We start from the raw sequence: 144,179 nt of genomic DNA on the forward strand, positions 1-144,179 counted from the left end.
TATTGATAATTATCACGATAAATGTCAAATCTTTATATCTATCAATTTTAAAGGCAGACTTTTACTCCTGAATGAAAGAAAAACCAGACAGTTAATTATTTATGGTTTATTGTCAGAACATGACAAATACTTTCCAAACAATGATCAATTGAGGTAGAATACAGATTAGAATATTACTAGTAAAATCAACATCAATAGAATACAATATTATTAATATTAATAGAATATATAAAACTAATATATAAAATATAATATATATATAAAAATAAGAACTGTAATATGATACAACACTTGTCACTTATCTTAGTTCGCGATCTCACAAAGCTCTATTATAAACAATGACTCTCTTTACTGCACAATTAGTCTCTTATTTACACTCTCTCTACACTTTATTTATGAAAGGATTGGAGAGATATGTCTGTGATACATTACTCAATGTTGCAAAAACGTGCAGAAACTTTTGAAGCTCCGCTGAGCGCAAACACAAATATGCTGATCGGGTCAGTCGCACATGGTGCTCCTAAATATTTTTTTTACAGTCACACGTACAAATTTTTAGTCACAAATGCGAGTGAAATGGTCGCACTGTAGAGCCCTGTGGCTGTAAATTAAATACTGCGTGTAGCATCCGGAAGTGCTCAGTGCGTAAACATTATCGAGCGCTTCCCTGGTGAAAAAAACAGCTAAAACCAGCCTAGGCTGGTTGGCTGGTTTTAGCTGGTCAACCAGCATGGTTTTAGCTGGTCATAGCTGGAAGGCAGGCTGGTTTTAGAGGGGTTTTGGCCACTTTTCCAGCCTGACCAGGCTGGTCAGGCTGGTCTTAGCTGGTCAGGCTGGGAAACCACCAGCTAAAACCAGCCTGACCAGCCTGGCCAGCCTTGGAGTCCAAGCTAAAACCAGGCACTTCCAGCTTAAACCAGCTAAGACCAGCCAACCAGCCTAGGCTGGTATTAGCTGTTTTTTTCAGCAGGGTTATTGAACTGTCATTATCGTTTTATCGAAGAAGAAAAAACTATATCGTGATAATTATTGTTATCGAATTATCGCCCAGCCCTAATCTAAGGGAAGAATTGCTAGCCACTTATAAATAACTAGAGATACACCATACACAGACATTTGTTAGTACTCGTAGCCCTGGAAATATCTGATCAGGTTTTGGGGAGTATTTTGGAAAAAAAAAAAAAAACAATTTTGTAATACTTTTCTGTGTAAAAGTATGGGGTCAAAAAAATACCTACCTGATCTCATGGCAAAAACTGTGGGACATTTTCTCAATATGCGACGTGCGGGACAAGGGGTGAAAATGCTGTGCGATACAATGCAAAGTGGGACGGGTGGTCACTCTAAGCACCACTCAATGGACATTTCAAGTCAGAACTGTTTGAATAGAGATCATGACATTTTAACTTAGTCATGCAGCTCTAATGTAAACATTGCAAAATGTTTTGCCATGATATCGTCACGTTCTCGCAAGACCGGTCAGATCTCGCGGGACACATCGGAATATCGCGAGATCTCGTGCCACGAGATCTCGTCACAACCCTATAATTTATTCATGCGGTGTCAAAGCTGAATTTTTAGCAATTATTACTCCAGCCTTCAGTGTCATATGATCCTTCAGTAATCATTCTAATATGCTAATTTTCTGCTCAAGAACAGTGTTAATCAGAAAAGCCATTCTCCACGCTATACCCTCATTGCACGATGACAAATAATGTTTGACAAAAAAAAGACGATAACGAAACAAAAACTCATTTTGAATGACAAAAACTATGCTGAAAATCTATTGACATTTCAGTCAAATAAAAATGAGACAATGTTAAGGAGGGACAATTTGGGAAGAAATTAATTCAGAACAAATCTGCTGTGGGGTTAGGAGATTATATGCGTACATTTTACTGTATCACTGATCTATCCGGCAGGACATACACTTGCTGCACGTCTCATAAAACATACAAAAATGTCAATATCTGCGAGTAAGACAAGAGCAGACATATGAATAAATTTGACTACACAAAAGAGATCAAAATTCGGTCCGGTTTTCTGACTACAGACACAGCACACGAGTATTCTTTCACTTCTCATGAATGGAGAAATACACACAAAATTATGTTGAATTGTCCGTTTTGACAAGTATTCACGTAAACACACTCTGTTATGTCTTAGGTGAATGTAAACAGTTGGGAGAATATCGGACGTGTATCTGTACACTGCATCCATGCATTCGGTTTTAAAAGGGACAGCAGCCTAATTTAGTTGCTATTGTCAGTGGCGTTGATGTTAATCAAGTGTAGCAGTTCCAGATCTGCACATAAGGAGATTCACACTGGAGACAGCAAAGACGGCTTCAAATCACCACTTTTTTATTGATTCTGGGACACTTAATCAGAAAAAACATTCTCCATGCTATCCTCTTTCCGCATCACACAGAAGTTTAACCCTGAGATAAGGAGAAAACATTTTGCGTCTTGCATCGTCAGCATCCAATTACGGTCTGAGGCTGACAACCATTGCAACAATTTTATGTTAACATTGGGAAATACATTAAAACATAAAGAAATTAAAATAAAATTACTGGTTGTATGTCGTTCCTTTCACATGTATTATTAACAAGTGATGTATAAAATGAATGTGCTCACGAACCAGCATACAAGCATTCCCCAAAATATGCACATTCACAACAATAATATAGAAACATGGAATTAGTGCATAATCCAAATGCAAGAAGTGGATTGTTTTTTAGAATAAGGGGAAAGAGAAAATAATAATAATAATAATAATAATAATAATCAAATCCAGGTCTCATACATTATCCTTTAAATCACTTTTCAAGGTTTGAATTAAAGAACTGAACATACCTGGAACACATGGGACACTTTATCAGAAAAAACATTCTCCACGCTATCCTCTTTCGGTAGGGCTGTAGCTATCGAATATTTTAGTTATCGAGTATTCTGCCGAAAATTCCATCGCGTAATCGGATAAAACATATTTTTGCTTAATTAAAGAGCAATATTAAATATACAAGAGAACATAAGACAGGTTTCTTAAAATCTACATTTTTATTTTTTTAAATGCATAGTATGCAACAATATTTTAAAAATATTATCAAAATATTATCAAAAATAAGCATTTAGTTATTACCCATTTTTTTACTGTCTGTGCTTGTACTGTGAACAATAACAAAGTTGACTGAGATGAATTAAGTGATATCAATTATGGGTTCAAAATAAAGCATTTTCTGAGAGACAAAAACAAATAAAAATAAATAACTTTCAAATTACTTTTTTTTTTAATTATCAAAACTAAGGCACACATTAAAATAAATTATTAATAGTAATAACACTGCTAGTTAATAACAATTAACTAGCAAAAACACTGCCTTTAAGTCTTGCAACTTAACTTTCAGAACTAAAAGTTTCAAAATCTACAGCTCAGGTATAACATAAGCCTTTACTGTCTTCTTCTTGGAATGCTTTGTGGCATTTAGGAGGCAAAACTGCCCTCCAAAGGCAAAGCACAGTAACTACACATTTGGTCAAAATTGAGTTAAAGCTTAAAATGGACTTTGTGACAACTGTTTTGTCTTGTCGCAAAGTCTCCTGGTTCAATTTTGTCCCGTTTCAGAGAAACGAGAGTGTCAAAATGTTTGACTAGCTGTTGTAAAAACAAAAAGGCATTTTTCTCAATTTCAGTGTTCGCGTAGTTACTGCACTTTGCCTTTGGAGGGCAGAAAAGTCCATGCATGGTTTCACACAGAGTGCTTTAAGACAATAAAACTATAAGTTTTAAAATGTATAACTTTTGCTACAGTTAAGGTTGCACAATGTCGTTTACACTACTCCATCAATTTCAACCCTCGAAAATGGAGACTTTTGAAAACGCTGTAGACCCACTGATCTATATAGATCAGTGTGTAGACCGCATTTTAGTTTGAAAACTCCGGTGTTGCGTTTCAGTGTGAACGGACCAAAATGGAGACTTTTGAAAATGATGGCGTGGCTGCCCACATTCTCTCTGCGTATCCTTGACGACCGTGTAAACAATATCATGATGCCCGTTGCTGTAGCCATAGATATGTATAAGTAGATTCCCTTTTGACTGCTCCAAGCACGTCCTCCATCTTAATAATAGGGTATCTGTCTATACATATCTATGGTTGTACATGCATGAATGGTCCTATGGCGTTTTCGGTTGTGTGGTGTAGACGGAGATCCATTGTGCGGTAAATTATATTTTCACACAATTGCACTGGCTGTCGTGGTTTATCCCTTACATAATTGACATACATTATTTAACAGCCTTCATCTCGACTAGCAATCACACTGATTTAACGCTAAGTTACATTGAATTTACCTGGTCTCGGATGACAGCCAGCATGGACGATATGCTGCTGTGGTATGCTAGCTCGATCTTGCAATGGACACACCACAGCGTTCTCTTTACGTTTCAATTTGAAATTATCCCAAACCTTGGACATTTTCTGTCATTTTCTCCTGTTTGTTTCTTCTCTATGCTCATCGCCATTATTATCATTACCTTCCATTTTGCACTAGTCCGTGCTCAAATAAAATTACCGCCAACTCCTTCCTTGTTTCCTTTCACTTTGTGGGTGACATAAGAGCATTGTCAGACAAACAAAATCATTGCGAAAAAATAGACGTGAGCTTTAAAATAAATTAAAAGAGACTTCGAGGCAGATGAATTTGCCTCGATCATTTTTTGTAATTGAGTTACTCGAGGAATCGTTTCAGCTCTATCTTTCGGTATCACACACTGTGCAAAAACCACCGATTGATTAGCTCCATGTGCGTTAGATAAAATTCACTAAAACTCACATAAATCTCACAATATACAAAAACACATACGTAAAATCACATTTAGAACACATACTATTATAATTTAGTTAATTGAACACTCTTAAACATACCAAGTTTAACCGGGAGATGAGGAGAAAACTTTTTGCGTCTTGATCGTCAGCGTCCAATTGCGGTCTGAGGCTGACGTAACTCCAGCACTCCCCAAAGGTATAGTGCGCAACACTGATAAGACTCCCACTTGAACAAAACACCATAAATGAAGTTCCTAGACGCAGTAATGCAGCATGACCCGTGTAAGTACTTAATACATAATAATTGTCTTTAACTCTGTGGAAAATACACAAGAAAATACAATCACATTTACATTTACATTTACATTTATTCATTTAGCAGACGCTTTTATCCAAAGTGACTTACAATTGGGGAATACAACAAGTGATTCATCCTAAGGAGGCAGATCGACATAGGAAGTGCTCAAAAATACCATATGTCAGGCGTTGTTAGATGAGTACGGGCTAGAAAGGGAAGATCAGGAAAGAGAGGAGAAGAATTTTTCATTTTTTTTTATTGAGTCAGTGTCGAAAAAGATGGGTTTTCAGCAGTCGCTTGAAGACAGTTATGGAGTCTGCGTTCCAGATAGGGGTGGGAAGATCATTCCACCAGGCAGGGACATTGAAGGAGAATGTTTTGGAAAGTGATTTCATGCCTCTCTGTGGTGGTACAATAAGGCGTCTTTCACTAGAGGATCTCAGACTTCTGAAGGGAGTGTAGATGCGTAGTAGTGAATGGAGGTAGGCAGGTGATGAGCTGGTGGCTGTCCTATAGGCCAGCATCAGTGTCTTGAATTTGATGCGTGCTGTAACCGGTAGCCAGTGCAGGGATATGAAGAGAGGTGTGACATGGGCCTTCTTGGGCTCATTGAAGACCAGCCGTGCTGCTGCATTCTGAATCATTTGTAGAGGCCTGATTGTACATGCTGGAAGACCAGCTAAAAGAGCATTGCAGTAGTCCAGCCTGGAGATGACCAGGGCCTGTACGAGGAGTTGTGCAGCATGCTCTGTTAGGAAGGGCTTGATCTTTCTGATATTGTGCAATGCAAACCTGCAGGATCGAGCAGTTTTAGCTATGTGGTCTTTAAAAGTCAATTGGTCATCAAAGATTACACCAAGATTTCTGGCTGAAGTCGATGGGGTAATTGTTGATGAACCTAACTGGATGGAGAAGTCATGTTGTAAAGTTGGAGTGGCGGGAAAGACAAGGAGCTCAGTCTTAGCTAGATTGAGCTGAAGATGGTGTTCCTTCATCCATGCAGAGATATCTGCCAGGCAGCCAGAGATCCTTGCAGCTACTGATGGATCATCTGGTTTGAAAGAAAGATAGAGCTGTGTGTCATCAGCATAGCAATGGTAGGAGAAGCCATGTGCCTGTATGATGGGGCCCAGAGATGTGGTATATATGGAGAAGAGTAACATTCATATTATTGTAGATTACTGTAGATGTAGTCGATTAAAAGCTTATGATATTTAGTGACTAAAACTAAATTAAAACCAAAACAATTCAAATGACTAAAATATGACTAAAACTAAATGGCATTTTAGTTGAAAGACTATGATTAAAGCCAGGCTTAAATTTTTTAAATCCTAACCAATTATGAAATCTGGTTGCAGCGCACACATAAAGAGAATCTTTGCAGATTATTTTCCCTCATATCTTAAACAGCAACACATTACAAGACATGAAAATAGTGGTGCATCACACACTTTGAAATATTAGGATTATGATGGAGGGAGCACCTCACGTTATCTCACACAGCAGATCGTCATTTATTATTATTATATTATTATTAATTTGATTGCAATGTTATATTGTCCTAAAGTCTATTTTTCACCGTGCACCACTTGCATAAACACCGCATCCGTAGGGGCTGCCATTGTTGTTTCGCAGGCTATGTGACATCAGAGCGCAGAACTGGGAGTATATCGATCTAGTACGAGTTCACGGGTGGGAAATCACAGGTTTGACTGCCGTTCCAATGCACTTTCACGGGTAGAAGGTAAGAAAACCATGGGTAATGGATTTCCTGGAACGCGGCATATTGTTTACAAGTTACCTGCATGATAGCAGCTTTCTACACTCAACTGGTACATTCAAAACTTAGGCAATTTCACCCCAAAGCTTCTCTTTCTCCTTTACGGTTAAGGTACGTTTTTGACACATGATACAGACCGTGTTACTACAAAAACTCAAGAAGCAGTTTCCTCATTCTCCACTATCCAACGGACCCATACAGCAGCTGTTTTGCAGTTGCGCATTGGCTGTTGTGAAAGTACCAATGTAATTATATAGCTGTCATCCAGTGTTGCCAGATCGGGTTGATAAAAAAACAGCCCAAAAGCTCACCAAAACCCGCCCACTTCAGCAAAAACCAGCCCAAAATTTTAACTGCCAAAATAATGTGATAGAATTTTATTGCTATGTCAATGAAGGTCCATTAGGACCATTTTTATCTCTTAAAAAAATGACGACAAAATAAAATAAAGATAAATCAATTTCACAGCAATATGGATCAAAACAGGGCAAATGCATTAAAGGGAATCAGAAAATATGCTTAAAATGTCCAGAAATCTTTTCAAAGTGGCAATCAAGAAATTAACCGATGACTTCAACCCTCGGAAAAACACATGCATCATTTTTAATGTCCACAGTAAAAATAAGCAAATTTTTGTGCAAAGAGTGATCGAAAGCAATGTAAGATGAGGTTTGAGTTAGGGCTGTGCAATATATCGAACGATATTGTGAGGCGCGTTTAGTCAATGAAGCCGGTGCTTTGATTAGTAGTAAATCTCCATCACGTGCGTTCCGCTCAGGTTTCGCTGGAGCGGCAATTGATACACAGAGACGTAAATCTCTGACAAGCTACGCCATATCGAGCTTAATATCGCATTCGATATTTAGCGCGATATGGCGTAGCTTGTCAGAGATTTACGTCTCTGTGTATCAATTGCCGCTCCAGCGGAATCTGAGCGGAACGCACGTGATGGAGATTTACTACTAATCAAAGCACCGGCTTCATTGACTAAACGCGCCTCACAATATCGTTCGATATATTGCACAGCCCTAGTTTGAGTCACTCTAAGACTTTTTATAGTGTAACTTATATTTAGGCCACTTTGTCATCGCAATCACTTAAATAAAATAAATGAATAAATATATAGCTGCACATTCAAAATCTTGCCCTTTATAGCGCCAAAACCCCGTCACACACGAGTCTCACATCTCACTAACATAAAAGATGGTAAATTGATTGACAGCTCTCTGTTAAACTGAACCAATAAAAAAGGAAAAATTAGCTGATGACTGCACTACACATTATTTTACTGTGATACTTTGAGGCCAAATATATTAAAATAACATGACTGAATATAAAGGCGCAGAAAAAAGCACCTGATTGGGCGACTTTAAATTTTGAAAAAGCAGCCCATATTGTGTCTACCCGCGAAATGCGTTATTCTCCAGTCCAAGCCGATCAAAAGAAGCCCAATTGGGTGGCAACCTGCCCAATATGGCAACACTGCGTTGATCATCCTGATTAAAAATGTCAAACATGTTTGATAATAATCGGGGTGGCCCTGATTTGTGTGCGAGCAGATTGGGGGGTGCAAGATTCCAGCCGGGCTCTACGGGATTTTTAGCGCGATTTTCCCCTCCCGAGAATCAGAGCAAAAATCTTGTTGGGCACCTTGATCGGCCCCGATGTTCGCCGTGGATTATCTGGTAATGTGAGGCGTTCCCTAAACCAAAATTTGCTTTCAAAATGAACACTGGTTTCTATTTTCTAATGCAATTTATTCATGTGGTGTCAAAGCTGAATTTTCAGCATCATTAATTTAGTCTTGAGGGTCACATGGTCCTTCAGAAATCAATCTAATATGCTCATTTTCTGCTCCGTAAACATATCTTATTATTATCAGTGTGCTACTTAACGGTTTTGTTGAAACATTATGACGCATTATTTGAAAAATAAATCTTTGTAACAATATAAATGTCTTTATTGTCACTCTTGATTATGTAAATGCATCCGTGCTGAATAAAAGTATTAATTTCTTACAAAAAAAGGCCCCAGATTTTTGAAAATGCATTATAAATCTGTTTATTACCACAGTACTTCTCAGTAGCCTATTAGGAAAAATAGGGCATCGAAAAAATGAGTTTTAAATTAAATTTCATGATGACCAAGTTTGTATTATTTCTCAAAGCAGTTGCTCAAAGAAATATTAAAAAAGAACAGCCATACAGCTCTCTGCTTGTACTGTACATGCCACGTAAAAGCATAAAAAATGAATCATAAAAATATCACTTTTGTCATTTTTTGGCCTCCAAGCAGAGCGCAGATTTCGAGACCGTCCTTGCAAAGCAAAAAAAAGGCAGATATGAAGAATAACCCACAAATGGGTGAAAATCTGATGAAAGCTGATGGAAGCAGCAATAGACTTTTCTTACATAATCATCACTTTAAAAGCATAAGAAGGAGTCAAATGAGTTCGAAATCGGGAGAAAGTATAAAAATCTAATCCAACTCTTGCAGTTAAGATGTCAAGGAAGTTCCAGCACCGCTCTCCGAACATGCACCGCTCAGTTTTCACGAAGTCTCAACCCTGTCCCCAATCTGATGCGGGTGGGCGAACGGGTTTGACTTAACCACCGCGGCCGTCACCGCCACGACAAGTAGAATAACCAGGTCTTCCGCTGACTGTCGACAATTTTCCCGAACAATTAAAGCACACTCCGTGATTCATGTTCTCTTTTCTGGGTTACTGAGCGGGCTGTGTTGCTACTGAAGCCTCTCCCTCCAGGTGTGCTCAAACCTGCCACGGAGCGTGTCAGGGAAAGGAAGCCCATGGGAGACCATTAAGCTGCAGCCTTTCTCCCCACCGAGTGTAACAGCAGGTGGGGGTAAAAATAGTGCACCATCTGTTAAAGCAAGAGAGTCTGAATATCTTTCCCGAGACTCAGCAGGGACTCAATTAAAATGTGCATTTTCCACAGTGGCTAAGGGGAGAAGCGTGGCCACCCTGGTCCATGCAAGCGCAGGTACGGCTAAAGGCCCCCCAGGCGGAGCGGGGTCCACATTTACTGCTCGGGTGACAGAACCACAGAGAACTAGGCCGTTTGCTCCTTCTAGCCAATGTCTTTTTGTATGACTTCCCAGTCCTTCAGACCTCGAAAAAAAGAGGTGGCTTTTGTAAAACGCTTAAGTGAAAGAGTTTTAAGGTTCATGACACCTGTGGTTTACCCTCACGTGCATTCGAACCTTGCCTAAAGTAATCAAATGCTTGGAAAATTTGGGAAATGTCATTTGCATGGCCTAGTTTGCCATGGATAAAGATGTGGATTCATCATAATATGGTTAATCACATCTGCACGTGTTGGGAGAATAATAGTCAGTGGGAATCGTTGCAGGTGCGGACGACGGTCTGCACATGCGCAGTTGCAGTCGCCCCACGAGGGTCTAGCCATTACCCACTCCAAATTCTGAGCCAAATTAGTATGACTGTTCTGGGTACAGGCACAAGTACCACCTGGCATATGGAACAATCAAAGTAGTTAAGATCTTTAGTCAAGAGACCACCTGCCAGCCAACCATCTCCAGACTCGATTCTTCTTCAACATGTAGTCAAATAATCAAACGTCATTGACCTGAAACAAGAGCTCAAGCTGAAGTTCAAAATGTTGCCATCACAGTCAATCAGGAGTGAAGACTGTTGATGGTTGATGTTGACATTAAATGACAGTAAAGTGATCCGTCTTCCAAGCTCTGGAGATGAAACTGGCCTGAAACTAAGAACTGGAGTTCCACATGAACTTTAAAAAAGTTGTAATATTTTTAAATTATACAAAATGTATAATTAGGTATATAAAATGTACTATAAAATGTATCGTTTAAAATAAAGTAAAATAAAATAGATGCAGCATCTAAATTAAGTTTTTAGCCAAGTTAAAAAAAAATTATATTGAACAATTTTAAAATAAAATAAAATGTATAATTAAGTATATAAAATTTTCTATAAAATTGATTGTATAAAACAAAACAAAATAAAATAAAATAAAATAAATGGAGCATCTAAATGAATTGTTTTGTTCAAGTTAAAAAAGCTTTAATATTAAATAATTTTAAAATTATATAAAATGTATAATTAAGTATATGCATTTTGTTCTATAAAATGAATTGTATACTACAAAATAGAATAAATATTTAAATATTTTAAAAGTTTGAATATTTAATAATTTTAAATGATTAATTAATCATTTTAAAATTATATGAAATGTAAACTTAAGTATCTTAAGTAACTTAAGATAAATGGAGCATCTAAATTAACTGTTTTGTTCAAGTTTTAAAATGTTTTAATAATTAATATTATTAAAATTATATAAAATGTACAATTAAGTATATAAAATGTTCTATAAAATTGATAAAATAACAAAATAATAAAATAAAATAAAAGGAGCATCTAAATTAAGTTTTCGCCAAGTTAAAAAAAAAATTATATTGAAAAATTTTAAAATAAAATAAAATGTATAATTAAGTATATAAAATTTTCTATAAAATTGATTGTATAAAACAAAATAAAATTAAATTAAATAAATGAATTGTTTTGTTCAAGTTAAAAAAGCTTTAATATTTAATAATTTTAAAGTTATATAAAATGTATAATTAAGTATATGAATTTTGTTTTGTAAAATTAATTGTATACTATACAATAGAATAAATAAAATTAAATAAAATTAAATAAATGGAGCATCCATTTATAAATAAATGGAGCATTATTTTAAAATTATACAAAATGTATAATTAGGTAAAAAAATAAAAAATAAATGGAGCATCTAAATGAACTGCTTTGTTCAAGTAAAAAAAAGCTTTAATATTTAATCATTTTAAAATTATATAAAATGTATAATTAAGTATATGCATTTTGTTCTATAAAATGAATTGTATACTACAAAATAGAATAAATATTTAAATATCTGTTCAAGTTAAAAAAAGTTTAAATTTTTAATAATTTTAAATGATTAATTAATCATTTTAAAATTATATGAAATGTAAAATTAAGTATCTAAAATGTTCTATAAAATTGATAAAATAACAATAAAATCAAATAAATGGAGCATCTAAATGCAGTTTTATTCAAGTTTAAAAAAGTTTTCATATTTAATCATTTAAAAAATTATATAAAATGTGTAAATAAGTACATACAATGTTCTATATATAAATAGAGCATCTAAATTAACTGTTTTGTTCAAGTTTTAAAATGTTTTAATAATTAATATTATTAAAATTATATAAAATGTACAATTAAGTATATAAAATGTTCTATAAAATTGATAAAATAACAAAATAATAAAATAAAATAAATGGAGCATCTAAATGCTGCTTAATTCAAGTTTTAAAAAGTTTTAATATTTAACAATTTTAAAAATTATATAAAATGTATAATTAAGTACATACAATGTTCTATAAAAATTATTGTATAATATAAAATAAAATAAAATGATAAATGGAGAATCTAAATTAACTGTTTTGTTTAAGTTTTTAAAAGTTTTAAGAATTAATAATATTAAAAGTATATAAAATGTAAAATTAAGCATATAAAATGTTCTATAAAACTGATTATATAGAACAAAATAAATTCAGCATCTAAAGAACTGTTTTGTTCAAGTTAAAAAAAAAGTTTTAATATTTAACAATTTTAAAATTATATAAAATGTATAATTAAGTACATACAATGTTCTATAAAATTGATTGTATACTATAACATCAAATAATAAAATATAACATCAAATAAATGGAGCACCGTGAACAACTTTTTGTTCACTTTTTTTAAAGTTTTCATATTTAATAACTTTAAAATGATATTAAATGTATATTTAAGTATATAAAATGTTCTATAAAATGTATTGTGTACCATTTTGAAATATATCAATTATAATTAAAAAATTTATTTAATATCAGTTACTCATTTTTTTTTTACAGTCAGCAGTTTTGTGAGGATTAATTATTTTTGCCTTTTGAGTTATCTTAATTTAAAAAAAAAAATAATAATAATAATAATAATAATGTCACTGAATTACTGAATAGCTTAAACTATCAAAAGTGCTTGTAATGGGTCAGATGAAATGGAAAGAAAACTAAAAGGCAATATTGGTGATTTTCTATGCATTTTACCCTCAAAAGTACTAAAAGAATCATTACTGAAATAGAGTTCTTATTAGCAATCTGAATTAGAAACAGAATCATACATTTTTAGACATTTTTAAAATACTATTTGAAATGCATATTGTTCGCATAATGGATAATTTTACATGTACTCTTTTTTACATAGCAAAGCAGAATTTTGTGCAAAAAAAGTTTACATTCTATTAACTATGTACTTACTATATTTTATTAATTATAATTATAATAAATGTCACTAAACCAACCTGTCTGCTTGAGGTAGATGAGATGAGGACCTTTTGGTCAAGTTCTGCTATTTTCAGTGTCCTCAAAGTTCTAAAAGAATCATTAACGTAATCATGAACAAACTAGAGTTGTTAATAGAAATCTGAAATGGTCCCAGAACCGTTAAATTCCCTGGCTTCTCATCCCTATCCATAACAGTTTCCCGGCTTGTTCTAAATTCTGTAATCTGTGGCGCACAGAGACCTTTTATTTCAGTGTAACACAGCAGGACATGATGGCTTACACTTCAGTGCTGTGTTTGTGCACTTGTGAAGCTGAGAGCCTCTGACTATTCCTAAGCCACTGCTTAAGCAGAATCCATAAACACAGCGGAGGCTGCTATCTGTGTCCGGCAGCTGAATATGTGTCTTTACTTAATCCTGCTTTCTGGAAACAGTCTCCGTAAATCACCTGTCAACGGTAGCATTATTGCTCGGAGAGCCTCTTAGAACGGGAAGTCGGGAACTCAGGAAAACGGTGGGACTTTTATTAAAAACATCTTTCACTCAAAGATAAATGAGATCACCACGGGGGCAGGACAAAAATACTGGACATGTTTTGCTGCAAAAATAAATAACCTTGCCTTTGTAAAATGTGCCAAAAATAAAAGATTAAAAAGTTGCTCACCTGGCACAACTTGTAAATCTTTTATTTTTAAGTAATAAAGATGACATTTTGCCTCGTAAATAACATTTCCATACAGTATTACAATTTTTATGGGTGCTCTACCCAGTCCGTTTAGAAATGTTTGGAAATCACTGGTGTATTTATTCTTAATCAATATGTTAAACAAGGACTTTTAAATTACATACCAGATCATATTATTAAAACTAAATAGTCAAATTAAACATCCACATTTGTTAGTTAACTGTTTACTAGCTTAGCATATTCATTTTCCAGCATCTTTTGTATATTTGAACCCTTTCCAGCAATGACTGTATGATTTTGAGATCCATCTTTTCACACTGAGGACAACTGAGGGACTCAAACACAACTATTAAAAAAGGTTCAAACATTCAATGATGCTCCAGAAAGAAACATGATGCATTAAGAGAATTTGAAGATCAAGGTAAATTGTACTTAATTTGTCTTCCAGGAAGCATGCAAGTACCTTCTGTTGCTTCCAAAGGGCAGAAAAAAAGATATTTCAACAAAACAAGAAAAATTTGGACATCTTCATCCTTTTCGAAAGTTTTCACCCCCCCGGCTCCTAATGCATCGTGTTTCCTTCTGAAGCAAGTTCAATGTTTGAACTTTTTTTTCAATAGCTGTGTTTGAGTCCCTCAGTTGTCCTGAGTGTGAAAAGATGGATCTCAAAATCAAACAGTCAATACTGGAAAGGGTTCAAATATGCAAAAGATGTTGGGAAACTGAAGAATCTGCAGGACCTGGAAGATTTTTCTGAAGAACAGTGCTCAGTTTAACTGTTCAGAACAAACAAGGGACTCATGAACAACCATCACAAAACAAAAAAACAGTCGTAGATCATCCAGGTAACCACACACAGTGTTAAGAACCAAGGGTTCCCAAACTTTTGAAGGGGATTATTTTAATAATTTCAGCTGTTTTTTGTTTTTGTTTTTTTGTCTTGTGGACTATATGTAAACATCTTTTATGTAAAATATTTTACTCAGGACAATACTAAATAAAAAATAACATGCATTTTGTATGACCTCTCTTATTTTGTTCAAATTATTCACATTTTCACAGATTCTGCAAAGGGTTCCCAAACGTTCGCATGCCACTGTATTAAAAATGTCCTGGCTCTTCCAAGCTTTATAATGCCAGTGAATGGCTGTTGAGATTTTGAAGTCCAATAAAGTGCATCCATGTAAAAAGTGCTTCACACGGCTCCGGGGTTAATGAAGGCCTTCAGAAGCAAATGGTTTGTGTGAGAAAAATATCCATATTTAACACTTTATAAACCATAATCTATAGCTTTCACTAACTGTCATACGCACGTTCACAAGAAAGTGGCATTCCAGCAGATGACGCTGGACACAGGCGTAGTGTAAGCTCCGGGGAGAAGTATGCTAGGCCTACATCATCCGCTGAAATGACACTCTCCCATGTACACACATACGACAGTTAGTGGCGGACGTAGGTGTAACGTAAGCTTCGGTAAGAAAATGCTAGTCTTGCGACAACCATCTTTTGCCAGTGTTAATTTTGATTTAGTTTTAGTCATAGTCTTTTGACTAAAATGCCATTTAGTTTTAGTCATATTTTACTCATCTGAATTGTTCTAGTTTTAGTTTAGTTTTTAAAATCTTATTTAGTCGACTAAATCTACAGTACATTTAGTCGGCTAAAATCTAATAGGTTTAGTTACAGTGTAATGCATTTATTAAGCATTTCTTTAAAATTTCCAAACTTACTATATAGGTTTGATATTAAGGTTTTATCATGAGAGACACTGATTTAACTGCAATGACACACAACATGCCTTTATATTAAAATTCTTTCCAAAGGAATATCAATGGTTATGGGCCTAAAATTAAGTGTATGCAACAGTGTCAGTCGCCTGTTGACGGGTAAAACTTTTCCAAAATATAATAATGCAATGTATTAAGAACAACAGCCAGTTAAAGAGATTCGCTATTTCTAACGTAAGTGGAAAAAATAACATTTTCAGAAGATACGATGATCGTGATTAGCTGTTCTGTCATTAGCGACAAGACCGAATCAAATAATAGGATGCAAACAGGCTGATAAGTTCAGAGCTTGTCCCGAGACACGGTTCTAATAAGTTTTACCCGAGAAGATATTGCTGCTTAATTTCGGAAGATGAACTTTTCCCTTCTTTATTCTTCATAACCCGAGAATGTGGCGACCATAGACACGGGTTACGCCGCCTAAACGGTGCAGTGAAGTAGTTTAAAAGGTTACTCGTTCGGCTGTGTGCTTTTCCGTGAGCCGCTTCAGACAGCACACTAGTAGCGCTTCAATGGACAAACACACACACACACACACACACACACACACACACACACACACACACACACACACACACACACACACACACACACACACACACACACACACCATTATGTGAAAATGCGCGGTTTTGGCATGTTACCTCTTAAACGTAGTCTTAAATGAGTTATAAAGTCTTTAATGACCGTTAAGAGTTAGGTGAAAATCGCATGTGTCAGATCTGCGTCATGTGCATCAGGTTTTAAAGACGCAGCGCTGCTTTTAAAGTGAACCTTCTGAAGTCTGTCACAGCTGGAAAGCAAAGAACAAAAGGAAAAGAGAAATCACTCGACTGCTCTAGTCTCCGATTAACTTCGGAAGCTTGAATAAAGGTTGATCTGTAGAGTTTATGCATGTACAATTTATATGTAAAGATTGTTTTAAAATCACTTAGATTAAAAGTTTTTATACGTTTTAGTGGCTATTAAATGTTCAAAAACAATGGCTTTTGTTATACTTTAATGCTGAATGGCTATAATTAATAGGTAAAATTTAGAAGAAATGCATTTAATAGAGACACCAGTAGCAGTGTTGGTATCAGTACTACTTAGTAAAATGATGCCATTAATCACCCATTTAAAATATACTATCTTTATGTTGTTCCTACATTAATTTGGAGGTTCAATGTGAAATTATGAAAATATAAAAATGCAATTAATCATGATTAATTAGCTACAGAAAAATTAATCATGACCAAAAAAATCAGGCTGGTAAAAAAACATTTTTGGCCGGTAAATTTTATCACGTCACCAGCTATTCTGCCCTCCAAATGCAAAGCGCAGTAACTACACATTTGGTCAAAATTGAATTAAGGCTAAAAATGGACTTTGTGACGACTATTTTGTCTTGTGACAAAGTCTCCTGGTTCAATTTTGTCCTGTTTCAGAGAAACGAGAGTGTCAACATGTTTGACTGCCTTTCCAGTGCACTTTCACAGGTAGAAGTTATGGAAAAACACGGGTAAGGTGTTGCCTGGAACACCGCATAACGTTCTCAGTTGGTCGCACATGCATATGCTTTGGTTTCATTTTTATTTATTTATTTTTTTGCTACAACATGGGATTAATCAATGCTCATTGCTGATAAATAGTTCGTCTGTTATCATAATTTATAGTTTTATGAAAACGTATTTAACATTCAACCCGTTCTTTTTCATTAGTATTATTTGTGATTTTAATTTTGTGAACGGGATTTCCGCTATTGGAATGTCTTAGGATGCTTTTCACTTTTACTTTCGAATTCATGATCTTGGTTTTGCTTACATATATAGGCTACACCTATCAATTTTAAGATTAAAACAAATTCTTAAAAGATGGATTTGTTATTTAAACAGCATAACAACAATAAAATAAAACTAGCTTATGTAGCATTTATTAACAAAAACTAATAAGACGAGGAATGGACTCCATCGCATGCTGTGTTATATGCCAATATATGCTAAACAATTTATTACAGGGCGCGCAAACACTGTGCAATCAAATTAATTAATAAAAAATATAAATGAAAGCCTCCAAAGCGTAATGTGAGGTAAACGGCAAAGATAACAGGGTTTTCAAAATGAAAACAAACAAAAAAAAGTAAAACTAAACTGGCTTTCAGTGACTGTGCTTGCGTGTGTTTTTTTTTTTTTTTTCCTAAAAACTGACTGGCTCTGAAATGCTCGCTGTATGGAGCAGACGCTTTGGAGCAGCACAGCATGCACTCGCACAAATGCGACCACGGCAAATTTTAACTCACACATTCTAAAATATTTGTTGCATATGTCCAGTGCCACTTCAAGCTTTTTGTAAAATTAAAACCGAAACATCCAAAAGTCTATAACGAAGATGAACTGATAGTGTCGCGTGTGGACCCAACAGTGGCGGTTCTAGACAAATTTGACTAGGGGGGCCAAGAAGGGGCCAGTGTTTAACCAGAGGGGCACATTAAAAAATGACAACAAGTGATATTTAAACATTATAAACTTTATTTTACTTTAAAATCATACAAACATTTTAGGGATGCTCATATTGACCGTTCACTGTTAATCGACAGTAATAAGTACAATAAGTTAAACGGTTTAATTTTTTTTAACGTTTGCTGCATGGTGAAAGAAAAAAGTAATGTTTACTCACGGGCGCGTGTCGACACGTGCAGTGCGGCTGTTTAGACATATTTTGATGAGTAAGCGCCTGCTTTACCTTCTCTTAGTTTGTGTAACTGATGTAGTAGCCTATGTGCTGCACGATAGCAATGGCGATGTTGCGTTATCAGAGAGTGAATCCATGAATAAATGAATTCAAATTCTGAATTAATTATAGTCTTAAAAGTGCGCGCTCCCCTTACAATCACTGGAAAGCTGGCACTCATACATTACTGTAGTTCATCGCAATCTCTCAAAGTTAATAAAAGGTAATAAAATCACATTTACACAGTACAATTAATCTCTTATTTACATCATGTCTACACTTTCTTTGTTTTAATGAGAGAGTTCTCAGAGGTGTAGAATTTCAGCAGAACTAAACCGGCACTTGATCATGAACTAACAATGAACAGCTGTATATTTTTATTAACTAACGTTAACAAAGATTTTACAAAGCCATTTACAAACTTGATTTAATTATCAGTGTGAAAAACAAAAGTAACACGGTTATGTGCAAGAACAACAAGTCACTCACGAAGTGAAATTGTTTTGCTTACCTTCGACTCTTGCAACAGGAGAAATAAATCGAAGCTCCTCTATCCAAGAGTAATTCTAATTGTTGCTGCAGTGTTTGTGTGCGCCGCTCTAATTTACCCATTTAAGTAGAACGATGCGTCGCATTAGTTCCGCTTTTGGCGCTCTTGTGTAAAACCATAATTAATTAATTTTTTTTATTTGGTCAGTACGGGGGGCCACAGGGGTGGCCAAGGACATGTCTACAGGGGCACGGGCCTCCCTTGGCCTCCGTGTAGAACCGCCACTGGGACCCAATGATGTGTGTCATTAATCGATCTACGTACTATAACATGTAAAACGGGAACATGAAAGGAATATTCTAAAAGCCACTCATGTAAACAGCTTAATCATATTATTGTCTTATTCAGAATAAGGTCATTAATTAGATTACTGGTGTCCATGTAAACGTAGTCAATGTTATTAGCTTGGTATGTGGTAGGAAAAAAGTTTGCACACTAGTGTTCCAAACTCTCCTGTTATTTTATTTTAGTATTTTTTATTTTAATATGTGTTATGAACAGGACCGTTATATTTCAAAATCTTGTTTTTTTTTATTCTACTGGTAGTTCGTTTTGCTCAAATAGAAATTGAGGCCTGCCTCTAATTCTGGCCTCCTTCGAATAAAGGCCTGGACCGCGATGCGCTGGAGAAAAATAAAGGCCCGGGCCTGTATTAGGGGATTTACGGTAGTTACTGCACTTTGCCTTTGGAGGGCAGAATTGGCAGGTGTGGCAACAAGTTCGTTTTAGGCGGAAGCTAGAGATTACGGTTTATAAAGTTTTAAATATGGATATTTTTCATACACAAATGGATCGATTCACTTCAGAAGGCTTTTATTAACCCCTCGGCACCATGTGGAGTACTTTATATAATGGATAGATGCATTTTATTGGACTTCAAAATTTCAACACCCATTCACTGCCATTATAAAGCTTGGAAGAGCCAGAACATTAAATATAACTCTGATTGTATTCACTTGAAAGAAGAAAGTCATATACACCTAGGATAGCTTGAGAGTAAATAAATAATGGGGTGATTTTCAGTTTTGGGAGAACTATTCCTCTTACTAGCACACAAATATATACTGCTGTAGGAGTATGAGTAGTATGTTAAAAGTATATGTCAAACACAGCTACTGTTTCTTTTAGAGTCATAGCAGCAGAATTCAGTTGGCTGGGATTGGTCTGGCCACCAGTGAACGATCTGAGAGAACCAATCATTGCATCACTTCACAGTGTGTTGTTCATTGTTTCACTTCCCCCTCTGGCTTTAGCAATTAGGTGTCAGATATAGAATAAGCACATCATGTTTTGTTCAATAGCTCCAAACAGTTCCGACAGCAATACCTGTTCAACCCCGTGCTCACACTCTCATAACAACAGATTGCTCCGATGATACTTTTTCACTCGACTGAGCAAATTATTTGCTGCGTTCACACCATATGGGCTGCGAATTTAAGGCCCAGTCCCTGAGGTTTATAGACTTAAGATGCTTGACAGCACAGCCATGCGAGAACAGTGTCTGCCATTGACATCACACAGCAAAAGACAACACAACGAACTTACTGAGATCAGATGGTCTACAAGAGATGTGAAACATTAGCTGCAAAGCCATGAATTCGCACAGCAGCTGATGCCCTGCTAGACTGGAAGTGACTACAGCTGATTTGCTGGTGTCAACTGTAAATCAATGCAGAAGAGTGACTCCCTTTTCAATAATGACCACCAATAAACAGGCTGACTGACACTTTCTCATTCGGTTGAGTCCTGCGCCTGTCTGGTGCCTATCAATCTCGAAGTTACCACTTCGTCCTCCATCTGATCCCTTTCTCTGAAAACAGCCGGGTTTGCTGAGCTGGGGGCGATTACACAAAGTAATAGCAGACTGGCTGTAAAAGTGAGACTTTTATGGACAGGTTTCTCTTTTAGGAAGTGACTTGTGACACTCGTGCCAACTTCACAACTTTTTGCGTCACTCTGGCTTTCTTGGTGAACGCTGTGGCCAGCTACCTGGGGTTTTAATTACTGTTTTTCAATTAGTGTGCGATTCCAACCACCTGCAGGTGTGTCCACGCTGCCATGGCATAATGGCTTTCCGTTAAAACTAATTAGGACCTGGGGAGAGGGACGTACCTGGGCAAGGAAACAACTGTTGAGACATGATGTTCAGGTGTGTGCCTAAGTATGCAGGTCGTGCATTGAGTTTTTACTAATTGCATAGCTTAATGTCAATTATATGACATTAAAAAGTGAATAAATCACAAATTTTTCTAAATGAACATTGCCCAACAGCGACACAAGTGTTTGAAGTTACAACGAAAGTCCATGTCTCTCGCCTCTGCTGAGCCTATTGAGTTTTAACAGACCCCCTAAAGAATGCAGTGAGTTTGTTGGGGGGGTAATTGAGAATGAATGGGAGAAAGTCACATGGAAGTAATTGCGATATGATTGGATATGACTGGTCATGATTGGCTGTGATTGGTTTATGGGATAAATCCCGCCTATTGTGTTCTGCGCGTTCTGCTTTCGCGAATCTGAATGAACAATATAATGCCGTTAAAGGGAAGATTAATTTTTAAAATTAAGTAAACAACTCACACACTTAGAAATAACATTTTTTTTTTTTACATCAAAATAAGACTTAAAATGGCTTTTAAAAGATCTGTGGAGTTTTAGTGAGTAATCAGCTTGGTGACATTTAAAGTAAATCTCCATGTCTTTGACCAATATTTACCAAGCTTTGATGACTGATGATCTGAAAAATTTCTTTTTTGTTTTTCTGATAGTTAAGTAATGTTTATTTAACCGAGAAAATGTAACCGGGATACGAATTTTGTCAATTTGTAACAAAAATAAAGAAAAAAAACTGAGAGAACTTTGCTTCCTTATTTCAAAACACCACTGCACCATTGAGATCTGGCCACATCTAGAATCAGATAAAAAAGTTCTCTTTTTTTTAAGTGATGAAAAGAGGTATAGAGACTTTAAGAGAGAGAGAGAAATTGTTAGATATATTAGAGTTTGAAGGTTGTTTTGAGCCAGTCATATATCAGCAGAATGAGTTGGCCTGTGACAGAGCTCGGAGCACCTTGGATCGCGACCCAGCGATGGGCGTCCAGATTTCCTGGGCTGCTCGTACACTAAGCATTCCAATAGGATGATGAGAAATTGTTCGCTTCAGGCCACAGTATATCACTCTACGGCCTTGCCACTTGTTGACAACTGTGACCTTGTTAGAATCTATAAGTGAGACATCCACTTTCAAGTCGTAAAAACTGCAAAGTCTTATTACATTTTTTTCCCTACTAGTTCTACCCTTGAAGAGAGACATATACATATATACAGAAAAATGAAACCAACCTCAAACTATCATAGAAGACGACTTTCGTTGTTGTTTTCCTTCATTTAATGATGGCAATAGAATTACAAAGATTCACCTGAAGTTCAAAGATCTTCGCGACAAGCTCACGGTTGAGTTTGGCAATTCATTTTGCTCTAATAAGACATTAGGCATAATTATTCTGTGTGAAATGTAATCAGCGTTATATTTGATACTGACAGGGAATTGTATCCGCCACCCCAGAGCCTTGACATTACACTCTTGAAAATAAAGGTTACAATTAATTTATTTATTTATTTCCGCCACAGTGATGCCATAAAAGAACCATTTTGGGATCCCCAAAGAGCCTTTCAGTGAACATTTCAGTGATAGTTCAACCAAAAATGACAATTCTGTCATTCATTTCTCACCCTCATGTTGTTCCAAACCCGTAAGACCATCGTTCATCTTTAAAACACAAATTAAGATATTTTTAATGAAAATATCTTTGACTCTCCATAGAAGGCAAGGGTGTTTCCACATTCAAGGCCCAGAAAGCTAGCAAGAACACCAACAAAACAGTCCATGTGACACCAGTGGTTCAACTGTATTTTATGAAGCTACTAGAATACTTTTTGTGCACAAAAACACTAAAATAACAACTTTATTCAACAATTTATTCCCAGTTCGTCAACCTCTACCTCCATTACGGAGAGTACCACAATGCATACACATATGCGTTTTTTTTTTTTTTTTTTTTTTCGCACACAAAAAGTATTCTTGTAGCTTCATAAAAGTACGGTTGAACCTCTGATGTCACAGACTATTTTGTCGATGTTCTTGATACCTTTCTGGGCTTTGAACGTGGAAGGACCCTAGCTGACTATGAAGAGTCAGAAAGCTCTTGGATTACATCAAAAATATTTTTATTTGTGTTCTGAAGATGTGAGAAATTAATGACAGAATTTTTCATTTTTGGGTGAAGTATGCCCTTAAAAGAAGCATTTTTCTTACTGTGGTGAATATTTTAATGATCTATGTTCTTTATAGAACCAAAAGATCACAATAAGGAACTTATTTTTAAGAGTGTATACTAGGACCTTCCCAGCTAAATGCATCCACACCAAAACATCCAGCATCTACCATTATATCCCATTTCTTGTTGCTTAACACCAACAAAAAAACATACCAAACCAAACCGACACCTCATTCTTTTAAGAAAGCAATTACCATCTTCAATTACCAATGCAGCATTAAATGAACTCTTGAGGAGCATTTTAGATTATAAATCAAGGTAATTGGCAATTAGGATTTGCTTAATGGTATAGAACAAAAACAAAGTTCCTTAGATTACCCTAATAATTCTCATTTCAGAAAAAAAGAGCATCCCTTCACCCCAGCAGTGGCACTGACTTTGATTGTAGCATCTCATAAGTATTTCAGCCGTCTCGACAGCAAACAGCCTTCCTGCCACCGAGCATGCCATAAACAGGGCCTTATAAAAATTGTTTTCAGCATTACTGTCATGTAAGACACTCTCTCCCTTCAGCTCCCCGTGAGGCGGCCGCCTCGGGCTCCTGCTCCACGCTGAGCCTCTCTGATCTCAAGACCTAGAGGCTATGACCTCATTAGCATACTCCCGTAAACAGACTACGCTTTCCGTAAACAACAGCCTCGCTCGGCGCGAGCAACGGATGATGCGGGCAGAGGTCGTCCTCACCCGCTGAACGAGAGGTTTTGCTCGTAATGAATAGAGTTTCGATTTAGGGGACTGCGGATGGTATGGAGTTGGTCTCTGTTTACAAATCCGCCGGAGTAAGTAGCAGCGCATTTGCCTCGAATGCATCGTTTCAGCCGATCCTCTCCTGCCCGTGGCTGTTCCTTCACGTGGCGGGCCGTGTAGCGGAGGACCGCCGTTAATGGCCCCTCTCTTAAAAGGCTCTTAGCTGAGTCGCAGTCCTAAGCCTCTCCCTGGGCTCTCCATTTGTTCTACCTCTGCACCCCAGTCACGGCAAATAAACAACCTGAAGCATGGAGAATGGCAGCTCCGCTCTCCTCTCCTCTCTAATTTAGATATCCTGGCTTCACAGCTGAGGGAGATTAAAGAGTGTGGCGCATGGGAGTTGGCCTACAGCCACAGCGAGAAGCCATCTGGGTACATATCACAGCCTCTCCACCCCGCTTCCTCCCACCCTCCAATCAGAAGAAAGGAGACGAGCCGCATGTGTTGACAAAGACGTCTGCGATGAGGGGTGAGTCTGGCAGAATGCATGCAGAATTTAAAGACAGCTCTAATAAAGCAATAAGACACAGAGTGTATTATCACAGCTAAAGGGGTTTGGAAGACACAATGGATATACAGCAGCTCAACAGAAAACTCGACCTAGGCTCACTGGGAAAATGAGCTTTTACTTAAAGTACAAAAACATACGTATATACATACAATTCACTGCAGTTTTAATCTCAAATGAGCACTAGGTCGCAGTAAAACACCAAGTTTGATCCCTTTTCATTCAAATTATGATTAAAGGAGCAGATTATTGATTAATAAATAAATATTTGTGCACAGTTGCTAGCAAAGTCCTATGTTATGACCTCAAAATACTTTAGCACATGATTTAAATTGCTTTTCTGATGAAGTAAACATGCTCAGTAGTGCACCCGGTGCAGCACTGCACTTGTGAGGCAAAGCACTCAGGTGCTTGTCCTGTGAAAGAGGACTCACTAAAAAAAAAAAGCTCAAACACTTACAAAGAAGAAAATGGCATGGTTGCTTTAGCAAATAGTAAATAGGTTTTTATAACACTATCAGTCAGGTTTAGGGTAGGGTTTAAGTGATGGTTCACCCAAAAATGACATTTTCATGTTTATCTGCTTACCCCCAGGGCATCCAAGGTGTAGGTGATTTTTTTTTTTAGTAGAACACAAACAAAGATTTTTAACCAAAACTATTGCAGTTTGTCAGTCATATAATGGCAGTCAATGGGACCCATGGCTTTGAGAGTCAAAAAAACATACACAGACAAAACCAAATTAAACCCTGCGGCTTGTGAGGATACACTGAGGTCTTAACACATGAAACAATCGGTCTGTGCAAGAAACTTAACAGTATTTATATAATTTTTTTCCACCGCAATGTCCAACTGTCCTGAGTGCGTTCACAACAGCAGGCGTGTGACGGAGAGCAAGCATAACTTCAGTCAATCAGGCTCAAAAGTTGGGAGTCGGTGAAAAGTCAACACCCCCGGAGGAGTTTGCGCAAGCAAACGTAATCTTTTAGTTTTTAATCGGCTGCAGCATTCAGGATAAGCACTATAAATTAAAATTTTGAGTAGCCGTCATACCCACAGTCTCTCTGTGTAAACAATGAGTGAAGTATACGTGCGACAGATCGCTTCCATGCATGCGTCTACTATGTCAGAGCAAGTTGACGCGTCAGGTGCCGGCTGTTGTGAACGCACTCAGGACAGTTGGACATTGCGGTGGATCAGAGGCAAAAAAAAAAAAAAAAAGAGATATAAATAATGTTCAGTAGGGCTGTGCAATAAATCGCATGCGATTGTCAGGCGTATCTCCTCAGTAAAGCCGGTTCTGTGATTAGTAGTAAATCTCCATCATGTGCGTTCAGATGGCGCGGTATTTAAAACACTAAGCCGTAGATCACTGAAAAGCTACGCAATATCGCGTTCAAAATCGAATGCGATTCATCCGCGATTTTGAACGCGATATTGCGTAGCTTTTCAGCTTCTTGCACAGACCGATTGTTTCGTGTGTTAAGACCTCAGGGTATCGTCACAAGCCGCAGGGTTTAATTTAGTTTTGTCTGTGTATGTTTTTTTTTGACTCTAGAAGCCGTGGGTCCCATTAACTGCCATTATATGACTGACAGACTGCAACGGTTTGAGTTAAAAATCTTAGTTTGTGTTCTACTGAAGAAACAAAGTCACCTACATCTTGGATGCCCTGGGGGTAAGCAGATAAACATCAAATTTCATTTTTGAGTGAACTATCCCTTTAATATAGATGGCATGCTATTTTCAAACGCAATTAAGCATTACTTTTAACGGCACTGCTGCGATACGTACAACAACCAACACAATAAAAAATTGCCAGATTCAAGTTAATGTTTCAGATAAAATAGCACACACTTTGAAAAAACACTTACAGGACATTCCAAATATACAACATACACAAACATACAAAGTAATATCATATAATTTTTTCTAGAAAAAAATTACTGCTCTCGAAATGCCAGAGTATTGCTATTTCGCCAAGATGTTCAGCCTGTGTTTACCATGTTATGCACTTGTTAGAAGGTTCTGGTTGGTTTCTAGATGGTTGTTTACTTAAAAAGGCCCAACTGTGCCTCCTTCCTTAAGTTTACTACCTAATCCCATGACAAAAACGTACGTACCTGTGGGAACTTTTTCACAAGATGCAAAATACGTACCAATGAGTACATTTCACTGCAGTTTCCAACAGAAATGAACACTAGAGGCGGTCAAACAGCGAGCACTTGTAATCATTTTCATACACAGTTATGATTGCAGCTCTTGTTTCGCTTTCCAGCGTTGACCCCTGCCAGATTACTACCCCCTAGTATTTAGAGTTAGTTGGTTTAGGGTTAGGTGTGGGGGAAGGGTTAGGATCAGTGGCGGCTGGTCCATAGGGGGCGCTGGGGCGCCGCCCCCCCCCTCAAGTTAGCCAAGGAAGAAGACTATTAATATGTTAAAAATAAGTCTAATACACATTGCAAAATAATTACGAAATTGCATTATTTTGACATACTATTCGACTGGTAGTTATGTTAGCACCTGTTAAAAATAAAAAAAATCTAGACTGTTTTTCGTTTGTTTGTGTATGCGGGACGCCGGCCAAATGGGTGTCTATTAGGTCTGTAAATATTTGAAACGCATGTGACTTGAGGCTGAGCTCTGATTGGCTTGTTTCAGATTGTCCTCGGGGCGCAGAGCACTGCGCCCCAGACCCTCCCACTTTAGATCTTAGCCAATCAATCTTGTTTTTATATATTTTGTCCTCATGTGATTGGACCGTTCTCGACTGTCAAATATGTGCAATATCTTTTCCGAGATGAAAGTAAATTTGATTTTATCTTTCACAAGCCATTCAAATGAAGAAAAAATAAATAAAATAAACATACGAATCATGGAGTTTGGATAGAGTTTGCTTGCTAGATGCGATGTAAGTCATGCCTTTTATTGTTTTCATTGGCTGTGTCCAAATTCAGGGTCTACATCCTTCGGAGGACTCATTTGAAGGATGTTACGTCACAGCACCGCGACGAAGGCTGTCCAAATTCGTAGGATCCTTCAAATGCGGCCCACAAATACGTCCTCCTTTTCCCCGAATTGGAAGGATGGGTCTGGTGGATCCTTTCCCGTCCTACCTATCCCATAATTCCTTTCGGCAGAGCGCTTCAAATAATGGCGGACAAAACGAGCGGTAGTAATGATGCAAGTTTTAAAAAAACTGGCGTTTCAAAAAATATTTTTTTACAGCGGATGTCTAGTTAGGCCTTTGGTTTTAGCGTTAAACTTATTTTTTTTTTACATTTGTATGTTTATATGTTAAAAAACATCACTTTTGTAAACTAGCTTCTTTCTTACTGCCTGTGTGAATATCCCCTTACACACAGCTAATTTCTTGTTAGTGATTGAAGCTGTTTTTAACGCTTTTTGGGACGAAAGAGCAGTTATTTTGTTTTGTGCAGTACAGATAACCTTACTTTTTGCTTAGCGCTGTCACGGTTGCTAGGCGATAGGATACGAGCAACGGGGAAGGGAGGGAACTGAAAGAAGGGTAGGCTGTCCAAATTCACTGACACCTACTTCCAGGTTTTGCGGTCTTCGGAGGACCCCTCCTCCGAAGACCTGGTAGGAAGGATCCTAAGGAGGATGCAGACCCTGAATTTGGACACAGCCAAAGTTTGTTATTTCAAAGTCCTGTCACCGAAGCTTTGTGGGCAACTACACAGAAAGTAACGTTAACTGTAACAATGCAGTTTAACTCAATCGTCGGGGTACAAGCAAGGGTTTATGTAGATGTCTTTTTTCAAGTAAATTGTGAGTGTTAATGTTAGTATTATTATAAGCACAATATTAAAATAGATATATATATATAGTGTTCCTTCTTTAATTGGACATACAAATATATTGTCAATAGCATTATAATTACTTATTATATTGGACTATATATAACTTTATGAAAATTAATTTATATGCAGAGCCGGATTAAATAAATGGACTACACTAGGCAGGCTGCATTTTTGGGCCCCCCTCCATCGATGTTATTTATGAATTGAAATCTGAAACTTACCAAAGTTACTAATACAAGTTAATTCACATTTTACATAGCCTATAGTCTTTAGTTACAAATTGGATGTTTGTATACCAAAATAAGTCATGTGTTGTATATTAAACAGTCTATCAGACTATTTTTTGATATTCATTATTTATACGTCATTACACGGCTCTATTAAATGCTATTAAATTATCCCCATCCATTGGGAGTGTCATTGTTAAGGCAGTAGTACCAGTAAATAACCAATAGGTGTCAGTAAACTATGTAAAACAGAGCAAATAACTTTATCTGGTTTAGCTGGCGCCTCTAAATATATCAGTGATGCGCGGGTCAATGTATATACAACCCGAACCTAACCCGCCCGCAACTCAGACCGCAAAAAAAAAAAAATAAATAAATTGTACCAGACCCGCTTCCTGACCCGCATGTTTAATATTTGCGACTGACACCAGCGATTATATGCGGCTATGAGGTGGAGATGCGTTCACTATCCAACATCATTCGGCATTTATTAGGTAATTTTGTCAAAAGAAATGTTCTTGATTAGAGGAAAAATACAGATTGTTCTTATTGTGATTTATTTTGTCTTTCCTTTAGATTAGTTTCGTTTTCGAAATATTCTAAATTATGTCAGTGATTCTGCGATGTTAATCAAGAATAATTTTATTTCGATTTACAGTGTAATAAAAGTTAAGAAAAATATTAGCCTGTAGCCCTTAATATATATAGACTAAAAGCTAATTCCTTTTTTCTTAACTTTTAACTTTTTCAAAAAATTATCAAGAATATTTAAATCAACTTAATAGGCTAGGTTAACGAATTTTCTTATACAAACGAATGCACTTCAAAAACGAAGTTTTCATATAGAAATTCAGGAATCACGAATATGACAAAATAATATTATTTTATATATATTAATAGTTTTATCAAATGAATAAGGAAATTATAGTGCTTTGAATTTATTAAGTAATGTTTAATTTAATTCGTTTTGCTCTCTGGAAATGTAAAGAAAACATACAGTTTTTACATGAATTTCGTTATTAATGGTTTTAAACAAGCATATATGAGATAATTTATATATTATTGCTTGAATAAACGTTTAAGAATAGTTCTAGAAATTTTATAATTAAGGAAATTAAACAGACCTAGGCATTTAAAAAGACATAGTGAAATGTGTCTAATAATTCTATAGTAGGCTATAAAAATGGTACAATGACATTGCTCAGTTCAACCTGTTGGGAAATCGGGCATTTTTCTACAGTTAATAACGCTTAACATTCAAAAGGTAAATATTATTCAGCCAATAAGTAGGCAGGCCTATATGTATTTCATAGAAAATCGTGTCTACTATATAAATTACAAAGGTTTAATTGGCATCTTTATTTCAAACGACCTGACCGACTGCGACCCGAATATCATTAACAAAAAATCATCAAAATTTTTTTATATTCGTAACCGCGGGTGACAGCAGGCACCCGCTCATTTTGGATCAACCCGCGCATCACTGATATATATACAGTCATGGGCTGGCATTGATGTGACGTAATGAAACAGTCTATGGTTAAGATAAACATCGTCACTATTTTTAGTTAATTAATAAATATTGAAATAAATTGTAGATAGGACATTTGTACATTTTATTTTATTTATTTTTTTATATATATATTTTTATTTTTTATTTTTTTTGTCCCTCTGTCTGGGCCCCATCCCGCCAATCGGGCCCTAGGCACGTGCCTAGTTTGCCTTTGCGTTAATCCGGCTCTGTTTATATGCAATGTTTTATTACAAATCAATTTATTTTCGCTGTCTTTGAGATTTATCCTGTGGCTCCCTCGTGTGGATAACATTAGTATTAAGGCCTTTATCTCTGAATCACATTAATATAAATGGCTAATACTTTTTGGGATGATTACAAATGTTTAATGATTACTTTACTGATAATAAAGCCTGTATTAACAGTGTGATTCATTTTGTGTGCGCCCCCCTAAAATTTTTTTGCACCAGCCGCCACTGGTTAGGATTAGGCAATCATGTAGTGATTTCAAGAGGACAGGGTAATAATTTGGCAGGGGGTCAAAAATGGACACAACACTGGATGTCACAAGCTTACTTGATAGCTCAGCCGGCTCAGAAATGGACTTAGGATGCGGAATCCTTGGGTACAAATATCATGAAAAACATGAAAAAGCTAAAAGAGAGAGACTGAAAAACAAGCTAAAACGGCATGCTTCCGATTGCGTTTTTACATCACATTTGCTTTAGTTCATACTGTCGGGTAGGTTTAGGTGTAGTGCAGATGTGCATTATTTTAAAACCTCATGGAGCATTAGAGATATAGCGTCACTCAATGGACATTTCAAGTCAGAACTGCGGTGACACAGACAAAACCAATGTCACTTAAAATGTACCATATGTATGTTCATCTGTTTCAGGGACAAAAAACAAAAACAAACTCTTTTAGCACCACTCTGCAGTGATATGTTCTTATTGGTATGTATTTCACGTCTCACGAAAAAATTCCCACAGGTACGTTTTCGCCAAGATATCAGGTTGTCAGATCAGGTTTTAAATCATCTGGCAGGCAAAATTAATGTTCTGATCATTTAAGCATGTAGCACACCTCAACAAGCCAGAAGATTTAAGGTAGGATGAGTCTAGGCTTAAAATGTATATTTTGAACAAAAAGGGAGTTAACAACATGCCGGAATTACTGCAATTATGAGACTCTGACTTGTAAAAAGCATTCATGCCCTTTTTAAGCTTGTAATTACATCTTGTAAACTTTAAAAAATCTAGAAGCTCCCACATATACCACCTGACCCCTGCATCATCATGCTGAAACATCAGGTAATTTTAGTTAAGATATTATTTGATAGTATTTTTGTTTAATAATTTCTATAATTGCCTACTGTTAATGTCTCAATAATGAAAGACACACACACACACACACACACACACACACACACACACACACACACACACACACACACACACACACAACAAACAAAATTAAATGAATTTTACTTGATGAATTTAATGAAATGAAATCAAATGTAAATTCATGTCCCAGTCACATTTTCTTAGTTAAATAAACGTTGCTTACACTACTTAAATGCCAAGTATGACTCTCATCAAGTTAGTGTTTTTAAACATTTTACATTTATTCCAAGATAATAACTCAAGACAATAACAATTTAAACAATATATTTTATTTGTGAACTTATGTTCAGCTATTCTTTTTAATAGTTAACTATTAAATTAGTCTTTCCATTAACGCCATTATCAAGGAAATACATACACACACGCGCACACACTCATACATAACTAAAACTTGTAGTTTATTATGCAACAGAAATCAAGTAAGAGAAATGAAAAGTGAATTCAGGGCAAAGTGACTGTTTTCCAACTGGCTAATTCCTGTCCATTCAATAGCCAACCTCCTAGATGAGATTGGATAAATCTTCATTTTTCTTCTGCCAGTGGGTATAAGAAAAAAAACATGAGAGTAGAAAAGTGACCTCCTCGTCAAACAAGGGCATTTCCTAATATAGCCAAATGTAGAACTAGTCACACACGAAAAAAAATTAAAGCCAGAACAGCAGAGCCGGTCTCCACTAGGGGTCAGCCAAACCACTGGCCATGCAAATTGGCTACTTTAATGGTAATAATGAAAGTGGAAAGAAGGCGGAGGAGAGCTGGCCTGGTTTCATTGTGCTGGCAGAGCAGCAGTGACATGCTGCTATTTAGAGAGCTGAAAAGAAGCCTACAGCACTGAACTGAGGCGTGACAACTCTGGAAGTACCAGCAGTCCTCAAATGGGTCAGGATGGACTGAATATTAACTAGGCCCTGCACACTAGTTTTCGCAGCAGCATTATGCTGAAAATTTAACATGCAGCTCTGGCCCTGCCTACGCTTTCTGTAACACAAACACATTCTGAAATGGCAGGAAGAACATTGATTGCATTAAGATTATTAGAATTTGCTGTAAGACAGGAGAATGTTCAGAGACCTTACAGCTTTACCAAAGTCAGATTGTTGGTGCATAATGCTACACTAAAGAACATTATAAAGCATTATATACACATTATACAAGAATTTTATTTTAATCCTGGAGTAAAGTTGTCTATTTTCTGTCTATCTATCATTCTATTATTCTATCTGTCACCCTCTGTCATTCTATGTCGCTCTATTTATTCGTTCTGTCGCTTTGTCATCTATTGCTCTATCATTTCTATCTACTGCTCTATCTGTTCTATCTATCTATCTATCTATCTATCTATCTATCTATCTATCAATCTATCTATCTATCTATCTATCGTTCTATGTATTTATCATTGTCTGTTCCATCCATCCATCCATCTATCATTCTATGTATTTAACGTTGTCTGTCCTATCTATCAATCTATCTATGGTTTTATTTTTATATTGTTCTGTCATATGTTCTATCATCCATCCATCCCAATATCTATCCAATACCAAAATATATATATATATATATATATTGTGGCGGGAGGGACGAACGACAGACACAGTGGGTGTGGCGTCAGGCCTCGGAGAGGCTTTTATTAAACAGAAAGTGAAAGAAAAGTGTCCAAAAGGGGAAATAAAAGTGTCCAAATAAACGGGGGATCTGGTGTCCTCGTTGTGAAGGGGGTTCCGTGAAGGAGGGGCAGTGTTTAAATGGGAAGGGTCCATGTAAGGGGCGGAGTCCGGCGGCCGCACGCGCTCCCCGCTTAGGTCCGGAGCGCGAGGGGCGGCGGCATCTCTGGCAGCAACGTCCTTCTTCTGCTGCTCTGCGGCACTCTCGGGGGATTCGACGGCCCGGCAACCTGGCCCGTCAGCCGACTAACAGGTGCGGCGTTCGTCCGGACACACGGGGTCCGGCTGCTCGTCCTCTGGCGGCACTGGCTTCCTCTTCACCCCTTCCTGGACCCACGAGGACACCAGCGTGCATGCACGGGGGAGAGACCGGTCTCCTGAGGAGAGGCGCGCTCGGCATTTAAACAGCGGCGGTGATGAGGCTTCATTCCATTCAGGTGCTCCCCATCACACGCCGCCAGCCCGGGATGTTTTCGCGCCCCTCCTCTCCCCTACACACCCACTCCCGTCGAGAGCCTGGAGAAGGGCGGCGAATAAGGGACGGGGTGGTGATGATATTTAGGGGGGAGGCAGCCGACTCGCCACAATATATATATATATATATATATATATATATATATATATATATATATATATATATATATACATACATACATACATATATCATTCTATTGTTCGGTTCTATATGTCTACCTATATCGATCCATCCTTCCATTCTATCTATCTATCTATCTGTCATATTTTCTATCATCCATCCATCTGTCCATCCAGCTATCCCAATATCTACCTACCTATATCTATCCATCTATTGTTCTGTCATTCTATGTATCCCTCTTTCAATATCTATCATTGTCATTTTTTTCTATCATCCATACATATATCCTAGTATCTACCTACCTACAGGTCCTTCTAAAAAAATTTGCATATTGTGATAAAGTTCATTATTTTCTGTAATGTACTGATAAACATTAGACTTTCATATATTTTAGATTCATTACACACAACTGAAGTAGTTCAAGCCTTTTATTGTTTTAATATTGATGATTTTGGCATACAGCTCATGAAAACCCAAAATTCCTATCTCAAAAAAATTAGCATATCATGAAAAGGTTCTCTAAATGAGCTATTAACCTAATCATCTGAATCAACTAATTAACTCCATTAAACACCTGCAAAAGATTCCTGAGGCTTTTAAAAACTCCCAGCTTGGTTCATTACTCAAAACCGCAATCATGGGTAAGACTGCCGACCTGACTGCTGTCCAGAAGGCCATCATTGACACCCTCAAGCAAGAGGGTAAGACACAGAAAGAAATTTCTGAACGAATAGGCTGTTCCCAGAGTGCTGTATCAAGGAAGTGGGAAGGAAAAAGTGTGGCAGAAAACACTGCACAACGAGAAGAGGTGACCGGACCCTGAGGAAGATTGTGGAGAAGGACCGATTCCAGACCTTGGGGGACCTGCGGAAGCAGTGGACTGAGTCTGGAGTAGAAACATCCAGAGCCACCGTGTACAGGCGCCAGGTCAAGCCACTTTTGAACCAGAAACAGCGGCAGAAGCGCCTGACCTGGGCTACAGAGAAGCAGCACTGGACTGTTGCTCAGTGGTCCAAAGTACTTTTTTCGGATGAAAGCAAATTTTGCATGTCATTCATAAATCAAGGTGCCAGAGTCTGGGGGAAGACTGGGGAGAGGGAAATGCCAAAATGCCTGAAGTCCAGTGTCAAGTACGCACAGTCAGTGATGGTCTGGGGTGCCATGTCAGCTGCTGGTGTTGGTCCATTGTGTTTTATCAAGGGCAGGGTCAATGCAGCTAGCTATCAGGAGATTTTGGAGCACTTCATGCTTCCATCTGCTGAAAAGCTTTATGGAGATGAAGATTTCATTTTTCAGAACGACCTGGCACCTGCTCACAGTGCCAAAACCACTGGTAAATGGTTTACTGACCATGGTATTACTGTGCTCAATTGGCCTGCCAACTCTCCTGACCTGAACCCCATAGAGAATCTGTGGAATATTGTGAAGAGAAAGTTGAGAGACGCAAGACCCAACACTCTGGATGAGCTTAAGGCCGCTATTGAAGCATCCTGGGCCTCCATAACACCTCAGCAGTGCCACAGGCTGATTGCCTCCATGCCACGCCGCATTGAAGCAGTCATTTCTGCAAAAGGATTCCCGACCAAGTATTGAGTGCATAACTGAACATAATTATTTGAAGGTTGACTTTTTTTGTATTAAAAACACTTTTCTTTTATTGGTCTTTTATTTGAGATAGGAATTTTGGGTTTTCATGAGCTGTATGCCAAAATCATCAATATTAAAACAATAAAAGGCTTGAACTACTTCAGTTGTGTGTAATGAATCTAAAATATATGAAAGTCAAATGTTTATCAGTACATTACAGAAAATAATGAACTTTATCACAATATGCTAATTTTTTGAGAAGGACCTGTATATCTATCTATCTATCCATCTATCTATCTATGCAAAACAATACATTTCTCTGATGACTTTGGTTTGATACTTTAAGAGCTATAACCCTCTCTTGACACTGAACGAACTGAATAAAACATCTCTGAAGATGGATTTGCACTGACACCATCCAATGCTGCCACCTAGTGGTTCACATTCATCCGTAGCTTCCTTGTGGAAAAACCAGCCATGAGCTCAACATTTGAAGCTTATGAACAATGATGGGTCAGTTTTTAAGATACCGAGGTTTCAAAAACACAGCATCCGCTCAGATCACTCCAGTGAATGCATGTGTCATGTTTAATTACCTAATGACTTCCAAACAAGCATGTAATGAAAACAAAGCCTCCATTACAACAATAAATGACTCAAACGCCAGCGAGACAGACCTGAGACCTGAGAACCACTGCCATTTTGGCGCCAGCAACCGCCGTCTAATTGGTCCTGCTTCCAAGAACTAGCAGCTGTGGGGTTAGCATTTTACAGTAACACTGAAATTGCTATTGGCATCCTGGGCATAATAAATCCGATAAAAGACTTTCGCGAGAGGAAATCAGGGGAGCTTGTTTTGACAGTGCTCATTATACGTGTGAACTCTGCAAAACTTTCCCTGCGAATTCTAGAATGTTGACCTTTTCTCTTCTTCCTCTCATTCCCACTTTTTCCTGCTGATTTCTCTCTGACACATCGTTAACTATTTAGGCAGTCCTATTAGCGCGGAAGAGGGCCGAAAACGTATGCGTTTCCTCACGTAATATATCCTGAGCCTTCCGACAATCCCGTCTCTCCGGTGCTCATTGTAGTCTTTACCGCTATTGATTTTTATCATAGATAAGGCGGCTAAATCTCCTCAAGAGCTCTAAATCCGTCCTCTCTTCACCCAGAAGCATTAGCTTCCTCCGCATGCAACAGAAAATGATCTTTTCTTTCTGGTTTGGGGGACCTCTGCTCTATCCTCCCTCAGGAGATAAGCCTCAGTCACGCCGTATAGGGCAACAGATACAGGCAACAATACAGAATGAGGATGACTGATAGGAGTCAGTGCATGCTTTGCATTTGAGACACACATGGGAATACTTGTGTTATTGGATATAATGTTACATATACATCATGCACTACTATTTTTCTAAATTATACTGTTATTACAATGTAATAACTGTGTAATTACATAGTAATGCATGTGTATTAAGCCTGTTTCTGTCAAAATATGCTAGTAAAGCCATCTCTGTAGTCATGAGCTGGTTTGACAACATAATGTGTAAACCACTTGGTCACACTGCTTGTGTAGAAGAAACCCACAGCCATATGGGATTGAAGATCAAAGGCATTTCATGTCTCACGACTTACAAAAGCTTCAATAACATGAACGAGTTTAAAATTTAAACATGGCTGGAGGAGACACATGGTTTTGTTCATATTTGTTTCAGGTAGTGTTCTGCATCATGCAATACATGTGACTCTTCAATGGGAACACCTATTAAATATTAATAGCCGAGCAACAGATGGATTTAGATGTGCTTTGATCACCAACCTTTTTTCGCCTCTGAAATTATTCTTCAATGCATATCTTCCCTGCGTAAATGCAAACTGCAGCTTACCTTGCAGCTTCAATAGATAAGCTACCGTGACTCTGAGAAACAGACACAAAGGCACAGATAGTGTGACACACTGTGATTGACAGAAGCAGATTACGCGAAATGACATATGATAAACAGCGAGGCTGAAAGTATGATAAACATCTGTATTTCAGGACCACAGATTGTGTCATGTCACACAATCCATGACAACTGAAGATCAAAGCAAACAGAAATTTCTGCTGCATACAGCATTATGTGTCATTTTACAAAATATCATCAAGCTGAGATTAAAAGCCAAAACTCGGTCTGATATTTCTTTACAGGTCATCCATATGGTCCCACATTTATCAGAGCAAAATACATTATATTCCACATCAGTAGAAACTATGAACACTAGAAGATCAACTCGTGAGCGGCAAATTTATGCAACCTGATATATAATGAACCATCTTGACACCTTGGACATTAAAATTTAATTTAAAGAAATAGTACACACAAATAAATCACATTTTGTGATTATATACTTGGGTCATTTCAAACCTGTATGCAGCTATCATATGACTTCCATTTATAGCATCTTGTACTATACTTTTTTTGGGCTTGACAAATGTGTTAAGGAAAAAAAGGTGTCAAGATCCTTCAAAAATCCTGTGTTCCAAAGAAAAAAATAATACACAACAGGTTTGGAATGACATGGGTATGTGCAAATAATGACAAAATGTTGGTTTCTGGTGAACTATTCCTTTAAGGCCATGAACGCGCAGGCTTGCTCAGCCTTCATTGTCATGTCAAGCTGTTTTAATCCAGTCCAGGTACTTTGCTTTCTGGAAATCCGACTGTTTGCTTGTTTCGTTGTTTGTGACAGGTGTTGTTGGGTGCTTCGTCAGAGTCAGAAACGAAAAGGCCATGGTAATTTGCAGCACTGCAAAAATCGTAAGTACAAACAAACCAACAGAACATTTCTTTCTGAGTCAGCTGTTTGCCGAGGACGTCATTCACCTATTATTTGTGTCCATGGAGACACAGCTTAGAAGAAAGTCTCTCGGCACAGAGGACACGTGGATTTGTTGCTAGATGTGAACCATTTATACTGTGGAATGAAAGGAAATGGAAACAAGCGGTCAGTGAGGAACAAGAAGCGTTTGAGATCATTCAAGGCTACACATTTTGCTGATTCTGAAATATCTGCACAATTGAAGTAATAAACGGTGACAGACTGAGAACTTCACTGTAGATGGCAAATGATTTGATTTTTAATTTCAGTTTTCAAAAGTGCACTGGTGACCTTATATAGGGTTTAAAATCATGTTTTTCTTTCTTCAGTCAAAAAGAAATTAAGGTTTTTGAGGAAAACATTCCAGTATTTTTCTCCATATAGCAGACTTCAATGGGAGCCAATAGGTTGAAGGTCTGAACAGCAGTTTTAATGCAGCTTCAAAGGGCTCCACACAATCCCAGTTGAGGAATAAGGGTCTTATCTAGTGAAATGTCATTTTCTAAGCAATTTTTTAAGAGTATTTGCTTTTTAAGCAAATGCTCGCCTTGAACTAGTTCGACTTCACACATGAAACTGCAATTTGGACCTTTGACCTGTAGGGCACCACTGAAGTCCACATTATAAAGAAAAAACCTGGAATGTTTTTCTTAGAAACCTTAATTTCTTTTTGACTGAAGAAAGAAAGACATCAACATCTTGGATGACATAGGGCGAGTAAATTATCATGGATTTTTGAAGTGAACTAATTCTTTAAAACTCAATGTGAAATCAAATCTGAGCTTATTTACTTCCTGAATATTATTGAATATCCTGTTTCACACAAATACATCAGACTACAGAAGTGAAATGGGTGTCATGTTATCATTAAACTGCAGATATTATAGACTCAAAACTACACTTATTGCTCTCAGTGTTTTAACAACATTCATCTAAAAATAACTATGATGGAAGAGCAAAAGATGGTGTATATGTGGCACTCACCAGACAGGCGGAGTGGAACTTCTTTTTGCAGGTACGGCAGGCTTTCTTTGGCAGCGAGTAATTGGATCCGTGAATGACAGAGAAGCAGATCATACAGTCCTCCACCCCCTCAAAACGCTTGTCAACATTGTTCTTCCACAGCGACAGACCTTCCAGAATACTGCCATTCTACCAAACACAAGCACATCTTCTAAATTAGTCTGGCCATTTTCAGTTATTCTTATTTAAAAAAAAATAATAATTATATTAGGCACTTTAGGCACTTTAATGGATTCGTTCACTCCAGATTTAAAATTTCCTGATAATTTATTCACCCTTATGTCATCCTAGATGTTTCATCAGGCATTTTTCTCCACATAGTGGACTTCAATAGGAGCCAAAGAGTTTAAGGCCCAAATTGCAGTTTCCACGCAGCTTCAAAGGGCTCTACACAATCCCATCCAAGGAATAGGGGTCTTATCTAGCAAAACGATTGGTCATTTTCTGAAAAAGTAAAAATGTATATACCTTTTAACCACAAATGCTTGTCTTGCACTAGCTCAGTGTCCACGACTTTACACATTACGCAATTACGTTGGAAAGGTTACAATGACGTTGAACAATTTTAAAGTTGGAAGAGAAAATAAGACTGAACCGAAGTACACAGACGAAAAAACTAACCACACGTGACCTTTCCAATGCGAAGTTATGCATGCAAATCACAGAGCTAGTGCAAGATGAGCATTTGTGGTTGAAAAGTATACAAATTGTAATTTTTCTTAGAAAATGGTCTATCGTTTCGCTAGATAACACCCTTATTCCCCGGCTGGGATTGTGTACAGTCGTGGCCAAAAGTTTTGAGAATTACATAAATATTGGAAATTGGAAAAGTTGCTGCTTAAGTTTTTATAATAGCAATTTGCATATACTCCAGAATGTTATGAAGAGTGATCATATGAATTGCATAGTCCTTCTTTGCCATGAAAATTAACTTAATCCCGAAAAAAACTTTCCACTGCATTTCATTGCTGTCATTAAAGGACCTGCTGAGATCATTTCAGTAATCGTCTTGTTAACTCAGGTGAGAATGTTGACGAGCACAAGGCTGGAGATCATTATGTCAGGCTGATTGGGTTAGAATGACAGACTTGACATGTTAAAAGGAGGGTGATGCTTGAAATCATTGTTCTTCCATTGTTAACCATGGTGACCTGCAAAGAAACGCGTGCAGCCATCATTGTGTTGCATTCAAATGGCTTCACAGGCAAGGACATTGTGGCTACTAAGATTGCACCTAAATCACCAATTTATAGGATCATCAAGAACTTCAAGGAAAGAGGTTCAATTCTTGTTAAGAAGGCTTCAGGGCATCCAAGAAAGTCCAGCAAGCACCAGGATCGTCTCCTAAAGAGGATTCAGCTGCGGGATCGGAGTGCCACCAGTGCAGAGCTTGCTCAGGAATGGCAGCAGGCAGGTGTGAGCGCATCTGCACACACAGTGAGGCCAAGACTTTTGGAAGATGGCCTGGTGTCAAGAAGGGCAGCAAAGAAGCCAATTCTCTCCAAAAAAAACATCAGGGACAGATTGATCTTCTGCAAAAAAGTATGGCGAATGGACTGCTGAGGACTGGGGCAAAGTCGTATTCTCCGATGAAGCCTCTTTCCGATTGTTTGGGGCATCTGGAAAAAGGCTTGTCCGGAGAAGAAAAGGTGAGCGCTACCATCAGTCCTGTGTCATGCCAACAGTAAAGCATCCTGAGACCATTCATGTGTGGGGTTGCTTCTCATCCAAGGGAGTGGGCTCACTCACAATTTTGCCCAAAAACACAGCCATGAATAAAGAATGGTACCAAAACACCCTCCAACAGCAACTTCTTCCAACAATCCAACAACAGTTTGGTGAAGAACAATGCATTTTCCAGCACGATGGAGCACCGTGCCATAAGGCAAAAGTGATAACTAAGTGGCTCGGGGACCAAAACGTTGAAATTTTGGGTCCATGGCCTGGAAACTCCCCAGATCTTAATCCCATTGAGAACTTGTGGTCAATCCTCAAGAGGTGGGTTTACAAACAAAAACCCACTAATGATTATGAAAGAATGGGTTGCTATCAGTCAGGATTTGGCCCAGAAGTTGATTGAGAGCATGCCCAGTCGAATTGCAGAGGTCCTGAAAAAGAAGGGCCAACACTGCAAATACTGACTCTTTGCATAAATGTCATGTAATTGTAGATAAAAGCCTTTGAAACGTATGAAGTGCTTGTAATTATATTTCAGTACATCAAAGAAACAACTGAAACAAAGATCTAAAAGCAGTTTAGCAGTAAACTTTGTGAAAACTAATATTTGTGTCATTCTCAAAACTTTTGGCCACGACTGTAGAGCAATTTGGACCTTCCACCCATTGGCTCCCCCAGAAGTCCACTATATGGAGAAAAATCCTGTTTTCCTCAAAAACCTTAATTTCTTTTCAACTGAAGAAAGAAAGACATGAACATCTTGGATGACAAAAAAAAAACACTTTTTAACAGATATCAAAAAAATTTATATCTCAAATTATCCTAATTCCACTGTCAGTATCTTAAATCCACAAAAAAACTAAGCAAAACTTTAAGCAACTTGGTTTAAGCAACAATGGCCAAAAAAGTGAAGTTAGTTCTGACAAAAGATCTTGAATCCTTTGCTTTATCATTTGCAGAAGCCACTTGATTTGATATTTTGCGATCAAAAGCAATACAATTTATTTGTATGGTGTTGCTTAAGTGTCCAAATAATTTATATTTAGTTTCTTTTTAACAGCACTACCTTGTATTATGACTAGTATTATGTTTCGGAAACCAAAGGCATAATTTTGCAAGATTTTAAAGATTAAAGAATTTTAAAGAAAAATACTGCTCAAATTTTCAGCAAGCTTTTTTTAAATAATTTAATAGTTTTATTCAGCAAGGATGAATTCAATTGATCAGAAATTATTGAATTAACTAACAAACGAACAATGAACAATACATTAAATACACCATTTATTAATCTTTGTTAATGTTAGTTAATAAAAATACAGTCATGTTCATGTTAGTTCACAGTGTATTAACAAATGTTAACAAACACAACTTGTGATTTTAATGATGCATTAGTAAATGCTGAAATTAACATTAACTAAGATTATTAAATGCTGTAGAAGTATTGTTCATTCTTAGTTCATGTTAACTAATGTAGTTCACTAATGAACCTTGTTGTAAAGTGTTACCGAAACTGTATTAAAATGAAAATTACACTAACTAACATTTTATTTCAAATACATACTGTTCTTTCAAAGTCACATTTTCTTTCTCATTTTCCACAAAAATATGAAGCAGCACAGCTGTTTTCTGCATTGATAAAAATAAGAAATATTTTTTGAGAAGAAAATCAGCATATTATGATTTCTAAAGGATCATGTGACACTGAAGACTGGAGTAATGATGCTAAAAAATAAAATTTTTCCATTACAGGAATAAATTTGATATGTTGAATTAGAGAACAACTTTTTAAATTGAGACTTTCAAGCTTACAGACCCCAAACTTCTGAAATAGTAGTATAAATATTCATTTTTCTTTAATATTTCCATTTTCCGACAAGCTGGATTTTTAATAAACTAAATGTTATTGCATTGATCTGAAAAGGTTTAGACTTTCTATTAGACTTTCTAGAACATTTCTATTCTTGTACCTGGTGTGTGAGGTAAGTGCTGAGCTGAAGCATCCAATTGCGCCACTGCTGAACGGCCACGCCCACTCTCCGCCCACTCTCCACTAAGATAGAGCCGAGCGGATAATTCTGAGGCAGCTGAATCACTAGTTCAATAAAGATATCGTCGACAGAGTAAGTTGCGATCACCTCCCGTGTGGTAGACCGTGCTTTCACCTGAGAATGCAAAACACGTCAGATCGCAATGCATAAAACCACTTAAGACAGACCACTTTCTTTCACTTAAACTTTCCACCATGGCTCACCGTCATGTTCTCAAAAGTCTGGGTGCTGGACTGCACAGAGGCGATCTCCTGCGCAGACAAAATGCCGCTGACGTACTTGCTGGTGAATTTATCCACTGTGCTGAAGACACGTTTCTCTTGGCTGTTCCACCACAGACGTACCATTGCAGGCAAGTCCTTTAGCGCACCATAGTACACGGAGCAGGCCAGATGAGGAACCTCAAAATGCACACCTTCAGTTTCTAGAAAACACATACAAAACAATCTTAATTTGTGTTCCGAAGATGAACAAAGGTCTTACAGGTCTGGAACGACATGAGGCTAAGAAATTATTGACAGAATTTTTATTTTTGGGTCAACTACCTATCAAATGCCTGATTTTAGCAACATTTCAATAAATTTACAATAAATAATTTTGGTACAGAGTTGAATCCTGTGGTCACAGTTATAAATGATCTGCAACATACTCTGGGGGGATAGAGACAAACTCTCAGTGAAGAAGGTTTTGGGTTCTTTGCTTGAGGGTTCTGCCGGCTGCCCAGGCACTGATGGGTTCTCTGGCATCAGACGGAACAAGTGGAGCAAGAGTTTATGAAGAGAACGCGTCTTTTTCAAATGCAGAGAGTACTGAGCTCGCAGCTGAAAAACAAAAACAGACATTTTCACTATGTAAAAGAAATGTCATGTTGTTTGAGTAGTGTGGCCTTTTGTCACATTCACTCAAAATCATGAAAGCTTTGACATTATCACTCAATATTTCTGTCACAATGAGACGGACACATTTGACACATTATTTAACCTCTAGAATGTCTCTGTTAGAAGTGGTTTACAAGAGTGAGATAATGATTGGCAGCTTTCCAGAGCATTATTCCTGTTTTTTTCTTTTACTTACATGGGATGAAGAAGCCTTGAAGAAAGTGAAGAGGAGTTTCCAGGCTAGAAGATATCCCAGAATGCAGCAGTGCTCCATACTGAGGGGCTGCACCACTGCAAACTCACCCACCTGCACGCTACCTAGAATACTGTCTAAGAGCTCTTCTGTGGCAGAAAGGATGCTCATCAAAGCTGCAGGAGGAGACCTATAGGAAGTTGGCAAGATACCATTAAAATTGTGGGTGGCAAAACAAAATGAAATAAAATGAAACAAAATAAAACTAAATGTAATGAAATAAACAATAAAACAAAATAAAAATAAGATGAAACAAAACAAAATGAAACAAACTGAAATAAAATAAAATAAAACAAAACAAAAGGAAACTAAATAAAACTTTAAAAAACTAAAAATAAAAAATTAAGTGACATAAAAAATTTAAAACTACATCAAATACAAAAAATAAAATGAAACAAAATAAAACAAAAAACAAAATAAAATTACACTAAATAAAACTAAACTAAATATAAAAATAATGAAAAAGTAAAACTAAATAAAACTAAATTAAATAAAATGAAACAAAATAAAAACCAAATGAAATTAAATAAACAATAAAATTAAATTAAACAAAACAAAATGTAATTCAATAAAAATGAAACAAAAATAAAATAAAACAAAAAATGATCTAAAAATAAAACAAAATGAAACAAAACAAAAAAGTTAAATAAAAAAAATTAGGTGAAACAAAATAAAACAAAAAAACAAAATTAAATTAAACTAAATAAAACTAAACTAAATATAAAAATAATGAAAAAGTAAAACTAAATAAAATGAAACAAAATAAAACAAACAAAATTAAATTAAACAAGATAAAACTAAATAAAAATAATGAAAAGTAAAACAAAATAAAACAAAATTAAATAAATTAAACAAAATAAAAAATATATAATAAAAAAAACTAAATTAAATAAAACTAAATTAAATATAATAAAATAGGGTGTTTTGTGTTATTTAGATAAACGTTTATTGTTCTCTAACTGTTCACTGCGATTTCAAAATAAGAGTTTACACATTTTGATGTCCACATATTCAAAACATTACAGTGGCTGTAGCATTTCTGTCTTAAAGAAATAGGCAAATATTAATTATTAAGTGAGCATTTGAATTAAATGCTGTTTAGCCAGATGTATTAGCTTTTGCTGTAACATTTAAAAACAATCGTCAGGCCGTTGCTATAATGCATAATGTATATTCATTTACATGTGGTTTATAGTTTATATTTTTTGCTTTGTTCAATAAAACCATAGGATTACTTGCTTTTATTTAAACCAAATTTAAACCAAGACTATTGTTCGCTTAGGTCTCTTTTTATTACCTCAAAAAAATTTTTTTTAGAAAATAATCAGATTACTCGATTAATCGTCAGAATAATCAACCAATTACTCAATTAATCGTTAGTGACAGCCCTAAAAAGACTGATAGATTCATAAAAAAACTGGCATTAGATATACGAAGATGTTTAAGGGCCAGTGTGTGTGAAAAAGTGTCTTTGTGTGTCTTACAAGCATGGTTCTTCTCCATCTTCATCGTCAGATTTAGCGCTGGCACTCTCGCTGTCACTCTCCGGCAACAAAGGCATCACCCTGTAAGACACCAACACATCACTCACATTTCTCCCGAGACGATTCAACGTCAGCACTGAGGCTCATTCAAAGACTTGTAATGGACATAGCATTACAGCAATAGCACTGAGAAGATCTCAGCTAACCCCGTAGAATATAAAATCTGTTTCTCTCCCAGAGGCTTGTGCTCTCAATGAAGCATATTTAATTAAACCCAAAGCGGAACGCATTGTGGATTAAACTTCTTCTGTACAATATGACCTTAAGGCTATGCAAAAACCGGCCGTCCCTTGGAGTATTCATTTCAATTACATTTACAATTATGTTCTAGACAGATACTTTCCCACCAAAGCAACTTACAGGAAAGTCCATTATAGCGTTTCTGCAGACGCTGCAGAACAGGTAGAAAACAAAGATAATGTCTAGGTGGTAAGACACATGCTGACTCCTTAATGCGGTATTTTGTGCTACGCATTTTATTTTTCCCCACAAGTCTAATTATAATGTTAAACAAGTTTTTCTGCACCACAAACAGTTGTAATTTAGTTTAGCATGACCATTTTCTGCCCTTTCATTGACTCTTTAGTATTAAACAGGTTGTTTTTGCAACTGTTCCTTTAAAACTTTGGTCACATGTTAATGTTCTTCGGTTGCTGATCATGTGAAAAGGCATTTATGTTGAGCTTTGGAAAAAGTTCGGCCAAAAAATGAAAATTTGCTGAACATTTACTCACCCTTAGGCCATCCAAGACAGCATAGTTTATTTCTTCATCGCAACACATTCAGAGAAATTTAGCATTACATCACTTGCTCACCACTGAATCCTCTAGAGTGAATAGGTGCCGTCTGAAAGAAAGTCCAAATAGCTGACAAAAACATAATAATCCACAAATAATGACTCCAGTCTATAATTTAAGGTCTTGTGACGTTAAAAAAAAACTGCATGTTTGCAAGAAACAAATCCATCAAGACGTTTTTTAACTTTAAACTAATGCTAGGCCATGATTAATCGTGATTGATCATGATTAATCACAATTAATCGCATCCAAAATATAAGATTTTGTGCACTGTGTATATTTATTATGTATATATAAATACACACACATGCATGTATATACTTAGGAAAAATATATTATGTTTATATAGTAAATATATTTATATATAATATAAACTATGTGAATACCAACTTTATATTATAAATACATATATTTATATAATTTATACAAAATATTTTCAAAATGTATACTGTATGTGTGAGTATTTCTATGTAAATAAATAAATATATATATATATATATATATATTGTGAAAGAAAAATTCATTTATACCCTTTTGAAGCATTTAGTATTTCTTTAAATAGAGACACCCAGAGGGCAAAGAGGCATAAAAGGTAAAGAATGTCACCTAGATGAGGGGAAGCAGCTGGGGAAGCAAATGGGCACCTTTTGGTGACCCAAAAGGTCTCTTAGAAGGTTTTCTATAGGTTGACTTGTATACTATAAAAGGAGTTTTCTTTGTTCCCTGGGGGATGGAGAGTTACAGGCTGTTAGGAGATGTAACCTTGAGGACTAGGGAAGAGATATAAAAGTGGAGGAAACCCTCCCTTCTTTGTCACACTCTGCAGCAACCTGTGTTCCTGTATGACTGTCTGACCTTCTTTGCAAAGAATAAATCCTTACAAAAGACAATTGATTGAGTTTGTCTCTTATGCGATGAGAGTCGTTTGATTTTTGCCACGACAAATATATATATATATATATATATATATATATATACACACACACACACACACACACACACACACACACACACATATACACATATACACATACACACACACACACACTACCAACACATTTTTGGATGCGATTAATCGTGATTAATCGTTGTTCAGCACTGCTTCCAGCTAAAATACAAGTCCTCTATCCATAATATTTTTTTCTCCAGTGAAAAATCTGTCTCGTCTGAATCAGGAGAGAAATATGCACAGATTAAGCACTGTTTACAACTGAAGACAGTCCAAACTAGTGGATTTTGATATGAGAGACAACAAGGGATGGACTTATTCACTGGAGGAAGCTTTATTATTATGGATTATGGACTGGTATTGTGGCCAAAAAGTTTGGCTTGAATACCATAATGATGGATTTATTACAAACAATTGTTGGACTGGAGTTGTGTGGATTACTTGTGGATTATTGCGATGCTTTTATCAGCTGTTTGGACGGTCATCCTGACGCCACTCACTGCAGTGGTTTCATTGGTGAGCAAGTGAACGTTAAAATTCAGCTAATTTTCATTTCTGGGTAACCATTCCTTAAAAACAGTAAGTTTTCTATGGGATTTTTTTTGTGCCAATAATAATGAACGTAACTTTATAAAACTGAACGTAACTTTCCAAAAAACGATCAAAAATATGCCAATGCAAAATAAGAAAAACACAATGAAAATGAAAAAATGAACTTAAATGAATTAACATGCTCTTCAAATATGCTTCATTCTTTGTTAATGATTTTCAAAGAATCGTTTTCGCGAATCATGGATTGTGAATGTGTTGCCACAGCTTTCGCTTACGCTTCGCAAATTTTCGTTTGCTGTTTTGGCACAAACATCTCGTGGGGGGGCGGGCTTAACAGCGATCTACTCTGATTGGCTAATGAGCTTTCGATGGACAGTTGCTTTCTGACCTGGATGCACAGACGGTGACGTCCGTGGCGCGAATATTGGAAAATTGTTGCGGTGCGCAATACGTCGTGCTTTGTTTATATTAAGTATTAATGTTATTAGTATTTCACCTATGGTCGTCTCTTAGTTTCTAAAGATGAGCTCCCAGGAGAGACACGGAGCGGCATCATCTTCCACCTCAGCTTGTCCCTCAGGGCAGCTTGGGACGTTCTAAAACGCTTAAAGTGGCTTACGTATGTAAAAAACGACCAGGAATCCCCAAATTTTTGTCAAACCACTTGTAACAAACACTAACTACTATCAAAAGAATGAGCCCTTATTCCACAGATGCAGTGAATAAAATCACGTTAAGCGTTTTCTCCCCCGTAGAAGCCCATTATAAGAAAACTGTTTAACGTGGTTTAATTGACCTCAACAGAGACCAGGGAAGAGCAAACTTCTGTCAAATGTTACTGATAATAAATGCTTGCTGCTGTCAAAAGAACGAGCTCTTATTCAGCATAAAGTGATCGTGCGACTGAGTTCATTTTTTCATTTTCATTGTGTTTTTCTTCTTTTGCAGTGGCAAATTTTTGATCGTTTCTTGGAAAGTTATGTTCAGTTTTATAAAGTTACGTTCATTATTATTGGCACAAAAAAAATCCCATAGTTTTCCAGTCTATGACACAGTTAAATGTCTATTGTGTGGAGTCAGAGTGAAGTAGGTGTTAAAGAAGGTAAGAGAGTCTGTACTTGTGTAGGATGTGGTAGACTGCAAGCTGTAACGGCCGGGCTTTGAAGAGCAGCAGGGGTGAGAGGGTATTCAGCAGGGTCTGGAGGGGCTCTGGCAGACTGCTCCTCTGGTCGGCTACAAACCGAGGAGGGAGTTTATTCTGTGTGAGCAGCTCCATAGGGATGTAGGTAAGAGCCTCCCCCACTGCCCTCAATACCGGCAGGGGGAACAAAGGGTCATCTGGCTCTGTAAAGTCCACTGAGACAAAAGATTGACATTTCAGCAGTCTGTTAACCACCAGACATCATGTTTCCATTAAATATCAGGAGTTTAAATGATAGAACAAGTATAAAAATGACTTCTAGGTTAAGGCTAGAGATGAGTCACAACACCTATTGGGCAAACATGATTACTAAGTTTGAATAGCTTCTACATATGAATTCTTTGGTTGTTGTGTTTAGAAGCTGAGCTTTATTTATTTAAAAAAAGTTTAAATGTTTGCAATTTTTTTTACAGAAAACGTAAAATACAACTGTAAAAATCTATTGTTTAATCACATTATATGCAATTTCACTATGTTACATAATAAAATAACATCAATAGAAATGTGTTTTTTGCAACTCTAGAAAGTATAAATAAATACAATACACTTTATAGTTTAAAACAGTAAAGAACATTCTCAGTAGTATATACATATTTTTTACTTTTTATTTTTGTTATTATTAAGGTGTTAATTAGCTAATGTTTACTGCATTATTTTTATACTACAGTAGTTCAGGTAGTGGTATATTAACATAACATAACATAAAATATACTGTTAAAAGTTATAAAAATATATATAGGTACCAATAAGCCATCCTGTATTACCTTATTAACCATATTTTTTGTGAATGTGAATATCTGGCAACTTTTTTTTATTAACAGGATTTTTACATATTTTCAACTATGTTTAGGGTTGGTAAAACTGTATAATTGTCAGGGTTTTTACAAAAAATATTAAGCAGCAAATATTATGAAATGCATCTTGAGCATCAAATCAGCATATTAAAATGATTTCTGAAGGATCATGTGACACTGAAGACTGGAAATTTCAGCATTACTATCATTTATATCAACATTAATAAATTATATTTTAAAATATATTAAGAAAGAAAACCGTTATTTTAAATTATATGTAATAATATTTCACCATATTACCTGTATTTTTGTTCAAATAAAAATGCAGCCTTGGTGAGCATAAAAGACTTTTCAAAAACATTAAATAAACTAAAAAAAAATTATACACTACTAAGATTTTTAATGTTTTTTAAGGAAGTCTCCTCTGTTCACCAAGCCTGCATTTATTTGATCAGAAGTACAGCAAAAACAATATAATTTTTACATATTTTTACTATTTAAAATGTCTATTTGAAAATATTTTAAAATGTAATTTATTCCTGTGATTAAAGCTACATTTTCGGCATCATTACTCCACTCTTGACAAATCATTCTTGAATTCTTGAATTGCTGTTCAAGAAAAAAAATTTTTATTAGTAGTACTTATTTAGCAAGGATGCTTTAAATTGATCAAAAGTTATGATAAAGACATTTATAATGTTAAAAAGATTTCTATTTCTATTCAACAAAGAAACAAAGAAAAAAGCTGTTTTCAACATAATAATAATAAATATTTTTGAGCAGCAAATCAGAATATTGGAATGATTTCTGAAGGATCATGTGACTGGAGTAATGATGCTAAAAATTCAGCTTTGAAATCAAAGGAATAAATTACATTTTCAAATATATTCAAATAGTAAAATATTTCAAAATTCTACTGTTTTTGCTGTACTTTGGATCAAATAAATGCAGGCTTGGTGAGCAGAAGAGACTTCTTTTAAAAAACATCGTACTGTTCAAAAACTTTTGACTGGTAGTGTAAAAAACATTAAACCACAAACCAAACATGACGGTGCTAGTTAAGGCGACTCACCAGGGATCCTAATAAGCAATGGAAGCAGAAGATTGTGAATTCCCTCCAAAAAGAACTCTTTCCACTCTGATTTCAGCTCTGGAGGAAGCTGTTCCTCCACGCCAGCAGGGGGCAATGTGAAAAACTCACTCAGCCTCACAATCAGCTCACAGTTTGCACACACAAACAGCTGTACCCAAGGATTCCAGAACATGCTGCTGTTCTCACTGGTGGTCTGTGAAAAACACACAATTACTTGTCGTGCTGATTAAAAACGACATTTGCTCAGATCGTCGTCTGTATGCGGCACGGTTCTCAGAGTAGGTGTGATTATTTAGAAGATCATCCATATGTGTAAAGCATCTCAGCTCTCATTTACACCTGGTGTTAAAATAAGATCTGTTCAAAATGCAGATTTGATTGTGCACTAGGGTGGACATTTCTGGAAGGGGCAGGGAAAGTGTTGCTGTGAGCCTGTCTGCTGCATACAAACTGTGAATAAAGAAAGATAGAGAGAAATCTCACCTCTAGCCATGCCAACATCGAGCAGAGCAGGAGATCCCAATGAGTGTTTCCCAAGACTGTGGGAGAATGATCCACCATCCAGCACAGGAAACGGATTATTTCTACAGTAAATAAGAGCCCTGTGGTGGAAGCTTTTCCAAGGTCACTGCAAATGGACACAAAGAAGAAGGGACAGATTATTAAGCCATATCTTATCTGAATATATACAAGCCCGAAATTATTCATACCCCTGGCAAATTCTGACTTGAAGTTATTTTTATTCAACCAGCAAGTTGTTGTTTTTTTATTAGAAATGACACAGACGTCTCCCAGAAGATACTAAGACGATGTACAAGAGGCATCATTGTGGAAAAAAATATTACTCCTCTTTTATTTACATTTGAACAAAAAGTGGCATGTCCAAAATTATTCATACCCTTCTCAATAATCAATAGAAAAGCCTTTATTGGCTATTACAGCAATCAAACACTTTCTATAATTGCTGACCAGCTTTTTGCATGTCTCCACTGGTATTTTTGCCCATTCATCTTTAGCAATGACCTCGAACTCTTTCAGGTTGGAGGGTCTCCTTGCCATCACCCTGATCTTTAGCTCCCTCCACAGATTCTCAATTGGATTTAATTCAAGACTCTGGCTGGGTCACTGCAAAACGTTAATGTTTTTGTCTGCTAACCTTTTCTTCACCACTTTTGCTGTGTGTTTTGGGTCGTTGTCATGCTGAAATGTCCACTGGTGCCAAAGGCCAAGTTTCTCTGCAGACTGCCTGATGTTGTTGTTGAGAATTTTGATGTATTGCTCCTTTTTCATGGTGCCGTTTACTGTGATTAGGTTCCCTGGTCCACCGGATGAAAAACACCCCCAAAACATTAAGTTCCCACCACAGTGGGGATGGTGTTCTTAGGGTTGAAGGCTTCTCCTTTTAACACCAAATGAAGACTGCATCATTGTGGCCAAACAGTTCAATTTATGTTTCATCTGACCATAAAACAGAAGACCAGAAGTCTTCTTCTTTGTCCAGATGAGCATTTGCAAAGGCCAAGCGGGCTTTTGTGTGCCTTATCTGGAGAAGTGGTGTCCTCCTTGGTCTGCGTCTGTGAAACCCAGCGGTGTGCAGTGTCTGTTGAACTGTCTGTATTGAGATGTTGCCACCAGCAGAGCCCAGATTCATCAGGATGGCCTTGGTGGTAATCCTTAGATTCTTTTTAACCACTCTCACTATCCTCCTGGCCAGCACAGGTGTCACTTTTGGTATCCAACCATGTCCTCTGAGATTTTAATAATACTTTGCACTGTAGCCACTGGAACTTCAAAACATTTAGATATGGTCTTATAGCCCTTTTCTGACTTGTGAGCAGCATACGCAGCCGCAGGTCCTCAGTGAACTCCTTTGTCTTAGCTTCTGTTGAGTTCACCTGTTGAGTTGATTAAAACATCTGTTCCCAATGAATCAGGGTAATTAGGATGCTTTAGAACAGCTTGGACTATTTGGAATGGTATAGAACTTTGGATTTTCCCATAGACTGTGACAGTTTGCAAAGGGTATGAATAATTTTGGACATGCCACTTTTTGTTCAAATGTAAATAAACGCTGAGAAATATTTATTTCCACAATGATGCCTCGTGTACATTGTCTTATTATCTTTTGGGAGAAGCCTGTGTCATTTCCGGGTCAAAAAAAATTTGCCAGGGGTATGAATAATTTCGGGCTTGACTGTATATATATGTTGTGTATCATTTAAAGTTGCTTCATATTCTTGTTTCATTTAAAATTGTGTTATGATAGCTATTATATTTATCATTACTTATTATTCATTTATATTTAGTATTTTTATTTGCATAGTATAGTAAAAAGTTTCCTCTTTTTTGCATTAATATAACAGCATTTTTAGCTAAATGTTTATATATTGTTATGTATTACTTGGTTTACTATCTTGATACATTTAACCTTTTTATGATAGCAATTACGATACTCATTTTGTAATACTAACTGATTTTATATTTTATAATTTTATGTTATATTTTGCATTACTTAAGATTGTTTTATTTGAAAATACAGAAGGAATAAAAAATGGTGATACTTTTTCTGTATTAATGTTATTTTTATGAATGCATTTTGAGCAAAATGTTTATATACTGTTATGAATTGTTACAAGTTGTTTTGTAACACCTTTTTTTAATGTGCTCTATAAATCTAACAAAGATAAACTAAACTATTTTTCAGATTTTTGTCATTGATCATTTAAAATATTTATCTCTCTCTTTCTATATATAATAATAATAATAATAATAATAATAATAATATGCTTATCAAAGTCTCATTTGTTTGATCAAAAATAGAGAAAAAAGAATATTATGAAATATTATTGCAACTTAAAATAACAGTTTTACATTTAATATATTTTTTCAGGATTCTTTGATTAATAAAAAGTTTAAAAAGAACAGCATTTATTCAAAATAGAAATCCTTTCTAGCAATACAAGTCTTTGCCATCACTTTTTAGCAATTTAACACATCCTTGCTGAATACAAGTAATAAAAAAAAATTCCAAAAAAAGAAAGAAAGAAAAAAATGTTCTGACCCTAAACTTGAAAATGGTAATGTATATTGTTAGAAAAGATTTATATTTTAAATAAATGCTGTTCTTTTTAATGTTTTTTTTTTCAAAGAATCCAGGAAAGGGTATTGCAGGTACCTAAAAAAATAAGCAGCACAGCTGTTTCCAACATTGATCATAAATCTGCATATTAGAATGATTCCTGAAGGATCATGTGACACTGAAGAGTAGAGTAATGATGCTGAAAATTCAGCTTTGCATCACAGGAATAAATTTAATTTTGAAGTATATTAACATTAGCTATGTTTCCATCCAAAAATGCGAATCTAACTTATAACTTAAAGCACCGTTTCAATCCAACGAGAGAAAGAGAACAAATTCGTCACTTCCTGATAAACTTGCAGTAAATCTCACTAAAAAATCTAGGAGAAGTCATGAAAATAATAATTTTTTGAATTTTCATATTTCCCCACTGGTTAATTGACAAGTGACAACACAGGTGGTACCGGTATCACCGAGGGAAAAGGTTGAGGGAGAGTCTTCTCTCGTTTCCACGCTTTTCTTTGCTTTTAAAAGCTTGTAAATGTCCGTAAGCATTTTACTTTTACTTTCGACTTAACGGCAATTCGGCATCAATTGATTGAATGGACAACAACAAAACAGTACCTCAACTCACTTAGTCTATTTTAAACATAGAATTATTAATTTACTAGCAAAAATAAATAAATAACTGTTAAATAACTTCCACAAAGTTTATTTATAAAAACAGACCTGCTGAAAATCAGCAAACACGTTGGAAACAAATAAATAAGAAACAAATGTTCTTCCAATGAGCTTCCAAATTCACCTTAGGTACAGTGTTGTTTTTGACCATCATCTTAGATTTAGTCTTAGTCTTAGTCTTTTGGACTAAAATGCTTCTTAGTTTTAGTCAAATTTTAGTCACTTCTATATGTGATAGTTTTAGTCCAATTTTAGTCGACGAAAAGTCAAAAAGGTTTTAGTCTAGTTTTAGTCGACGAAAAGTCAAAAAGGTTTTAGTCTAGTTTTAGTTAAAAAAAAGGGGAAAAAGTAGTCTTTTAACAAATTAATGTAGGTCAGTAAGTATTTTGCTGTTGGGTAGTGTCACTTATAAGTTGTGAAAATAGCAGATCTATAGTTCAACACAATGTGAGCTTCCGGATCGACTATTTTCACCAATAATTACAATAATGAAGGAATGTTTTAGAACATAAAAGACAAACAAGGATGGAATGCTAAAACGGCTTGCCATACTAGTATAGCAAAGAGTATTTAATGCTAAAACGGCTTGCCATAGCGTCAGATACTTTTTAAGTTTTAATTGGCATGCACAATAAGCAGAAATGTCATGCATTTTAAATGTCTGACGGACCACCCACTAACATTTTCGTCTATTCTCATCTCGTCAACGAAAACTCACACACGTCTCGTCATGTTTTAGTCATCAACGAGCCATTTTTATCTCGTCATCGTCTCGTTATCGTCATGAAAAAAAGTGGCGTCAACGAAATGATTTCGTCATCGTCATCATTGACGAAAACAACACTGCTTAGGTAAAGGAAAACAGTCAGCAGGCCTTTTTTAAAATCCAAAATACTTTTAAAACAGGCGGTTTTGCATCTCGTTTCAAAACTAAATCTTTCTCACCACACTCGACTCACACTCCTCATGTGATGAATTAAATCGGACTCCTGCCGCGGATCTGTGATGCGACTGTTGAGCAGCTGTGTTCAGTTTTTAATTGCACTGTTTGTTCTCTAACTGAACTAAATGATTTTTATTACTATAAAAAAATCTAAATGTGGTGGTCAAGTGACAAAACTGGTGAAGGAAACATTTCAGAATCACCAATACAACATTTCTGATGCTGTGCAACAAGATGGGTCTGCTGGTTAGTCGAGTTATCCCGTTCTATCAGTGCAGTCACATGATGTTTTTAATACATATGGAGGAATTTATTCAGTAAAAGTGTTTCCATCGTAGTTTATGCGCATTTTTCCTTATGGGATAAAAAGTTTATCCTACTCTGTTGTGCGCATAAGTTTTTTAGGCGCATTTTCAGAATTTATGCGCATTTTCGCGTTTCCATCCAGAGATTTTTTATGCGATATTCCAAAATGCGCATAAAAATAGGTGGATGGAAACGCAGCTATTGAAAACTACCATTTAAATTGCAATAATATTTATGGGGGGGGGGGTTGTATTTTTAATCAAATGAACACAGCCTTGATGAGCAAAAGAGACTTCTTTAAAAAACCATCAAAAAAATCTAACTGATCCCAAACTAATTTTTGTAATTAACAATATATATATATATATATATATATATATATATATATATATATATATATATATATAAATAATCAAAGTGTTTTTATTTTTCTATTGGAAAGATACAATAAAAAGGTCAAATAAAAATGTTGAGGAAAAAGCAAGAAGGGACTGAGACTTGAAACCTGCATCACCCACTTGAGCATCGTGGCCTTGGCTGACATAATAAACACGACTGCCATCGCCGTCTTCCTCATTACAGAGATACACATAACTGAGACATGGTCTCACCTGTTGAAGAGGAACCACTCCTCTCTACTGTTCCTCCATTCGGCAATCGTGGCTATGACAGCCAACAAGATCTCATCCTCCACAGCAGTGTTGGCCTGTAGACAGCAGAGCAGCACGGCCAGACAGCCCCACACACCTACACACACAACATTATTCTTTCACATCACTTAAGTGAGCGAGATCGCTGTTGCTCAGCCTATATGACTCACCATGTGCGGTGTGTGCTTATGATTTGAATCTCACCATCGATGCAGTCCTTCTCTCTGTCCTGCCAGTTAAGAAGCTCTGCGACACACAAGGCGATGAGGGATTCTCTGTCTTCACTGGCTAGAAATGGACACAACACCTGCAACGTGCTCACACTGTTCTCTGAGAGGGGAAAGAAACTGACACACAAAAGAGCCACAGAATTAACAGGAACATCGCAACCACAAATGTACAAAAATATTCATCAATATCTATAACAATAAGAAATGTTTCTTAAGAATATAAAATATATTTAAACAGAAAACAAGTAATTAAAATGATTAGATCACAATAGTATTGTTTTTACTATATTTTTAATCAAATAAATTTAGTCTTGGTGAGCAAAAGAGATGGTGGTGGATGGTTGAAAACAACATGTTGTGTTTTGGGGGATGTCTTACCATTCTACATTGCCATATAAGGACTTAATGTGGCTTGGTTCCATGTTACTGTTCTGCATGTATTTTGCCAGAGCTAGTGACCAGAGGGAGCCTTCTTCTTGTGACCTGTGATCAAAAACGACAAAAGGGTCTATGAATTATACTTATTTAAAACAAAATAAGACATTTATACATAGGCTAGGCCATATCTATTGAAAATGCAAATAAATAAATATAGCTGCACGCAGCGATTAGTGGGGTTCAAGCGCTTTAATCCATTGAAGTACATACGAAAAAGACAATATGTAGCAAGCATTTTTTGCAAATAAAGGTAATTTACCATAGAAATATTATGGTGTGTAATGTTTATGACGGTTACAGCAGCAGCTGTGGTCCGAACTCCTTAAAACGTGCATGCTTGTTTAGAATAACCTTTCGCATGTGCTTACCAGGTTTTGTGAAGTTTAGAGTTTTCCTTTGGGCTTCATAGGATTTTGGGTCAATTCGAAAAGGTCCCTTTTCTAAACAACCCCATTATAGCTTCCCAAAGGGTAAATTTCTATTTTTTTTTTTTTTTGATAATTATTGACCTAGAGAGTCCAGAGAATTGTACTGCTGTGTTTTTTCCAGATTGAGCAAAAAAACTAGGACTAGTTCGCTAAAGTAGGTTTTTTACCTACTTTTTTTTTTACCAATTATTTAAGAAACAATTTGATTGACAGCAGTGGTTCTAGAGGCAAAGTTGCCCAGAACAAAGAGGACTGTCATACACTATGATACAAACATCGCTTGTATGTGTGAAAAACCTTGCAATGCACCAGTGTTGTTTTCGTCAACGATGACGAAATCATTTCGTTGACGCCACTTTTTTCCATGACGAAAACGAGACGATGACGAGATAAAAATGGCTCGTTGATGACTAAAACATGACGAGACGTGTGTGAGTTTTTGTTGACGAGACGAGAATAGACGAAAATGTTAGTGGGTGGTCCGTCAGACGTTTAAAATGCATGACGTTTCTGCTTATTGTGCATGCCAATTAAAACCGAAAAAAGTACCTGCCGCTATGGCAAGCCGTTTTAGCATTAAATGCTCTTTACCATACTAGTATGGCAAGCCGTTTTAGCATTCCATCCTTGTTTGTCTTTTATGTTCTAAAACATTCCTTCATTATTGTAATTATTGGTGAAAATAGTCGATCCGGAAGCTCACATTGTGTTGAACTATAGATCTGCTATTTTCACAACTTATAAGTGACACTACCCAACAGCAAAATACTTACTGACCTACATTAATTTGTTAAAAGACTACTTTTTCCCCTTTTTTTGACTAAAACTAGACTAAAACCTTCTTGACTTTTCGTCGACTAAAATTGGACTAAAACTATCACATATAGAAGTGACTAAAATTTGACTAAAACTAATAACCATTTTAGTCCAAAAGACTAAGACTAAGACTAAATCTAAGATGGTTGTCAAAAACAACACTGCAATGCACATTCGTTTTCACCCTTGAAAAATTTGTCATCACCCCCAGTGGCACATGTTGTCGGGGGTAAGTACTACCATCCCTCCCACATCCCTTTCAAAACTCTACGTCTGCGCAATCAGTTTTACGTGAAGATTGCTGAATTACATTGCACTAGGCGCTTGAACCCCTAATAAAAATACACATGAATGAATTAACCTTGTGAAAAGCGTGTCTAACAGAGTGGTTTGGATCAGACTGTTGTTGTGGATTCTCTGCTCTACACTCCAGGACTGCAGCAGTTTGTGGTATTCAGACACCATGAGGGGTGACAGCTCCATTTCTTCACACCACTGAAGTCCATAGAAAATCTCTGAAACTACATTAAAACAAACATTGGTGACACTTTATTGTAACTCTATGAAGCCTACTGTATCATATTCACACAATACTTCACTGCATTATATGTTTTGTCCCTACAACAAAAACTACAGAGCCTTGATCATAAAACTAAACATTTAAATATGATCGTAGTCAGACATACCGTGAGAAATAAAGTGAATGATAAATAAACTGATATTTATATCCATTTCAAGAGATTCAAGTTCAACCACAAATTAAAATTCTGTCATTAATCTTCATCATTTATCTTCAGAACACATATTTTTGTTAAAATCTGAGAGGTGTCTGACCCTGCATAGACGCATTCAAGGCCCCTAAAGGAAGTAAGGATATAGATAAAATAGTCCATGTGACATCAGTGGTTTAACCTTAATTTTATGAAGCTACTAGAATACTTTTTGTACGCAAAAAAACTTTATTCAACTTTCTTCTCTTCCATGTCAGATGGAAACAAAAGCGCATTCACAAAAGTAGTTGTCTATGCAGATCCAGAAGGCTCTCAGGCTACGTTCACACTGCAAGCCTTAGTGCTCAATTCTGATTTCTGCTCAGATATGATTTTTTGTATAGCCAATATCAGATTTCCAGTGTGAACAGATCATAATTCTGAACATGGTTCTATGAGTTCTGTCATATCACTGGTTACCATTCGCAACTGTCTTGATAACTTTGGTTATGTAAAATCTTTGAAGTGTCTCCGGAATTATGACACTCAATCTAGAGTGACATAAAAGTCGCGTGAATTCTGACATGACTGTTCACACTGCGGTCGCATTGCAAAACGTCTGACCTGTATTAGATACCTGTATAAGTACTACATTTGGAAGTGGCACAGTCAGAATTTAAAAAGGTCAGATTCCATGTGGTTTGTGCTGTTCAAACGGTCATGACAAAAACCGATCTACGTCACATGTGGGCCGCATGTGCCTGCAGTGCGAACAGCCTCAGATTTAATCAAGAATATCTTAATTTGTGTTCCAAAGATGAAAAAAGGTCTTACGGATTTGGAACAACATGAGGGCGAATAATTAATGACAGAAGTTTCATTTTTGGGTCAACTATCCCATTCATGAAAGTAGTACACTGTCATAAAGATTAATTTACATTATAAGCCATTAAAACTTACCTTACTTTTTGGCATCTGCACCAAATTGCACGTTTTGAAAATAAAATTGAGGTGTTTTTGTTTTGTTTTTTTAAGCTGAAAATGTTCTACTTGTAAAGCATAACCAAAAATTATTATTTTACAAAAGCACTGCTACCCAAAGCTAGATGAATAAATTAGTCTCACCTATGTGTTTGAGATCAGGAATTTCAGAGAGGTCTGCCTCCACCTGCTGGTCATCAGATGAAGCTGCAGTGAAGATGATTTTCCCAAGTAATGCACTGACACACAGGTGTGCGGGCAGCCGGTTAGTTGCCCTGAACCTCCACACATCCATGCTGGGGTATTCACCGGTGACTCTGAGACGACCACACAGTAGAGGGTGTCTCACCCACTGCAGAGATGCACAAAGATAAATAATTAAAATAGCATATTTTTGCCATATTAAAGGGATAGTTCACCCAATAATAAAAATTCTGTCATCAATTGCTGCATATGCAGGGTCAGAAAGCTCTCGGATTTCATCAAAAAATATCTTAATTTGTGATCCGAAGATGAAGGAAGGTCTTGCGTGTTTGGAATAACAAGAGGGTACGTAATTAATGATAGAATTTCTATTTTTGGGTGAACCAACTCTTTAAAAAAAAAGTTCACTTCCACAGCAAAAATTTACAGATAATGTACTCACCCCCTTGTCATCCAAGATGTTCAAGTTTTTCATTCTTCAGTCATAAAGAAATGTTTTTTTATGGAAAACATCTCAGGATTTCTCTCCATATAGTGGTATTCTATGGTGCCCACAGGTTTGAACTTTGAAAAGGGCTCTAAATGATCCCAGCCGAGAAAGAAGAGTCTTATCTAGCGAAATGATCAGTTATTTTCTAAAAAAAAAAAAAAAAAAAAAAAAGGACAATTTATATACTTTTTAACGTCAAATGCTCGTCTTGTCACAGTGTATTCCGGTTCAAGACAGTTAGAGTATGTCGAAAAACTCATTTTCTCATCCTACATCGCTGCAGAATTACTGAGACATTGTTTAAAAAGTAAACATGCAAAGATCAAACACCCTTTGCAAAAAAAAAATTTAAAACAGCAACGTAGGATGATTTTGCAGTTTGAGTAGAAAATGTGATGGGAGTTTTTCGACATGCCCTAACTGTCCTGAACTGGAATATAAAGTACATGCAGAGCTAGACAGGATGAGCAGTTGAGTTAAAAAAAATAAAAAAACAATAAATTAAATAACCAATCGTTTCACTAGATAAGACCGTTCTTCCTTGGCTTCCCCTCCTTCCCTTCCATTTTAACAAAATATCGAACCAATGGTTCCTCACAAAATCTGTTGCTGGCATTTTTTGCCTGTGTGAATGTCCTCTGTGACCGGCTGAATGTCCATACCTGAGGTGGCAGGGCCCGTCTAATGCGACTCCATTCCTCTTCAGTAGGAGTTAGACAGCAGATAAACTGCGACAGGAGATAGCTGTTCTTCTGGACTGAGGCGATGGTCTGAGCCAGACTCTCCACAGCCTGCACCACAACCTGCAGACTGACAATGATAACAGGAGATTTCAGACAAGTTTCCAAACAATTCTTTCAGCTATCCAAACTTTTCAAAAACAAAAAAGTAACAGCTTTTGGAGAAAGCACATTTATTAAAGACCACTACCTTTTGACTGTCAGTGGTGCAGTGAGCAGCTGACTTTTAACCCAGAGTGCAATGTTGTGGAGGAGGGTGCCCTTCGTGACCCCTGCGCCCAGGTGAGCGATCAGTGACTGAATGCCAGCAGTGTAGGCGTGCTGCAGCTTCAGGAGAAGAGCATCTGCCGAGAAACACCAGACGTGCATTTAAAAGCAATACACGCAGTTGTAATATCTGAGAAATTGAGAACCACATTCTATGGAGACAAATGTTTGAACTTTTGGATGATTTGGAGCACCTGAGAGGTGAGTGATGGTTTGGTCCTGTGCACAAAGCTGGAAAACAGTCATAAGTAACTCCTCGGCAGACGCCAGCAGCAGGCAGCCCTTAACCGAAGAAAAGAAGGTGGCAGCCACATCAGAGATGAAAGTGACCAGCGGCTCCATGTTGCCAGCGTCTGACATGCCCTTTGCTTCTGACAGGGTGGCGTGAAGCTTGTCAATGATCTGCTCCACATACGCCTTGCCAATGAGAGGCTCTGCAGAGAGACGTAAAGGTGAAAAATAATTATTTTCTTTGAGGAGAACCACTTACTAAGTCACTTTTTAGCACTTTTAAGGGAATAAGTTCAGCCAAATATTTTAAATTCTGTCATTGATTACTCATGTCGTTCCATACCCATAACACCTTGAGGTTGAACCATTGATGTCACATTTTAACAATGTCTTTATTACTTTTCTGGACCTTGAATGTAGTAGCACTGTTGTTGTCTATGCAGCATCAGAAAGCTTTCAGATATCATCAAATATATCTTAATTTGTGTTATAAAGACTGACAAAGACCTTACGGGTTTGGAACGACATGAGAGTGAGTAATTAATGACAGAATTTTCATTTTAGGGTGAACTATCCCTTTAGGAAATTAAATAAGGTCAGTTTTGTCTTTAACTGTAATATGTGGTTCAGATGGTAGTTTCTGAGTACTGATGACATGAAGACTTACCATTACTGTGCTGCTGTGACAGAGCAAGGCTGATGAGAGGCCAGCCATGTGTATGATGGGATGATGAAGAAGGGGATCTATGCAGACCCATCACACACAGATCTCCAGCCAGACCCACCAACCTCTCCCCTAACACCGCACCCCTCAGCCAGCCAATACACATCTCCAAACAGACGGGATCTGCACACGCCTGGTGCCATTAAAATGACAAGAGAAGATTTAGTTAATTCATATTTCTTCAATACAAAACATTGTAAAATGTAAAGCTAAATTTATCTGAAAATATCTCTTAATAAAAACAGGTACCTTTTCAATAAGCTGAAGAGTAACACTCCAGTTCAAATCCCTCTGTTGTGAAGAGACAAATAACTAATTATTGATATTTCATGTTTGTAAATGAGAGAAAACGTCCATGTTCAAGGCCCAGAAAGGTAGTAAGGACATCGTTAAAATAGTCTATGTGGCGTTAGTGGTTTAACCGTAATGTTATGAAGCTACAAGAGTACTTTTTGTGCACAAAGAAAACAAAAATACCGCCTTTATTCAAAAGACTAAAGTTGAGGTCAAAAGTTTACATCCCCCCTTTCAGAATCTGCAAAATGTTAATTATTTTGTAAAGATGGATCTCAAAATTATACAGTCATTGTTGGAAAGGGTTCAAATACACAAAAAAATGGCTGGAAAACCAAAGAGTGTGTGAAACCTGAAGGAATTTTCTGAAGAACAGCAGGCAGTTTAACGGTTCAGGGCAAACAAGGGACTTGTGAACAATTATCACTAAACAAAAAAAAAAAACAGCTTGTGGATCATTCAGGTAGGAACACAGTATTAAGAATCAAGGGAATGTAAACTTTTGAACATTTTTATAAATTCAACTATTATTTGTTCTTGTGGACTATATGTAAATATCTTTAAATGTGAAATATCTTATTCAGGTCAATACTAAATAAAAAATAACATGCATTTTATATGATCCCTCTTATTTTGGTAAAACTTTTGACCTCAACTGTATATCTTTCCTGGCCTTGACTGCGTCAGTTGCATTGCTGTCTATGCAGGGTCAGAAAGCTCTTAGATTTCATCAAAATTATCTTAATTTGTGCTCCAAAGATGAACAAAGTGTCTTACAGGCTTGTAACAACATGAGGGTGAGTAATTAATGACAGAATTTTCATTTTAGGGTGACCTATCCCTTTAAATGTGGTAAATACACTGAAATACGGCATCTTTGGAGATAATCGCTTTAATATATGCCTGTAGCAATTCAATCCCCCCAAACCATGTGGGTTTCTTACACTGATGTGGTTGAGGATCAGTGTCTTCTCATCACCAGAGCTGCAGCACTGCAGGGAACTGAAAACCATGTCCACCAGGAAGTCAGTGTCCTTCCTTCTGTCTTGTTTTAACCATACAGCCACTCTTCGCAGGAGAAAGTGGACAGCTGCGTTCTCAGCGAGGGGCCTGAGCTCCGGCCCCATTTCAGGCTTCATTTCCTCCGGCCTCAGCAGCACCTGGAACACCTGAGGACTCGGGAACGCCCCAAGCAGCTGAGACAAAAACCGCAGGTGCCTTTCCGACTCACGTTCGCTCACGTACACCATGTTGAGCTCCGCCAGCTGGCACACCAAATCCAGCAGGTGTCCTTTTCTCAAGGGACAGTGCTGCTCCTCCACCGCTGGAATTTCCCTAGGAGGTTCCTCCCCTTGGCCTCTTTCTTCCCTGTCCGTGAAGCAAACTTTCACAGTTTTTTTCTTCTTAATCTGTTTACTGGCACTGTTCGGGTTATGCATAATTTGCAGGAGCGACGCTATGCCCTCCAGGGTCGTTTGCTTGGCTTCTTCACAGTCTACGTAAGTTGTGCACAGGCGACCCAGACCCTCCCAGAAGTCTGACAGCAGTCTTTTAAAGGTGGGAGCCTCTTTCCCAGCCACTCGCTTTTCCCAGGACAGCAGCATATCTGAGACCTGAGGGAACAGAGGACCTGTCTGCAGCGATGGGTTTCCCAGAGCTCTGTCAATCAACGGCAGGAGCTGTGGATAGAAAGTTCAATGCATGAGACATTAGCAGATTTAGAGAGAGACCTTGTCCTTGTGGTCCACAGACCTGTTCTGAGATCAGCATGTTCTGGATGTCTCTCTGCTCCTGCTCGTCTCCGGCATTCTGCAGGATGATAAACCGAAGGCACTCCATTGTGGCAAAAATGATGGCTGCACTCTCTGAGGGACTGGTCGTGGCACGATCACTCGATAATCTGGACCAAACATAAAAGAATAAAGGAAAACATAAGTGCAAAAATACACTATCAGTCAAAAGTTTGGAATAATTATGATTTCATTAAATTTTTTTTTTTTTTTAAAGTCATCTCTTATGCCCACCAAGACTGCATGTATTTGATCAAAAATACAGTAACATTGTGAAAATACTTTTACTATTTAAAATAACTGCTTTCTATTTGAATACATTTTAAAATGTAATTTATTATTTTAATCAAAGCTAAATTTTCAGCACCATTACTCCAGGCTTCAGTGCCACATGATCCTTTAGAAATCATTCCAATATGCTGATTTGCTGTTCAAGTAACATTTTTTTATTATTATCATTATCAATATTTAAAACAGTTGAGTACCTTTTTTCAAGATTCTTTGATGAATAGAAAGATCCAAAGATTTATCTTAAATAAAAAGCTTTTGTAACATTATACACTATACCATACACTTAATTTCTATACACAATACCATACAGTTCAACAAAATAAAAATAATAAATGTTTTTTTGAGCAGCAAATCAGAATATGAGAATGATTTCTGAAAGATCATGTGACTGGAGTAGTGATGCTAAAAATTCAGCTTTGAAATCACAGGAATAAATGACATGTTAAAATATATTCAAATAGAAAACTTTTTTTTTAATAGTAAAAACAATGTACAATTTTACTGTTTTTGCTGTAGGTTGCTTCAAATAATTGCAGGTTTGCTAAGCAGAAGAGATTTCTTTAAAAAAAAAACACTGAAAATCTTTTGACTGGTAGTATATAATAAAAAGTTATTCAATTACAGTATATATATTAATTTGCATTAAAAGTTCTCCCTCATATATAAATATTATTATTATTATTATTGCGGTAAGCAAATTTAAAAAGGCAATTGTGCTGCAGGTAAATTTTTGACTATATAAATAAGAATATGACATTATTCACCCCTGTATGACAGATGTGAGGAATGTCCTAGAGAACTCCAGGTTGGGCTGTGTGACCTCTGCTGGCAGTTTGCTAAGAAGCGGGAGCAGGTTTGGATGCAGAGATGTTGCAAGACCTCGACCTCCTTCTTTAAGAAGCACCCAGAGCTTTGGCATCACGCCTTTCCTGGCACTGACATGCGTCCAGCAGTTCTGCACAGAGGTCACAGTGATTTTGACAACAGTGCTGACAACAGACAACAATAAGGTGCAATAACATTTCTATTAGACTGCATAAGATTGACACTTTCATTTTTGAATGAATATGGGCTATGGCAGAGCTGGAAAATGTCAGATTTTATGTTTTTTATTCAAAATAAATCATTACAGAAATAGTACAATCTAAAAAAATAATCAGTCTCACATCAACGCAGGACAGAATATGGAGGACCGCCTCCCACAGAGGGGGCAGCACCACTGGATCTGTGTCGTCGATTGACAGCAGCACAGCAGAACACGCTCTGGCCGCATCTGCCTGGATCAGCTGGGGTGTGTGCTCACACATTGTGGCAATCAGCTCAAAGAACGCCCCTCGAATCTAGAAAATAAAACAGACAACTCTGAATCATATTAAACCAACTGATATAAATCATCAAGGAAACAGCTAAAAACTGTGCAAAGCATATTACATTGTTAATTACATTGGTGCCCTTGGTAAATGAGTAGACCCTAAAAATTCTAAACTTTCATTGAAGTAAAACAATTGAATGTGGCAGGAAACTCACATTATGAAAAAAATGTTCTTCTCCAATGCATGCTGGCTACTATTACTGGCACCCCTAGAAATTCTTGTTAGTAAAATATCTCTGAAGTATATTCATTCATATTTACATTTTGTAGCACACTAGGGTGACTGAAATTGGATTATAGATTATAAATATGTGGAACACAAAGGCCAAATTCCCTTAATCATCTATCACAAAGAGTAAAACCAAAGAATATAGTTCTGATGTACAGAACAAGATTGTTGAGCTTCACTACATAGAAAGTGGCTGTAAGAAATTTGCTAAAGCATTGAAAATCCCCTTTTCCACCATCAGGGCAATAATTAAGAAGATCCACTCAACTAAAGATGTTACAAATCTGCCTGGAAGAGGATGTGTGTCTATATCATCCTAATGCACGGTGAGGAGGAGAGTTTGAGTGGCCAAAGACTCTCCAAAGATCACAGTTGGAAAATTGCAAAGAGGATCAGAAAGCCTAAAACAAATATATCAAACAGCCCCTGCATCACCACATGTTGTTCAAATGGGTTTAAAAAACAACAACTCCTGGCTCATCCAAAAACAAAAAAAAATCTAGCATATTCAGCTGTCAGACATGACTGAAACTTCAAATGGGACTGGCTTCTACGGTCAGATGAAAAAAAAAGAGCTTTCTATCAGCAAATCCACCAGATGGGTTTGGTGCAAACAGGGACAAAAAGTACCCCATGTCCACGGATAAATATGCTGCTGGATCTTTAATGTTGTGGGCCTATTTTTCTGCCAGAGGTCCTGGATATCTTGTTCAGATACATGGCATCATGGCCTGACTGCCTCTGTAAGAAATCTTATAATAGACCATGTTTGGATCTTCCATCAGGACAATGATTCAAAACAAACATCAAAATCAACACAAAAAATGTGTCACTGAGCACAAAATGAAGCTTCTGCCATGGCAGTCTCAGTTCCCTGATCTGAACCCTGCAGAAAATGAGTGGAGTGAATTGAAGAGAAGAACCACCAACATGGAGCTGGTATTCTGAAGGATCTGGAGAGATTCTGTATGAAGGAATGGTCTCTGATCTCTTGTCAGTTGTTCTCCAAACTCATCAGGCATTAAAGAAGAAAACTCAGAATTGTTATCTTGGGAAAAAGGCGTTGCAATAATTGGGTGCCAATAATTGTGGCTACGTAAACTAGAGAAAAACATTTATTTCAAAAAGTGAAATTTCCTTCCAACTTTCCATTGTTTTACTTCAATGAAAGGTTAGAATTTCGTACATTTTTTGAATGAAAGATTAGAAGGATAAACAATGCAGATTTACTTTCACAGCCACCTTTGCTCATATTTACCAAGGGTGCCAATATTAGTGGGCAGCACTGTACATTGCTATCTATGCAGGGTCGGAAACAGGCCCGGTTCTACGGGGGTGCTTGAGGGTGCTAAGCACCCTCAAACGAAATCAATAGCACCCTCAGTTAAAGCTGTAATAATGTCATTTTATTGCAGATTTAGATAACAATCCAGTGAGTAATCATTAAAAAAAAAAACATTTATTTTTCTGCTGTAAGCATTAAAACAATGCCCTACCATATTGTAACGCATCAAACCAGTCAATTAGAGCGTTGCATTTCAGCCTCGGCCGACTAGCCCGACTTTTTTACACCTCTAGTTGCTGGGCTTCAGGCCAATTTTCACGTCAAAGTTCAGAGGCGGACAGGCACCGGTTTTATCTGTTTTAGGTTTCTCCTTATTTTAATATTTTAGACATCCATAAATTATGGTGAAGAAAAAAATGCCGCGCTGGTGGAAACAACAGGAGACTTCACTTTCGGTTTCACTTTCGAGACCGTTACGGACAGCAGCGCAGCTGGAACAGATCCGCGCTCAAGCACACAATATGCTGAAAATTGCCACAAAGATAAATAAATAACACTGAATCTGTCGGGCCGGAAAGAGTAAAGCTTATTTAAATTATATATTAATAAACTAGTGTATTCTGAGTCAGTGTAACAAAAATCCTTTTTGGACGCGCCTTTAAAGAGAAATTTATCTTTTCGGATTACATAATGAGAGAGTTTTTGTTTTCTATTTGTTTTATTTCGTTAAGTAATAATTTAAAACTATTTTATACGTTTTTTTTTAAGTGCACACAAATAAAAGTACACCCTTTACAGTACCGAATGATGTATTAACCTACTCTTACCTTTGTGAGCAAAAATGACAGATAATTTTAAATTGCTTCCACTGAAAAAAATGCACTGGCGCCCATGTCCTGCGTCTTCAGCTTCCATTCTCTGCACAAACTATTGGATATGCGCCTAATACCGCACATTTATCTTTAGGTTTAACGTTTAAACTAACATTGTTTTATAGCCTACTTGAACTATTTCATATCTATAGATTTTATGCAAATCGTGATGATTTGAGTAGGCAAACTGATCAAATTAACAGACTGATCAGTCTACCGCTGGGCGCTGTTCCTTAAAAATAATAATAATAAAATAAAATAAAAACTTATATTTTACGAACAAAAATGCTCCAAACGTTTTTTTTCTAAATTAAGTTAATAAAAAAAAAACGAAAGTATAATCAATTTGCCATTACATACAAAAATGAAGTATTTTGATTTTAAAATAGCAACGCGCGCCATCAGTGTCGCGCCCTAATGTCGACTATGATGGTATAATGTTAGAGCACCCTCATTAATTTAGGAAGCACCCTCAGTGATTTAGTTCTGGAACCGGGCCTGGTCGGAAAGCTCTCTGATTTCATCATCTTAGTCTGAAGATGAATGTACGGGTTCTAAACAACAAGAGGGTGAGTTTCATTTTTGGATGAACTAACCCTTTAATGTTGGTGTACTAAAAAAACTTGCTTGAAATTGTAACGTCTGGTTAGGATACACCAGCTCACCTGTGGGGTCTTGTGTTTGCTATACTTCCAGAATTTGCCCTGTGTGATGAGTTGGGTCAGTCGCTCCTGTAGCACCTCTCTATCCTGCTCAGGTAAAACGGTCAGCAGTCTTTTTAGAGCCAGCAAAGAGCTGGTCAACAGACGGATGTACTTAGCCTCTCGTTCCTCCTCTGGCACACTCCTGCACAAAATTTAAACAAAATAATTTAAAATAAAATATATTCTACACATAAACTACTACTATTATTAATCAGTGCATATTATCTTAAAATATAACAAATCACCATCAGGTTATTTTTGTACATGTCATACACTTACTGAGGGTCACTGAGAGTGTCAGCTGTTTCTTTCAGCAAATTGTCTTGGAGAACCTGAGAGTCACAGAGGATATATGTAAAACTTTAGCTGAGCATGATAACGTTCAATTAAAAAACTCTGCAGAATGTAACTTTTTTCTCACGATGAGCATAGGATAAGCTTTATCTTACAGTCAATACTTCATCTTTACAGAAGCTGATGGCCTCTGGTTGTTTATTCAGGGGAAATGCGGCCTGGAAAGCAGCGCTGGCAGCCGAGGCAGCAGGAGAATATGTGTCACACTGAGAGATGAGCCAGTGACCCATGATGCTCTTCAGGTAGGGGGCCAGATTCCTCTTCACTTTTAAAACCAGCTGCTCGAAGGCCTGCTGTGTGGCCTCTCGCACACGGCGATCGTGATCCTGATTAAAATATATTATATATTAAATTGAATTGCTTAGCCAATAGAAATGAGTCATCTTTTATTTACACAATACCAAAATTAAATTCAATTAAACTAAACGTTCAAATTAAACTAGCATTCAAATATTCTTGTTGCCTCTATATAAAGTAAGTCCAAAAGAAAACATGCAGAATAGAATTTCTAATAAAAAAAAAAAATGTTTCTTTTAAAAAATATATATATAATTAAAGTAAATATAATTACACTGTGAATAAAATGTTACACTGAAAAATGTAAATAATAAAAAAAAAAAAAAAAAAAAAAAGACTTGTCATTTTTTTTTTCTTACCACTGATATTCGGCAGTATATCCGAGGCCAGTATGGGAGGACACCTTTTACAACATCAGGCTGTCGCTCTTGACACATTGCTCCAAACTCTTGCACTGCCTGAAAAACACATTAACCAGCATTTCAATTGTTACTCAAAGTTTAGTTTATAGAAATGGATATGTTTTGTATACATATGTAACAGGATTGCAAAATTCTTTGGTTTATTTACTAATACCCAAATAAAAGACTACATTTGCAATATAACTTACATATCTATTAGATTAAATCATACTGTTAAATGCTGTATTGTATTAGATGTTAAAAATCAATATTTCCAATATATTAATTGGCAGATTTAAGAGGCATAAGTGCAAAGTCATTTACTTGAATTATGCCTGTAAGTAACAAAACTTTTTGAAAAGATTTTTTTACAAAAACTAAAAACTTCAAAAACTAAAACAAATTTCTGTTTGTTTGTTTTTCCTCTTTTTTTCAGAAGCAAGAAGAAAGACAAGAATACAGGAACTTCATGTACCTTTATAACCATTACAGTCTTTAACCCTTAAAGGTATAGTTCCCTCAAAAATGAAAATTCTGTCATTAATTACTCACCTTCATGTTGTTCCAAACCCTTAAGACCTTCGTTCATCTTCAGAACACAAATTAAAATATGTTTGATGAAATCTGAGTGTTTTCTGACCCTGCATAGACAGCAACGCAACTGACACATTCAAGGCTCAGAAAGGTAGTAAGGACATTGTTAAAATAGACCATGTGACATCAGTGGTTCAACCGTAATATTATGTGCCATGATAGACTTGTGAACACGTCAACTGACACGGAAGAGAAGTAATTGTTGAATAAATGTGTTATTTTTGTTTACTATCCCTACAAAACGTATTATTGTAGCTTTATAAAATTATGGTTGAACCACTGATGTCACATGGACTATTTCAATGATGTCCTTACTACCTTTCTGGCCCTTGAACGTAATAGTTGTGTTGCTGTCTATGCAGGATCAGAAATCTCATGGATTTCATCAAAAATATCCTAATTTGTGTTTTAAAGATGAACAAGGGTCTTACAGGTTTGGAACTACATGAGGGTGAGTAATTAATGACAGAATTTTCATTTTTGGGTAAAATATTCCTTTTAAGAAAATGTGTATGGAGATCAAGATGATTTTGTTTTAAATTTTACTCATCCCTTTTCAAACGTTCGCACACTAGGCAACACTGAACTCCAAGCAATAACAAAAGATACCTTTAATTTTGTAACTGCATCTCTCTTGGACAGCTTCCGCAGAACCATGCGGAAATCTGCATCAACTAGATTGTCGATCTCCTCTGCCCCCTGCACTGCAGGTACATATCCTGGATCATTGGAGGTGGAGACACCGAATCCTACAAACCCGGGTACAATGCCACTTTCCCTGGCCAACAGATCAGCAGCTCTGCCACTGCTGGATGGCTGAAAGACAGAAAACACAGGGCTGTCACCATTACATATCCAGATGATTATAGTCCTATGGTATAGTCAGGTAACATACATGGTTGCTCAACTAATGCACTTTATGACTGATTACACTATGAACACGTGACGTCAGGACTCCAAGAACAACACAGGTTTACATAACAGTCACGATAAATTCAAAAACAAAAACGCGTGTCATATCAAACGTTTCATAAACGCTTACTTTGATCCAATAAGTGACAAGAAATACATAAAAGCAATTTGTTGTAGTGAGTTATCCATATAAGCTGTCATAGTTTACAACACTGACCAGCTACATTGGCTTGTAGCTAGAAAATGTTAATAATCAAATAACTTTCATTTGTCTTACCCGAACATTTCCTTTCGTTCTCTGTTTATTTTTGCCACCCATTTTTGTGTCGGCTAAACGTCTGCTCCTTTTCCGACTCGAGTCCAGTCACACTAGGCGCTTGGTTATGATGTCACGCTGACGTGTATTTGCGTGCGTCCAAAATACTTTACGTTACACGCGTGGAGTGTGCTGTGATCAGCAACGACAGGTATTAATGTTTTTACTATGTGGACGTTGTCGTATTCTGTATTTGTATTGAATTATTGTTTATTTCTTTAATTTACAATACCTTATTGGCAATTATTTGATAAAAAATAGGTTGTTCTCCACTTTGGTTCCTCGCGTGCTGATACTTCAGTGTGTTTCTTGTGAAAAGGATGAGCGTGGACGTGGAGCGTGTGCTGATCCAGCTCCAGGATGAGAGCGGTGAGGTGCTCGGATCCCCCTTCGATGTGCCACTGGACATCAGTCCGGATAAACTGCAGCTGGTCTGCAACGCATTGTTACAGAAGGTAGGAATAATGGACTACAGTATATACTTCATCCAGCTGTCAGAGCCCATTACGTATTGGACTAAAGTACCCATGATCTATTCTTTTAAACCCTTTTGATATATTTTTATGATAGATTTGAAACACTGTAATTGAAATACAATTGTAGTCAAAAGTTTACGTACACCTTGCAGAATCTGCAAAATGTTAATTATTTTACCCAAATAAGAGGGATCATACAAAATAGTATGTTATTTTTTTATTTAGTACTGACCTGAATAAGATATTTCACATAAAGGACATTTAAATATAGTCCACAAGAGAAAATAACAGTTTAATTTCTAAAAATGACACCGTTTAAAAGTTCACATACACTTGATTCTTAATACTATGTTGTTACCTGAATGATCATGATTCCCTTCTTTGTCCTGAACATGTTCTTCAGAAACCTTCTGAAATAGTTGCATATCAGTCTAAATCATACAGTCATTGTTGGAAAGGGTTCAAATATACAAAAATGCTGAAAAACCAAAGAATTTGTGGGTCCCGACTCCTTATATATATACAAAACTGATATATATACATCATATGACAGCTCAATAAATAAGCTTTCTATTGATGCATGGTTTGTTATGATAGGATAATATTTGGCTGAGATACATCTATTTGAAAATCTGAAATCTGAGGGTGCAAAAAAAATCTAAATACTGAGAAAATCACCTATAAAGTTGTCCAAATTAAGTTCTTAACAATGCATATTACTAATCAAAAATTACATTTTGATATATTTATAGTAGGAATTTTTCAAAAAATCTTCATGGAACATGATCTTTACTTAATTTCCTAATAATTTTTGGCATAAAAGAAAAATCAATAATTTTGACCCATACTATGCTTTTTTGCCTATTGCTACAAATATACCCCAGCGACTTAAAGTGCATATTGCAGGTTAGAGACTCCGGTGAATTAATGAATAGAAAAATAATGTAGGAACCAGATTTTCTTTAAAATATACTTCAAAATACGCTATTAAGGCTTCTAGAGACGTTTTTGTGAGAGAATTTTACTTCCGCATCTGAAAAACTGGCAAACCGGTAGTGACGTAACGAGAGGGAGAGCGGTCAATGTAAACCATAGGAAAACAATGGATCGCAATGACTGTTCGGACGCAGAGAACATTTAAAATGTTTATTTACACTTGTATGACGAACCACACACACAAATACGAGCCTGCTATGTGGCCAAGAGAGCAGGGACATGCCAGGATTAAACAGAACAACGATCAGAGGAGACAAATTAAGTTGTGGTGTGAGGAGAACAGGGCAGGTGTCTGTGAGAGATCAGTGTTAGCTGACGATATCTAATCGGGCAAAATCATAGCATTTGTAATCTAAAAGTATTGAATTCTACTTACCAGTAACACAAACGAATGATCGTTGATCAAGCGTGTCATACTCATTAATATCCGACGCAAAAGTTACGTGATATAGCGTGTTTTTATTACCGCGCGCGCGCGCGAGAGAGAGAGATAAACACCTTTTTGTTTTATTATATGCTTGTATGGGAAATACCCCCAAACTTGATGTGCTGTCTCTGACTCTGCACCCAGGCTTTGAGGCTTGCTGTCTGAAATCAAAATAGGTTCTACATACAGCTTAAATGCATCTCCAGGCCAGCCGACATGAGTAAGTTTATGGTAGATAATTTATTACTCTGAGCTAAATACTTGTACGTACAAATAAACAGTAAAATTTAATCTCAATTACAGTTCGACTATATTTAGGTGACAAATACATGTACAGTAAAACTTTTTGATGCCATTGGTATAAGACAATTAATATTGACAGCATACAGTCAAGTTGTCTGCTGGTATTCATCAGGAAGCCCTTACCTGCATGTGTTGTGTCAGCTATTAGACAGTTTACAGAGGAAGGATTACTTTATAAAGGTTTTGAATGGCCCCATTTTGGTGACAAACAATAAAAAATAATCACAATCACAAATTGTCTTACTGTATACATTTTTTATATGAAGTGTACAACATATATATCAAGCAGATCTGCATTTGGGGCTAATTCAATTCAGTTTCATTTATACAGCAATAAATCATAAATATTATTTCATAGTACTGTTAATACCCAACTTAAAACACAACATTGCAACTGTTAATATATACATGTAGATGTACAAAACATATACTACTGAAAGAAAAATATTTCAGTGTGGGTATCACACTAATGTGTTATTTTAGAGGTGGTTAATAACAGCTGGCTCCACTGCTTCAGATCTTCACACAGCCTCATGTCTTGCAATGTCTCCCAAAGCCCTATAAACACAACACATGACAATAAATTACAAATTAGCTGTGCAAACAATGTGACCAAGCTGTAACTAGACTTGATGATTATAATATTAACAAACTGAGGGTAACTGACCAGTAATGCCTTTTCCTACCGTTTTTACACGGTTCTTAAAATGATATTGCTAATGCTTACAAGCTAGCTACGGTGCTTTACAAAAACTTTTACACATCTCGTTGTCTCATTATTTAAATAAATATGTTCACGGATTTGGTATTTAGGAGAAGTTATGAGAAGAAAAACAAACTTACGGTGCAGTTCACGTTTTCGTCGAGCTGCATCTCTGATGGCTTCGGACGAACCACAGTCTGACAGCGGACCCGATGAAGCTGCTGTGTACACCGAAGGAACTGCACCGGCTCTGAGCCTCACTTGGTTCTTGCTTCAGCATCTCATGTTGAACTGCATCATATCGCCGGGATGATAATCCTCCAGTGTAAAGTGAACGCGTTTTTCGAAGCAGATGCATTAGTATAGGCCAGTCACTTCATCCGCACAAACGCACCCATATACGGAAGATAGCACCGTTCTTTTTATTGTAAGTAAAGCCGTGGACACGATGTCCTGACAGGCTGGAGTTTGTGCAGCCTCCATAAACACAATAATTTACCATGACGATGATCAATTGAAATTAAAAATAACTACTGAAAACACACTAACTCACGACTGCTCCTACTGAATAGCAACAGAGCTTGGCGAACGACTCCCTCTCGTGACGTCATATGACGCGGTGTGGAAAAAAAAGTTGTTTTTGAGAGCGGTCAAGGAAACCGTCACTTTGTCTTCTAAATTTGTGCCCTTAGGTCTTGTAAAATATTTTCAAATAGTGCATTAACGGTTCGTATAGTATTTTCATTCACGAATATATGTTTATCTCGAATTTTTTTTTAACCTGCAATATGCACTTTAAGACTGGTTTTGTATATATATATATATATATATATATATATATATATATTAGGGCCGGGACTTTAACACGTTAATTTAGATAAATTAATTACACAAAAATAACGCGTTAAAAATAACGCGTTAAAAATTTTTTAACACATTTTAATCGCACTAAGTTTTGCACCGCGGAACGTTTATCACTGGATGAGATTCGGCGGACCGATTATACTGGAGCACAAACTAGCGTTCAGACAAGCCAAAGAACTTATACCAAAGAAGCTGCATCCGTTCTAAATAGTATTGTATGTCCCAAATCGTAGTATGTTTAAAAAGCATTCCAAAGATTCCCGGATGGTCTACTACTTAACGATCAATGCACACTCTTAACTGCCAATATTGCCCGCAACACACTGCGCCGTGAACGAGGATTCGATTAGAACTACAAACACGCATAAAAAGTGTTAAAAAACTACAAACATGGAGGATATACGCGACCAACGGACAGGTAGAGAAAGGGGTTTGAGTGATAAATAATCAGTGTGTAACCTGATAAAAACTATTTTTTAAATGTTATCCGCGTTATATTCCATGTGCAGCAACATTTATAATGATAGGTTTGGTCATTAACGTTTAAATGCATAATTAAGCAAACACAAGAGCAGAGTTCTCGGAATGAAAGACTGGTTAAAGAACGTGCCTCTTGTTACACATAATTGCAATCTTGCACTGGTCTGTTGGACTTGGTTGAACAAAAATAAACAATATTTTGTTACTTAAGCTTATGTATTCAGTCATTATTCAATGGTATACTAAAAATCCATGTAAAAATCTTAATTCTCACTGTTCTCAGGTCAAATATTTACATGCGATTAAAATGCGATTAATTTCGATTAATTAATTACAAAGCCTCTAATTAATTAGATTAAATTTTTTAATCGAGTCCCGGCCCTAATATATATATATATATATATATATATATATATATATATAATGTGTTATAAGTCTCTTCTGCTCACCTGCGTTTATTTGATCGAAAGTACAGCAATACCAGTACAATTTCTAAATATTTGTACTATTTAAATTTAGTGTTTTCTATTTGGATGCATTTTAAAATGTAATTTATTCCTGTGATTTTTATCGATCTTGCCAAGGCGTTTGACTCTGTCAGTCATCGTATTCTTATTGGCAGACTCAACAGCCTTGGTTTTTCAAGTGACTGCATTGCTTGGTTCTCCAACTATTTCTCAGATAGAGTTCAGTGTGTAAAATCGGAGGGTCTGCTGTCCAGTCCTATGGAAGTCTCTATGGGGGTGCCCTAGGGTTCAATTCTTGGGCCAACCATATTTTCTATATACATTAATGATGTTGCTAGGGCTGCTGGTGATTCGCTGATCCATTTGTATGCAGACGACACCATTTTATATACATCTGGCCCTTCTTTGGATTCTGTGTTAATTAACCTTCAAACTAGTTTCAATGCCATACAATACGCTTTCCGTGATCTCCAACTGCTTTTAAATGCTAGTAAGACCAAATGCATGCTTTTTAACCGAACACTGCCCATAGCGGCAAACCAGGCTTCCATCACTACTCTTGACGGGGCTGATTTAGAGTATGTGGACTCTTACAAATATTTAGGTGTCTGGTTAGACTGTAAACTTAATTTCCAGATTCATATTAACTATCTCCAATCCAAAATTAAATCTAGAATTGGCTTCTTATTTCGTCATAAAGCATCCTTCACTTATGCTGCCAAATACGCCCTTGTAAAACTTAGTATTCTACCAATCTTTGATTTTGGCGATGTTATCTATAAAATAGCCTCCAAAACTGCTTAGTAAACTGGATGTAATTTATCATAGTGCTATCTGTTTTGTTACTAAAGCTCCTTACACTGCTCATCATTGGGACCTTTATTCTTTTATTGGTTGGCTCTCACTATATACTCGTCGCCGAATTCATTGGCTTCAAGTCATTTATAAGTCTTTATTAGGCATATCTCCGCCCTATCTCAGCTCCCTGGTAACCATAGCAACATCTACTCGTAGTATGCGCTCTACCGGGTATATTTTACTGGCTGTCCCTAAAGCTTATACCTCTTTTGGTCACCGTTCCTTCCAGTTCTCTGCTGCCTATGACTGGAATGAATTGCAAAAATCCTTGAAACTAGAGGTTCCTATTTCTCTCACTGACTTTAAGCGTCAGCTGTCAAAACTGTTTACTGATCACTGCACCTGTTTATAGCTTCTTATTTCTATTTATTGTGTATTGTATTTTTAGTTGACTCCATTGTTTGCATTTTCATATTTTCAGTGTTAATTTAGTGTAAATCTGTAATTTATTTTGTAACTATGGCCTATTTATTTCCCTATTTTCTTAATTATATTGTATTTTGTATTATATTTTGCTTTTTTATATATGGATTGGTTTATTGATTGTACGTTTATTTATTTCTATGTGCAACTCTGTGTTGTTGTTTTCGTCGCACTGTTTAGCTTTGTCTTGGCCAGGTCGCAGTTGTAAATGAGAACTTGTTCTCAACTGATTTTGTCTGGTTAAACAAAGGTTAAATAAAATAAAAATAAATAAAGCTACATTTTTAGCATCATTACTGCAGTCACATGATCCTTTAGAAATCATTCAAATAATCTGATCTGCTGGTCAAAAATGTTTTAAATATTGATAATAATAATAAATATTTCTTGAACAGCAAATCAGCACATTAAAATGATTTCTGAAGGATCATATGACACTGAAGAAGCTTTGAACACATGAATAAATTACATTTTAAAATATTTTTAAATAGAAATCAGTTATTTTAAATAGTAAAAATATTTCAAAATTGTACTGTTTTTGCTGTACTTCAGCAAAAAAAAGGATCAAATAGATGCAGGCTTGGTGAGTAGAAGAGACTTCCTTGAAATAAAAAATAAACATAGTACTGTTAAAATATTCTTGTTATTTGACAATTACCCATTACATCAGCACGCATTGTTTAATAGTGTGTATTCTGTATAATAGCTTAGCTTTAAAAAAAAATAGTACATTGCTTTGGATGACTAGAGGCTAGTTATGAATGAATCAGGTTATGATTTAAGGCAAATTGTATTGTTTCATAAACTATTTTTTGTCTTTCTACAGGAGGACCCTGTGCCCTTCCTGTTCTTTGTGAAAGATGCAGAGGTGGTATCATCCCTGGGCTCCTGTGTGCAGACATTGGGTCTGGAGACTGAGCAGGTGCTGCCGGTTGTGTATCAGCCACAGGCCGTGTTTCGTGTGCGGGCTGTGGCTCGATGCACCAGCTCTTTGGAGGGCCACACAGAGGCCGTCATTTCTGTGGCTTTTAGCCCTACAGGAAAGTAAGTGAATTAAACAGTAACATTACAGACACATAAATGTATAACATATCAGGCTGCATGCATCCAAATAAAGCTTACTTTTTTAATTTGGGAATGTTACTCAGATATCTTGCCAGTGGATCTGGGGATACGACAGTGAGGTTTTGGGATCTGAGCACAGAAACGCCACACCACACTGCTAGGGGTCAGTTTTTCACTCAGTTATATGAAATACAGGAAATCTGTAAGTAAAACCATGCATCTGACATTTTGTCCATCATGTTTTAAGGACACACACATTGGGTTTTGTCCATTGCCTGGTCTCCAGATGGCAAGAAACTAGCATCAGGATGCAAAAACAGTCAGGTGAGCATATCATGTTTATTATAAGTCAGAGTGAATGTTCTTTAGGTCTAACATGTTGATTAATACCTGCTGTGATCTTTGCAGATCTTCTTGTGGGATCCGATCACAGGAAGTCAGATCGGAAAGACCTTGACGGGACATACGAAGTGGATCACCTGGCTGTCCTGGGAACCTCTCCACCTGTGAGTTTTGATAAATTCATTTGCCTTTTAATCAGAGTATGTTTTATATTTGTTAATTTGCATGTGTTCATTTTGTTATTTTAGCTCTACAGTGAATTTGTGATCAAATTTATTATTAATTAAAATAACTTTTTTTGAATTTAATATTACTGTAATATACACTACCAGTCAAAAGTTTTTGAACAGTACATTTTTTTAAAAGAAATCTCTGCATTTATTTCTCTGCTTTCTATTTTAAAACGTAATTTATTCTTGTGATCAAAGCACAATTTTCAGCATCATTACTCCAGTCTTCAGTGTCACATGATCATTTGGAAGTCATTCTAATATTTTTTTTAGGATTCTTTGATGAATAGAAAGATCCAAAGATCAGCATTTATCTGAAATGAAGACATTTTTTTGACATTATACACTATATCATTCAAAAGTTTGGAGTCAGTATAATTTTTTATTGTTATTTTTTTAATTGTTGTTAAAAAAGGATGCCTTAAATTGATCAAAAGTGATGATAAAGACGGTTTCTATGCTGTTCTTCTGAACTTTCTATTCATTAAAGAAACCTGAAAGGATATTAGAATAATTTCTGAAACATCATGTCACTGGTGTAATGATGCTACAATTCAGCTTTGAAATCACAGGAATAAATTACATTTTAAAAATATATTCAGATATACAAATAGTAATTTTAAATAGTAAAAATAATTCAGAATTTTACAGTTTTTGCTGTACTTTGGATCAAATAAATGCAGGCTTGGTGAGCAGCAGAGACTTCTTTTTAAAAACATTAAAAATCTTACTGTTCACTAACTTTTGACTGGTAGTGTAATTATTTTAATAATATGATATAGTTAACTATTTAATACTGTTTTTTTTTACTCTGTAACACAAAGTCAGTAAAGTCCTATTATTAAAATGAACTAACAATGATCAACTCATTTATTACAGTGTTTATTAATCCTTGGTAATGTTAGTTACTAAATAGCTGTTCATTGTTAGTTCATATTAGCTTAGGTCTGTTAATGTTAACCAGTTAATAAACGTTAAGAATTAGTTTTCATTCTTAGTTCATGTTAACAAAAAGGACCTTATTGCAAAGTGTTATCTTTAATTCAATTATAATTCTGAACACTTTATAATAAAATAACATGCTGATTTATCACAGGAACCCAGAGTGTCGGTATTTGGCTAGCACCAGTAAAGACTGTTCAATTCGGATCTGGGATACAGTTTTGGGCCGCTGTGATAAGATCCTGACTGGCCACACACACTCCGTGACGTGCGTAAAATGGGGAGGTGATGGTCTCCTGTACACCTCATCTCAAGACAGAACCATTAAAGTCTGGAGAGCCAAAGATGTAAGCTGTGTCCATTTGTGATGGATCAAATATAGCTTGAAACTACTTACTAGGGTGTTTGACTAAATTATGGTGTTCATCTGTTCTCGCCTGTGCTGTAGGGGGTTCAGTGTCGTACATTACAAGGTCACGCTCACTGGGTCAACACCCTGGCCCTCAGCACCGACTACGTTCTCCGCACAGGAGCGTTTGAGCCGGCTACTGCAACCATAAACCCTCAGGATCTCACTGGTTCATGTATGTTTCAACACTAACCCAAACTTGTGAACTAGATGTAATATGGATCATTTTATAAATGTTTCAGTTTCTGCTTTCCACAGTGGAAGAGATCAAGGAAAAGGCTTTGAAGCGCTATAACAATGTCAGAGTGAGTGAGACCAGTCTATATACAGTTTTGACCTGTAAGAGAAGGAGTTTGTGTACAAACCTGAACATTTGATCTTCTTCAGGGTGATGGTCATGAGAGGCTGGTGTCAGGATCAGACGATTTCACAATGTTTTTATGGAATCCAGCGGAGGAGAAGAAGCCAGTGGCCCGTATGACGGGTCACCAAGCGCTGGTCAATGAGGTGCTATTCTCACCAGATACACGGTTGATCGCTAGCGCTTCCTTCGATAAGTCTATAAAGATCTGGGACGGAAAGACAGGAAAGTAAGTAGGGTGAAAAAAAAATAGATACAAAATAAGTTTAAAAGATTAGATTTTTAATGTTTTTTTTAAAGAAGTCTCTTCTGCTCACCAAGCCTGCATTTATTTGATCCAAAGTACAGCAAAACAGTAAAATGTTGAAATATTTGTACTATTCAAAATAACTGTTTTTTTATTTGAATATATTTTAAAATATAATTTATTCCTGTGATTTCAAAGCTGAATTTGTAGCATCATTACTTTAGTCACATGATCCTTCAGAAATCATTCTAATATTCTGATTTGCAACTAAAAAAAAATGTATTGTTATTATGTTGAAAACAGCTGGGTAGAAGGTTTTCAGGTTTCTTTGATGAATAGAAAGTTCAGAAGAACAGCATTTATATGTAATACAAATCTTTTGTAACATTGTCTTTATCATCACCTTTGATCAATTTAAAGCATTCTTGCTAAATAAATAATTTAAAAAATAATAATTTCTAAAATTTCTTTCCAAAAAAAAAAAAAAAACATTATACTGACTCCAAGCTTTTGAATGGTATAGTGTATAATGTTACAAAAGCTTTTTATTTCAGATAAATGCTGATCTTTTGATCTTTCTATTCATCAAAAAATCCTGGGGAAAAAAAAGTACTCAACTGTTTTAAATATTGACGATGATCATAATAATAATAAATGTTTCTTGAACAGCAAATCAGCATATTAGAATGATTTCTGAAGGATCATGTGACACTGAAGACTGGAGTAATGATGCTGAAAATGTAGCTTTGATCACAGGAATAAATTATGTTTTAAAATATATTCAAATAGAAAACCGTTATTTTAAATAGTAAAAATAGTTCACAATATTACTGCTTTTGCTGTATTGTGGATCAAATAAATGCAGGCTTGGTGAGCAGAAGAGACTTATTTAAAGAAACATTACAAATCTCACAGTTCAAAAACTTTCGACTGGTAGCGTAAATACATTTTTATACAAACTTAAAGAAATAATTTACCCCAAAATTAAATTAGGTCATCATTTAATCACCCTCAAGTTGTAACAAAGTTGACAGTAGCCATTCCTTTCCATACATAGTATGGAAAAAATACTATGGAAGTCAATGGCTACCATCAACTGTTTGGTTACTTTGTTTGGCATTCTTCAAAATATGTTCTTTTGTGTTCAACAGAAGAAGAAAAAAAAAACTCATACATGTGTGTAAATGATGACAGAATTGTAATTTTTGGGTGAACTATCCCTTTAAATAACAGTATATGTTTCCTGTTATAAAAGCTGGATGCCACTTACACATGCAACATTGTGAGGTCAGGTGACAAAAATGCTTGCTTATTGTTGTGTATCAAACTGTTTCTCATACTATTTTACGATATGTGACCCTGGACCACAAACCAGTCATAAGGATCAATTTTATAAAATTGAGATTTATACATCATATGAAAGAACTAGGGATGCACCGAATATTCGGCCACCGAAATTTTTCGGCCGAAAGACTTTTATCACCGAAACAACTCGGCCGAAACAGTATGTTGACGCAAACAGAAACCGCAGCCTGCACGTGCTTGTCTGAAGCAACACATCTGCGGTGTGGACGTATTTCAGTATATCTGAGAAAGACCCACGGATAGCGATTTGCAAAACATGTCAAGCCGAAATTTCAAGAGGGGGTGTGTCTGCAGTGGTGCGTGCAGCCAGAGATGAGAGCAGAGAAAGAGACAGATGTAGCTTTCAGTGAGTGAAAAACAATGGCTTTACGTTGGTGTTACGTCACAATATTTTAAAGATATGCCTTTTCAATATACTGTATTTTTATAAATATTTATGTTTTAAAAAATGGAGGTGAGCCAATGGATATCACACAAGCAACGTGAAAACTGCGCAATATGTTAAAGCGAAGTAAAAACTGACAGTGCTTTCAGCATCTGACGTGCATTCTCTCAGAGACAATGAGAGACGATTATACTTTATATGCTGATATTAATTTAGTCCCCTAATATTTTTCTTGTGCCCTGAACATGGTGGGAAAAAAATGAAAAGAAACGTATTTTGTGTAAGGGTTGTTTTTTTTGAAAGACTTAAATAAAGCTCTTAATTTTCATTGGCGACTGCAGTGTTATTTAGGGGTTAAGAAAGTCTTCATTATGATTTCAGGTGGTCTTAAATGTGGGGACTGAAAGACAAGAATTGCGATGAAACTTCAAAAGGCTATTCATTGAATAAATATGTGTACCAATCTGACAGCGCCTCCTGCTGGAAGAGAAACACATGAGTTGTAAATGTAAACTGATGGATCCACAAGATAATGTGTTTTAAAAATGTATACAAAGGCTGTAAAATATATGTATATGTTATTTAAGTAATATAATATTTGATTGATAATAATTGTTTAAATTAATATAATTGATTTATTCTTTGAAACTTTAATATTAATTTATGCAATTGCAATGCCTTGATTTTAGTAAGATTAGTACACGGTCATAGCCATAAATTCAATGGTACTAATAATTGCCATAATTCTTCCGGTGTTTCGGTTTTCGGCCTTGGTTTCCTCTTTTTCGGTTTTCGGCCAAGAATTTTCATTTCGGTGCATCCCTAGAAAGAACAATATTTGGTCAGGATACAACTATTTAAAAAACTGGAATCAATCAAAATATTAAGAAAATCGCCTTTAAAGTTGTTCAAATTAAGTACCTAGCAATGCATATTTCTAATCAAAAATTAAGTTTTGATATATTTATGGTAAGAAAATTTACAAAATATCTTCATGGAACATCTTTACTTAATATACTAATGATTTTTGGCACAAAAGAAAAATCGATAATTTTGACACATACAATGTATTTTTGGCTGTTGCTACAAATATACCTGTGCCACTTAAGGCTGGTTTTGTGGTCCAGGGTCACATATAGTAGGCATTACACCAGTATTTCATTAAATGGATTCATAGTGACACAGACCTATAGTGTACTTCTTGTAGTGTACACTAGAGGGCACTCGAATCGCATCAGCTTCCATATTTTGCTTACCTGCACATGGCAACAACCCAGAGTTTCTTGAAATATAACATGTCATTATGTTTTCTCTGACCTCGTTAGAAAGTGTTTTAAAGAACTGTAAGATTCTTTTTTTGTTTTTCCAGGTACCTGACCTCACTGCGCGGTCATGTCGGGCCAGTGTACCAGGTGGCGTGGTCGGCAGACAGCCGTCTGTTGGTCAGCGGCAGTAGTGACAGCACACTAAAGGTGTGGGACATCAAGAAAGGCAAACTGAATGCAGATCTGCCTGGCCACGCTGATGAAGTGAGACACTAAATGGATTTAGTTCAGAGGTTGAAGTCTTACACAAGGGGCACAGCTTTAGAACAGCTTTTATTCAGGATGCCTACACCAGTTCTTTTAGTAGCATTAATTATAATATTATATATTATAATATTTACTATATAGCTTTGTTTTTATTTTAGTTTTAGGGAATTGTAGTACTTCAACTTATATGTATTTACTTAATATTGTTCTCCAGGTAATTTTTTTTCTACTAGATAAAAAAAAAATCACCTAAAATTAATATTGTATTTAATAACAGCTTTAATTCAACTTATTTGCTTTTATGATTTTTTTATATTTCTATATAGCTTTACATTATTTTAATTTTAGTTTTAAGAATTTGTTAACTAACATCAAATAACATATTTCATTTTGTTAATCTAATTAATTAATCTAAAATTAATTATCTTTATTTAGTATAATATTTTTGTTATGGACTTTTGACATTTTTTTTTTACATTTATTTCTGTTTTAGGAATTGTAGTACTTCAACTATTTACTTCATATTGTTGCCAAGACAACATTTCAACCCCGTTTCTACTAGTTTAATTTTTTCATCCAAAATTAACATTTCATTTTATAACAGCTTGATTTCAGTTTTCATTTTAAGTTTTACTAATTTTATGTGCTTTTGTTCTTTTCATTAGTTTTTACATTTCTATTTAACTCTTTTTTTATTTTAGAAATTTATAGTTATTCAACTTTAAAATATTTATTTCATTTTGTTGCCAAGGTAACATTTCTCATTTTTATAATTATTTTTTTAAACTAAATTTTTCAGCTTTATTTAAATTTCAGTTCTAATATTTATGTTATGGGTTTTGACATTTTTTCTGTATAGATATAATTTATTTCTGTTTTAGGTTTAGGAATTAGATGCATTTACTTTAGATTGTTTCCAAAGCAACATTTCTATTTTTTTTTTCCCCCATTTCTCCTAGTTTTTAATTTCTTTCATCCCAAATTAATATTTTATAACAGCTTTATTTAGGTTTCATTTTAAGTAAGTATTAATTTAGTTTTTGCTATTTTTATTAGTTTTTGTTTATATTTCTATATAGCTTTAAAAAAATTTTACGTTTTAGTAATTCAACTAACATCAAATAACATATTTAATCTTTTTTGCCAAGTTAACTTTTCTGATTTTTGTTTTATTTTTTACTTAATTTTTCAATCTTAAATTAATTACTTTATATCAGCTTTATTTAAATTTCAGTTATAATATTTTTTGTTATGAGCTTTTGATTTTTTTTTTTTCTCTGTGTAGCTGATTTATTTCTGTGTTAATTTTAGGAATTGTAGTACTTCAACCTAGATGTAATTAGTTTATTATTATTGTGTAATTTATTATTGCCAAGGCAACATTTCTGCTGTTTTACTAATTTTATGTGCTTTTGTCATGTTTTTTTTTTTTATATTAGTTTAATTAAATTTCAGTTATAATATTTTTGTTTTGGGCTTTTGACATTTTTATCTTTTTTAAAGTGTAGCTTTAATTTATTTCTATTTTAGTTTTAGAAATTGTAGTACTTCAACTACTTCAAAGTAGATTTACTTCATATTGTTGCCAAGGCAACATTTTTACTTTTTTCCCCCTATTTCTACTAAAAAAAAAAATTATCTAAAATTAATATTTTATAACAGCTTTATTTCAATTTCATTTGAAGTTTTACTAACTTTGTGCTTTTGTCTTTTTGATTAGTTATTTCTATTTCTATGTAGCTTTATTTTATGAATTTTAGTTATTCAACCTTATAGTTTATTTTAGTTGCCAAGGCAATAATTCTATTTTTTTTTAACTTAATTTTTAATCTAAAATGAATTTGCTTTGTTTCAGCTTTATTTAAATTTCAGTAATAATATTTTTGTTATGGGCTTCTGACATTTTTATTAGGTTTTTTTTTTTTTGTGTGTAGCTTTAATTTATTTCTATTTTAGGTTTAGGAATTGTAATACTTCAACATTTATTTTAATCAGCTGCCACGGTAATAGTTCTAAATGTGAAGGTTTTTTTAATTATTTACATTTCACCTACAATTAACATTTTATATCACATTTATTTAAATTATTAAAAGCTTTTTTTTGTTTTTAGTAATTAGTAATTTAGTAATATAGAACAGAAACAACACAGACCTACGTACATTTTTAAATTAAAATATATATTTTTAACTAAATATTAGGACTCACAGTCTTATTAACCTGAACCTTCCAGGGAATTTTTAAATTGTGATTAAATAAGGGGGGAGGGGGATCTTAAAAATGCATGGAAGAATACTTAAAGTAAATGAGCCTACATTTTTGCTTATTTTCTATATTCTATATTTTCAAACCATATCTTTATAAAATAGTTAAACAGTAACTTACCACATCAAGAGATGACTTTTGACAGGTCACCAAATACATTAGCAACAGCATACCACTGCCCTTTGCCTGGATAAACACCACTGATCTAGTTTTTCTTCATTGCTCAGGTTTTTGCAGTTGACTGGAGTCCGGACGGACAGAGAGTAGCCAGCGGTGGAAAAGACAAGTGTTTAAGGATGTAAGTGACCCTACATCCTGTCAGATTATTTATTTCCACACACACACACAATGCGGTGTGTCACACCACCTGGTACAAACACCTGGCATGTCTTATCTTCTTTTCCCCTTCAGATGGAGGAAGTAACCCAGAGAAACCAGCGGCCCCTGGCTCTGCACGCAACAACCAATCAGGCGTCTCGAAACATCGCCCCACAGGATAGTGGACACCAGTGTGGGAGCATTAAGCCTTAGCCTATTTGTCCAACGAAACCGCTTCGACAGCATCACAATAGCTGACATATAATGCTCTCTGATGTTGTTGGGCCAGATAGCGGGCAGATAAAACGCTGCCTTTTTTTTTTTGCCTGATACCCCACTCAAATGAGCAAGTGCCCTGTGGAAGTGCAGGCGAACTGACCCAGTCTAATCTGTGTAATCTTTCTCACACACATTCTTTGTAATTAACTTAATCCCTAATGCCGTGATACAAGCGGCATTAACTGGGTCTGTTCCAGCGCCGAGAGATAACCAGCGTCGTCACAGTGGACCGTACTACGTCAGCAGAGACGCTTTCTCATTTAACAAGCAGTAAAAGATTTTATGGGATCCGTTTTGTGAATGTGTGGCTTTCTTATCTCGAATGAACAACTGTAGAGCATCAAAAGCAGTTTGTTGTTATCGCACAACACGTGTATGTTGTTAAGAGTCTTAAGATGGAACTCAAAAGGTTGGATCGATTGATCAATATTGGCTACTCAATAAGGTCACAGGAACGGGAAACTGATCCTATGTGGTTTATTGAATCTGTGTGAAGTATTCAGAATCGGTTTTGAAGAAGCGCAGCTTATATATCAGACACGAACACAAAAGTAGCATAACTAGTACAGAATAGGCAACCTTTGTGAAAAAACGTTTGATGACAAAAAAAAAAGCTTGTGCAACTAAAAAAGCTGCCATTTAAAATTATAAAAAAAACAAAACATCAAGCTTGAATGCCCTGGTCTTGATGATGCCACTCAGCATGCAAGTTTTATATGGAGTATCACGAATGTCTGAGCCTCAACAGTTTTTAGACTTGGGACAACATCAAGACTTCTTATAAAAGCACATTTTCAGAGCTGTACATGTAAACTAGGACAAAAGAACGTGTGCGTTACATTGATATTTCTGCGTACTCGGTTGTGCTATTACGTTTCATGCCACATAAGTAGACTCTCACGACGACCTCTATAAAAGCATGGTGGTGAGAAGACACTGAAGAGTGCAAACTGATGATACGCTTGCTCATGTATCAATATTTTTGTGCGCCGATAATTATACCGTAAGCTACAGGTTTCTTCTCATGGCTCAAGCTCCTGGCTTCAACTATACAGACACAGATGGATGGTTTAAATCCTCTAGGCCAGAGGTCACGGTTCAAGTCTGGATCATTAGACTTGACTGACGTGGCCAACTGTGTTTGGATAGTTCAGTCTGTCTGAATCGCTTCTGCGCCCTGGTCCGTCTTCAGTCTGTTCTCCAGACGTTGTTCAGTAGCTTTACGACCTCCTCGTAGAGAACAAAGACAATGGCCACGTCTAGACACACTCGGCCCAGTCGTGGGACTGTTCCTTTGTAGAACCTGTGATGCAAAGCGAAAAAGGTCATGTTTACAATTATTCAGCAAATTCTCACAGTCATTTCAATAGGAATTCATGTGATCAAGTGAGAGCGATTTCGCATCAGGTTCAATTTGCCCCACCGTATTGGCCAACAAAAGGCTGTTTGGTTTGAAAGTGTGTTCTGTGGGTGCTGTAATTCACCCGATATTGTCATCATTTACTCACTTTTAGGTTAAAGAAGATTTTGAAGAATGTGGGTTACCTTTAGTTTGTCAAAATATTGCGCCCTTTCCTGCTTACTTAGTACTTCTCTATATGATTTAGCAGCTTCTACATGTTTTTCTGTGGTTTAGACAGCATAAATTAGCAGTCGGTCCCCATAGTATGGAGAGAAAAAAAAAAACTACACAAGTCAATAGCATCGCGATTTGGTCAGTTACCCGGATGTAAACAACAGCATGGATTGCACGGTTAATGTACTACTGAATACATATTTCTGCTAATTGATACGGTCTAAACCATGGACAAAACGTGGAAGCTGCAAAATCATATAGAGAAGGACTTAATAAGCAGGAAAGGGTGCAATATTTTGACAAACTAAAGTTAATAGGTGGTAAAGATACATAAGAGCAGTATTAATTAAGATATTAGCCTAATATTTCACCTACCTGACTGGAAATGATTAGCCTGGCTAACGCCAAACCACGTCATGACAACGTCATGATTCGTGGTCTGGGAACCATGTTCATTTTCTCGTATTTGAGGCGTGGTTTACGAATGCCCAGAGCCGTTTATTGGGCGCTACGAATGTCTATCAAATGCGTCTGTGCGTAGCTCATAGCCAATCGTTTCAATTATACCGGATGACGTATGTAGAGCGAACGCCAAAAGTTGCTCTTTTTTCTAAATAAACTTGCGTTCTAAACTACTTAGAACACGATCTAAGGCTGCATCGAAAGATAACTTCGCGTCTGCTGCCATGCTGGATCCATAGTTATAAACAAACTGCTTCGGTGAGTCGCATAGAAGGCGTCATCGTCTTGCTGCTCCCTCCCCGTTCTGTGATTGGTTGCCTATTTGAGGTGAAAATTTGGTCCATGGTTTCCAGGCAGCCTAGCAGCGTGAATAAAATCGCGCTGCGTGCAAGGCAGCATGTGGAAACCCAGGCTAGGAAATAAGAACTACCATGAATGTTGTTAAGATTTTTGCCCTGGAAATCCTGGTTCAGTTTGGTCAACAAATGCCTTTTGTTCCTCAGACAGTTTTTTGCACTCTTCATCTTTATTTGTTATAACTTTTGGCAGTCTATAGTACTCTGAATGTTTTACCTGGTCCAACCGATTAGTACAGACCAAAATATGACAATAATTGACCATTTTCAGCAACAATAATCAGCAAAATATGCTAGTTTCATTTGGTTCAGTGGCATTGTTTCATTTAGTACCTCGTCGTGAAAACACTCTATACAGTCCAGAAACTCTTTGATTAGAAAATCAAACAGACTTTTTTTAATTTAAGGACTTCAATCAGAGATCTCACTTATGTCTTCTATATCAAATTCTAAAAAAACTGAAATAGGTAAAAGTATAGCCTACTAATAAAAAATGGCAAAAATGAAGTGTAAAGTATTACTACAAAACTATACACTTTTTTTACTTAAACTTTTTTCTTCATTTTTATGACTGTACTGCCTTAATAGTGTTTTCTACCGTTTAAGGGAAAAAAATCAGAAAAAAAAGTTTGCGAATTCGCTCTGAAATCCTGATACGAAACAAATGATTCATGATCTGCGCTGCAAAGATCTGATCTAAAGTAAAAGATTTGCAATGCATGCTGTGTCCAGTACTGAAAAATGATTCACGAACCATAATTTCAGATCAAGACTCGGAGCACAGATTCAACAACCCATCAAACCTGTGGTTTAACTGATTCAGAGTTTTGAAAAGCTCAGTTTCACCCATCACTATGTGCTTTTTAAAAATCGGTACAAGCGGTGTTGAAACTCGAAAATGAATAGCTCTTTTAATTTGAATCGCTTGAAATGAATAATCAAAGTCACGAGGTTGAATCAATTGGGGCGGTACCAGTGTAAATGAATCAAATGATTTGATTAATCTGTTCCTCTTTTCGCATCTTGTTTACATGACACTGTCAGTACTACTACTTGCTTAGCTCAATTGTTTTTTTTTTATATTAACTGAAATAAGCGAAAAGGGTATGATTTTTTTTAATTGCGTGAAAAGATACGTGCTTATTGACAACATTAAACACTTGTTTTATAGATACATTGTCTTTCAAATATTCAAGTACTTTTAAAGTACCTCTTCATGAATATTGCTATTTTCAAGGGTATTCCAGGCCTTAAATTTCAAAAAGTCAAATGCAAGTACTTTAAGCACTTTAAGAACCCTGTTGTAACAACCTGAGGGTGAGTATATGATGACAGAATTTATTTTTTGGGTGAACCATCTCTTTAAGCATAAGAAAAGAAAAGGATGTAATGATTATGAGAGAGAGAAAAACATACGCTTGAGGGCCTTCATTCTTCAAAATCTGGAATGCGCAATCTAATGTGCTCTTGTAGCGATGTGCCTCCAAACCCTAAAAAAAACATTAAATATATAAATGAGTAGTATTTAATAGACATTTTTATATTATTTAATAAGCAATAAGCATCAGTCTCTGCTAACCTGCATTCGTGTCTTCACTACGTCAAGTGGCGTGTTTCCAAAAACACTTGCTGCCCCGGCTGTTGCTCCAAACATTGCTGTAACTAGCGGGTGCATGTCACGACTAGGGTCATCGCCTGAGGAAAAAGCCAAGATGATCATTTAGTTCAATGGCAATGTTGAAATCAATTTATAATTTATTAAATGAAGGACAGGGATCTGATCCTCACCTTTGTACCAGTTGCGCAACAAGTTCATTACATAAAAGCGTATAGCCTGGTTGCTACCCTGCTTCAGAAGTGTAGCAGTGAGTCCTTGATACGTCCCTCGAACACCTACAAACATACAATAAATATATTATTAGGCACATTTTTCAAAAACTATTATTTTCTTTTATTTTACATTTTAGCTTTATTTAATTTATTTGTTACTTTATTTTTTGAAAAAAAAAATAAATAAATAAAATATTTTAGTTTTTTTTTTAAACTTACATTTCGGACTTAATTTTTCACAAATTCTTATTTTTTTGTATAAAATAAATATATTAGGCGCATTTTTCAAAAACAATTTCATTTTTATTTTTCAAAACCTAATATTTTCTTACATTTTAGCTTTAAGTAATTTATTTTATATTTTACTTTTTTCAAACATGATTTATTATTTTTGTTTTTCAAAAACTTTTCACACCTCATTTTTCACATTTTTTTTTATTTTTTATATGGAATAAATTAATGGCAAATTACCCATGTAATTTATTTTATATTTTACTTTGTTATATTTTATTTTTATAAAAAAAAAAAAAAAATCATTTTTATTTTTCAAAAATGATAAATTATTTTTGTTTTTCAAAAACTATTTTATTTCATGCTTAATTTATTTTATATTTATGTCATTTATTTTATATTTTACGTTGTTATATTTTATTTTATTTGTTATTCATTATTTTTGCTTTTAAAAAAACGTATATTTCATGCCTCATTTTTCACAAAATTTTATATGGACTAAAATATATAACGCAAATTTTCAAAAACGATTTTCATTTTTATTTTTCAAAAACTATTCTTTTATTTCTTACATTTTACCTATGCAATTTATTTTATATTTTACTTTGTTATATTTTATTATTAGGGGTTCGAGTGCGTAGCACTGAATCCCTATTGTAATTGTTAGGATTTTTATTATTATTATTATTTTTCTGCCGTAAAACTGAACGTGCAGCCCAAACCGTAAGTGCTAGAGACTTGAAACTTGGTCAGAAGATAGAGCAAAAATCGAGGAGAACCTATCAAAGTATCAGCCCAATCGGACCATAGGTGGCGCTACAGCGCAAAAAACTAAAATTTTGGACATTTTGGCCATAATCTCGTAAACCACTTGTCGTAGACTCAAAAACTTTACATCGCTGCGATCCTTGGGTTAGGCCGAACAAAAGTGTATTGCGAAATTTTTGAGCTGCGACGCACGGTTGACCCCGAAAAATGGACGTATGTCCGAAACCTACTTTTGCGAACTAGTCCTAGGTTTTTCGCCCGATCGGAACCAAACCAGTGCAGTAATATTCTCTGGCCACTGAATATCAATAATTATCAAAAAAAAGTAAAATTTTTGACTCACGGTCGCAAAGGGCCACCAAAATGTTCGATACCGACGGGGCCACTTTTACTAAAATGGCTATAACTTTTGAACGGAGTGAGATATCTTCACCAAACTCGGTACACATGTGTATAAGCTCAATCCTTGGTCAAATCAAAAAAAATTGCGGAGCTTGAACACTTGGTGGCGCTATAAGACGGAAAAAACATATTATTGACTATAAATACACAGCCGTTAGTCCGATCGACTTGAAAATTGGTATGCAGTGACTTGGACCAAAGGGGCACAAGTGTCTATGAGGACATTGGCGTATCTAAAAAAACATGGCCGCCATTGGCCAATGAAGTTTGAGCACCTATTTGACAAGGTTAACGGAGGTCGATCGGAACCAAACTCGCTGGACATGTTCGACTCATGCCCCTAAAGGTCTGTAAGAATTTTGAAAGAAATCGGCCACTAGTTGGCGCTAACGAGTTTTTTGGCTCTGTAATCGCGTGGCGTTTCACACATCCACACAATATGCATATCATTTGATAGATCCCCTCATGCAGAGAAACTTTGCCTCAAGAACCATTGCTGTCAATCAAATCGTTCATTAACTATTCACAAATATGTCAAAAACCTACTTTTGCGAACTAGTCCTAGGTTTTTTGCCCGATCTTGATCAAACCACTGCAGTAATATTCTCTGGACTCTCTAGATCAATAATTATCAAAAAAATGTGAAATTTAGTCCTTTGGTTAGCTATAATGGGCTCATTTATTAAAGGGGCGTGGCCACATATACTCAAAAGCCTATAGAACCTAAACAAAAACTCAAAACTTTACAAAAATCAGTGACAACATGTAGCAGATGACCCGTAACAAGCATGCATAGTTTCATGACGATCGGACCATAGGTGGCGCTATAACAGTTAAAAAGGTGTCAAAAACATGATATTTCTATTGTATAAAGAACTTAAAACCCAATTAAACGTCAATATCTTCACATATACACTATATCTTCATATCATATGATACATCTCCTCATTCTGATCAACTTTGCCTCTAGGACCAATGTTGTAAATCAAACTGTTCTTTTAATACGTGAGATAATTTAAAAAATATACTTTGGTGAACTCGTCCTGGGTTTTCAACCCATACTCAATAAAATCAGTGCAGTACAATTCTCCAGACTCTCTTAGTCAATAATTATCAAAAAAATGTTGAAGATTTGCATTTGGACAGCTATAACAGAGCCATTTCATAATATGCTTTTTTAACTAGTGTAGATTTAAGTCTACAAATATTAAAATAAAACAAAAATTCACAAACCTAGGTAAAATTAGGCATCATATGATTCAAAACAAGCATATGTTTATGGACACTGGGCAAAAAAAAGGCAATTTAATAGTTATAAAGCTTAAAAACAATGCACCTCTATTTCAGTAAAATTACAACTATAGCCACTAGATGGAAGTAAAATACCACTAATGGGCTTACACATTTAAATATAACAGTGCTTTGTAGGGTTTAATGGCTTCATGTAGTTTTGAATTTATATGTAAGTGATACTAAATCACTGTTATAACTTTTCAAATCACATTTAGCCAAAGTTTAAAACTTAATTTATACAGATATATCATATTTGACAATTTCACATGATTATGATTACTGTGAAACATGACAATGATATATCAAATCTTAAAAACACAAGTTTTAAGCATGTTGTCACTTATCATTTATTGTACAGATCTCTTATGTGCAACAAAATATGTGTGCATCTGTCTGTGTCTGTAATCATGCTTAATGAACACAATAGTTTAACCATTTCATTTCAATGTAAGTTTCTGTTTGTGAGTGTATTCTTCGTAATGGATATGTTCTGGTGTCAGCCATATATTTCATGTTGGCCAACACCCTAACAGTTTAGAAGCCATATAGGCCTTAAATACTCGAACCCCGCTAAATGCTGCTTGCAGCTTTAATTATTATTATTATTATTATTATTATTAAAAAATGATTATTTTTGTTTTTCAAAAACTTATTTCATGCTTCATTTTTATGTAATTTATTTTATATTTTACTTTGTTACATTTTATCTTTTATTATTATTATTATTATTATTATTAAAAAATGATTATTTTTTTAACTTATATTTCATGCTTCGTTTTTCACAAATTCTTTTTTTTTATATCAGACACGATTGAAAATGATTTTCATTTTCAAAAACTATTTTATTTTACATTATAGCTTTGTGCAATTTATTTTATATTTTACCTTCTTATATTTTATTTTTATTAATTAACATGCTTCAAATGCCTCATTTTTCACAAATTCTTATTTTCTTTATATACAGTACTGTGCAAAAGTCTTAGGCCACTAGTATTTTCACTAGCTAAAATGGTTTAAAGTCAGTTATTTCTACCTTTTGCTGTAGTGTTTCAAGTAGGACATATCAGTTTATGGTTCCAGACATTAATTTTGCCATTAATTATATTAATTCAGTGAGATTTCTGTTTGCCCAAGTAGTCTGACAACAGTCAGTGCTCCACACAGAGATCTGATCTCATCATCATCCAGTCTGTCTGGAATGACATGAAGAAACAGAACAAACTGAGACAGACTAAATCCAGAAGAACTGTGGCAAGATTTCTTTAAGAAACCTACCTGAAAAACTATAAGCAAATGTATCTACATAGACTAAATCCAGAAGAACTGTGGCAACGTCTCCAAGATGCTTCAAGAAACCTACCTGCAAAGCTACAGTACTGTTAAAGGTTTTAGGCGCTTGTGTAAAAATGCTGTAAAATGAGGATGCTGTCAAAATAATGTCATAAATAGACTTTATTTATCAGTGAACTTCTATTAACTAAATTAAATCAACATTTGGTGTGAGCATTCTTTGTGTTTAAAGCAGCTTTTGCCCTAGGTACATTTGCTTATATTTTTTCAGGTAGCTTTGCGGGTAGGTTTCTTGAAGTAGTCTTGCCACAGTTCTACTGGATTTAGTTCGTCTCAGTTTGTTCTATTTCTTCATGTCATTTCAGACAGACTGGATAATCATGAGATCAGATCTCTGTGTGGAGCACTGGCTGTTGTCAGACTCCTAGAGCAAATAAAAAAAAAAAACACTGGATTATTACAATTAATGGCAAAACTAATGTTTGGAAATGTAAACTGATATTTTCTACTGACACACTACAGCAAAAGATTAAAATAACTGACTTAAAAAAAATTTGTTAGTGAAAATACTAGTGGCCTAAGACAGTTTGTATATTTTTATTGTGATTTTGTGTTTTGATTAATGCTACTCTAGTTTTCATACATTCATAAGTGATTCATCTCCTCCTACTGTTGCTATGAATATATAAGTTTGTAGTGGTTTCATTTTAGTACCTTGATCTCTAATTATTTCCCGTACGCCATGGAAGAACCCTCTGTAGCGTGGCCTCAGAGAGCACTGGTCATGAATGAACTTAACCTGAAAGTAATATAAACAGGACATATTTTAATATAAGATTATATATCACAAAGGACTAGTTAAAGTGATGGTTCACCCAAAAATTAACATTTTGTCATAATTTTGCTCAACTTTGTTGTTCTAAACTTATATGAGTTTCTTTCTTATGTTGAACACAAAAGAAGATATTTAAAACAAAAATGCTGGTAATCAAATAATCGATGGTCCACATTGACTTCAATAGCATTCCATTCCCTTCTATAGAAGTCATTGGGGACCAACAACTGGTTTGGAACGACATGAGGGTGAGTAAATGATGACAAAAGTTAAATTTTTGAGTGAACTATCCCTTTAAGTTGATGTATTCTCTTGATGTACAACTAAAACAACCAGTAACAGTCCTACCTTGACTGTTTCCATTGGACAGACTATCAACACCGCTTCTGCAATTCCCGCTCCAAGCCCACACAGCAAACTTGCTTTATTGTCAAGCCGACCTGTGGCATCCCTCATGGGGTTACTAAGAACTTCGAATGTTCCAAACCTGCCATAATTTCAAAAAGAAAAGCGTCAGCAAAAGAAACACTATTTAAGCTAAACAGTTAAAAACCAACATTTCTTACCGTACTGCAGATTTTGGGATGGATCCATAAAGCAATGAACTAAGCCCTCTGTACAGACCTCTCAACCCATGATCCTGCACTGTCAGCTTAACACAGTCACCTACACAAAAAAAAATCCAGGTTATGCATTTTATTTCTTACACATTCACACATTTTGTTTATTCATGTACAGTCATGGCCAAAAGTTGAGAGAATGACACAAATATTAGTTTTCACAAAGTTTGCTGCTAAACTGCTTTTAGATCTTTGTTTCAGTTGTTTCTTTGATGTACTGAAATATAGTTACAAGCACTTCATACGTTTCAAAGGCTTTTATCGACAATTACATGACATTTATGCAAAGAGTCAGTATTTGCAGTGTTGGCCCTTCTTTTTCAGGACCTCTGCAATTCGACTGGGCATGCTCTCAATCAACTTCTGGGCCAAATCCTGACTGATAGCAACCCATTCTTTCATAATCACTTCTTGGAGTTTGTCAGAATTAGTGGGTTTTTGTTTGTCCACCCGCCTCTTGAGGATTGACCACAAGTTTTAAGATCTGGGGAGTTTCCAGGCCATGGACCCAAAATTTCAACGTTTTGGTCCCCGAACCACTTAGTTATCACTTTTGCCTTATGGCACGGTGCTCCATCGTGCTGGAAAATGCATTGTTCTTCACCAAACTGTTGTTGGATTGTTGGAAGAAGTTGCTGTTGGAGGGTGTTTTGGTACCATTCTTTATTCATGGCTGTGTTTTTGGGCAAAATTGTGAGTGAGCCCACTCCCTTGGATGAGAAGCAACCCCACACATGAATGGTCTCAGGATGCTTTACTGTTGGCATGACACAGGACTGATGGTAGCGCTCACCTTTTCTTCTCCGGACAAGCCTTTTTCCAGATGCCCCAAACAATCGGAAAGAGGCTTCATCGGAGAATATGACTTTGCCCCAGTCCTCAGCAGTCCATTCGCCATACTTTTTGCAGAAGATCAATCTGTCCCTGATGTTTTTTTTGGAGAGAAGTGGCTTCTTTGCTGCCCTTCTTGACACCAGGCCATCTTCCATAAGTCTTGGCCTCACTGTGCGTGTAGATGCGCTCACACCTGCCTGCTGCCATTCCTGAGCAAGCTCTGCACTGGTGGCACTCCGATCCCGCAGCTGAATCCTCTTTAGGAGACGATCCTGGCGCTTGCAGGACTTTCTTGGACGCCCTGAAGCCTTCTTAACAAGAATTGAACCTCTTTCCTTGAAGTTCTTGATGATCCTATAAATTGTTGATTTAGGTGCAATCTTAGTAGCCACAATATCCTTGCCTGTGAAGCCATTTTTATGCAACTCAATGATGGCTGCACGCGTTTCTTTGCAGGTCACCATGGTTAACAATGGAAGAACAATGATTTCAAGCATCACCCTCCTTTTAACATGTCAAGTCTGCCATTCTAACCCAATCAGCCTGACATAATGATCTCCAGCCTTGTGCTTGTCAACATTCTCACCTGAGTTAACAAGACGATTACTGAAATGATCTCAGCAGGTCCTTTAATGACAGCAATGAAATGCAGTGGAAAGTTTTTTTCGGGATTAAGTTAATTTTCATGGCAAAGAAGGACTATGCAATTCATCTGATCACTCTTCATAACATTCTGGAGTATATGCAAATTGCTATTATAAAAACTTAAGCAGCAACTTTTCCAATTTCCAATATTTATGTAATTCTCAAAACTTTTGGCCACGACTGTAGTACAAAAGTTCACCCAAAAAGAAAAAAAGCTGAAAAATTACTCCAAGATGTAGACGAGTTTGTTTCTTCATCAAAACAGATTTGGAGATATTTAGCATTACATCACTTGCTCACCAGTGGATCCACTTTAGTGAATGGGTGCTGTCAGAATTAGAGTACAAACAGCTAATAAAAACATCATAATAAGCCACAAGTAACCCACCAAACTCCAGTCCATCAATTAATGTCTTCTGAAGTGAAAAGCTGCCTTTGTACGAAACAAAACTGCTGCTTCTCACCAAAGTATCAGTCCATAATCCATAATATCACCTCCTTCAATGAAAAAGTTGTTCTCTCACATTAAATTTACACATTTGTTTAGAAATGTTTTTATTTGTAAACAGTGCTTGATCTGTGCATATTTTGCTCCTGATTCAGACATATTTTGCTCCTGATTCAGTATTTTAAAATTAGTTTTTATAAATCTGTTCGGATGAAGAAACAAACTTATCTACACCGTGAAGGGTGAATACATTTTCAAAAAAAACTAATTTTTGGATGAACTACTCCTTCAACAACAGGCATCCTCACCTATGCCTCTGTACCGTGGAGGATTTGCTCGTTCATCTAACTGTAGCTGGGTCTTCACATACTCTGTTGGAAATGTGATGCAGATCTCAATGCCTCCTGCAATGCCACCTGGGTAAAAATAATATCTTTAGTAAATAAAGTGCATCTAAATACATTCAGTGACATCAGAGGCAATTTATGTGATTCCTATAAGCTTACAGCTGTTTAACTTCCATCAAGGACAGTCAGTTCCATACAAGGTCATTTTGTTTTAACTGTTTAACAAACTATTGCATGAACGCTGCAAACAAACATGTGTCTGTTGTTGAAATAACAAAGTTGGAATATGATAAAGCGGTTAAGTTTACATTTACATTAGTAAAACACTATTTTAAGAATCCAATCCTGTATAAACTGATATCAACTGAGTCAATACATGAGATTTCTGGAAGCTACCATCTGGCTGACCAGGCAAAGACATGCGGGTCATGGACTGACAGTGAGTTTCACAGTAATGGCAGACTGTAGGGGACGCGCACGCCAGAAATTTGATCCGTAATCACGCATGACTGTTGTTGTGGCTCGCACATAACAAAACATTAGCGCTTGTGTGCTTCTAACACAAACACAATACGCATTTACCTGCGAGAATAGCCTTCCACGGATGGGTGATTTTTCTCCCTCCGATTGCTGCGGCTGCTAGATTCCTTTGGCCTGGATAAATGTTAGGAATTGGGGTAAAAGTACACGTCGAGCCCCCGCCAGCGGAGGGAATCCGGGTCATGGCTGCAGGATGCTGTAGCGGCGTGCATCCTCGCCTCAGTATCGCATCTTTGCACGGCCCTTCCGAAACAGAAAACGGTTTATACAAAGACGACATGTTTTAAAGATCTTTTACGTGTAAAGTGAAAATCTGTGTGACGACGCGCAAAATGCGTCTGCCCAATAGGACGGAGACAACACAATCACAGGAAGACCACTGCGAGGCGTGGCGGCGACGAGCTCATGAATATTAATATAGAGGTCAGGCAGCGAACTCAATCATTGGTCGTTTTTAAACATTTGATTAATTTATTGGGTTACTCGTAATATTAATAAGGTACATTCGCCGATTCAATTGGCCCAATTACAGTACAACCACACCCACATTCTAGCAGGTTTATGTTAAAAATATAATATGTTTGATCAGAGAAGGTTTGCGTTTAATGTAGCAGAACGTATCTAAGGTTTTTGATTTTCTTACAATCGTACAACACTTGCGTGATATGTTGAATTCACATTGTATACAACATTTTAAATGCGTACTGATTTTAATTACTTAAATGTTTACAGCATTTGTAATACAAGCTTAGCTATTCAAATTAAAAACAATGTTTTTTTGTTGATTTATGTCAAGTTTATCCTACAAACGAACATTTGATCTCAAACTAGCTAGTGCTATAAGTAACTGCACGGATAATTATATTTTAGCAATAGCCAAAAATACTTTGTATGGGTCAAAATGATCGATTTTTCTTTTATGCTAAAATCATTAGGATATAAGATATTTTGTAAATTTCCTACCGTAAAAATATCAACACTAATTTTTGATTATTAATATGCATTGCTAAGAATTTTTTGCACCCTCAGATTCCAGATTTTCAAATAGCTGTATCAAATTGTCCTATCCTAACAAACCATACATCAATGGAAAGCTTATTAATGTTTATGTGTTACGTATAAATCTCAGTTTCAAAGAATTGACCCTTATGACTGGTTTTGTGGTCCAGGGTCACATTTATTCTGTTGGTAGTTTATTTATTTAGCTATCTTGCAAGCTAGCTAGAAAATTGCTAAATCATGAAAGCAAGATTGAATTGAAAACTTGAATATCAACATTTTCTGAAAATAAGAGAACCTCTCTTCACTGACCATTTGTTGAATGCATGAAATACTTTTGTAGTTGCTTCAGATACTGTTTATACCCTCTTATATGTGTGTGTGTGTGTGTGTGTGTGTGTGTGTGTGTGTGTGTGTGTGTGTGTGTGTGTGTGTGTGTGTGTGTGTGTGTGTGTGTGTGTGTGTGTGTGTTTGTTTTTGTGACATATCAGGACACAAATTTGTGTAATAACATGGGTATGACATAGGTATTACAAGGAGAGGGTGACTTATGAGGACATTGCCCATGTCCCCACTTTTCAAAAGGCTTATAAATCATACAGAATACGTTTTTTTGAGAATGTAAAGATATGCACAGTCTCCTGTGAGGGCTAGGTTTAGGTGTAGGGAAGGTCTAGGGTGATAGCAAATATCGTTTGTACAGTATAAAAACCATTACGTCTATGGAATGTCCCCACAATTCACAAAAACAAACATGTGTGTGTGTATATATATATATATATATATATATATATATATATATGGTTCTTATAGTACATGACAAGTGTTGTCTTTTGTGTGAATGTGGGTGTTTGCTTGGTAGCAGCTGGGTGTAACTGGTGTGAATTGCTCACTCAAATGTAGGTTTTGTTTCACACACACACATGCAAAACTACTTCACAAACAGTTTAGTATTCAAATGTAGACAGTGTTTTGAGTAAGTACCATGGTTTGTGTGCTTTTTACAGACTGGGGGATCTGAATATGGCTGCAGATGTGTCCCTCAAATGCTGCCAACATTTTTCCAGTTTCACACCCCACCTCTTGGCCACACATTCCTATCGAGAGCCTAAACTAGGGCTGGCGATAAGAGCTCCAGCATGACAATGATTGCACAGAAAGGACATTTTTCTACTAGTATATTTTAGCAGCTGAACTTTAAATTACCAGGAAGAGGGAAAAGGGAACTGAATATGTGAATATGTTAAATGTTTGTCCAGTCAAACCATTTAAAGCTTCTAATTTAAAGGTGATTTTCTTCAAAGTGTTTGCATGAGGGTAAATAATTAAAGCCCTGTTGTAAAAAAAAAAAAAAAAAAAAAAAAAAAAAAGCCCAACCTACTGGATAATTTCAGTTATCTTCAAAGGTTTCATCCACAGTTCCATGTATTTTGAAATCCTTTTCATCCTACTCCAAATAATAACCTAACTTATTTAGACAGTGGTGCCCTCAGAATGTATAATTTAACATATGTCCCCATAATACACTTTTGAGTGAAACATTGCTGTTGCACCCTTGCTGTAGTAAAGCCTAGAAGATCTTTTGAGCTCAGTTTTAGACATGTGACAATACTTCTTGAGAACTCTGTCTAGCTGCTTGACCCTTTCCTGGTTGTCTATCTTGCACATGCCAATATTATTTTATATGAATTTAAGTTTACCATTCTTTGGACTACTGATATTGCATATGTACAGATTTTGTTTTATTGTCATCAGCACAGTCATCTGGTTATTGCTGATACCAGACAAAGAGATACAGACTTTTTGCATCTATACGTATATTTAAAATAGATAGAAATGTACATACAGTTAAGGTCAAAAGTTTGCAGAATCTGTGAAATCTTAATTGTTTTACCAAAATAGGAGGGATCATACAAAATGTATGTTGTTTTTTTATTTAGTACTCACCTGAATAAGATATTTTACATAAAAGACGTTTACATATAGAGAAAATAATAGTTGAATTTAGACCCAGTTCAAGTTTACATGCACTTAATTCTTAATACTGTGTTGCTACCTAAATGATCCACAGCTGTTTTTTGTTTAGTGACAGTTCTTCATGAATCCCTTGTTTGTCCTGAACAGGTTATCTGTCCGCTGTTCTTCAGAAAAATCTTTCAGATCCAACAAATTCTTTGGTTTTTCAGCATTTTTGAGTATTTGAACCCTTTCCAACAATGACTTTATGATTTTGAGATCCATCTTTTCACACTGAGGACAACTGAGGGACAGAAGGTTCAAACACTCACTGATGCTTCAGAAGGAAAAAATATGAACTTGAAGATCAGAGTAAATTTAACTTATTTTGTCTTCTGGAGAACATGTAAGTATCTTCTGTTGCTTCTGAAGGGCAGTACAAATTGAAAAGAAAAACATGATATTTTTTTATTGCCTAAAACATGCAAAGGGTTTGGCTGTGTTTTCCTGTTTTCATATGTGCGGAAGGTAATGATAGAACACTAGTTTGATCAATAACATGCAGGCACTGTACATAATCAACCAATCGTGGTGCATGTGAAAGTGGGAACTACAGAGAACGGTCAAAGCGATGCAAATACACGTACATATTAGGTGTGTTCGACTTGAAACGGCACACTGCGCCGTGCAAGCAAAGTCAAAACCTGGATATTTTAAGCAATATAAAAAATCCTGGCCAGAATGTGTCAATCAATACACTTTTCTTTTTATTAAAGTTACAAAAGTAATTTAGTCAAGAGCAGTGAGAGATTTACTCTCTTTTGTTGTTTGATTAACTTGAACGACAGACAGTAGGAATATAAGACTGCTGTCACTTTAAGATCTACCCGGATCCAATATACTGTTACACATGGGTTTCTTTCATAGCTGTTTGCTTTCACTTAAAATCTAAATTACTGTGTTTACGAGGATACTTTCAAAAACAGGCATTTTGACACATACAAGTGTGTGTATTCAACTGTTCAAAGCCATAAAGCGGCAAAAATTCACGTGATTATCTCTATGACAGCGTGTGCAAATGGCGAAATGAGTTCTCTTTCGCTGCTGATTGCATTTCTTAAAAAAAGTCTTAAAAATCACTCTTTCTAAAACCGTAATGATTAAAAACAGTAAGTTTCCGTGACCACATAGCACAGCAACGTCATGTGAGCCTGTAACCACGATAGAAACAATAGTTTAAAATCTCTACTGGCTGACAAATTTCTACTAATTAATCATGTTTACCAGCATATCACCCACCCCTTGTTCCTCCTTGTTCGCCTGTAATCAAACACAAAGGTTTACACATGCACTATAGCACACTACAGAGACTGATATAGTTGTATGTAGGCCGTATAAAGTTTTATTTGAAACTATTTTATTGTACACATGTACACAGTTTTAACAATGATGTTTTTCATATTGCTAGCAAACTTTGGGCAATTCAATACATTCCTGATTCATCCTTAGTTAATGCTATTTGACAACATTGCACATAATGCATTAGCATCATTTCAAGCTTATAATAGTGTGAATAAAATAAGTACTGCAGTGAACAGTAAAGACAAGAAATCCATGACTCTTGAAAGGTTCAATTATCTCACTGCTGACAAATGAAAAAGCGTGCAATGTACTGCTGAAATAAATAATTGGATCTCGCTTGAAAGCAGTTGAACGCTGTTCTTGACCTCAAAGAACAGTAATACTGTATTATTGAAAGGCAATTCTATTATTTCACACAGTCCAGTCCTTAAATTGTTTACAACATATTATTGAACAAATATATTAAAACTTATAAACAGGTAAAATAGGACTGAACATAAATATCAACAATTGCATAGCTTATTTTAGCCATCAACAGATGGAGAGACAGTTGCAGGAGACAGTTTTATTAGGATGAATTGTTTTTCTGTCCATCAAACAACAGACACTTGGCCTGAACACAAAAAAAACAGAAATCAAACAACAATGAAAGCAAAGTCAGAAAAAATTCCATTCTTAAGTGCAGTTGAAGTCAAAAGTTTACATACACCTTGTAGAATCTGCAAAATGTGAATTATTTTACCAAAATAAGTGGGATCATACAAAATGCATTTAGTACTGACCTGAATAAGATATTTTAAATAAAAGATGTGTACATATAGTTTACAATGTAAAATAATCATTGAATTTTAAAAAATGACCCCGTTAAAAAGTTTGCATACACTTTGTTCTTAATACTGTGTTGTTACATAAATGATCCACAATTGTGTTTTTTTCTTTTTAGTGATAGTTGTTCTTGAGTCCCTTGTTTGTCCTAAACAGTTAAACTGCCTGCTGTCAGAAAAATCTTTCAGGTCCCACAAATTCTTTGGTTTTTCAGCATTTTTGTGTATTTGAACCCTATCCAACAATGACTATATGATTCTGAGATCCATCTTTTCACACTGAGGACAACTGAGGGACTCGTATGCAACTATTACAGAAGGTTCAAATGTTTACCTTCCTTCAGAAGGAAAAACGATGCATTAAGAGCCGGGGGGTGAAAACTTTTTGAATTTGAAGATCGGGGTACATTTAACTTATTTTGTCTTCTGGGAAACACGCAAGTATCTTCTGTAGCTTTTGTAGGGCAGTGCTAAATTCTGCAAGGCGTATGTAAACGTTTGACTTCAACTGTTCAACTGTAAATCAATTTATTTACTTGTCAAACTATTTTTATGTTGTCTCTAATAACAAACATGGACATAAAAATGTGTATTATTATTTATTATTATTATTAACAATACAATAAACTAAACATTTATTTATTTTATTATAATATTTTATGCTATTATTATACATGTATTACTATAAATGCATTACAGATTTTTAGAAGACATTTAAGGGATTATTATATATTATTACATTTATAGAATTAAGGATTAGTTATAATATTAATTTTTTTATTTCCTGGAAAATAGCAATATACAGTGTGTGCATGTCTGTGTGAATAACATAAATATATAAACAGTATACAATGTATGACATACAGTATTCAGTAAGCAGTAAAAAATATTAATTACATATTTATTTATGTTCTGCAACATACGATGTAGTATACTAGTATTACATTCCGAACACAACTTGTGTGGCGTGTCTACTTACCTCATGCCAGCGTAGTGTATCACGTGGCAGCCCAAGATGGCAGTGCGGACAACAGCTGACAGATTCCACGGCCTCCACCTCCTCGTCCTCCTCCTCTCCCCTCTTCATCTCCCTCGGCCTATCACTGTCCCACAGGGGGAAAGACACAGAGCGAGAAGAGTGGGGTACTCCAAAATGAGGCCTGGGGTCCCGCTGATAGTGCAAACGTCCACCACTGGGGGGCAGTGTTAGATCCTCACTGTCCGCCTGCAGCTAAAACAAAACATTTACTAAACTCCTCCATCTAGTGGACACATACGGGAACAAAGCGTTATATTTCAAAACTCAGCTACATAATTTACAACCAGCTGAAATGGTTGCAACAAGATACTGAATGCATGCCAGTTCAATGAAATCCAACCCCACAGTCTATCTAGAACTAAAAGGCAAACAAACCACATCATTAATCTATTATAGCATGCCCTATATTTGATATAGACACATATTAAAAAGAAACATGAGTTTTTCCACTACCTGAGGTATGTTGTGGTCCTCAGAGGGAAGAGATTTCAAGCAGTACCAACAGAGTTCAAGGGCGACTCCTATAGCTATTAAAGCACACACACTCATTAAAAATTAATTAATTCACACACTCCATCTATGCCAACAAGATCTACATTTCATTCTACATACATGTGTTATTTCTACAATGTTTTATTTTACCACAGAACACACAGCCTGAAATAGCCAAGAGTAAATTTAGTGAGCTGGTCATTGTTTCCCATCGTCCACCTGAGTAAACAGCATTAGCATTTGATTTCAGTGCTGAACATTTGCACAAGGGCAAACTGTTCAGCGTTTTTAATGTACCTTATCCTTATTATCAGTGTACGCATTTATCATCTGGCTAACAGTGACAGGTTTAGACCTACTCTGTGTGTGTACAGGAGTCGCTGCCAAGGCCTGTGCAATGTTTGGGGTCTGGCCGGATTCAGATTTCTCCTCTGTAGCACAACAGCTCCCGTCCTCGCATGAAACGGCCTGTGAAACAGCCCATAATTAGGATTTAGGGACAAACAAAGCACGTTTTTGCATTCACTTGCTTTTAAGCGTTTTTATATGTAAACATGCGCGCTGCTACTGGCTGCTTTTCAGACGTTTGACGAGAAGTTCGACTTTTGAAACGCACCTCTGCGCTACTTTTACGTGCTGCGTCATTTTTCAGATGTTCGAGGCGCGAAATAAAAACAAATACATATATGTAGCAAAAGTTCAGCTTTTAAAACGCACCTCTGCGCTACTCTTACGTGCTGCGTCATTTTTCAGATGTTCGAGGCGCAAAATAAAAACAAATACATATATGTAGCAAAAGTTCAGCTTTTAAAACGCATATAGAGGCATCGCGTTATTTTTATTTAACTGCGTTTGTCTGTCGTTTTTTTTGCCCTGCTTTTAAATTGGTTTAACTGACCCTTTGCAAAGACCCGCCCATTTCGTTACTTTTGGCGCGCTCCTGCAGCACAATATAAACGCTGAGCGAAGAGGAAACTGACGACGCCGAAACAAAAGACAGAGTAGGTTACTTTAGGAATGAGTCTCAGCTTTCAAATTCCCACAGTTAAGAAATAAAAAATTAACAATAAATACCGTTTTTGGCTCATAATGTGTCGCGCACAGATCACTCAGTTCAAACTTAACGTCAACAGACCATCTCTTCCTCTTTACTAGATTAGTTATCCACCTTGGTTTTGCCATTTGTACATTTTATGGCTCTGGAACCGGTCTCAGCCGCATTCAGCTATTTTTAGCTGTACAAAACAGCTGGTTTTGCTACTTGTTATTGCCAATTGGTGTGTCCATACTATTTTAATGTACTGCCTTAATTATGAGCACACTGGTTTGTAATGTTTGTAAACTGTTATTCATCTTGTTATTTCCCTATAGGACCTTTTCCTGAGTAAACGATGAGTGCCGACATTACGAATTCTAACATCAGATTGGATGCTACTGTTCTGGTCTCCATAGGAACCCAATCAAATAGCGTCCATCTGTTTTTAAGGTAGCTAACGTCGGCAACTTCGTGTCATTTACACACTCATTAAACTTTGAGGAGTAAGGCACTGACAAATGATGGTCATTGCGACATTGCAGAGTGATGGCGCTATGGAGCCATGTGTTTTTTTTTTTAAATTTAATGGGTTTAACGATTTTAAAACCTGACGATTTCCAAGGCAATCACATTCTGCGAGGAAGGCTGTGTATGATATACTGTGTATGTAGTGTTAAATACAAATGCTCTCTGTCTATCTCATAACTGCATATAAAAAATATGAGCCGTGACACTTGGCTACACATGCAGGAACCGTCTGATCACCCTTGCGTGTGTACACTCGATGCAAACTTGACAAAACTTCACCTCTACAGCAGTGCTAACAATTAAAGACATTGGAACTGCAATGCTACAGCGCTGTACAGCATTGTAATGTATATTTTAACGTAGTATTATGCACGTTGAGGGGGCTAGTTGGCCACCACTATGGCTAGCAATAGCTGTAGCAAACAATAGGGGATCGATCACTGATCGATACATCACACAGCACTCGCTGTTCTTGCCAAAGTTCAGCGAGTTTATCCTCTTTCTCGATAGTCCATATCGCCGTGGCGCTGTCATGTTCATCTTCTTCTGTGGTTTTCTTTTCTATAGCTTCTGATTGGTCATTTCCAGTTTGATCAACAAATCGGCTCGTTCAACAGCACACACGTCACGCCTTCAATCCGACAGCTCCCGAAGTTTTTTGACATGTTTAAAAATGATCGTGAGGTCGGGAAGTGCTCGTAAGGCACTCTGCTCGTCTCGTAATTTCTCACACACAATACGAGCCCCGACCATACGAGAAGAGACGATTTCTTCCGATAACCAAAAACAAAAACGCATGCAAGCTCGTACGACCTCAGAAATCGCACCGTGTACGCCCGCCTTTACTTCCATGTTAAACAAAAAGGTGGATAGCATAAAATAATGTATGAACATCAGAGGCATCTTGTTTCAACAACAGAAAGATGTCAATACACACCATTTTTAAAGTTCAAGACCTCCAACGTTAATTTACTCTCCTGTCTGATTTGTTTGTCAGACGAAAATGGCAGATTCGTTGTTATGATTGGTCAGATCACCTGTCAGTCAAACTCACTTCAAAGGGTCAATTGGTTAAAATGCTCTGAGAGTCACGTTTTAAGACACAAAGATACAGTTGAAGACAAAAGTTTACCTGAATGATCTACAGATTTTTTTTTTTTTTTTTTTGTGATAGTTGTTCAGGAGTCCATTGTTGGTCCTGAACAGTTAACCTGTCCGCTGTTCTTCAGAAAAATCCTTCAGGTCCCACAAATTCTTTCGTTTTTTCAGCATTTTTGTGTATTTGATCCCCTTCCAACAATGACTGTATGATTTTGAGATCCATCTTTTCATCTATTACAGAAGGTTTAAACGCTTACTGATGCTCCAGAAGAAAAAACAAAGAGCCAGGAGGTCAGGGTAAATGTAACTTATTTTTTCTTCTGGGAAACATGTAAGTGTCTTCTGTAGCTTCTGAAGGGCAGTACTAAATGAAAAAATAAATATTTAGGCAAAATAAGAAAAATGTACACATCCTTCTGAACTTTTGAATTCCATTCAAAAGTCCCTCAGTTGTCCTCAGAGTGAAAAGATGGATCTTAAAATCATGCAGTCATTGTTGGAAAGGGTTCAAATACACAAAAATGCTGAAGAACCAAAGAATTTGTGGGACCTGAAGGAATTTTTTGAAGAACAGCAGGCAGTTTAACTGTTCAGAGCAAACAAGGGACTCATGAATAACTATCACAAAAAAAAAAAAAAAAAAAAAAACCACAGCTGTGGAACATTCGGGTAACAACAGTATTAAGAATCAAGTGTATGTAAACTTTTGAACAGTGTCATTTTTATAATTTCAACTATTATTGTCTCTTGTGGATTATATGTAAACATCTTTTATGTAAAATATCTTATTCAGGTCAGTACTAAATAAAAAAAATAACATGCATTTTGTATGATCCCTCTTATTTTGCTGAAATATCTAACAGATTCTGCAAGGTGTATGTAAACTTTTGACTTCAACTGTACGTGCACTGACTTATCACTGTTTTAACATTGCTTAATGGAAATGCCATCATTTTGCAATAGTTTCTTATTGACATTTATAAAATAGTGCAAAAGTTTGCACAAATCTGTAATGAAAACACACCTAGTGTCAAATCTTTATAAACAGACAATAACTGTTTTTCCTCTTAGCCTAAATCATATAAAATGACAACCACTAAAACATCCACACTGGATGACTAATAACTGTGCTACAAAAAAAAAAAAAAAAAATCTGCATACTGATTTAAAAAATAAAAATAAAAACCAACTCTGACCTGCTCATGTTGGTCCTGTGAAGAGATTTGTTCCTTGTCGCTTGGGTCAGTCTGACTTATTCTGTATTTAAAAAAAAAAAAGTAAGTAAAAATACATGTTTCTGTTGTTTTTGTTAATTTGTTTTTACATTTGAATAAAATCCTTGGCACGTGGCTGTGCTTCTCCTAGACAGTGCCTTGACAGTCAGTCTCAATTACTGCTGTTTACCTCTCAACGGGAGGTTATCAATTAATCCATCTGCCTACGAATTACACTCGGAGGCTTGAGTTTCCCCAGCCGAGACCTTTTAACTCACCCTGACGCTAGCAAAACATCAGCAGTTAAGTGTTGTACTTATGGAGAGCTCACTTACCCCACTTGGGCTGCTTGGCCGTCGTTAACCGCCGCCGCCATCTCACTGACCTCCCGTTTCCGTGGGAGCAACCTCTTTTTGTTTATGTGCTCTCTGGTGCTCTCTCTCCCTAACCCCTTCTTCTCACGAAACGGAAACTGTGGCTGTTCAATATTTGATGAATCGCAATGGCTCACAAGCAGATTTGCTGTAAAGAGTGACAGCAGTGGAGCTCAGGTGTCAGGCCTCGTCTGCCTCAGTCAGTCAACAGTCTGGACTCCCCAGCTGAGGATAAACACCCCTGAGGGACATTTTACCCCATCTGCCACAATAGCACTTGATGTAAACATCAAATGGATTACGCCCTCGAGACAAGAGGGCTGTTTGCACACACAGTGTGGACCTAATATAGTACCAAAGAGTGAGTGCGAGTGCATGTGGAGCAATATCTATGAGTGTGTGCTCAAGTGCTGTCCCTGTGGGCTTTTAGAAAATAGACTCTCTTAAAACACACTTTTCACACTCGCATTTAATTTGTCTGCTGACATTGTCCAACACTACACATGTCGTTATGATATGATGAGGATGAAGTCAATATTTTTTTTCTGCTTTGTCTTTTTTTTTAACGTATTTTAATAAACAGGGTAACGCTTTATTTTAGTGACATTGTTACGTTTCATTTAATGACAGTAAAGTATACATAATCACACGCAACTAACCATATACCAAAGCCTAACTCTATAGTAATGTTGTTTATTAATATTACTCATAACTTAAACATAAACATAACTGAACATAACATAAATAAAGTTTTTAATAATATTCTGTGATGGAAATTACATTTTAAATATGTTCAATTAATAACTAAAATGTGACATACTACCAGTCAAAAGTTTTTGAGCAATAAGATATTACATGTTTTTTGCTCACCAAGCCTGCATTTATTTGGTCCAATATACAGCAAAACATTTAAATAAAATATTTGTACAATTTAAAATAACTTGTTTTCTATTTGAATATATTTTAAAATATTTTCTTGTGATCAAAACTAAATTTTCAGCATCATTACTCCAGGCTTCAGTGTCACCTGATCCTGCAGAAATCATTCCAATATGCTGATTTGCTGTTGAAGAAACAATTATTATTATTATCAGTATTTAAAACAGTTGAGTACATTTTTTTCAAGATTCTCTGGTGAATAGAAAGATCCAAAGATCAGCATTTATCTGAAATCAAAAGCTTGAAACATTATACACTGTACCATTCAAAAGCTTGGAGTCAGTATAATTTTTTTGGGAAAGAAAATATAGAAATAATACTTCTATTTAGCAAGGATGCTTTGAATTGATCAAAAGATAAAGACATTTATAATGTTAGAAATCTTTTAAAAAATTAAATAAAATTAAAATAAATGCAGGCTTGGTGAGCAGAAGAGACTTCTTTAAAAAAAAATCTTACTGTTCAAAACAGTTTTGGCTGGTAGTATATATATATATATATATATATATATATATATATATATATATATATATACTGTACAAACATAAACTTTTATGTATATAAAAGCACCAAAAATATGATGACGGCATGGCAAAAAAGGGACAACAACAAAAAGAAAAGCTCTGAAATCTTTCAAATCTATTACCTTTAATAAAAAATCAACCCCTGGGACAAAAAAGTGCCCACAGTTGCAGAAACACCCATATATATGAGAGCGTTCAGTGCTAGAGAAGCCAGGCAATGAGCTTGTTACTCTGAAGGTGGTCCGCCACTTTACAGAGCTGCTGGATAAGTACTTATAGAGAGTGAGTCACTCAGACCTTCACCTTTATTCTCTCGGTTTCACTCGCTCCCTCCATTCTCTCTGACTCTATCAGCTCCTCAACCCTCTTCACCTCCTCCTTTTCTTTTTTTAAATGCGGCACCGACCCAACCGGCAGATGAATGAAATGTTGTTGTTGTTGTTGTTTTTCCACTCGCTGTTAACCTTCTGCAGGTGTTTCTGCAGCGCCGATCGTGATCAACACTTTCTTAGCTGGCGTGTCATAACATGCCGTTCCCATACTTCCATTTACATCAATACACTTTAGTAAAGATAGCGAGCCACATTAATCAGACGTTATAACGTGATAGGCGGCATTGCTCTTGTTTTATTGTCAGAGAGCACAAAGCTCTTTAATGGAAACATGACTGCCGGTGCATGCTGGGAGCCGAGAGCCTGACGCCTGCCTCCCCTGCCAGTGCTGTCAAAGATCATTCTCCCCCTGGCGTGTGAAATGAAACAGTTTGAATTGATTCCGAAAGAAAATCATTTCACACAGTCTTTAAAATGAAACCTCTAGTACGTGACATATTAAAGCTGTATCCACCGCCATACATTACAACATGACAGCGCAGGTACGTTCGAAGTCGACGGATGCCAAAATCGCTCGCCGCCAAAAAAAACGGCGTAAATGCACATCTTGTGAGAGACTCTGGCAATCAGCTCTTAACGGACACACTGACAGCTCTTACGGCGAGAGCAGAGGGTATAATTGAATGGTAATTACATGGTAATTATCATCATGCATAAAGGTTTGGCATACAGAAAAGGATCGGGGGGAAGAGGAATTTTTTATTTTATCATTTTTTTTAACAACCTCTCAGAGATTTAAATGATTCTGTTCAATTATGGCTAATCACTGAAATCCAGGAAGGGCATAAATGGGGGCTGTCTATCTACAAAGGCAGCAGAGAGCTTCAAGGCACTTTGAAGCACCTTAGAGAAAGTTTCTTGCGAGAGTGTTTTTTCCCATGCCGTGTTGGTCGGTCGGCTCGGCAGAATGCATCATTAGAGCTGCTGTCTGAGTCACGGCCATTATCAGCCACTTTTTACCTCTGAAGTACTGGCGCCACTGTCATCAGGCTGTGTTTATGCCTGATTTTTGCATGCGCACGCGTGCCTACGTGCGATCACGTGCCTGAGCAACAGATGGAGCCGCGGCGTACATTAATGACTCGGAACATTTCGCGTGTGAAGGTTTTGAAGAGTCAGGCGTCCATTTACAGTAATTACTGCCGTAACTTAACAGACTCTTTGCATATTTCAATGCAACTGTTTCAGATTGAAGGTTGAGGCAGAACGTAAGTGGCCATGACTCACCAGCCTCCGCCAGTGGCGCCGTGAGACTTCGCCGCACTTATGCTCATTCACGGCCCTCTGCATTTTCGACACAAAAGCTGAAAGAAAGAGAACGAGAGAAACACATCAGAGGCTCATAAACAACTGTCCCCCTATAGCCGCTGCACTCTGGTCACTAATGGAAAATTTCAAGCGGCCGTCTGCCACCGCAATGGTTAATTTGCAGTGGATGGGAAGCCGTGGCCGTTTAGAGTGCATCAGCACGGTAATGAACGCCTGTTTGGGGTTAAATCCCACCATTATCGGTCGCCGTGAGGTCTTAGTGGTGTTTTAACCAAACGCTGTGTAGTTGGAATTAGAGCGCAAGGCCTTCTGGCAATAGGTGTGTTTGCGTCTTGCCTAATGCAGGTGTTTTTGAGCATAATTGAGTTCTGCATTGTGTCCAAAGTCAGGGTGTGGGGGAGTGGGCTGGTGTTTGTGCCTGTCTGTGTGTGTGTGTGTGTGTGTGTGTGAGAGAGAGAGAGAGAGAGAGAGAGAGAGAGAGAGAGAGAGAGAGAGAGGGAGAGGGTATAAGTGCTTGAGGTTCTGCAGTGGTGCATGGCAGTAGATGACTCACCCGTCAATCATGTGACTCATTAATCACTGCAGCTTTCTCTCTCCCCACCCCTCTCTTTCATTTGGTCTCAGTGTGTCTCCATGTCTATTCCCTTCACATTACTCGCCTTTTATTATTCTAAGTTCTTTTTATTAGCGAATGACTTTCATCTAGTGGCGTCTTATTGAGCAGCATCATTCTCAGGAGGTTGAAAACATGGATTTGTTTAGGTGCCTGCTTTCAGATGCACTCGCATCTTCTTTCACATAATTCCCTACGTGTTTTGCTCTGATGTTTGGTAAATACGTTCAATCTTAATAATCACAACATGTTTCAATGAATATTTGTTGCGGAACAGGATGTCATGAGTAATGCGGTCGTGACTCGTAAAAGGTTTTTAAGAATCACAGAGCTGCATATCTATCCGTTTCATTAGAGATCTTCTCAGGCACACAGGTACGTGAGCAACTGGAGAAATAAATTGTCTCTGTAGTCAGTCACTTTGTGTTTTCTGCTGTAATACGGCATGAGAAAGAGCTTGTGGAAAATACAGATAAAATTCAATGGTGGGCATGGTGGTTCAAACCCTCTGTGACGTCAAATGCAATTTCTGCTACAGGTGAGATAAGAAACGGCATATATCGTCCTGGCAAGAACCCTCTGTGGTACAGAAATTAATTAATTTCTGCTCAGGATCTGATCAAAGACGTTCCAATAAGACATTTGTTAAAAAAACTGACTTTAATAAAATAATTGCTTTTATTTTCGTCATATAGCAAAACTAGTAATCAACATGCTGTTATTTACACATTGCACACACACTTGTTTATTTGACACTGTACAACTTACAATCGGGAAGTTGACAACAACAAATTCCTTTCACAAGACAGTTCACTGATGAAAACACTTGCTATAGTAATTAGAGTTGTCTTTCTTTGTTTTGTTTTTTTTGTTTTTTTTGAATTAATTTTTAAAATAATCACAGTTTGATCAAGGAAAGTTTCCCCAAATTTGTCTTTTTTTGTTTTTTTTGTTTTTTTAAAGATGCAAATACAGATAGACGTGCAAACTGTTCACCCTTAGAGTATCCTCACAAACTTCAGACATTTTAAAACGTATTTTTAAGAACAAACATCACTATACAGCGTTCTGTTGGCTCTTGAGACAAAGATCCTGTACTCAGTGGTTAAACATTGGAGGTAACCCATAACAAGAGGGGCATTTTTCAAATTTGTTTTAAAATTTTGGCAAGATGTTAAGTTTACAGTAAATCACATGTGTACAGGTATTCCACCAAGTAGATTGACAGGGCACCGACCTAGCAAAGATATTCACCGTTTTGCATTTCTGCGAATAAAATGGAAGATTTAGTTTCAAGCATTGTTTACAGCGTGCGTGAAAGAATTCTTTTTTTTTAGTGGTGCAAGACCTGCATGCACATGGATGAGCTAAAACAGTGATCAGTATTAAGGCAATAGGAACATTGATCAAAACAATCAAACAGACCCTCAGGAAAAGCCTGTAATAATTTGACAGTTACTTGTTTGCGTAACTAGTGCCATAGCAATTATTACTGTGCCCTGCAGTATCAAGAATTCAACCCCAAGCTTTGCTTTTCAATTAATCAAGTGTTTCCTAAAGAAAATAAATCTTTGTATAAACATGGGTCTCTTGCAATTGGCACCAAAATGTTTTCTTTGACCATTTCATCTGCTTGTTTTTGGTTTCTTTTTGTTTTATCTTTTGTTTATCTTTTTTATATTTTTTTTCTTCCACATGCAAGAGAATCAAAAACATACCTGAATGAAACCTTACAAATTCACCTGTGTATTCTCTCACCAAAATAAAATGTAAACTGCGAGAGAAACCAAATGAGTGCACGCAGAGAGGTTCTGATGTAGCAGCACCATCTCTTCCGTTCCTGATTTGGAATGTATCAAAACACAAGAGTGGAGAAGAAACACCTAACTGTCTTTTCACAGCCCTGTCACTCAAGCTCCCTGTCAGCTTTTTCTCCTCACTCTTTCATCGCTTGTTTCATCGCTTTATAATATCCTGAACTCCCCAGCTGACTAAAATAACCTACGGTTGTAATAAATCTTCTCAATGAAGTTTTCCAGTTCTTCGTCGCTCTCCTGTGGAGACTCCGGCTCATCGTACACATAGTCTGGTGGGTAGATGTAAGAAGGTGCTCTCCCGCTCTGAGGAGAACGTGGTTTGGGCATGGGGAGAGCCTGGTAAGTTCGGGGATGGGGGAGAATGTAATTAGATATGACAGTGTCCGGTTGCGGGTAGGGGCTCTGGGAGCGTTGAGGGGCTTGCGCCCATTTCCAGTCCCTAGCCTTGGGCCTGTCTCTGAACCTACGGTTTGGAGGCTTCAGACCATACCCCATGGAGCCCCCAAAGTTGTAGTCAAACGACAGAGCGGGATTCGTATAGAACCGCGGTTTAGGGGGCGGGAAGAAGACCGGGTAATAGGCTCGATATGGCTTCTGATAATAGGGGAACGAGGGATAGGCCAGAAACTGCTTCTGCGGCTTAAACCAGTAGTCCTGCTTGCTAAACTTGCCTTTGTTTTTCTCCTTGTACCATTTCTTATATGGATCGACTGTATAAGAGGATTTCTTAGGTGACTTAGGATATTGGTACGCCTGAGGCCTCGGCTTGGCTTTGAGAGGAACTAGAGGGCGGAAACGAGGGGTGTTGCTCGGGGGTAAATCCTTCCTCTTTTTCTTCTTCTCCTGAACGTCGCTGATTATTTCGACCACGTCGTCAGCAGGCAAGTGCAGCTTGCTGGAAATCTCTATCAACTTGTCGATGGTCTGGGGATCCATCTCGTCGTCATCGTCGCTATCCTCCACCTCGTTCGAGCGCTTGTCCTCAGCTACATTGTTTAGAAGAGCGGCCTTGTTCATGTCTCTCATGTAGGACGAAGCTTTCTGCTTCCTGCCCATGTATTCCAGAAGCATGTCAGAGGCGATGTCTGCCAATCTCTGCTCCTCCTCACGCGCCTCCTGTGCCTCTACCTCCTGCCGCCTCACCTCCTCCTGCTCTGCCCGTGCCCGTGCCTCCTCCTCCTTGTGGGTCAGAATATCCTCCTCCTCTTCCACAAAATCAAAATCATCCATGAAGTTTCTCTCAAGCTGGGATGGGTTTCTCGTTCGCTCCTCCTGCCACTTCAGCTTCTTGGTCGCCTGGGCCAGTTGCTGGTTGTAGGCTTTATAGCCTTTCAAAGGCGGGAGGATCTCATTGTCTTGCAGTCCGAGGTCAATGTTTTGGAAATAGCCCCTGGTTTTGCGCTGGAGAGGGTTGGCCACGTTAGACTGACTTTGCCCGCCAGCGGTATTCACTTTGCTCTCCTTCACACTCTCACTTTCATCCTTTTCTTGTCCCCAGTTTCCCTCCCCTTGCTGTACTACCTCTGATGATTTCTCTGTGCCCTGCTCAAGGTCTCCCTGAATCCCTGTTGACTCTATCATGAGTGCTTCTTCAGAATCCCCCTGGGTCATCTTCTCTCTAACTGGGTGGTCAAGAGCCTCAAGCAGAACCGAGGCTAGAGAACTGGCAGAGTCCAAATCTGAGACATGTTCCTGTCCCAGGGGTTTCTGGAGCAGGCTGTCCACTTTCCTATGTGTCCAAGCAGCTCCTTCTGCTGCCCCCGGGTCCTCTTTTGCCAAGTCGAGAGCCTCATCAATGCTGCTGCTGACTGAGGTTCTCTGCTGAAGTGCAGGGGCAGCCAGGGCCAGCAGGGGGGTCAGGCTGAAGAGGACTAACAGGAGAGCTGAGGTGCTGGAGGGGTAGCAACAGCAGAACATGACCATGCAGAGAGGACAGGATGGGGGAGAGGGGAGCACCTTACAAAGACAAAAGAAAAAATGGTGATTAATCTGTTTTTTTTTTTTTTCTTTTATCTGAACATTAACAAGACTGTACATTTTATATTATAACATCTGGTCTCTACAGCAGCATAACGTGCGTAAGCTGAAATCTGTTTAACTAAATCAGCATGATAGAATATTACAACGTGCGCTTGTTTTACAGCAGTACACCGTCAACACAATACATTATCACTTTTTACATTCAATTAATTGCGCTGCTTTAATTGAGTGATTTCACACAGAGACTACGTATAAAAGCAATATCGAGCGAATTCCCTGGTTGCCTCTTCACTTATCACTTGGTTTGCCTGATCACTTATCCAGCTGGATTAGCGAAACGCCACGGCAAAGGGACATATGGTTAATGACTATATTTAAAACTACACTTAAAAAATAAGTAAATTGTCTTTCTTGACTTGCAAGGAAATTGACAGCATCCCTTAATGTAACCTTATAAATTCACCTGTGCTTTCAACCACTGTCTCCTATAAAATGCAAACTGCGAGAAAAAACCCTACTCAATACATGTTTTATTTTATTCATTCATATAAAAGCATTATGATCGTTCATTTACAGCCAAATTTATACGTTCGCTTCTTTCTTCTTTACATTCTCAAAGAATAAACTCCCAACGAACTAGTCTTACGATTTCTTCAAAATCCTCATTCCTATGCACGCGATCTCAAAATATATATATATATTTTTTTTTTCTTTAACAAAGGAAAAACATAGACATCACATATCAAGATTACTTTGCCTAAAAGATACCGATGCGGGTCGTGTACTCTTGAAACAGAAAAAAAGGTGGAAAAAAGCGTTTAGAAATTTATGAATGAAACGCTTGTTGATCGGTCGACCTGCATCTCCTTGAATGACTTGCACTGAGATTCAACATCATCTCAAGCTAAGTATCAGCAAAAACTTATCTCTAGTCCCTCACAGCGTTTCTTTGTTTTATAGGGAACTATAAACTATTTATCGAGTGCGTGTGGGAATGGCAGTGCACTTACTCACCTGATTTCCCGAACAAATTAGCTGGAACTCAAAGCCTTGTGCTTCTTGGATGAGGTTTGGAAACAAGCGCTATCCTTACGTTCATTTAAAACTTGAGTTAAAGTAAGTTTGCTTCCCACAAGAATTATTTGAAACACACTTCGATCTGTCTTGTTGAGAGATGAATGCGGAGCGTGATTTTTTTTCAGGACCACGGACAGCGCAACTCCCATTTGTATAGACGCGTCTGGGCACGTGATCCGCGAGTCATCGCGCCGCTGTTGACGTCAGACTCTCCATTGATAAGAATTTCGTGTCTGTTTGAACTCAGAGGGTACGCTACGGTGCTCTGATGAATGAACAGAGATTGCATGAATGAAACAGTCTCTCCATTAAGAACGGAGCAGTGTGGTACACAGTGAAAGCACCACTGCTAAATTAACTCATACAGAAACTAAATCTAATTGTAGCTGTGTTGTCTGAACACTAACGATTTGCTGTTTTAAACGTTATACATTAAAGTTTAAGCATCCGTTTATTCGCAATACCTAGGATGTATTTATAGGGCATACCATGTACCCAGCATAATTTGACACTGTCACTTACTTAGAGGACCCTTTTTGCCTGTTGATTGTTTGTGAGGTGGCCTTAATCAGAGCTGGAGAGAGACCGAACGGCTGCACCCACCGTGACGCAGGCGGTTCAGCTTCACTGCTCTACTTCCGCTCAATTTCCCGAGCTCGTTCAATTTTCCGCTCTTTGTCTCCTGCCGCCCCTGACTTTCATCCATCTGTCTCTAACGTCATTCTCATGTAATGTTTTCACATTAACATGTTTTTTCTTAATTATAGGCATGTACAGGTAGCTTCAGTTGACTCAATTGGCCTACGAGTGCAACCCTACTTTGGCGTTCTCTCTCTCTCGCAATTACGCTTTTCGAGATAAGAATTCCGTCTGACGTGGTTTAGAACCTTTACATGAATACTGTAGGTTTTAGGAATAGGCCTAATTGGAAAACGTTCGCGTGGCATTGGAGCCAACAGCAATCCCGCCAATCACAGTTTATGATTCGTGTAATTGGATTAGTTGCAGTGCGGATATTGAAGTCCCACGAGCCACACTCGAAATGGCAGCATCAAAGCTGTCTCATTATAGAGTGGGAACCTTATTTCAATATTTTCAAAGGTTGCATCCAATATACTCGTGTTCCTGAATTGGCATGGAACTTTAAGCTCCGTCCTAACCCTATTATCGCGTATGTTTGCTTTTTATTTGTCTTTTATTGTTATTGTTATTTCCAGGTAGCCTACTTAATCAGGTTGGTAAGAGGGGTTCGAATTAGAACCAAAAAGGGTTTTCTGATGTCAATGCAGAACATTTTTAAAAACCTTTGTGTTATGTTCTTACTGGTGCTTTAGTTTAGAGAATATATATATAATATATAACGAAACATTAAAATAGAAACACTTTAAAAAACAAACAAAGAACAATATACAAAGATTCACTGCAAAACCATTCATTTTAGGGGTGGCACGTAAAAAATGCTGCATTTTACGCTCCAGAGAGATATGCGAGACAGACCTGATTGTATCGATATTTTCCAACATATACAGTGCCAAGACATAACTTTTGTTATTTAAGTTGGCGGGCAAAATGACCTTTTATTCTGTAAAGAAAAATGCGGCAGGCAACAAAGGGGTTGAGAGAAAAGCGCATATAGCTATGAGTGTGAATGCGTGTCCTTTTCTACCTTGGTGGCGAATAATTTAAGAGCTCCAAGGGCCAAGGGTCAGATTTTGATACGGCTTGGCATTATCGACTGCCACTCAGCATTAGCGCAGTTGCGACCCTTAACCAGCGCTCTCCATCCCCCGCGCTGACTCACCTCCTCCTAACTGCCCATGCACTTCATGCAGGACCCAAAATGCCCACTCAAGAAGAGAATGAATACATTATATGTTAAAAAACGGAGGTAAAACAAAGAGAAATGGGCAAAATAGCAGATAAAAGCGCTTTTGAAGTTTTTCCTGGGTACATGGGATGATGAGAGTTATTGTTCACACCTACACAAGGAAAAGATTCGTCAAGTTTTTGAGGGCTCTGTAGACATATTGGCTGCAATTATGAAAATGCATGTTCAGATACACTCAAAAAATGTCCACCGCCTAATGGAAGTGACATAACACGCTCATGAATAAAAGAATTCATACTCCCACGGGAAAGAAAAAAAGCATCGTCCTGGGATCGATTAATTCTCCCATTTCACATTTTACTCAGCTGCGGCTCGAGCTTAATGGTGTGTAGCCCAAGCCTTGCGCCCACACACGAGCACCGCATCTGTTTTGATGGCAAATTCTCGTAAGCGACTGCTCTCTTGAGGCGATAGGCTCTGATTTGTCGAAAATGTCTGACTGAAAGGTGCCTCAGTCCGGAATGAACCCCGTCACACATTTAGTCACTTCAGGCTGACGTTTCAAACCGAATTATGTGAGCTAATTTACGCGTAAATATTGACAAAGAAGAACCGTCCTCATCTAGACAGTTCATTGTGTGTCAGAACGCACTCTTTGACCGCTGCCACTGGACTAACTTGCGGCTAGCAGTGATGTGTTTCATTTATTTATTCCGTGCGCTGTCCCAATTTCAATAATGTCGACCCAGGGGAGTGTTTGACCTCGGAATATCTCAGTATTTACAGTTTGAACAGTTCGTTACACTGCGAATGAAGCGTAGTCGCGTCGTCATTCATACAGCTGTTCTGCGCGATTCTCCTTCACCAAAAGTGTTTACCTGTATTGTCGCGTTTTTAATTGACGACCTTTGTCAGCAAAAATATTTTACGGATAAATGGACAGATGGTAACACCAACATGTTCCTTAGGTTTTGTCGGAGAAAACGACATTTTGCGCTGTAATAAATATACAGTCGATTATAATGACAATAATGCTCATTGTAAACTAAATTTGGTTTCCAAATATGTTTACGTTCAGCATCTCCTGCGTTTTTGTTCGGAGAACAGACCAAAGCGCCTTTTCGCCGATTTATGCGATGAAACCCTTTGGTCAGTGACATATTACGTCGGAGGTTGGCTTCGTATTTGGAGTTAATGAGCCGATTGATATCAGCGAGAGTCATCGGTTCCCTGCCATCAATCTCTCTTTCTTTCACGGGGAGAAAGGATGGATCAGCTCGCCCATAACATTTGGACTTGGTGCAAGGGATGTTCAAATAAAACGCGCATTTACATTTGTTCAGTTAATACGATTTTGAAAAAAATAAAAATAGTGATGTCTCGACATTTTAAGAGACAAAAAAAAACCAACACAACGCATTTTAAATATTTTACGTATTTTGTGCATCCACCCCTCACAAAATATTGTAAATAAACACCTCTTTTAACCGCTCGTCAGTCTATATTATTAACAATATGTTGTGAATATTAGTGCAGACTTAACATTAGAGAGAAATTGCAAGAAAAACATCATGTGTATTGTTATAAAACGTAAAGTTTTAATATATTTCGGCATGATTTTTAATTGACTATACAATAATATATAGGTTCTAATATGGAATCCAGCCTACAAAATGACCAATTAGTTCACAAAATGTATAAAGATCAACTTTTAAATGAATGCGAAAATAAATTAGTAATTATTTCTAAACATACATTAGCTAAAATCTCAAATATGTGTTTTATAAATAATATTTATAAATAAGTGGCCGAGAAACATTTACATAGAGTCGGAAAGACAATAGTGACTGTATATAATTCTTGTGTTTTGCCATATTTAATGTAAAATACGTGTTTAGACATATTTGTAGATTCGTCATACTTGGGTCTACAACCCAGTATAATTTTTACATTTTTTAAAAAATTTGATTCTCTTTATTTTTCAAGACAGAGGACACCTCACGGAATGCTGATATTTTAATGAAAGGTTACAAGGAAATTTACATATGGACGTATACAGGTAGAATTCCAAATTTTACCTGTATTTTTATGTGGGTAGCTTTAAAGACAATATTAAAGACTTTAGTATTTGTCAGTAATTTATAGTGAAGAGGGTTTAATAACCTGCTTTGTCTGAGTACATATCTCTTGGAAATAAATCCAGAAGAGGGCGCTATCATTACGTGATTCCAAGCTTTGTGACTTATGGTTCCTCTGTGATGTTTGCCCATTTCACATTTAAAGTTGGCATCAAGGCAAATATTAGGAGAGAGAGAGGGGAGAGAGAGAGAGAGAAAACAGTCTATCAAACTGTTTTCATCTTTGACAGAGATTTTAAAAAGATATGGACTATGCGTCTTCTGAAAAGCCTTTTGAAGATTAAAGTCGATGGAATACACAAACAAGCGAATTAAGGATCATAAAAATTAAGATGAAGATAAACTGCAGAATAAAACGTAAACAAGAAAAAAGTGTGTCCGTTCAAGTGTTACAGCCTCAAAAAGTAGTAACGAGTCACCTTTAATTATTCTAAACTAAGTGGAGCAATCCGTTTGTGAACCTGCAGATCAGGGCATCGTCTTCATCATTCTTGTTTCCAGCCACATGTTCCATGACTTTCGGTGTTTACGGAGCAGGCGACGCGCGCATGCGCACTTCAGCACAACACACATACACGGTTACGCGCCATAAACACGCGCGCCCGACAACACCAGCGCACAAGTGTCCTCCAAATCTCCTTGTAGGAACGAAAACTGTTATCGGTTATCAGCACGGTACCCGACTGGAAGGGAAGTAATTTGAAAGATGCTTTAAACTGGGTAAATTGCTGATATGACTCATCCAAGACACCCACAAGCCTCTGATCAATCGAATGGGAGGGAGGGGAACGAATTTGTGTGTGTGAGAGAAGGAGACAGGGAGGGAGAGGCAGATAGAAAACGCAAAAAGATGAATGGAAGCACACCATCAGTATGCGATACGTTCCCTAAGCCAAAAAAGAGAAACAAATGTTCAGAACTGCGTGAAATGTAGAGTCACGTTTTCTTCAAATTCCCTGAGAGGAAAGAGGAGCTCTAGGCAGATGTTTCTTCTCGGTTCTCGTCACCCTGACACCCTCAACACCCCAAATGTCTGATAATCCAGATGTCTGAAGACCCTTTTGTGACATGAACATGTGAACATGACCAATGGTTTCACAGAAACATGTCTCTACTTCATAATGCAGCACTTTGTATTTTGCATTTCGTCACTGCATGTTTTCATATTGATCAAATTGCTTCAAATGTATAAGTGCCCTCTATTATGTATCCAGATATAATGCAGGAGTCTTTTCATTTATTTTGTGTAAACACATTTATGTGGCCAATTTTTAAAAGTGCGTACTCAGGCATTGATCAAGAAGTTGTTTATGATGAGCCTACACTCTAAAAATAGGGTTTCTATTATTCCTTTCAATTACAAAAGAGTATTTTTAAAGTGAAAACAGTTTTATTCACCGTAAATGATTTTTGTTGTTTTCACAATAATACTCTCAACATATCCATACAATCTTCATAGGCCTACATTACGTTACTGTAGATTTAGTTGTTTTCACAATACTATTTTTTACTATATTCTACACTTTCCTCCAGTATAAGTGGTGTACATTGTATTACTGTAGATTTGGAATATATTTTGGGAAATATTAGCCCGCTGTAAATGCATGACCGCGAAAAACAACCGCACGCCTCCTCACGCAACCATAATTTATGTATTTTAATTGTTTTAAATTATTATTATTATTTTTCATATTTTTATGTAAAATTTATTTATATGTTTAGTTAATGCGTTTCAGTAAGAATTTTGTGGAACAGTGAAAAACCAAGTCAATGCGCATCCTGCGCATACTCACACTATCTTTTAACATAGCCTAATTTAAATAATATTTAACGCATTAATTCATATAGTACATAAAATGTAACGTAAATTAGTTAATAAATGACAACTAACACTTTTAAAACATCACCCAAGCATCAACTAGACCTACCTCATTAATTTTTCAAATGCAACAGCCAATGGTAGGTCTCCGGCAGCAGAACTTATTAATATTTATATTTTTTGGGGGGATGTGAGAAGTAGTTTTGTTTATTAAAATCACAGTATGCAACTTGGGTGTTGAATGAAGAATAGATCAATCATATACGACAGTACAGTAGGTTTATGACATTTAATTCCCTTGAAAAACAACTGCCTTTGCCCAGCTGCGCTGCGATCTTAAAATCAAATGTTGGTGGTGAAGTGCAAGTTATAAAGTCTGTGTAAAGCAATATTAAATATGTGTTCTGATTTTTATCACATCATAGAAAAATGTGCCAAATTTGAATTATACAAAATGCCAAATAAATAAAATATGTTATCAAACTCTTGCAAAAAAAAAAAAAAAGCAGTAGCCTATTTCCTGCTCTCAAACGCTGAGGGCGTGTCCGCTGTCGACGCGGAAGCCACGCCCATTTGCGGGACTAATACCTCCAAACACCGATACAGTCTGAATGGATAACCTAGCTGTTTTGTAAATTGTCACAAACAGGTCATATATTTTACAGCTAGCTAGCAAACTAAGGTGATAGTGATATATCACTACACATTAAAGAGCCACAAAACGGTAATTATTGTTTGAATTTCTATAAAAAAATTACAACATTTTAAAGCTGAGACCTTTTTTCCTCTTTGGTTCGCAATGTATTTTTCACTGTGTGAGAACATTATGTGTAGTGTGAGATGTGGAGAGCATGTGGATATAGCAACAGTAACTAAGGAGGGCGGTTTTTCGTTAAGAGTCAATTGCCTAAGAATGGCAAAACCACCATCACGTGTCTGTGTGTGGAAAGATAAAGTTCTCAGGAGATTTCACACAGAGACCAGCCTCCTTCAACTATTTAATGGTGAGTAGGCTAGTGCTCTTCAATATGCTACATATTCCATTTTTTATTGCTGTGTGGTATGTATTGTTCTTGGTTCATTTCATCTAGCTCCCCTGTAGAACCATGTCTGGATTATTAAGAGTGTAGGCATAATGCACGTTTGTTCTTTGTACTGTTATTCATCAAGATGTCGATGAGTTTGTTTCTTCGTTGGAAAAGATTTGGAAATATTTAGCATTACATCACTTGCTCACCAAAGGATCCTCTGCAGTGAATGGGTGCCGTCAGAATTAGAGTCCAAACAGTTGATAAAAAATAATAATCCACAAGTAATCCACAAGACTCCAGTCCATCACTTAAAGGCTTGTAAAGTAAAAAACGAAACATTTGTAAGAAACAAATCCATCCTTAAGGTCGCTTCTGGGTACCATTCCATAATCTAATCTATAACACTTCCTCTAGAGCAGGGGTACCCAAACTTGGTCCTGGTGGGCCGGTGTCCTGCAGAGTTTAGCTCCAACCCCAGTTAGACATACCTGAACCAGCTAATCAAGCTCTTAATACTAGAAGCTTCCCGGCAGGTGTGTTGAGGCAAGTTGGAGCTAAACTGTGCCAGCCCTCCAGGACTGAGTTTGGGCACCCCTGCTCTAGAACTCAGTCCTGGAGGGCTGGTGTCCCTGCAGAGTTTAGCTCCAACCCTGATCAAACACACCTAAACACACTAATCAGTGTCTTCAGGATAACTAGAAGGCTACAGGCAGGTGAGTTTTATCAGGGTTGGAGCTAAACTCAGCAGGGACATTAACCCTCCAGGACCAAGTTTGCCTATGCCTGCTCTAGAGAATAAGTCCATCCCCTGTTGTCCTTTCACATTACATCCAAAATGTTTGTTTAGAACTGTTTTCGCTTAGAAATTGTCCTTGATTTGTGCATATTTTTGTCTTGTTTCAGACAAGACAACATTTTCCCTGGAGAAGGCAACACTGTAACAGGAAAATATACAGGTAATTTTCTGCCAGAATATATCTATTAATTTGAAGGACATTTCTGTTAACCCAAAAACACAATGCAATGAAATGCTAAATTTGAAATACATCAGGTAAAACATTTATAAAAAATCAATACAGTACATTGTGCCCTATTTTTACTGCTTCTTTAGAGTGAATATTATTATTAGAAGACTAAAATTTTTAGCTGTAAGCAATAGTTTAAAGTTGAAATGTTAAAAGGTTTTTTTCTAAACATGCAGCTTTTTACCAGATGTTAACTGATGGACTGAAGTCGTGTAGATTACTTGTGGATTATTGTGATTTTTTAGCAGCTTAGTTTAGCAGCTTAGTTTGAACTCTTATTCTGACGGCACCCATTCACTGCAGAGGATCAATTGTTGAACAAGTGATGTAATGCTAATTTCTCCAAGTCTGTTCCAATGGAAAAACACATGGAAAACACATCCTGGATGCCTCAGGGTATGTATACTTTCTGCATTTTTTTTTTTTTTTTTAGGTGAACTATTCCTTTGAAAACTGTTTAGGAACTGTTCAGGAACCCAAAACGGTTCTTCTATGACAAGACAACAACTTTTGGGATCTTTATTTTGAAAAATGTGCTTAAAGAAGTTCATTTCCAGAATAGAAATTTCCTGATAATTAACTCACCCCCATGCCATCCAAGATGTTTGTGTCTTTCTTTCTTCAGTTGAAAAGAAGATTAAAGTTTTTGAGGAAAAATTTTCTTTATATAGTGGACTTCAATGGTGGCCAACGATTTGAAGGTCCAAAATGCAGTTTCAAAGGGCTCTACATGATCCCAGCTGAGGAATAAGTGTCTTGTCTAGTGAAACGATCAGTCTTTTTCTTAAAACAAGAAAAATGTAAATACTTTTTAACCACAAATGCTGATCTTGCACCAAAGACCTCATGCATTACATGATGTTGGAAAGGTTGACCCCTATCCTCGTCTGAGATCGTGTAGAGCCCTTTAAAGCTGCATTGAAACTGCAATTTGGAAGTTCAAACCATTAAGAACCATAGAAGTCCACTATATGGAGAAAAATCCTGGAATGTTTTCCTCAAAAACCTTAATTTCTTTGCAACTGAACTAAGACAGGAACATCTTGGATGACATGAGGGTGAGTAAATTATCAGCAAACAATCTGGATATTTTCTAATGCCCCCCAGTTATAATGGTTACTAAGACTCAGTGGAGAAGAGTGTGAGAAAAATGTTTGTTGCCTTTAGACTTTGCGAAACAGCACATACGAAGATGACTTGATCAGATAATGAGGACAGCAGCACATTAACATCACCATTATCTGTTTTTGTGTCATTTGACATTGGTTTGGCGTACGAAGGTACGTGAGCGAGCCTCCGCACCGAACGCTGATTGCGTGTCTGTCTATAGGCGAGGAGAGCGATAACATCTGTGTAATTTCAACATGATGACGGGCCCCACGGGAGCCAGCGCAGGAGATGATCTGAGTTGAGCTAAGTACTATTAATCGTTTAATTACCACTGGCTGATTCAGTCCATCAAAGCCCTCTCCGCATCGCCTCATACAAATTCATCCATTATGAGGTCATTCATGCCCTCGTCAATCAAATCGCACCACCCCCAACCCCCAATCAGCCGTCATACCAGCTTGTGTTTTTACAGTGTGCAACGACTAGGTGACATGAAAGGAACAGTAGCTCTTGCCCTATTCAGTGCTACACTCACTGAGCCAGATGGCTGTGTTGGTTTACAGCAATATGTTTAATAATGAGGCCTATTATGACTGGAGATTAGCGCATAAGCCTCGGCACAAGGACAGAAGATTCATTGAGGATATATTTCGATGAAACAGACGGAGGCCAGCGTCTGTGAGGATGAAAGAATCTAGTTCTGTTGACTGAATATCACCCATCACTGTGCGAGAGCTGCATTACAAAACACAGTATTCCATCTGCATTCATATTGCCTCTCAGTTTACAATGGCTTTATTCTCCACGCTCCAGAGGTATTATAATGTCTCTTATTTTATGTGAATAGTAGAGTGTTCGCTCTTGTAAACATATGTCCAGAATAATGCTCTCTATGCTTACTTGCTTCTCTTTGAGTGATGTTTAGTCTGCAGATCACTGACTTCTCAACTTTCCTTGCAGGTTTCCCGGATACAATGCATTTATGCCAATGCCATCACAGAAAGTAGGACTGTTAGGTAAGAAAACAAGAAATATCAGACAGAATATCTGTGGCTATAGGCTCACATAATCGATTTAACAGGTGCATATCAATGAACCGTATCGTGGATGTCATATCTGACGCAGATGCATAACAAGCTGTGAGGGATAGAAGTTCAGTGAGTTGGATTTAATGTAACTTGGTTTTTATCTTTCAGCCAACAAAAAATACTTCTAATACTTTTTTGCAAAACATGGGTTGTAAAAAATGACATATGTAAGAAACAAATACATTATTAAGGGTATTTTAAAAACTAATTGTCATCTATTAGCAAGGATGTTTTAAAGGATTAGTTGACTTCCAGAATAAAAAAAAAATCCTGATCATTTACTCACCCCCAAGTCATCCAAGATGTTCATGTCTTTCTTTCTTCAGTCGAAAAAGTTAAGGTATTTGAAGAAAACATTCCAGGATTTTCTCCATATAGGGGACTTCAATGGAAGCCAATAGCTTGAAGGTCTAAATTTCTGCAGTTTCGTTGCCGTTTCAAAGGGCTCTACACGATTCCAGCCGAGAGGCAAAACAACAATGTTGGATGATTTTAAAGTTGGAGGAGAAAATGAGATGGAGTTTTTTGCTCCACCCCATCTTTTTGAACCAACTAACCATGTATGACCATTCCAACGTGATTATGTCATGCGTAAAGCTAGTGCAAGATGAACATTTGTAGTTAAAAAGTATATACATTTTTTTTTTTTAGAAAATGACAGATCGTTTCACTAGACAAGATTCTTATTCCTCAGCTGGGATCGTGTAGAGCCTTTTGAAGCTGTATTTAAACTGCAGTTTGGACCTTCAACTCATTGGCTCCCACTGAAGTCCACTATATGGAGAAAAATCCTGGAGTGTTTTCCTCAAAAACCTTTCTTTTCGACTTAAAAAAGAAAGACACGAAAAAAATATTAGCCAGCAAAACTGTTTTCAACATTGACATTAATGCAAAAATGTTTCTTAAGTACCAAATCAGCATATAAGAATGATTCTGAAGGGTCATGTGACACTGGAGACTGGAGCAATGACTAAATGGCTAAATGGCAATGACTAATTTTTTTGTAAACTGTAGTGTATTTTTGATCATATTAATGCAGCCCTGTTGAACATACGATACTTCTTTCACATTTTTAAAACAGTATTGTATGTACACATACATACATACATGTTGACACATAATGCATTCCTGTTCTCCTACAGTCCGAATCATCTAGGCTGTCAGATTATTTCTTTAAGCTGTGTCTTGGTGGGTGGTTTTAGCAGTGTTTTCTAAGTACAGGAAGGTGTCCTCTGGTGAGCAATGACCTTGCTGTCCCAGATATTGTTTTGATAAGGACATACCTGCTCCACTTCATCCCACCATCACCTCCACTAACTCGCCCACACCGCCTCTTCGTTCTGAACCTCTCTTGAGGACAAGGAAAGCAGATTTCAAAACAGCACAATATTTAAATTAACAGATTGTAGGCTACACATAAATTGTGGGATAATTAAATAATTTATGCAATTAATTGTACAATGTAACCCTTGTTTATTTTAATATTGAATGACTATTATATTAAAAAAATGTGTATGCTTATGTACCTTTAATAAACAATAAAACTGCTAGGTAAGTATTATAAAAAGAGGGTTCTAGGGTTAGAGAGTATATCAAAACTTACACATGTAATCATTTTTATTTCAATGCTGATATACAATTAAGCAACATCATGAATATCTCAGTGATGTTAAAGGGATAGTTCACCCAAAAATGAAAATTTTGTCATTAATTACTCACCCTCAGAGACACCCTCAGGACATTCGTTCATCTTCGGAACACAAATTAAGATATTTTTGATGAAATCCGCGAGCCGGTGTTCTGTCGTAGAACTTGGATGCACTGCGCCTTGTTTACAAGCAGAACACAATGCATGCTGTACATAAAACAGCCTTCCTAAACATGTCTGAAGATTTCAACAGAGAGGGTGACTTGCAATTTTTGGCCCAGCCTTACTTATTCAAGTCAGAATATAGAGGGTTTGCACTTGTGTCCAGTTTGGTCAGTTACCCAGCTGCACAGCAATATTGGAGATACTCGGATGTATACAACAACATGGATTGCACGGTTAATGTACTTCTGCATACATCATTCTGCTAATTTATGCTGTCTAAACCATGAAAAAAATGTGTGGAAGCTGCTAAATCATATAGAGAAGGACTTAGTAAGCAGGAAAGGGCACACTATTTTGACAAGCTAAAGTTAAAAGGTGGTAAAGATATGTACAATCAGTATTAATTAAAATATTAGCCGAAAAATTCATCTACCTGATTAGAAATCATAAGAACAAGCACAAATGTTGTCATGCTTCTTGTTTGTGGAGAAGCACAAACACCTTTTGTTCCTCAGACAGTTTTTGCACTCTTCTCTTTAATTTGTTATAACTTTTGGCAGTCTATAGTACTCTGAATGTTTTCCCGGTCTGACCAATTAGTACAGCCCAAAACATGACCATTTTCAGCAGCAATAATCAGCAAAATATGAGGGTTTCATTTGGTTCAGTGGCATTGTTTACATTTAGTGCCGCCAATATAGACGATTGATGACGTGTCATGAAAACACTATACAGACGATAAACTAAGAGAAATGGACATTCTACGTCAGCGCGCCGGATCCTGCATCATGGTACTCTTGTGAATGCACGACGAAGACTGACACATAAGAGAAAAAATTGTTAAATGAAGTTGCTATTTTTGTTTTCTTTGTGCACTAAAAGTTTTCTTGTTGTTTTATAATATTACGGTTGAACCACTGATGTCATTTGTACTATTGAACAATGTCCTTACTACCTTTTTGGACCTTGAACATGTAAGTTGTGTTGCTGTCTAAGCAGGCCCAGAAAGCTCTTGGATTTCATCTAAAATATCTTAATTTGTGCGACATGAGGGTGAGTAATTAATGACAGAATTTTCATTTTTGGGTGAACTAACCCTTTAAAAAACTAAAGGAGAAGTTCACTTCCAGAACAAAAATTTACAGATAATTCACTCATCCCCTTGTCATCCAAGATGATCGTGTCTTTCTTTCTTCAGTCGTAAAGAAGTTGTTTTTTGAGGCGAACATTTCTGGATTTTTCTCAGTATAGTGGACGTCAATGGTGCTTGTGAGTTTGAACTTCCAAAATGCTGTTTAAATGCAGCTTCAAACTGCTCTAAATGATCCCAGCTGAGGAAGAAGGGTCTTATCTAGCAAAACGATCAGTTATTTTCTAAAAAAATTACAATGTATATACTTTTTAACCTCAAATGCTCGTCTTGTCTAGCTCTGCATGAACTCTGGTTCATGACAGTTAGGGTATGTCGAAAAACTCCCGTCTCATTTTCTCCTGCAGCGATGTAGGACGATTTTAAAGTTGGGGAAGTACCGACCCAGTTTACAAACTGAACGCGCAAAGATAGACAAGATGAGCGTTTGGGGTTAAAAAGGTTTTTTTTTTTTTTAACTAACCGATCGTTTCACTAGATAAGACTCTTCTTCCTCGGCTGGGATCTTTAGAGCCTTTGAAGCTCCATTTAAACTGCATTTTGGAAGTTCAAATTCGCGGCCACCATAGAAGTCCACTACATGGAGAAAATTCCTGAAATTTTTTTCTTCAAGAAAGATCATTTCTTAACGACTGAAGAAAGAAAGACATGAACATCTTGGATGACAAGGGGGTGAGAAAATTGTCTGTAAATTTTTGTTCTGGAAGTGAACTTCTCCTTTAATATGGTACGAATGTAACTAAAATATAACAACATACAGTTAAAGCACACACAAACTCTTATAGGAAACAAATTGATATGCACAATTGAGAGTGGAGACAATCTAAGAAGTCAAAAGTTTTTAACCGTGACTCTTTAGCTAGTCATGGCACAGCTGCAACGGTTGAGCAAACTGAATGAGTCAGAGCTGTAACCGCTTTGAGAATTCGAAAAGTTAAATTTCCGGTTTCTTTTCATTTACATGGCTAGCCAGCTCCCCACTCAGCCATTATTCTTTAGACACTTTCATTTTAATAAAATAATAGATTCTATTTGATTGTGTTTCAGCAGAAGTCTTTGAGAACGTTTAAATGGTGACATCAGTATGTTACTCCCCATGCATATCCGCGTTTTAGATGAAGCTAATTGGATAACCACGGCAAGTTAGGTGCTAAATTGCTTTTTTTCAGGCGATGAACTTCTTTTTTTAGTCAAAGCCAACCAGGGCAGTGCTCACAATTATATGACTCACGGATGTGATCGCCCCTCTTCCCACTTCTTCCAAAAATTCTTGAAGGACAGAACACTAGCGTACGACCTCAAAATCCACACAGTAAGCAGCGCTTAAGCATTTAAGCAACACCTCTGATCGATTTATAGTCACCACGTGGCCAGTTTCTGTTTACGCAACTGTGCAATTACTCGTACAGTCTCCTATAGCGCTCCTTCCTTGTTTTGGTTGCAACTGTCAACTTCAGACAACATAGTGATTAAAAATGAGTCACATACTGAGTCAGAATTTTGTTTAGCTCTCATGTTTATCTCTCTTACATACAAACACGCTCCTGATAAATCATTTTATAAAAGGTAACTTGCCAGCATACATACACACCTGTATATAGTATCTTGTTGTGACGCATCGTTGACGCGTGACATACAAGACAAACATCCACTTTTGACTTCTCTGCTTCCTTCCTCTTTACTCATTTTTATGTTACTTTCTTACTGCCATCTGGACTTTTCCATCTAACACATCCATGGTTTTTATTGATTTGATATGAATGGAAAAAGATTGCAAAAAGACTGAGAATGATAAAGTGACTGAAAAGGATGGGAAATGAGAATAGCGAAAAAGAAGTACAATTTTGTAGGAGAGAGACAAAATAACAAACAGAGAGACTCATACTAGGGGGAATCGGTCAATAAGTGAAAAAAACATGTGACTAGAAAAATCAGGGGGGACAGTGGGGAAAGGAGACGAGGGATGGAGTGGAAGGGACTGAATGGAGGAGGGTAAGAGAGAAAGAGGTACAAGGGGGGACTGGGGAAGAGGGGGATATAGAGATAGAGGGAGGGCTGGTGATCCTCAGGGCTGGATGACTCACTTTGCTGCAGCCGTTTGTGCGTCACTGGCGCAGGGCTGGAGGAGGAGATAGTAGAGAGGTCTGCACATTTAATTACAACCTGCCAATTTATATACAGTGTACACACACATATTCTCTCTCTCTCTCTCTCTCTCTTTCTCTTTCTCTCTCTCTACCCTCGCTGTCCCCCCCAACATATGATAACATGAACGTTCAAAGACCCCCACATCTATAGCATTTCAGGCCACAAAATCTCTATGTGCACACAAAACCACTCATCAATGCAAATGTAGATTTCCGGCAACTTGGCATTTTGTCAAAAGCCAGGCAGATGCAGAGCGAGAGCGTTCACGAGGACGCAAACCTTCACAATTCCAGGTGTCACACTATAAATTAAACGAAACGGATGGAAAAAGCCAGGCTTTAGAGGCAAATGTATCTTGCCAGATAGTACAAAACAACATCTGACAAAAGTCGTACTTCAAGTGGAAAGAAACCTCAAAGATCATCACCATCGCATTAACAGATAACGTCTTTTAAAAATCATGATGGCTCTGGGGGCTCTGAGGGAGCAGACTACTCTCTGAACATTTCCGTCTCGCTGACATCGCCTTCGAGCGAGGCAAAGACACACATCACGGTGAAAGATGGGACTTCAGGTTACAATAGACTGGTATAAAACCCATTACGATTGTTTTTCCCACTCGCCCTTCACAGAGTACCCCGTGTCTTTGGGGAAACAATGGGAGCGTGTGTTAGTACGGCTTAGTTTGAGAGTCCCTCTGGGGGGGTTTTACTAACTAGAGAGCGTCGTTGGGCAAATTATCATAAATTATAAATCGAAAACCTTCCGTCGGCTCTGTCCTCATCCTTCTTGCAAATACACAACACACACACGGTACGGTCTCTCCCTTCGGAGCACGCCTCAGCCTCCTTGAGCGGCAATTACCCCGTGAGTGCCCATGAGCCACACTCGCTAGACAATAGCCGCAATCAGCCGCCCTTTCTCGAGCCGCGCGCTCTGTTCCGGCTTTCTTGTGCAAGAAGAGAGCAATTTAAGCAAACAACAGCATTCCAAAGAAATCACAAAGACGGAAGAGACTGCTCGCTGCGCCGATGATTGGCCAATGCGGCAGCGCGCTCTCAAATAACACGAGAGCAAAACATAACACACCACCATTTTATTTCGCCTCTAATATGGCAGCTGCTGATTGGATTGAAGGGATCATCGTGCTTTAGTATAAATACCCCAATGGAACAACCTCGGAAAGCAAGACTCCGGTCATTGTTCAATCAGAAACGGGTGAGCCGAGTGCAAAGCCATTGGCCCTGTCGCTTGAAACGCGCGGAACAAATGTCAGGCAGATTTCGCTAGGAATTGTGGGGGAGGGGGAGGGGCACCGCCGCCGCCGAACGGAAACGACTTTTTAATTGCGAAAACAAGCCGCTATCTCAAAAGAGATCTGCGCTAGCGGGCCGACACGCAATTTTAGAAAATACAAAATAGGAACCTACAGAATGAGTCAGGGTTTAGGTGACATCATAAACAGCTTGCCATTTCCACGCTTGAGCTGCACTCATTTTCAGTCAAATGGCTTTGAAACGCTTCAGCAATCACCCCTGGCTGTGAAATAAAGGCATTTTCTGTCCTTTTAAAATAATTTTTGATAGACCACCGAAAGGACGGGTAGCGCACAAGTATAATGAAGCTGATTACAGACCCGCACGCAGCAGCTCTGGCACACAGTCCTTACTCGCCTGACAGTTTAATTCCCGCGTAGCGCGCTTTTTTGCACGCTCCCACTTCCACGCCGTTTCAAGCACCAGAAACGAAATGGCACAGCAAGCTGTTGTAAGCCTGAGGTGTTTTAATACTGTCAGAGTGCAAATGAGCAATAACAATCATGTAGACGTGATAAATGGAAACGGGAGGATGAACAGACTGATACGGCGAGAAGAAATCGCAACCGAGGAGACAGAGAGATGGATGAGGGGGGCAAGAGAAAAGTGATGATTGATGCCAATGTGACGTTAAATGGGAAAAAAAGGGCGGAGCGGGGAAGAGGAAAAAACAGAACTGGGCGACACTCACAATAAATCTCAGATTTGAGCCGAGGCTCCGCACTGCCGTGTGCCCACACTCGCTACGCAACGCGCTTACACGCTCTACACACCCTGTGACATCACGATGACAGAGCGAGGGGTGATGTGTATTGTCCGGTGATTGGATGGCGGGTTATTCCGATGCTAAACACGCATGTGAAATTGTGTCTTTTCACATTAGTAAAGTGACCTATCGGGGGCGGGCTCTCATTTTACATTTCGAGAGAGGGAGACAGACAAAACAGATACAGAAAAAGAGAGACGGGGACACAAAGAGACAAAGAAATATGCACGAAGCAGGTGAGTCACCATCAAACAACGGTCAAAAACAACAAAGAGGAATTCAGGGGTTGTTTTAGATGACAAACATTTATTGTCATCCTTTCGCTTGTCGTACAACAGCACTCAGACACTTTGAAGTGGAGGTTAACCGATCTAACGAGTTAATCTTTCTTGTTGAGTTCATAAACAAACAGTTTGTATACACACAGAGACACAGAGAGACATAAATATACACATGGACAGGCATTTTCTCTTTCATCTGAGGTTCTTTGATCAATGTAGATGTTAAACAGGTTCAAAGAATGAAAAGAGATGAAAAAGAGCAACGTCTTAGTCCCACCCACACACACACACATATACATATATACACATAAACTGTTTATATAGTTGGTCTATCATCTTGAGCTTTGAGGTATAGCATCAGAACGAGGATTAAAGCACACAAAACCATTACTATAGCACACACACACAGGCCTCTGTGTATAACCCACACACACACAGGCTCCTATCAGGCAGAGCACATAAAAGGGACAGATGTCAAAGGACTGTGATGGGAGAAAATTGACACAATCAGAAAAGAGCACAATAAAGGAATAATTGTACATGGCAATCTAACCGTCACAGGCCTGAGATAACGTAAACGGACATAAAAACAGAGAAATTTGGAGTTTAGATCAAACTGAGACGTATACACATAAGCAGTCAGCCATTTGGCAAATCCTGGTATTCACCGAGGTTTTATTCTCTCGTCTCCCCCTCGTGAAAGGCTAATGTGTGGTGTGCATGGTGGCGTGACACAGCTGCAGTGTGCTGGTCTGTCATCTCTGCTGGTTATTGTGTCTGAGATTAGCCTCTCCCATTCTCCCTAAAACCCTAAGGGCACTAGAGCCAAGACGATGGCCGTTATCACAGTGTGCACAGTCTTTATCTGGGAAGCCGAGATGACGAGCCAGTGCTGTCACATGCGTGTTTGGCTGCTCAGGTGCCTGTCTGTGACGAACCCATGGAAGATGCATGTGTGTTCATATCTGAAAGTGTGCTGTTGTGAAAATGGATCTGAGTGTGAGGCTTGTTTTTTGGTTTTGGATTATTCTATTTTTTTGATATTATGTTTTTAATTATCTTGAGATGTTTAAAATGTATTTTTGTTGTGTTTTTATTTTAATCACTATTTTAATCTTCTTTTGGAGTATTATTATACATTTGTAAGTATATAATAATTATATTCTGAAGTATAATATAACAGTTTCATATTATAGAATTATTAGAAGCATTTAATTGGGTCATGAGACTCATTTTTCATAGTTTTATATAAATAATATTTTATTATTATTGTTATTGTTGTTTTTTTATTTAAGTTATAATATTTTGAACACTTAAAAATAATAATTAATACAGTAATCCATTATCCAGTAGTCTCAAGGCCCTTATTAAATTATTATTGTTTTTATTTTATCCATTATTTTTGCTATTATTAAATTATTATCAGTATTATTCTATTATAAATACTCTAATAATAATAATATAGAATAAAATAACAATAATTTAAAAAGGGCCATGACAATTTTATTATTATTTTATTCATTATTATTTTCATTTAATAATAGTACAGCATAGTATTAAGTATTGTATGTATTAATATAATATAATATAATAACAATTATATACTATAGAATAATTACAGGTATATTTTTCATATTTTAATGTAAAGAATATTTTTTATATTATTCATCATTATCATTATTATTATTATTATTTTATGTAAGTTTTATACTGTATTATAAACACTTAAAAATAATAATGAATACAGTAATAATAAATACAATAAAAAACTATAATTATTAAGTCTATCCACTATTATTTATATTATTAAAATATTATAAGTATTATTATATTATAAATACTTAATATTATAATAATTATTATTATTATTTAGAATAAAATAAAAAATAAGAATTCAAAAAGGCCCATGACAATTTTGTTATTGTTTTTATTTTATAAATTATTATTTCTATTTATTAATAGTATAGCATAGTATTGAGTAATGTATGTATTACGAATATAATATAATATAACAATTATATATTATAGAATTATTAGAGGCATTTAATTGAGTCATGAGATTTATTTATCATATTTTTAAATAAAGAGTATTTTTATATTATTATTATTTTGTTTTTAAAACATTTAAGTAATAATATTATATTATAAATGCTTAAAAATAATAATGGATACAGTAATAATAAATACAATAATTATTAGGTCTTAAGTCCCTTACTAAATTATTATTGTTTTTATTTTATCCATTATTATTGCTATTATTAAATTATTGTTGGTATTATTATATTATAAATACTTAAAATGATAATAATAATAATTTAAAATACAACAAAATAATAATAATAATAATAATAATAATAATAAAATAACCATGACAATTTTATTATTGTTTTTATTTTATTCTTTTTTTTCTTTGCTTTTTTAGTAATGTGTTATTGAGTATTGTATGTATTAATATAATATAATATAATATAATATAATATAATATAATATAATATAATTTAATATAATATAATAATTATATATAACAAAATTATTAGAGACAATTAATCGGGTAATGAGACTTTTTAAAAAATATATTTTTATGTAAAGAAATATTTTAATATTATAAACACTTAAAAATATATACAGAATAAAAACAATAATTATTAAGTCTCAAGACCCTTATGAAATTATCATTGTTTTTTTATCCATTATTATTGTTATTTGTAAATTATTATAAGTATTATTATATTATAAATCATAATAATAATAATAAAATAAATAATATTAATTTAAAAAGAACCATGACAATTTTATTGTTGTTTTTATTTTATTAATTATTATTTGTATTTATTAATAGTATAGCATAGTATTGAGTATTGTATGTATTGTACTGTAAATATAATATAATATAATATAACAATGATATATTATAGAATTTTTAGAGGCATTTAATTGAGTCATGAGACTTATTTTTCATATTTTTATATAACTTTTTTCATTCTAAATCATAACTTTTATTGTTTTTTTTTCTAAAAGTATTAATATTATATTATAAATGCTAAAATGTATGTATTAATATAATATAATATAATATAATATAATATAATATAAACATTTATATATTATAGAATTATTAGAGGCATTTAATTCAGTCACAAGACAAATTTTTTATATAAAGAACATTTTTAATTTATTCATTATTATTATTGTTTTTGTTAATATTATATTATAAACGCTTAAAAATAATAATGAATACAGTAATAAAAATACAATAAAAACAATATTATTACGTTTCAGTGCCCTTATTAAATTATTGTTTTTATTATATCCATTGTCATTGCTATTATGAAAGTATTATAAGTATAATTATATTATAAATACTTAATATAACAATAATAATAAAAATACTAATAATACTTTAGAAGAAAATAAATCATATTATGACAATTTTATTATAGTTTTTTTTTTCATTATTATATTTATTTATTAATATTATAGCATAGTATTGAGTATTAAAATGATAATATAACATAATATAATATAATATAATATAATTATTTTAAAAGGGCCATAATTCTTTATGACTTGGTTTTAAGTGTCTTTTGCAATTCATTTTACTGTAATGTTCTGATCAAATTGTCTGTGGTTTTATTACTATCAGAGTAGGGTGTACATAATCCTCCAGCATTTTCAAAAATAGCGCAGGAAAGCAGTAATCCGTCAGAACAAAGGTGCATAAATTAGAATTGTCCCACTGAGCAGATGTTTATCATTAGACGGGCGACTTGACTCCGTCAAGACAGGCCTGTAATGAAACACTGGCACATGTTTAAAAGATGCTTAAAGGCAGTCGAAAGCAGAACAGTCATGATAAACATCTTTAATTTACAGAACATCTAATTCCTAAATGTTTGACTCATACACTTCATTTGGCTGCGGATTCATTACTCACCATTTCCAAACCGACGGAGCCCCCGCCCCCCATCCAAAGCCCATCTTTCTCTCCTACCCACCCCCCCCACCCCCCCGCTCTCTCTCTCTCTCTCTCTCTCTCTCTCTGTCTTCCTTTTTCCCTCTCCATCACACACAGCCCTTACTGAAAATTAGCTCAATTTAGCCCATCACTAATGGCCCCGGTGCCCGCCGCCCTACAACTAATGGCACTGGGTCTTTTCCTTCATTTATGACCAGTAATTAAGTCTCTGTTGTTTCAAGGCAAATTTGCACACTAAGAGCCCCAATTTTTAACAATTAATTCTGTCGTGCTCATACGACGTGGCTTTTAATTACTGTATAAAAAAAGCAAGCACCTGGGACTGCAGCCTCCTGAGTGATTCATGATGATGTGGAGGCAGATTCAGAAATTCGCCAATATTTCGCAATGCGCTTGCGTCTTTTATCTGCTTCATTTTCCATGTGACATTTTTAAATCAGACGCTAAATGAAGAATGCAAACAAACATCTTATATCCTAATATTAACCTTTTTGTCATGGAGGCGATGGTTTCGTTTGAAGTGATTTAGTGTAGCGGCAGCAGTCCCCCTGGAGGAACCCGGGGTTAAATGCTTTTATGATACAATTATCCTCTTGAGACCAAGCAATTCATTTTTATGTCTACTATAGTGCTTTTTTTTTTTTTTTTGGTAATAAATCTGAGCATTTTTTGACAGTTTTACATCCAATATAAAAAATTTTAATCATAAAAGAAACATTTCTATTATTTGAAATAAACTAAAGGTTAAGTAAAATAAACAACAACGTTTCTCATTTTAATTCAGTATCACTAAAATGACTAAAACTATGAAAAAATTAAAAAAATTATACATATACACTACCAGTCAAAAGTTTTTGAACAGTAAGATCTTCTGCTAACCAAGACTGCATTATTTGATCTAAAATCAGTAATATTGTGTAATATTTTTTACTGTTTAGAAATACCTGCTTTCTATTTAAATGTATTTTAAAATGTAATTTATTTTTGTGATCAAAGCTACATTTTCAGCATCTTTAGTTTCACATGATCCGTCAGAAATCATTCTAATATGCTGATTTGCTGTTCAAGAAACATTTATTTTTATTATTATTATCAATAATTGAAACAGTTGAGCAAAAAAAAATCTGGATTCTTTGATCCAAAGATCAGCATTTATCTAAAATAAAAAAGCTTTTGTAGCATTATACACTATAGCATGGAGAAAACTATAGAAATTAATACTTTTATTTAGCAAGGATGCTTTAAATTGAGCATAAGTGATGATAAAGACATATATAATGTTACGAAAGATTTCTATTTCACATAAATGCTGTTCTTCTGAACTTTCTACTCAACAAAGAAACCTGAAAAAAAATCTGTTTTATAATAATAAATGTTTTTTGAGCAGCAAATCAGAATATTAGAATGATTTCTGAAGGATCATGTGACTAATGATGCAAAAAATTTAGCTTTGAAATCACTAGAATATATTACATTTTAAAATATATTTATTTAGAAAACAGTTATATTAAATAGTAAAAAATTGTAAAAAAAAAAAAAAAAAAAAAAAAAAAAAAAAATCTAAATGTTACTGTTTTGCTGTATTTTGGATCAAATAAATGCAGGCTTGGTGAGCAGGAGAGACATTTAAAAAAAAACATTCAAATCTTACTGTTAAAAAACTTTTGACTGCTGGTGGATAAAAAAAATCTACATAAAATGACAAATTAATATGATATATTCATTTGAATTGTGTAAGAATAAAAAGAGTAAACTGTAAAAAAAAAGCATAAAAGCAAAATTCACTGGAGTATGTTTTACAAGCAAATAATATAGTCTTTATACTTTGAAATTTTACTTTCTAGCCATTTCTTTCTAATTGTGAAACTTACAAGCAATTTAAAAAACTGTCTTCTGTTAGTCATATATATATATAATACAACATACATGTGATATAATATAACAGTATAGTACACTCTAAAAAGTGCTGGGTTATTTTTGTAAACACATTGCTGGGTTAATTGTGCTGGGTCAAAATGTTGGGTTGTTTGAGGCACTGTAAACACACAGTTGGGTTGATCGTGTTGGGTCAAATGGACTATAAGGGGTTCTTTCACTATGAACACCTGGGTTGGGTTATTTTGACCCAACCGGTTTGTTTATTTTTTTCACTTCATCGAACATTCTGGATTCTTCACTCGTCTCCTTGCCAGGCGGTCACGCACCTCGCAGCAAGCAGGATTATAAGGTAAATTAA

General features: G+C 36.4%; 4 protein-coding genes across 4 annotated transcripts; 1 reads left to right on the top strand and 3 right to left on the bottom strand.

The window, feature by feature from the left end:
* Positions 1-37,425: 37,425 nt before the first annotated feature.
* ltn1 (listerin E3 ubiquitin protein ligase 1) lies at positions 37,426-72,771 on the bottom strand. The gene is made up of 30 exons (XM_073829331.1): positions 72,669-72,771; positions 72,089-72,295; positions 70,844-70,942; positions 70,283-70,513; positions 70,113-70,165; positions 69,795-69,975; positions 66,538-66,711; positions 66,136-66,326; positions 65,043-65,190; positions 64,235-64,969; positions 63,246-63,287; positions 62,940-63,129; positions 62,236-62,475; positions 61,965-62,118; positions 61,697-61,844; positions 60,485-60,692; positions 59,011-59,170; positions 57,346-57,450; positions 56,942-57,084; positions 56,699-56,834; positions 51,562-51,706; positions 51,058-51,271; positions 49,109-49,346; positions 45,633-45,713; positions 44,092-44,278; positions 43,667-43,838; positions 43,221-43,441; positions 42,937-43,131; positions 39,254-39,421; positions 37,426-38,365 (listed from the first exon to the last, which is right to left on the bottom strand). The coding sequence occupies exons 1-30, from the start codon at positions 72,708-72,710 to the stop codon at positions 38,303-38,305; spliced, it is 5,271 nt and encodes a 1,756-aa protein (XP_073685432.1). The 5' UTR covers positions 72,711-72,771; the 3' UTR covers positions 37,426-38,302.
* A 30-nt stretch (positions 72,772-72,801) lies between these two features.
* Positions 72,802-88,729, top strand: nle1 (notchless homolog 1 (Drosophila)). Its single transcript, XM_073829458.1, has 13 exons — positions 72,802-72,858; positions 73,027-73,162; positions 79,531-79,748; positions 79,853-79,932; positions 80,017-80,093; positions 80,178-80,275; positions 81,438-81,630; positions 81,732-81,867; positions 81,951-81,997; positions 82,080-82,282; positions 85,420-85,579; positions 88,072-88,142; positions 88,256-88,729. Exons 2-13 carry the CDS (start codon positions 73,028-73,030, stop codon positions 88,266-88,268), a joined length of 1,431 nt encoding a protein of 476 aa, XP_073685559.1. The 5' UTR covers positions 72,802-72,858; position 73,027; the 3' UTR covers positions 88,269-88,729.
* Positions 88,730-88,904: 175 nt separating this feature from the next.
* slc25a1a (solute carrier family 25 member 1a) lies at positions 88,905-101,300 on the bottom strand. The gene is made up of 9 exons (XM_073829459.1): positions 100,961-101,300; positions 100,340-100,447; positions 98,051-98,150; positions 97,833-97,971; positions 97,364-97,448; positions 92,624-92,728; positions 92,415-92,530; positions 92,252-92,325; positions 88,905-89,744 (listed from the first exon to the last, which is right to left on the bottom strand). The coding sequence occupies exons 1-9, from the start codon at positions 101,196-101,198 to the stop codon at positions 89,630-89,632; spliced, it is 1,080 nt and encodes a 359-aa protein (XP_073685560.1). The 5' UTR covers positions 101,199-101,300; the 3' UTR covers positions 88,905-89,629.
* Positions 101,301-116,221: 14,921 nt separating this feature from the next.
* Positions 116,222-120,559, bottom strand: LOC141299610 (uncharacterized). Its single transcript, XM_073829985.1, has 2 exons — positions 120,392-120,559; positions 116,222-119,353 (listed from the first exon to the last, which is right to left on the bottom strand). The coding sequence occupies exon 2, from the start codon at positions 119,318-119,320 to the stop codon at positions 117,572-117,574; it is 1,749 nt and encodes a 582-aa protein (XP_073686086.1). The 5' UTR covers positions 119,321-119,353; positions 120,392-120,559; the 3' UTR covers positions 116,222-117,571.
* Between the last annotated feature and the right edge of the window lie 23,620 nt (positions 120,560-144,179).

Source organism: Garra rufa, chromosome 23 (assembly GCF_049309525.1).
Source record: "Garra rufa chromosome 23, GarRuf1.0, whole genome shotgun sequence".
In the NCBI taxonomy this organism is placed as follows: Eukaryota; Metazoa; Chordata; class Actinopteri; order Cypriniformes; family Cyprinidae; genus Garra; species Garra rufa.

Coding starts and splice junctions, on each gene's coding strand:
- ltn1 (XM_073829331.1), bottom strand. CDS start 72,710: ATGGGTGGCAAAAATAAACAGAGAACGAAAGGAAATGTTCGG. Junction 70,514..70,843: donor TATACTGCCGAATATCAGTG/GTAAGAAAAAAA, acceptor TATTTTAATCAG/GATCACGATCGCCGTGTGCG. Junction 63,288..64,234: donor TGATCCTCAACCACATCAGT/GTAAGAAACCCA, acceptor TCTTCACAACAG/AGGGATTTGAACTGGAGTGT.
- nle1 (XM_073829458.1), top strand. CDS start 73,028: ATGAGCGTGGACGTGGAGCGTGTGCTGATCCAGCTCCAGGATGAGAGC. Junction 79,933..80,016: donor GCCACACCACACTGCTAGGG/GTCAGTTTTTCA, acceptor TCATGTTTTAAG/GACACACACATTGGGTTTTG. Junction 81,868..81,950: donor TCAGGATCTCACTGGTTCAT/GTATGTTTCAAC, acceptor TGCTTTCCACAG/TGGAAGAGATCAAGGAAAAG.
- slc25a1a (XM_073829459.1), bottom strand. CDS start 101,198: ATGTCGTCTTTGTATAAACCGTTTTCTGTTTCGGAAGGGCCGTGCAAA. Junction 98,151..100,339: donor TCCACGGTACAGAGGCATAG/GTGAGGATGCCT, acceptor TTTTTTGTGTAG/GTGACTGTGTTAAGCTGACA. Junction 92,729..97,363: donor GGAAATAATTAGAGATCAAG/GTACTAAAATGA, acceptor GTATGTTTGTAG/GTGTTCGAGGGACGTATCAA.
- LOC141299610 (XM_073829985.1), bottom strand. CDS start 119,320: ATGGTCATGTTCTGCTGTTGCTACCCCTCCAGCACCTCAGCTCTCCTG.